Source organism: Anser cygnoides, chromosome 30 (genome assembly GCF_040182565.1).
Source record: "Anser cygnoides isolate HZ-2024a breed goose chromosome 30, Taihu_goose_T2T_genome, whole genome shotgun sequence".
Classification (NCBI taxonomy): Eukaryota; Metazoa; Chordata; class Aves; order Anseriformes; family Anatidae; genus Anser; species Anser cygnoides.
Window position 1 is genome coordinate 1,228,040 of NC_089902.1, and position 139,644 is coordinate 1,367,683.

General features: G+C 51.5%; 9 protein-coding genes across 9 annotated transcripts; 6 read left to right on the forward strand and 3 right to left on the reverse strand.

Moving 5' to 3' along the window:
- Nucleotides 1-13,714: 13,714 nt before the first annotated feature.
- Nucleotides 13,715-14,705, forward strand: LOC136787599 (olfactory receptor 14C36-like). Its single transcript, XM_066984912.1, has one exon. It carries the CDS (start codon nucleotides 13,773-13,775, stop codon nucleotides 14,703-14,705), a length of 933 nt encoding a protein of 310 aa, XP_066841013.1. The 5' UTR covers nucleotides 13,715-13,772.
- A 6,467-nt stretch (nucleotides 14,706-21,172) lies between these two features.
- Nucleotides 21,173-22,222, reverse strand: LOC136787600 (olfactory receptor 14C36-like). The gene has a single exon (XM_066984913.1). The coding sequence runs from the start codon at nucleotides 22,133-22,135 to the stop codon at nucleotides 21,173-21,175; it is 963 nt and encodes a 320-aa protein (XP_066841014.1). The 5' UTR covers nucleotides 22,136-22,222.
- A 7,790-nt stretch (nucleotides 22,223-30,012) lies between these two features.
- Nucleotides 30,013-34,883, forward strand: LOC136787601 (olfactory receptor 14C36-like; the record flags this gene model as incomplete). The annotated part of the gene is made up of 2 exons (XM_066984914.1): nucleotides 30,013-30,525; nucleotides 34,836-34,883. Coding segments are annotated over 2 exons (561 nt in total), but the record flags the coding sequence as incomplete, so codon positions are not given.
- A 2,010-nt stretch (nucleotides 34,884-36,893) lies between these two features.
- Nucleotides 36,894-37,463, reverse strand: LOC136787602 (olfactory receptor 14J1-like). The gene has a single exon (XM_066984915.1). The coding sequence runs from the start codon at nucleotides 37,461-37,463 to the stop codon at nucleotides 36,894-36,896; it is 570 nt and encodes a 189-aa protein (XP_066841016.1).
- Nucleotides 37,464-53,213: 15,750 nt separating this feature from the next.
- On the forward strand, nucleotides 53,214-54,176 carry LOC136787603 (olfactory receptor 14C36-like). Its single transcript, XM_066984916.1, has one exon. The coding sequence runs from the start codon at nucleotides 53,214-53,216 to the stop codon at nucleotides 54,174-54,176; it is 963 nt and encodes a 320-aa protein (XP_066841017.1).
- Nucleotides 54,177-59,994: 5,818 nt separating this feature from the next.
- LOC136787604 (olfactory receptor 14J1-like) lies at nucleotides 59,995-60,579 on the reverse strand. Its single transcript, XM_066984917.1, has one exon. The coding sequence runs from the start codon at nucleotides 60,577-60,579 to the stop codon at nucleotides 59,995-59,997; it is 585 nt and encodes a 194-aa protein (XP_066841018.1).
- An 8,145-nt stretch (nucleotides 60,580-68,724) lies between these two features.
- Nucleotides 68,725-79,206, forward strand: LOC136787605 (olfactory receptor 14J1-like). The gene is made up of 2 exons (XM_066984918.1): nucleotides 68,725-69,638; nucleotides 79,071-79,206. The coding sequence occupies exons 1-2, from the start codon at nucleotides 68,725-68,727 to the stop codon at nucleotides 79,204-79,206; spliced, it is 1,050 nt and encodes a 349-aa protein (XP_066841019.1).
- Nucleotides 79,207-81,707: 2,501 nt separating this feature from the next.
- LOC136787606 (olfactory receptor 14C36-like) lies at nucleotides 81,708-83,803 on the forward strand. The gene is made up of 2 exons (XM_066984919.1): nucleotides 81,708-82,634; nucleotides 83,768-83,803. Exons 1-2 carry the CDS (start codon nucleotides 81,708-81,710, stop codon nucleotides 83,801-83,803), a joined length of 963 nt encoding a protein of 320 aa, XP_066841020.1.
- Nucleotides 83,804-89,293: 5,490 nt separating this feature from the next.
- LOC136787607 (olfactory receptor 14J1-like) lies at nucleotides 89,294-118,792 on the forward strand (the record flags this gene model as incomplete). Its single annotated transcript, XM_066984920.1, has 3 exons — nucleotides 89,294-89,328; nucleotides 109,618-110,547; nucleotides 118,777-118,792. Coding segments are annotated over exons 1-3 (981 nt in total), but the record flags the coding sequence as incomplete, so codon positions are not given.
- Between the last annotated feature and the right edge of the window lie 20,852 nt (nucleotides 118,793-139,644).

Consider the following 139,644-nt stretch of genomic DNA (forward strand, 5'->3'; position numbering starts at 1 on the left):
CTGTATGATGTGGTGGGCAGTGTGATGCCACGAGAAGAACTTCATTAGGACAGCTCCCCACCCCTGCACAGGGTATCAAGGAAGCAAAGAGGCCCCATTGCAATGACTCTGTCTCGTCTCCTCAGAAGCTCTAGCCAAAGGGACAAAAACGTCAGGGCTATTGGGGCCTCCCATTCCTGCCAGCACCCTCTGCCTTCTCCTCTGTAGGCTTTCCTATGCTGTCCCACGCTTTACCCTATTTCCTTGAAGTCTGCAGACAGCCATCTCTGTTCACCGCCTTGCTCTCATCCCGGCATTTCCATAATCTCACCCATGTCTCGTCAACCCTCAGCTGTTCCTTGAAACACAAAGCTAGGGTCTAATCTTTCGGTGACCTCTGGCACCACAGCATTACTCTTTGAGGGACATTTCTTCCTCCTCGTGGCCAGTGACACCCTTCCAAGGTGCACTTTGTGGCAGTTTCTCTCTCCTGCTCTTTCCTACTACCAAAGAAAGCTCCATCAGGGTGGAAACCACTCCTGAAGTAGGCATCCCAACCCATCAGGCTCCTTGCGGCCTGTCAGCCAAGCACACAGAAGTCACCTCAGCAGCATCTTCCAAGGCCTGGGCCTGCTGCTGGCCTTGCAGCTTCTTGGCTAGACACAGCCAAGCCTTGTGCCTCCTGCTGTGCAGTCGTGGCCTCAAGCAGAAGGGACAGGACAACCCCTGTGCGGGCCTTCTTTGTGTCTGGGTCCTCCTGGGGATGGAGGCAGAGGGGATCCCACAGGCAGCATGCCAAGCAGGGGCCTTCTGCTGGCCTAGCAGGGCCACTGGCAGATGTCAGCCCCAAAGTGCACATCCCAGGGAGAAGCCAAGGCTGACCTGCCACCTCCAGACACAAGGCACCTCACAGTCCCTTTGTGTGACACGTTCCTGCTGCTGCCCTATCAGCTGCAGAGACAGAAGTGACCTCCCAGTCACTGCCCCAGTCCCATTCCTCCTGCTGGGGCAGGAGATTCTGAGGCAGAGCTGACCTCTCTCTAGCCCCCTCGGTACCTGTTTTTCACTTTCTGGGTTAGAGATTAAGGAAAGTTTTAGTCGGAGTGTTTGGTGTTCTGCTTGTGGTGTCAGGTCTGTGGTTAAGGTATGGACAAGCTCTGTGTTTTAGGGTTTTTTAGGTCTGCCAAGAAGTCTAAAGTTACATAGAAAATTTTAATTTTAATGTTAAGGGAAAGGATTAACTGTGAACAAGAGAGATAATGGATTCCTTTCAGAGTCCTTTCAGGATTCCTTTCAAACGTCTGTAGGATCATCCTGCACAATGTGCCCATCAGCTCTGCACCTCCACAAAACTGCGCTTCCTACCTACAAGTTTTGTTTCCAGAATGGCTTGTATGGTCCAGGGTTCCTTTTTCCAGGCCCTCACGCATGGTTTTGTTTCGGATGAGCAGGGATGGGATAAGGAAAGCAAAGGCACAGATGGAACTGAGCTTGGGAGGGGATGCAAAGAATAACAGGAAGAGATTCTATAGATACATGGCTCAGAATAGAAAGGCCAAGGTGTTCCCCCTCTGATGGATGAGAAGGGTGAACTGGTAATGACAGACATGGAGAAGGCTGAGGGACTCAGCAAGTCTTCTCCTCAGTCTTCCCTGCCAGTCAGGCTTCCCAAGTCTTTCATTTCCCTGAACCCAGAGATGGAGGCTGGCGGTCAAAGTCCCACCTGCTGGAAGTGAAGAGCAGGTTTGGGAACACCTGATGAACCTAAACACGTACAAGTCTATGGGGCCTGATGACTTGCACCCCAGGTCCTGAGGGAACTGGCTGATGTAGTTGCCAAGCCTCTCTCCATCCTATTTGAAGAGTCCTGGCAGTCGGGTGAAGTCCCTGGTGACTGGGAAAATGGAAACATCATTCCCCTTTTGATGAAGGGTAGAAAGGAGCACCCAGGGAACTTCAGAACGTTGAACCTCACCTCTGTGCCTGGCAAGATCATGGAAAAGATCCTCCTGGAATCAATGTCAAGGCACATGCAAGAGAAAGAAGTTTATCTGACACAGCCAGCTTGACTTCACCAAAGGGTAAATTGTGCCGGACCAATCTGGTGGCTTTCTACAATGGAGTGACCACATCAGACAACAAGGGAAAACCGACCGATGTCATCTACTTGGAATTGTGTTGTCACAGTCCCCCATGACATCCTGGTCTCCAAATTGGAGAGATACGCATTAGATGTTTGGACCATTGAGTGGATAAGGAGTTGGCTTGAAGGTCACACCCAGGAGCGATGGTCCATGGCTCTATGTCCAAGTGGAGGCTGGTGATGAGTGGTGTCCCTCAAGGGTCTATCCTGAGACCAGTACTGTTTAATATCTTTATCAATGACAGGGACAGGGGGGTTGAGTGCACCCTCAGCAAGTGTGCAGATGACACCAAGCTCAGGGGAGTAGTTGATGCAACAGAGGAAGGGATGCCATCCAAAGGGTCCTGGACAAGCTTGAAATTTGGGCCCATGTGAACCTAAGGAGGGTCAACACGTCCAAGTGCAAGGTGCTGTACGTGGGCCAGGGAAATCCCAGACATGGGGAAAGGCTGGGAGAAGAACTCATTGAGAGTAGCCCTGCAGAGAAGGACTTGGGGGTTCTGCTGCATGAAAAGCTCAACATGAGCCAGCAGTGTGCGCTTGTAGCCCAGAAGGCCAACTGCATCCTGGGCTGCATCAAGAGAGGGGTGGCCAGCAGATAGAGGCAGGTGACTGTCCCCCTCTGCTCTGCACTTGTGAGGCCCCACTTGAAGTACTGTGTCCAGGTCTGGAGCCCCCAGCACAAGAAGGATGTGGGCTGTTAGAGTGGGTCCAGAGGGAGGCCACAAAGATAATCAAGGGGCTGGAGCACCTCTCCTATGAAGAAAGGCTGAGAATGTTGGGGCTGTTCAGCCTACCAGAGGAGAAGGCTCTGGGGTGATGTGGTTGCAGACTTTCAATACTTAAAGAGCCTTATAAAAGGGATGGAGAAGGACTCTTTACTCAGGTAGATAATGATAGGACAAGGGGAAGTGGTTTTAAATTAAAAGGGGAAATTCCTATTAAATGTTAGCAAGAAATTTTTCACTCAGAGGGTAGTGAGGCACTGGAACAGGTTTTCCACAGAGGTATTGGATGCCCCGTCTCTGCAGGTCTTCAAGAGCAAATTAAATGAAGTCCTGAGCAACCATGATCTCCTGGGAGTTGTCACTGCCCATGGTAGGGGGGTTGGAACCAGATGATCTTTGAGGTCCTGTCCAGCCCAGGCCATGCAATGATTCCATGATTCTATGACTGGTTAAAAATAATTTTGAAACTTGTTATGCAGAAGGACAAGAATAACAGTATTTCTCTATCAATATAAAATGTTGAATTATTAATAAAAATACACTTAAGGAAATCATTCTCTCAGTTTCCCAAATAACCAGGTAGTCCTGTTAGGATTATTTCTAATATTACATTTTGAAAATAAGTTTAATGACAAAAATCGTATGATAATAATCACAATAATGAAGTCAATCTTGGTGATGAAGAAGCATGTATAGAAATAGTTTCCTCACGGCATCTTTGAGCTCCTGGTTCCTCATGCTGTAGATGAGGGGGTTCACGGCTGGAGGCACCACCGAGTACAGAAAAGACAACACCAGGTCCAGAGACTGGGAGGTGATGGAGGGAGGTTTCAGGTAGGCAAACAAGCCAGTGCTAACAGTCATAGAGACCACGGCCAGGTGAGGGAGGCACGTGGAAAAGGCTTTGTGCCAGCCCTGCTCAGAGGGGATCCTCAGCACAGTCCTGAAAATCTGCACATAGGACAGCACAATGTAAAGAAAACAAAAAAACACTAAAGAAAGAGTAAAGACAAGTGCCCCAACTTCCCTGAAGTAGGCATCTGAGCAGGAGAGCTTGAGGATCTGGGGGATTTCACAGAAGAACTGGTCCACAGCATTGCCATGGCAGAGGGGCAGGGAAAATGTAGTGGCCGTGTGCAGGACAGAATAGAGGAAGCCACTGCCCCAGGCAGCTGCTGCCATCTGGGCACAAGCTCTGCTGCCCACGAGGCTCCCGTAGTGCAGGGGCTTGCAGATGGCCATGTAGCGGTCGCAGGACATGACAGTGAGAAGGGAAAACTCTGCTCCAATGAAGAAGACTAAAAAGAAGACCTGTGCAGCACACCCTTGATAAGAGATGGCCCTGGTGTCCCAGAGGGCATTGGCCATGGCTTTGGGCAGAGTGGTGGAGATGCAGCCCAGGTCGAGGAGGGCGAGGTTGAGGAGGAAGAAGTCCATGGGGGTGTGGAGGCGGTGGTCGCAGGCTACGGCGGTGAGGATGAGGCCGTTGCCCAGGAGGGCAGCCAGGTAGATGCCCAGGAAGAGCGCGAAGTGCAGGAGCTGCAGCTCCCGCGTGTCTGTGAATGCCAGCAGGAGGAACTCGCTCACAGAGCTGCTGTTGGGCATTTCCTGCTTCTGGGCATGGGGTCCTGCCCATGGAGCAAAAGCACAGTAAGATAGTACAGTATTACCTGATAATAACTAATTCCATTTTGTCCTCTCAAGCAGACATTGGTCAGGTCCCTTTCATGACTTTTAACTGACGCTGACTGAGGGTGTCCCTGGAATAAGGGGACTTTGCTGTGGTCAATGTAGTAATCAGTCCTCACCTATAACAATAAGGAAAGGGGAACATGTGTTAATCCCTGATTAAATTCACTCCTGATATCAAGTGATTATCCACATTGCTCTTCCAAATTCACCCAACTGCATAGCAGGGCTGTTAGAATTTCTGTTTCTTTTTTCTTTTATATTTTCGTTCCTTCTGCACTCCAAGTGAAACCTTGTCGATCCTCACATAAATAGGGACTGTCCCTTTAGTGCAGACTGCCCTTCCGAGTGGACAGCCAGTCTGTCAAGAAAGGCTGGTCTCTTCTGCTGGCATGTCTATGAGCGGCGGGATAACTACATGTTCACCTGAAAAGAACCAGGACACTGCTGAATCAGGGCTCAACATGCCCATCTCGAGACCCCTCACCCTGTCCCCGTACTCCCGTTCCCCAAAGCACACCGAGGGCTCACTCTGTGCTCTATGGACATGTGAAACCCCCATCCCCAGGCAACCTGGGAACAAGACCAGCAGCAGCACGGCCAGGTGGAGAAGCCAGGAGGAATGGCAGAGTCTACTTCATGTTGGAGAAGGAGAGAGATCTATCCTGTCAGATGCTATCAGGAATCGGATGTGCCAGCTGTAGAAGACCCCTCTGGCAACCCCACCTGCATGGCCCTGCTGCCAGAGACGTACCTTGTCAAGGGCTGTGCAGATTTCTCCTGCAGGCAGCTCTCAGCATCCTCCCACTGCCAACTGCCTCCAAGCCCTCTCTCCTTCTCTCCTCTCCCCGTGCCACCTGCGGTCAGAGCCCCCAGCCCTGCTGCGCTGTGCACAGGAGCTGCTCCTGGGCACAGCTGTCTCTCTGCACCAGGGCCCTCTTGCCACGAGCTCTCTCTGTCCCAGGAGCCTGGCCCAGCTCAGCACCAGACGCCCAGCCCAAGGCATTGGAATCCCCCCTCGGGGGGCTCTGCTGAGGAGCCCACGAACCTCAGGCACTGAGAGACAATTGAAGACATCTCTCAACAAGTCCAAGTCAGAGGCAAGTTTCCTGCAGTGTCCCCCTGAGGGCCAGCACTGACACAGCCTCCCTTGGAGCTCGTTAGAGCAGAGCATTGGAGGCAGTGAGGACAAGCAGACAAAGGCAGTGTGAAGGTGGCACTGGTGTGTAGGAGAACTGGATGTGTGTCACCAAGCACAAGGGCCAGGCCTTGACCGCTGGCCCCTGGGAAGGGAGATCCTTTCCCTTCACACACTGCTCAGGGCTCTTCGTGGGGCAGGAGGAGATGGGGATGTGCATAGCCAAGTGCAGGGAATGGTATGAGCCCTGCCTGGTTAATCAGTGGGGATGAGGAGGTCCTGGTTCTTTAGCAATACGCTGTCTCCTTGTAGGCCTCAGTGACAGAGACAAAAGCCATAGCCATGGACACAAAGATCTCTGTTTGTTGGGACTTTCAGCCTTGCCTATTTCCTTGTTCCTCTGATTACCAGAGTATCGTAGCGTCTCCCAGACATGCACCTCTTTCGCTGCTGGCTGTAGACCCTTGTCCATGTGCTGTCATATGGGGTCTTAGCTGAGTAGCTCGTGTGAGATCACTCGTGGTGCCCAGGCCCTCCTCCTCCTGGGCACTGCTCACTCAGCAGGGTCCCAGTCTGCCCTGATGTGTGGGGTTCCTCTTCCTCTGGTTCAGGACTGGGCTCTTCTCCTTGTAAAGGTCAAGAGGTTTCTGTAGGCAAAATCCTGCAGTTTCTCAAGGTTCCCCCACTCTGATGCTCCATTCTGACAGGTGTTCATGTCTGCAGGCAGACAGTTCCACCTTTCTGTGTTTGTGCTATCTCTGACAAGACAGCAGCATCAGGAGCTGCAGGGAAGTTTGGATAATACAGGAGTAACCAGCTGAATGGAATCGCACCACAGTCACAGAAGGGTAGGGGATGGAAGGCTGCCAGGTTCCACCTCTTCTGTGCTTCCTTCTCGTGCATGGTTTAATTTTGTCTGGAGCTGTGTCCTAAAAGTTATGGAGCTGTGCAGGGAAGTATACAGATGGGTTAAAGCCCAGCTGGATGTCAATCCATCTATTACTGTCAAAGACAATAAAAACTCTTTATAGAAACACTCTAATAATGGAGGATTCAGGAGCTTCATCATCTTTTATTGTCTGTGGGAGGAAACCTGGTGACAAGAGATGAGGTAAAGGCTGAGGGACTTAATGCCTTCTTTGCCTCAGGCTCTAGCAGCAAGACCAGTTGTTCCCCTGGACATTTCTTCCTCCTCACGGCGAGTGCCAACATTCCAAGGTACAATTTGTGGCAGTTTTTTCTCTCCTGCTCTTCTCTACAACAAAACAAAACTCCATCAGGGTGGAAACCACTCCCGAAGCAGGCCTCCCAACCCATCAGGCTCCTTGTGGCCTGTCAGCCAAGCAGACAGAAGTCACCTCACCAGCATCTCCCAAGGCCTGGGCCTGCTGCTGGCCTTGCAGCTTCTTGGCTAGACACAGCCAAGCCTTGTGCCTCCTGCTGTCCAGTCCTGGCCTCAAGCAGAAGGGACAGGACAACCCCTGTGCGGGCCTTCTTTGTGTCTGGGTCCTCCTGGGGATGGAGGCAGAGGGGATCCCACAGGCAGCATGCCAAGCAGGGGCCTTCTGCTGGCCTAGCAGGGCCACTGGCAGATGTCAGCCCCAAAGTGCCGATCCCAGGGAGAAGCCAAGGGTGACCTGCCACCTCCAGACACAAGGGACCTCACAGTCCCTTTGCGTGACACGTTCCTGCTGCTGCCCTATCAGCTGCAGAGACAGAAGTGACCTCCCAGTCACTGCCCCAGTCCCATTCCTCCTGCTGGGGCAGGAGATTCTGAGGCAGAGCTGACCTCTCTCTCTAGCCCCCTCGGTACCTGTTTTTCACTTTCTGGGTTAGAGATTAAGCAAAGTTTCAGTAGGTGTGTTTGGTGTTCTGCTTGTGGTGTCAGGTCTGTGGTTAAGGTATGGACAAGATCTGTGGTTTAGGGTATTTTGGGTCTGCCAAGGAGTCTAGGGTTAAATAGACCATTTTAAGGCTAGTGTTAAGGGAAGGTATTAGGGTTAGCAAGAGAGAAAATGGATTCCGTTCAGAGTGTTGTAGTAGCATTTATGTTTAGGGATTAAAATTCCTGGTTCAAGTAAGGTAAGGGCCATACATGACTGTTTTAAGTCAGTGTTACCGCAGCATCAACATTACATGAACTCTCATACCTCTATGAAATCATTAATTTCTGCTGGCCAAGCTCTTCTTCCCACCCCAAAATCTTACATCTCTCTTGTCCAGGCTGCTCCTGACCTCCCCATATCTTATTGGGATCAGCTTTCTGATGACATTCCTGACCTCAGAGTATCTGTCTCACCTCTTTTGTCTACTTTATTCCTGAGAAGGAGTGGTGTTGTTGCCAGGAGCAAAAAGGACACAAAGGTCTTTAGGATCATCCTTAACAATGGGCCCATCAGCTCTGCACCTCCACAGAATCACACTTCCTACCTAAAACTTTTGTTTCCCAAATGGCTTCTACGGATCCAGGGTTCCTTTTCCCAGGCCCTCATGCATGCTTCCGTTTTGGATGTGCATAGATGGAATAATGAAAGCCAAGGCACAGATGGAAATGTGCTTGTCAAGGGATGAACGGAATAACAGGAAGGGATTCTGTAGATGCTTTGCTCAGAAAAGAAAGGCCAAGGAGAGTGTTCCCCCTCTGATGGATGAGAAGGGTGAACTGGTAATGACAGACATGGAGAAGGCTGAGGGACTCAGCAACGTCTTCTCCTCAGTCTTCCCTGCCAGTCAGGCTTCCCAAGTCTTTCATTTCCCTGAACCCAGAGATGGAGGCTGGGGGTCAAAGTCCCACCTGCTGGAAGTGAAGAGCAGGTTCGAGACCACCTGATGAAACTAAACAAGTACAAGTCTATGGGGCATGCTGACATGCACCCCAGGTTCCTGAGGGAACTGGCTGATGTAGTTGCCAAGCCTCTCTCCACCCTATTTGAAGAGACCTGGCAGTCAGGTGAAGTCCCTAGTGACTGGAAAAATGGAAACATCACTCCCCTTTGGATTAAGGGTAGAAAGGAGGACCCAGGGAACTACAGAATGGTGAGCCTCACCTCTGTGCCTGGCAAGACCATGGAAAAGATCCTCCTGGAATCAATGTCAAGGCACATGGAAGACAAAGAGGTGATCAGAGACAGCCAGCATGGCTTCACCAAAGGGTAGGTTGTGCCGGACCAATCTGGTGGCTTTCTACAATGGAGTGACCACATTGGACGACAAGGGAAGACCGACCAATGTCATCTACTCGGATTTCTGTAAGACCTCTGACATGGTCCCACACGACATCCTGGTCTCCAAATTAGAGAGATACACCTTTGATGGGTGGACCATTGAGTGGATAAGGAGTGGGCTTGATGGTCACACCCAGAGAGCGATGGTCAACGGCTCTATGTCCAAGTGGAGGCTGGTGATGAGTGCTGTCCCTCAGGGTCTATCCAGAGACCGGTACTGTTTAATATCTTTATCAGTGACACAGACAGTGGGGTAGAGTGTACCCTCAGCAAGAGTGCAGATGACACCAAGCTGAGAGGTGTAGTTGATGCAACAGAGGAAGGGATGCCATCCAAAGGGTCCTGGACAAGCTTGAAATTTGGGTCCATGTGAACCTAAGGAGGGTCAACAAGTCCAAGTGCAAGGTGCTGCACCTGGGCTGGGGAAATCCCAGACATGGGGATAGGCTGGGAGAAGAACTCATTGAGAGTAGCCCTGCAGAGAAGGACTTGGGGGTTCTGCTGGATGAAATGCTCAACATGAGCCAGCAGGGAGCGCTTCTAGCCCAGAAGGCCAACTGCATCCTGGGCTGCATCAGGAGAGGAGTGGGCAGCAGGTGGAGGCAGGTGATTGTCCCCCTCTGCTCTGCCCTTGTGAGGCCTCACCTGGTGTACTGTGTCCAGGTTTGGGGCCACCAGCACAAGAAAGTTTTGAACGTCTCACAGCAAAATTTAGAGGAGGGCTACAAAAATGATCAGAGGGCTGGAGCACCTCGCCTGTGAAGACAGGCTGAAGGAGTTAGGTTTGTTCAGCCTGGAGAAGAGAAGGCTCCAGGGAGACCTCCTTGCAGCTTTTCAGTCCTTAAAGGGGTCTTTTAAAAAAAACTGGACAAAGACTCTTCACTCGGGTAGATAATGACAGGAGGATGTGGGAATGGTATTAAACTAAAAGAGGGGAAATCTAGACTAGGCATTAGGAGGAAAATCTTCGCTGTGAGGGTAGTGAGGTACTGGAACGGGTTGCCCAGAGAAGTTGTGGATGCCCCATCCCTGGAGGTGTTCAAGGCCAGGCTGGATGAGGCCTTGGCCAACCTGATCTAGTGGGTGGAATCTGGGGGAAGTTCACTTAGATGATCTTTAAGGTCCCTTCCAACCCAAGCCATTCTATGATTCTATGATACTAGGATGAAAATTAACTCAATCCTAACCAAACCCAGGACACAAATAGACTAAGGGCAAGATATCTCTGTGCGTATATCAAAAGAGAGGAAAAGTGGTGATAGTTATTTAGAAAGTGTCAGACCTGAGTATGACATAGGAACAATGGTATGGAATAAGGGTTGGATATAGTCTGAGTTTTAGCTCGGATAAACTTAATTTTTCTTCCTAGGAGCTGGTGTGGTGTTGTGTTTTGGATGTACAGAATCAGCGAATCACAGAGTAGTTTGGGTAGGAAAGGACCTTAAAGATCCTAAAATTCCAAGCCCTCTGCCGTGGGCAGAGACACCTTCCACTAGACCAGCTTGCTGAAAGCCCCATCCAAGCTGGCCTTCAAAACTTCCAGGGAGGGGGGATCCACGACATCTCTGGGCAGCCTGTTCCAGTGCCTCACCACCCTCTGAGGAAAGAACTTCTTTCGAATATCTAATCTAAACCTACCCTCTTTCAATGTAAAACCATTTCCCCTAGTCCTATCACTACACTAGTTGATGAAGAGTCCCTCCCCAGCTTTCCTACAGCCCCCTTTAGGTATTAGAAGGCTGCCATAAGGTCTCCCCAGAGCCTTCTTTTCTCTAGGCTGAACAACACCAAATCCCACAGCCTGTCTTCAGAGGAGAGGTGCTCCAGCCCCTTGATCATCCTCGTGGCCCTCCTCTGGATTCATTCAAATAGATCCGTGTCATTCTCATGCTGGGGGCCCCACAGCTAAACACAATACCTGACGTGTGGCCTCACCAGGGCCGAGTAGAGAGGCACAATCACTTCCCTACTCCTGCTGACCACACCATTCCTGGTACAAGCCCGGATGCTGTTGGCCTGCTTGGCCACCTGAGCACCCTGCTGGCTCCTATTCAGCCGACTATCCACCAATACCCCCAAGTCCCTTTCCCACGGGCAGCATTCCACCCGCCATTCCCCAGCATTGCATGGGTTTGTCGTGCCCCAAGTGCAGGACCCAGCACTTGGCCTTGTTGAACTTCATACATTTGGCCTTGGCCCATGAGTCCAGCCTATCTAGGACCCTCTGCAGAGCCCACCTACCGTCGGGCAGACCAACACTCGCTTCTAACTCGGTGTTGTCTGCAAACTTACTGAGGGTGCACTTAATCCCCTTGTCCAGATCACTGATGAAAATATTCAAGGGAACTGGCCCCAGAACTGAGCCCTGGGGGTCACCACTACAGAACGGCCTCTAACTCCATTTAGCTCGATGTCCCACAGCTCTTTGGGCCCAGCCACCCAGACACTTTTTAATCCAAGGAAGCAGATACCCATCCAAGCCTCGAGCAGCCAGTTCCTCTGGGAGAACGCTGTAGGAAACAGATTCAGAATCCTTTCTGAGGTCTAGATAAACCACATCCACGGCGATTACGTCATCCACTGAGTGCATCACTTTGTCATAGAAGGAGTTTAGGTTTGTCAAGTAGGACCTGACTTTGATAAAGCCCTCCTGACTGCGCCTGATCACCTGGTTGTCTTCTAAGTGTTGCATGATGGTACTCAAGATAATGTGCTCCGTGAACTTCCCCATCACTGGTCAGACTGACAGCCCTGAGGTTCCCCACATCCTCCTTCCAGTCATTTTGTAGGTGGGCATCATATTTCCTTGTCACCACTTGACTGGGAACACCCCTGATAGCCAGGACTGCTGATAAATGATGGAAAGCGGCTTGGTGAGCACTTCTGCCAGCTCCCTCAGTACCAAGAGGGAGATCCCATCTAGCTCCATAGACTCGTGAACATCCCCCATGAGGGATGCCATACGAGCAGTGGTGCTGCTCACCAGGAACCAGGCCAGCTTCCTACAGAGCTGCCTTAGGAGGACCATGGCCACCAAGGAAATCTGAGTTAGACTCAGCTCAGATCCGGTGTGACACCGCATGGACAAGGGTCTACAGCCAGCAGGGAAAGAGGTGCATGTCTGGGAGTCCCTAGGACAGTCTGGTGTGGAGAGGAGCAATGGCTGTAGCAAGGCTGAGAGTCCCAACAGGACCCAGGGCTTTGTGTCCATGGCTCTGGCTGTTGTCTCTGCCACTGAAGCCTAGGAGGAGACAGCTTATCGGTAAAGCACCAGGGCCTCATTGCCTCCTCGCCCCCACCCATCAACCAGGCAGGGCTCGTACCATTCTCCTGCACTTGCCCATGCACATCCCCATCTCCTCCTGCCCCAGGAAAAGCCCTGAGCAGTGTGTGAAGGGAAAGGATCTCCCTTCCCAGGGTCTCGGGGTCAAGGCCTGGCCCTTGTGCTTGGTGAAACACATCCAGTTTTCCTACACATCAGGGTCACCATCACACTGCCTTTGTCTGCTTGTCCTCACTGCCTCCAATGCCCTCCTCTAACGAGCTCCAAGGGAGGCTGTGTCAGTGCTGGCCCTCAGGGGGACACTGCAGGAAACTTGCCTCTGACTTGGACGTCTTGAGAGATGTCTTCAATTGTCTCTCAGTGCCTGAGGTTCGTGGGCTCCTCACCAAAGCCCCCTGAGGGGGGATTCCAATGCCTTGGGCTGGGCGTCTGGTGCTGAGCTGGGCCGGGCTCCTGGGACAGAGAGAGCTCGTGGCAAGAGGGCCCTGGTGCAGAGAGACAGCTCTGCCCAGGAGCAGCTCCTGTGCACAGCGCAGCAGGGCTGGGGGCTCTGACCACAGCTGGCACGGGGACAGGAGAGAAGGAGAGAGGGCTTGGAGGCAGTGAGGAGCGCAGCAACAGAGGGCAGCGTGTGGCAGGACAGATCTGCAGGCCCTTGACACCGTGAGTCTCTGGCAGCAGAACATGTAAATGGGATTTCCAAAGAGTTTTTATGAAGCCAACACATCTCATGGCGGATAGCATCTGACAGGACAGATCTCTCTCTTTCTCCAATATGAGGTAGACTCTGCCATTCCTCCTGACTTCTCCACCTGGCCGTGCTGCTGCTGCTCTTGCTCCCAGGCTGCCTGGGGATGGGGTTTCACCTGCCCATGGAGTGAGCCCTCGGGCTGCTTGCGGTAAGGGAAGTACAGGGACAGGGTGAGGGGTCTGGAGATGGGCACTTGGAGCCTGGATTCCTCTGCTCTCAGCAGCGTCCAGGTTTTTTTGAGTTGCACTTCTGAGTGCAACTGTCTTGTAGATCAAAGAAATGCCCGCAGAGGGCAGCTGATAGCAGGACTGATGGACTTAGGGCCTTAACACTCTAAAGGACTCTGGGTTGTACAGTGCCTTTGTCTCTGAGTATCCAGAGGGTCTTACGTGGAGTGCAGGAGAGATGCCTGGACTTCTGACTTAAAAGCAGCCTTCAGGTGTCTTGGGGCAACTAGAATAAAAAATACAACAACAACAAAAAAATCCCAACAGCACTCCTGAGCAGTTGGTTTGAATGTGAGCCAAACTGGGGCAAATGTCTTTGGTATTAGGAGTAAAGTAAAGCTGAGATAACACCAAATTCCTCTTTATGTCTGGCTGTAGGACAGGACTGACTCTTGCATTGCCCAGAGCAAAGTCTCCTGCTCCCAGGGACACCCTAAGGCAGGACCAAGTAGAACTCAGGAAAGGGACCTGCCATATGCCTGCCTGGATGTGGAGAATCATTTGGGGAGGTTTAAATGAGAAATGGTAGGAGTTGTCCTCTGCTAAGTCGGTTGTACATTATGAATGTCTTTCTATTCTTTGAGCAGAACCCAATGCCTATAAACAGCAGATGTCCAACAGCAGCTCTGTGAGCGAGTTCCTCCTGCTGGCATTCGCAGACACGCGGGAGCTGCAGCTCCTGCACTTCGGGCTCTTCCTGGGCATCTACCTGGCTGCCCTCCTGGGCAACGGCCTCATCCTCACCGCCGTAGCCTGCGACCACCGCCTCCACACCCCCATGGACTTCTTCCTCCTCAACCTCGCCCTCCTCGACCTGGGATCCATCTCCACCACTCTCCCCAAAGCCATGGCCAATACCCTCTGGGACACCAGGGCCATCTCCTATCAAGGGTGTGCTGCACAGGTCTTTTTCTTTCTCTTCTTTATATCAGCAGAATATTTTACTCTTACTGTCATGTCCTACGACAGCTACATTGCCATCTGCAAGCCCCTGCACTACGGGAGCCTCGTGGGCAGCAGAGCTTGTGCCCAGATGGCAGCAGCTGCCTGGGGCAGTGGCTTTCTCAATGCTGTCCTGCACACGGCCACTACATTTTCCCTGCCCCTCTGCCAAGGCAATGCTGTGGACCAGTTCTTCTGTGAAATCCCCCAGATCCTCAAGCTCTCCTGCTCAGAGTCATTCCTCAGGGAGGTTGCGCTTACTGCTGTCAGCTTCTGTATAGGTGTTGGTTGTTTTGTTTTCATTGTGCTGTCCTATGTGCAGATCTTCAGGGCAGTGCTGAGGATGCCCTCTGAGCAGGGCCGGCACAAAGCCTTTTCCACGTGCCTCCCTCACCTGGCCGTGATCTCCCTGTTTGTCAGCACTGCCGTGTTTGCCTACCTGAAGCCCCCCTCCATCTCCTCCCCATCCCTGGACCTGGTTGTGGCAGTTCTGTACTCTGTGGTTCCTGCTGCCATGAATCCCCTCATCTACAGCATGAGAAACAAGGAGCTCAAGGATGCATTGAGGAAACTCTTTGGATACATGCTTCTTCATCAATAATAATGGGCACAAGGTCCTAACAGGACACTTTATTTTTCTTTCTTTTTTTTTTTTCTTTACTGAATAAGTGTTAGGACAGTCTTACTTTACTTTTATACTATTTTATGAACCTTGCGATTTTCATTCAGAAATGATCTATTTAATATCCTATGATCTATTTAAAATCCTATGTTTTTATCATTCTATTTTATTTTTGAACCAACTATCTCATGTACTTATGGAAGTGGGCTTCCAGTTTAGATAAAGACAAAAAAGAATCGAGACGAAATTAACTGGTCTCAGCATCCATCCCTTCCCATATTTTCTGGAGCTGGGGGAGCAGCCCCAGCACGCAGGAGGGGCTCAGGGCCCAGAGCCCAGCTGCCACAGGGAGGAGCAGCCCCGCTGGCCCTCGCGGCTGCCCCTCACTGCCCGCTGGGCTCTGCCTCTCTGCTGCCTTCGGGTCGGGGCTGCTGCTTCCCTGGAGCCATGGCCATGGCCAGCAGCAGGACGTGGCCTTTTCACTGCTGCTCTCTTCTGGCTTCCACATTGTGCTTCTTGTATTTGGATAAGCCCTGAGATCTCATGTATGTTGGTGACAGTCCTGTTACCTCTACATTGGCATCTCTTCAATGTCTCTGCACGCCTCTTGCAAACCTGGTTTCAGGAATACACCCAAGGAGCTGCTTCCTGAACAGACCTCTTGCTTTTCTGGGCCTCACAATGGATCAGAACCCCAGCGTGATCAGTGAAGGACCAAGGGCTGGACTGGGAGCTGCCTTCTTGCTTGCCTATGGCCCAGAAAACAGTAACTGGCCTTGACTGGCCTGGGATTGTCCCCGTGGTGCTGGGTCTGATGGCGAATGGCATCCTGGAGAGGAATATGGTGCTGCTCTGTGCCTGGGCCAGGCCTCTTGTGCTGGCCTGGGGAGCGGGGCTGGCCCTGCGGGGCACAGGCACTCTGTGCTGGGGATGTCCCAGGCAGGAGAGCAGGGCTCCTGCAGCTTCACGGCCCTCCATCTCCTGAGCCGTGGCTGGCCCCAGCGCGGGGGCTGCTGGGGAGGCCCAGAGCCGCCTTTGTGCCAGCAGCTGCGGTGCCTTGCGAGGGGCTGGGGCTGTGCTGGCCGTGCCCAGAGCCCTGCAGCAGGCTGCGGTGGGCACTGGCCTGGGGCCAGCCCAGCCTGGGCTGCTGGGCTGGGGAGAGGTCCGGGAGGTGGGGAGAGGTGGGCAGGGGCTGGGCTGGGCTGGGCAGTGCCCGGCAGAGGGCACCAGCAGCGTCAGGGAGCGGTGGCAGCATGCAGGGGAGGGCTCCCAGCAGGGCTTGGTGCTGCAGAGCCAGGGCTGGGGAAGGGAGCCCAGAGCTGCAGGGGCAGGGGACACGAGGCCGCTCGGGGCCCTTGCTGGCCTGGGCAGAGCACGAAGGGGGCCCAGGGCATTCGTCCCCTCACCGCAGCCTGCCACGACCTGCACGGCGCTCACGGAGCGTCCAGGGCCAGGCTCTGCCCCGTGGTGCGCAGGGAGAGGGCAAAGCCTCTCTGAAGAAGAGGCTGAAACTGAAAAAGGTCCCTCCGCTGCCCCGTGGTGTGACAGGGCCAGGGTGGGGCAGGTTACCTTTATCTGATGTAGTTCTTGTGTAATTTGCATTGGTGATGGCACAAAAAGACAGCTCCTTCACCAGTGATGTACATCCTTCTTCATGTTGGGACACAACTCAACGTCCTTCACTCTGCTTTATCTCACAGATGAACGGGATTAGGTCTCCTTGATTACTCTGAGGCACAGTGCAGTGCTTTTTGCCTTCTGCTACTCCAGCACAATATGTGTGACTTTCCCTTCCTCTGCGCATTGACCTGACGGGTCATTTCACATTTTTCACTTTCATATCCCTAGTTGGAAGGGGATGATTCCCCAAAGTGGGGCAAGCTGATGGGCTCTTCCTCAGCCATTTGAAGCGTGCTATACTTGAGTTTTTCAGCCTGAGTTTGCTAAAGATGACCAAGGAATTTAAACGAGTGTTCATGTGTCTAGTAGGAATAAGGGAAGTCATAGTCATAAGTGTGTCATAGGAAAAAGGGAAAGTATCATGGGTTTCCAAAGGCCATTTCAAATCTAGGTCAGTGCCAAGAATGCACTGTAGATGGGCTTTGCCTTTGAAAGGGTTTCGTGTGCTGGGCTGGGCTGCAGTTACAGGGACAAAGACCACTGCTGGCAGCAGACTTGCCCTGGGAACTCCACCTGGCTCCACCGGATTTTCCCAAAGGGCTCCGGACTCCTGCAGGTCTTTTCTGACATCTGCCGGTCCAGGGAAGTGCCTCAAACACAACTGGGCCACAGGAGGTTTTCCCTGGTTGCTTATGGTCAGACAGCAAAGCCCTGTCTCAATACCCAGTAATTTTTTTAGTACTTAACTAATGAAGCAACTACTCATCAGCTCAAATGATTCAATCCCTTCTGTTTAATGTCTCACATGAAGTATAATTTCTGTGATGAAGACATGTGAATTTCCATGGTCTATATTTATCGCAGGAGAAGAAATACTGGTTTCCACCTGTACCTGTGTTGACAGCACTTTGTCTATCATGGTGTGTTCCCTCATCTTCCAGGAAGAAAACCTGACTTCAAGGCAGAAAAAGCGTCTTCATTACACAGACCCTGCTGAATGTCCCCTTTCCAGCTGCCTGTCTGGACCTATGCACTTCCCATGGTTCTCCTGCTTTGCCCTCCCCTTACTCTTTGATCATTCAGACCGCTCTCACCAACCCAGTTGCTGCTTTGAGTTTCAGTGAGTTCCAGCTCGCCCATCTCTCAGCAGTCTGTCTAATGGTTTCCTTAGCAAGAAACTCATCTGAGAATCATGAGAATTTCTCATTGAATTAGTATGAAATGGATTAGTATTAACACAATTATTTTAAATTTCCTATTACTCAGTGTAAAATAGATCATGTACAGTCATCCTTATGGGAATGTAAACGTCACTGGAGGCAACAAAATGAGGAACTTGAACGTTATTTTTTTTTTTAAATTGCAGCATGATTTCCTGTTGCTTGTTTTTAAATAGGAAAAAACGTGCTCTTCCTACCTAAGCAGGTCTCCAAAGGAGCAACCCTAGTCCAATATCTATAGGAAAATGATGCTCCAAACTGAAATGCAACAAAATTCAGCCTTTAAAATGAGGAAAGATTTCTACTAGATGCTCTTTGAAATCTTCCTCCTTAACTACACCATGAAAGCTCTCTAATTAGCTCTACAAGTCTTGAGGACTTGAAGAAAACTGTGGGAGAGATATGTCTGCTTAGGACATTCTGCATTTTCATGAGCTCCACGATGTATTTTGGTGCTCAGCCTATGAAGCTCAGGTACTGAGAGGAGAATGATGTAACCGCTTGAGAAGGTAAAGTCAGGAGGAAAAGTTGAAGTGACTTGGAGTATTAATGGGCCCCACTGAGGGCTGTTCCTAACAAAGCCTCCCCAGGGACTTGTTAGGGCAGATCATTGGAGGCCATGATTGCAGACAGGCAAAGCGCTGTGCTGAGAAAAGTCTTGGTTGGTTTTGGTGAAGCAGAAGGGCCAAGGCCTGACCCCAGCCCCTGGGAGGGGAGATCCTGCACCCGCACATCAGGCTCAGGGCTCTTCTTGGGGTCTGTATGATGTGGTGGGCAGTGTGATGCTACAACGAGAACTTCATTAGGACACCTCCCCACCCCTGCACAGGGTATCAAGGAAGCAGTGAGGCCCCATTGCAATGACTCTATCTCGTCTCCTCAGAAGCTCTAGCTAAAGGGACAAAAACGTCAGGGCTGTTGGGGCCTTTCATTCTTGCCAGCACCCTCTGTCTTCTCCTCTGCAGGCTTTCCTATGCTGTTCCACACTTCTCCCTATTTCCTTGAAGTCTGCAGACACCCATCTCTGTCCACCACCTTGCTCTCATGCAGAACTTTCCATCATTTCACCAAAGTCTTGTCAACCCTCACCAGCTGTTCCTTGAAACACAAAGCTAAGGTCTGATCATAGATACTCACCAGCATCTCCCAAGGCCTGGGCCTGCTGCTGGCCTTGCAGCTTCTTGGCTAGACACAGCCAAGCCTTGTGCCTCCTGCTGTCCAGTGCTGGACTCAAGCAGAAGGGACAGGACAAGCCCTCTGCGGGCCTTCTTTGTGTCTGGGTCCTCCTGGGGATGGAGGCAGAGGGGATCCCACAGGCAGCATGCCAAGCAGGGGCCTTCTGCTGGCCTAGCAGGGCCACTGGCAGATGTCAGCCCCAAAGTGCCGATCCCAGGCAGAAGCCAAGGCTGACCTGCCACCTCCAGACACAAGGCACCTCACAGTCCCTTTGCGTGACACGTTCCTGCTGCTGCCCTATCAGCTGCAGAGACAGAAGTGACCTCCCCGTCACTGCCCCAGTCCCATTCCTCCTGCTGGGGCAGGAGATCCTGAGGCAGAGCTGAGCTCAGCAGAGCATTCCCACCCATCTCCTCCTTGTGGCCCACAAGCTGATCAGATCCATGGCCCCTCACATCCATCTCTGAATGCCATGGGACTGCACGGCAACCTCATGTTTCCTGCCTTGCTTCAAGGGAACAATAACCTAAAGTTAAGGGCTAGGAGAGGGCTTGAAGTTGAGGAGGTTAATGCACAGGAACTAGGGTTTAGATGTTAGTTCTTCGTGTATGGCATTAGGGACTGCGGTGAAAGTTTCTGGGTGAAAGCTTAAGCAACTATTGAGTGGGAGGGTTTGGTGTTGTGCTTGGGGTGTCAGGTCTGTGGTTAGGGTATAGGCAAGCTCTTTGGTTTAGCATTTTCTTTATGTCTTCAAGAATATTAGAGTTTATGAGAGCATTTAAATACTAGTGTTAAGGTCAGGGATCAGGGTGAGCAATAGAGTTAAGGTAATGGAAAAGATGTGATGGACTAGTCTTTGCTTGAAGGGATATTGTGGTCAAAAATTAGAGCAGTGGATTCCTGTCAGGGTGTGGAGTGGCATTTAGATTTAGGTAGTAATGTTACAGGTTAGACAAGGGCCTCATATGACTGCTTTAAGTCTGCGTTATGGTGGGATCGACATTACCTGAGCATTCTTACCTCTCCAAAATCATTAGCTTCTGCTGGCCAAGCTCCTCTTCCCTCCCCCAGATCTCACATCGCTCCTGGCCAGGCTTCTCCTGACTTCCCCATATCAGTCATCTTCTCAGGGGCAGCTTTCTGATGGCTTTCATGAACTCAGAGTATCTGTCTCACCTCTGTTGGCTACTCTGCTCCTGAGAAAGGAGCAGCTCCCAAGCCAGCATGGAGAAGGACACAAAGGCTGTAGGAGCACCCTGCACAATGTGCCCAGCAGCTCTGCACCACCACAAAAGCAGCCCTGAAGGATGAGTTCAGGCAAAAGCTCAAAACTTTGACATGACAACCCCAATCCAAGACCCCTTCCTCTACGGGGCTTACCCAATACTTAGGAAGAGAGGATCTCACAAACTGTGTGCAGAGCAGATGCATCTGCTGGCCTATCATGGAGACCAGCAGATGTGAGCCTAAAGGCACAGATCCCAGCCAGGAGCCAAGGGATGACCTGTCAGCTGCTTCAGAAAAAAGTCATCTCACAGGCCACTTAACAGCCATTAGCTTCCTACTGGACTTGGAGCTTCTGAGGCACCACTGAGCTCGTAATACCACACCTACAAAACACCCCCTTTTTGGCCCAGAATCTGCCCAGGTAGAAGTGATCTGGTTGTGATCCTTCCAGCCCATGGCACAGCTCCTGGGCTCCCAGCCTCTCTGACACACAGGAGCCAGTGCCGTGCCGGTTCTGGGAGGTGCTAGGGCAGGAGGGACCTTGCAGTCAAATCACTCGCCAGACTCCTTGGCTGGGGCTGCTGCGTGCCCTGGGGCTGCAGAGCTCTCCTCTGCCTGCTCACAGCAGACTGAGCCCTTGAGCTGTGGTCAGTCCACCTTGGAGGAGATCCCCCCTTAGGAGGGAAGTGCTGCAGCGCAGGCCGGCTGTGCCACTGCCGTGCCCACTGCCTGTCCCTGCCTGCAGTCCCAGCACAGCCCCACAGCAGCACTGGCACCAAGCTACAGGAGCAGCCGGGCCTGACCCCACCAGCAGGGCTCAGCACCAGAGGGGGGCAGTGGCAAGAGAGCAGCTCGGCATGCCCCAAGCGCTGGTGCTCCCTGGCCGTGCTGCTGGGATGGGACTCTTTTCCTCTGCAGCCCTGCACATGGCACTGCCCCTGCAGAGCCAGAGCAGCTCTCACAGGAAGGAGGTCACACAAGGAAGGCAGTGCAGGCTCCTTTCTTTTATTTAAATTCACAGAGGGCCTGGCTCCTCATATACAGACTCTCTGAGATTGAATGAGATGAATCATATCATTTTAATGGGCAACTTTAGACGTATTAAAACAAAGAAAGTTCTGTAATGAAAACACTCAAATACACAAACACACACAAAAATAGTTATATATATAATATTCGTTGTTCTTCTAGTCATTGATATTACTAGTCATCTGCAGAGGTAGAATGGAAATTTATTGCTTCTGAAACACATCTACTCATTAATTTCCACAGTGCTTGCTTAAGCTCCTTGTTCCTCATGCTGTACATGAGGGGGTTCAGTGCTGGAGGCACCACAGAGTACAGAACTGCTAGCACCAGGTCCAGGGATGGGGAAGAGATGGAGGGGGGCTTCAGGTAGGCAACCATAGCAGTCCAGAGAAAGAGGGAGACCACGGCCAGGTGAGGGAGGCACGTGGAAAAGGCTTTGTGCCGGCCCTGCTCAGAGGGGATCTTCAGCACTGCCCTGAAGATCTGCACATAGGACAGCACAATGAAAACAAAACAACCAAATCCTAAAGAAACACTAAACACAAGTGCCCCAACTTCCCTAAGGTAGGCATCTGAGCAGGAGAGCTTGAGGATTTGAGGAAGCTCACAGAAGAACTGGTCCACAGCATTGCCTTGGCAGAGGGGCAGGGAAAAGGTAATGGCCGTGTGCAGGACAGAATAGAGAAAGCCACTGCCCCAGGCAGCTGCTGCCATCTGGGCACAAGCTCTGCTGCCCACGAGGCTCCCGTAGTGCAGGGGCTTGCAGATGGCAACGTAGCGGTTGTAGGCCATGATGGTGAGAAGGGAATACTCTGCTCCAATGAAGAAGACAAAAAAGAAGACCTGTGCAGCACACCCTTGATAGGAGATGTCCCTGGTGTCCCAGAGGGCATTGGCCATGGCTTTGGGGAGAGTGGTGGAGATGCAGCCCAGGTCGAGGAGGGCGAGGTTGAGGAGGAAGAAGTCCATGGGGGTGTGGAGGCGGTGGTCGCAGGCTACAGCGGTGAGGATGAGGCCGTTGCCCAGGAGGGCAGCCAGGTAGATGCCCAGGAAGAGCGCGAAGTGCAGGAGCTGCAGCTCCCGCGTGTCTGCGAATGCCAGCAGGAGGAACTCGCTCACCGAGCTGCTGTTGGGCATTTCCTGAATTTGGGCGCAGTTGTCTGTTGAAAAGGATAAGGCAGAAAAATGTTAAAACAGACTTATCTGAGGAAAACCTATTGCAAGCCTTAGAGCACCCCCAGCCCAAGACTCTCTCTTTGCAGGAGAACCTTTCTGCAGCTCTCCTGCTTGAGCTGCGGCTGGTGCTGGCTGAGAGTGGCACTGGGAGCAGGGGCTGCTGTGGGCTCCAGAGGAGTCCTTCCTGCTGTGCAGCAGGAGGGAGGCAGGAACTTGGGGGACACTCAAGTTCAGTCCGCTGGTCAGACGAGGAGATTTGAAGTGTTACTTCAAGGAAAGTATCCAACGACTGTGTAGAACAAGGGACCTTTATTTGCTTCATTTTCTGGTAGCTACGCCTGTAATGTTTAGGAAGAACCATCTATTCGGTTTTCCCATGAGAAGAAACTACCGACAGCTGAGAGCAGAGAAGCCCCACACCAAGTGCAGCTGGACAGGATCCTCACCATGTCTTGAATGAGCAGGATCTCAGCTCCTCCCTCTTAACCAGGGCTGCAGAGGCCTCACTCCAGCTGCCCACAGACAGCCATCCAGCAGCACGGACATGGCCATAGCATGGAGGTCTCTTCACCTTGGGGCACCTGGATAACACAAGGATGCCACGAGAGAGCTGCATCCTGCTGGAAAGCAGCCTCCAGCCCAGAAGAACACCCCACAGACAGACATGAATATCTGCAGGCCGGCCTGTTCCACTATCCCATCTGCATCCCCTGCAGTGTCTGGAGGAGGATTGGCCACTCCTATCTTGGCTGACCAGGGGCAGCTGGGTTATGACACTCCGAGGGGCTTCTGCCAGACTTCCTCACCTCGCAGTGCCATCCAGCAGGACTCCCAAAGCCTACTGCATTGCCCACTGTCCTCCCAGAAACAAGACCCAGCAGGAGAAACTTCCAGGACGTGCAGCTGCATGGCCCTGCAGCCAGAGACGTACCTTGTCAAGGGCTGTGCAGATTTCTCCTGCAGGCAGCTCTCAGCATCCTCCCACTGCCAACTGCCTCCAAGCCCTCTCTCCTTCTCTCCTGTCCCCGTGCCAGCTGCGGTCAGAGCCCCCAGCCCTGCTGCGCTGTGCACAGGAGCTGCTCCTGGGCACAGCTGTCTCTCTGCACCAGGGCCCTCTTGCCACGAGCTCTCTCTGTCCCACGAGCCCGGCCCAGCTCAGCACCAGACGCCCAGCCCAAGGCACTGGAATCCCCCCTCGGGGGGCTTTGGGGAGGAGCCCACGAACCTCAGGCACTGAGAGACAATTGAAGACATCTCTCAACAAGTCCAAGTCAGAGGCAAGTTTCCTGCAGTGTCCCCCTGAGGGCCAGCACTGACACAGCCTCCCTTGGAGCTCGTTAGAGCAGAGCATTGGAGGCAGTGAGGACAAGGAGACAAAGGCAATGTGAAGGTGACCCTGATGTGTAGGAAAAATGGATGTGTTCCACTGAAGAAAAGGACCAGTCCTTGTCCCCTGGAACCCTGGAAGGGAGATCTGTTCATGTCACACCTTGCTCAGGGCTCTTTGTGGGGCAGGAGGAGATGGGGATGTGCATGGCCAAGTGCAGGAGAATGGTACGAGCCCTGCCTGGTTGATGGGTGGGGGCGAGGAGGCAATGAGGCCCTGGTGCTTTACCGATAAGCTGTCTCCTCCTAGGCCTCAGTGGCAGAGACAACAGCCAGAGCCATGGACACAAAGACCTGGGTCCTGTTGGGACTTGCTGCCTTGTCACAGCCCTTGCTGCTCTCCACAACAGGCTAACCTAGGCACTCTCAAAGCTGCACATCTTTCCCTGATGGCTGTAGACCCTTGTCCCTGTGGTGTCACAGCAGATCTGAGCTGAGTCTGATACCTCAGATCTTCTTGGTGGCCATGCTCCTCGTAAGGCAGCTCTGTAGGAAGCTGGCCTGGTTCCTTGGGAGCAGCACCACTGCTCGTATGGCATCCCTCGTGGTGCCCAGGCCCTCCATCTCCTGGGCACTGCTCACTCAGCAGGGTCCCAGTCTGCCCTGATGTGTGGGGTTGCTCTTCCTCCATTGCACAACCTCACTCCTCCTGTGGCTGTCAAGAGGTTTCTGTAGGCAAATTCATGCAGTTTCTCAATTTGCCCCTAGACAGACGCTCCATTCTGTCAGCTGTTATTGTCTGTATGCAGATGACTCACCGTAATTGTGCTATATTTGACAACACAGCAGCATCAGGAGCTGCAGGGAAGTTTGGATAATACAGGAGTAACCAGCTGAATGGAACTGCAGCACAGAGTCACAGAAGGGCAGGGGATGGAGGGCTGCAAGGTTCCAACTCTTCTGTGCTTCCTTCTCAGGCATGCTCTCATTTTGTCTGGAGCGGTGTCCTAAATGTTGTGAGGCTGTGCAAGGCAAAGTTAGAAGGGCTAAAGCTCTACTCTAGCTCAGTCTGGCTATTAGTTTCTAAGACAATAAAAAAGTTTTTATTAATAAATAAATAAAAAATTTAAAAGGAAGATTAAGAAGTGTCTTCAACCTTTATTGGACGTGGGAGGAAGCCTAGTTAGAAGTGATGAGGAAAAGGCTGAGTTACTTAATGACTTCTTTGCCTCAGTCTTTATCAGCTGGACCATTTGTTCCCCTGGTACTCAGCCCCCAGAGCTGGTAGATAAGGACACCGAGAGGGCAATGGGGGGACACTTTTGCCCACTTCTTAACTCTCCCTTTCTACTTCACCTCCTCCTTCTCCTCCAGGATACTTACACTAACTCTTCAAAGCTTTGAATATCCTTGGGATGGTCAAACCTGCATGTTCCCATTGTGATGTATCCTGAATGTGTTTCAGGCTTTGTTTAACATTAACCAACTTATTAATAATGTCCTCCAGAGATCTGCCCCAAGGCAGGAGAGTTAAGTGTTGCAGGGATTGTGGGAGGATATGAGCAGGCACCTTGATCATTGGGCACCTCCAGTGCTTTGGAACTTCACTCCTGAACAAGTGCAGAATTCTAGAAAAAATGGTGAAATGCTTGAAAAAGGGTTGTCATCAGCCTGGCAATTACAAAGAGACACAAATCACTGCAATGTGCAACTTGGCCTGTGCTTACTGAGCTGCAGTCAGTGCCACTCCAACCCTTGCGACAGGCCCCACAGCCGCTGCAACTCCTCTTAATGGCCTTGCAGCCACAGCAACTCCTACAATGGGCCGTGCAACCACTCCAAACCCCTGCAACAGGCCATGCAGCCTGAACAAGTCCTGTGATGGGCCCTGCAGCCCCAGCAACTCCTGCAACAGGCCCTGCAGCCACTCCAACGGCTGTGATGGGCTTCAGGGCTGGGCCAGAGAACCAACCTGTGCCACTATTGATTGCTCCTATATGCGAGAGAAAACAATGTATGTGAAAGTCAGGGTTTTTAAAAAGGAAAGAAACTCCTACCCAGACAAGAAAGGAGGAAGAAGACGTGGAATGTTACGGTAAAGTTGGGCCATCGTGGAAGCAGGAGGGCAAAGAGAAAGAGATCATAACAACATCAGTAACCACACCATCTCTATTCCAGGGTGAGCTAGGAGATTTGTGGAAAGATTTCAGCCATCATCTAAGTGAGCACATTGCCACCTGGCTGCTGGGAGAAAGGGGCCAATAGCCTGGAATTAGAGGGCAGGGATGCAAAGCAGCTGGGATCCCCCTCTAGGGAAGGGGTGACTGACAAACAATTGGAAAATGGGCAGAAGGAACATACTCTTGTCAGGTGTGAAGGAAAGGTAACCCCTGAAGGAAGATCTTGTATGTCAACCAGGCAAGCGGACGACAATGGCGTTGGGTATCTGGTGCCCGATGGAATTAGTCATGCTGGAGGTGATATATAAAAACCTAGCCAATGAACAACTATCCAAAGATCCTGATGAAGTAAAGTGTACATGACCCATGTGGTGGAAGTTTGTATAGAGTGCACCATCCTCATATGCCAACTCATTGGCAGAAATGACTTGGAAAGGCCAAGAGAAACCCAGAGTGGATGAATCAGCTAGCCAACTCTGGCAGTATGAAGGAAGTCTGTCTTCTTCCTCATGGGCCTGCATTTTAGCTGTGGATAAACTTTCTCAAGAGGTCCAGGAAGAACAAGAGAATGCATCTTTCTCCCTACCTGTAGAAACCAATATGTAAGCTGCCAGGTGTAAGTAAAAGAATGTTACTAAAGAAAGAGAAATGAGTGGGTACACACCATGTGCCAACATGTGGTTCTGCCATGGAGAGGACATGAGAAAATGGGATGGAAAATCTACCTCCACCCTAGAGGCACGGATCCATGAATTGCAAGGAAATGCAATCACAAAAAGGGGTTCTTCTGAGAAAATTGCTGCTCCAGTTTCTATCAGGCAGTCCTCCAGACAGAGTAGTCACAGAATCATAGAATGGTTTGTGTTGGAAGGGACCTCAAAGATCTTGTAGTTTCAACCCCCCTGTCATAGGCAGGGTCACCACCCACTAGATCCGGTTGCTCAGGGCCTCATCTAACCTGATGAATGAATACTATGAGCAGGACTAGAGGCACCTGGCCTCCAGCCACGGGGAGGGTAGGGACAACCGGGTTTATTGGACTTTGAGAATTCCATGGCCTGGCACATGAGACTCACAGAAGATATAAGGCTCTAGTGAGTACCGGTGCACCGCATACCCTAAAAACCTGCTCCACTGTGGTATACCATGGGCTGCTGGGGACACAGCCTGCTTCACCATGGACCTCACCACGGGCCACAGGGGACTTCTGCTCCGGCTCCTGGAGCACCTCTCCCCCTCCTTCTTCACTGACCTTGGTGTCTGCAAGGCTGTTTCTCACTCCTCTCTCTCTCCCAGATGCTATTCCACAGCAGTTTTTCCCCTTACCTGGTTTTCCTCATCTGGTCCCTTCTGCTTGGTGAAACACATCCAATTTTCCAACACATCACTGTCACATTCACATTTCCTTTGTCTCCTTGTCCTCACTGCTTCCAGTGTTCTAATAGAGCAGTGTTCTGCTCTAATGAGCTCCAAGAGAGGCAATGTCAGTGCTGGCCCTAGTCGGGCCTGGGCACCACGAGGGATGCCATACGAGCAGTGGTGCTGCTCACCACGAACCAGGCCAGCTTCCTACAGAGCTGCCTTACGAGGAGCATGGCCACCAAGAAAATCTGAGTTATCAGACTCAGCTTAGATCCTGTGAGATACCACACGGAAAAGGGTCTAGAGCCAGTAGGAAAAGAGGTACAGGTGTGGGAGTCCCTAGGACAGCCTGGTGTGGAGAGCAGCAAGGGCTGTGACAAGGCTGAGAGTCCCAACAGGACCCAGGGCTTTGTGCCCATGGCTCTGGCTGTTGTCTCTGCCACTGAGGCCTACGAGGAGACAGCTTATCGGTAAAGCACCAGGGCCTCATTGCCTCCTCGCCCCCACCCATGAACCAGGCAGGGCTCGTACCATTCTCCTGCACTTGGCCATGCACATCCCCATCTCCTCCTGCCCCCACGAAGAGCCCTGAGCAGTGTGTGAAGGGAAAGGATCTCCCTTCCCAGGGGCCAGCGGTCAAGGTCTGGTCCTTTATTTTGGTGACACACATCCAGTTTTCCTACACATCAGGGTCACCTTCACATTGCCTTTGTCTCCTTTTCCTCACTGCCTCCAATGCTCTGCTCTAACGAGCTCCAAGGGAGGCTGTGTCAGGGCTGGCCCTCAGGGGGACACTGCAGGAAACTTGCCTCTGACTTGGACTTGTTGAGAGATGTCTTCAATTGTCTCTCAGTGCCTGAGGTTCGTGGGCTCCTCAGCAGAGCCCCCCGAGGGGGGATTCCAATGCCTTGGGCTGGGCGTGTGGTGCTGAGCTGGGCCGGGCTCGTGGGACAGAGAGAGCTCGTGGCAAGAGGGCCCTGGTGCAGAGAGACAGCTCTGCCCAGGAGCAGCTCCTGTGCACAGCACAGCAGGGCTGGGGGCTCTGACCGCAGGTGGCACGGGGAGAGGAGAGAAGGAGAGAGGGCTTGGAGGCAGTGAGGAGCGCAGCAACAGAGGGCAGCGTGTGGCAGGACAGATCTGCAGGCTCTTGGCACCGTGAGGCTCTGGCAGCAGGGCCATGCAGGTGGGGTTGCCAGAGGGGTCTTCTACAGCTGGCACATCCGATGGCTGATAGCATCTCTCGGGATAGCTGTCTCTCTGTTTCTCCAGCAAAGTGTAGAAGATGCTGTAGAGAATGGCATTTACAAGAAGAAATTTCCAGAGGAAGACTGAGGCTTCGTTTATCTGAAGGGAAAGGCTTTTTTGGTTTCTGTGCATTCAGATTTTTGCTGTGGAGGGGAATGTGAGTGAATTTGAGCACAGAGCTTGTGGGATGGAGTCTGTGAACATGGAAAGGGAGGAGACGTGGGGACACAGAAGGGGGTCCCAGCAGGGACGCGGGCAGGCAGCAGGGACATGGGCAGGCGGTGAGAGGGAGCTGCTGCCAGAAATGCTGTGCGAGGGAGGGCTCAGGCACCTCCCTGCCAGCCCCAGCAGGGCAGGCGCCTTCCCTGGGACACCCCCTGCTCTCCTCTGCCACCAGCACAGCCTCTGCCCTCAAGCCCCCGCTGTCCCCAGCAGGAGCTGCCTCCTCTGCAGGCAGAGCTGCAGCACAGGAGGGTGTGCTGAGTGTCCGTCTGTCCCTCCCTGGCCTTGCCTCCCCTGGCAGCAGCACGCTGCCATTCCTCCTGGCTTCTCCACCTGGCCGTGCTGCTGCTGCTCTTGTTCCCAGGCTGCCTGGGGATGGGGGTTTCACCTGCCCATGGAGTGAGCCCTCGGGGTGCGTGGGGGAAGGGGAGTACGGGGACAGGGTGAGGGGTCTGGAGATGGGCACTTGGAGCCTGGATTCCTCTGCTTTCGGCAGCGTCCAGGTTCTTTTCAGATGAACAACTGAGTACAGCTTTCCTGCAGCTCTCACAGGGCAGCTGAGACCAGCACTGATGGACAGATTGCCTGTCCTCACTAAAGGTCACTCTGCACTATATGGCCAGTCCCTTTTTCTCTGAGGATCCACAAAGTTTCCCTTCAAGTGCAGGAGAAATGCCCAGGATTTCTGTTTTAGAAAAACTCATCAGGTGTTGTGGGGTAGCAACAAGACACAATATGACCCCATGAAAGGAAAATGAAAAAAAAATCCATATATATATATCTGCTCTGCAGTTGGGTGACCTGGGAGCAACACTGGGGCAAAGTTCTTTGATATCAGGCCTGAAGTGAATCTGAGATAACCCCATGTTCCTCTTTACCTCTGCCTATAGGGCATAACTGACTCTTCCATTGCCCACAGAGGAGTCCCCTGCTCCCAGGGATACTCTCAGGCAGCATCAGGAAGAACTTATGAAAAGGACCCGCCAAATGTCTTCCTGGAAGTGGAGAATGTTTTTGGCAATATTAAATAAGAAATGGGATGAGTTTTCTTCTGGTAAGTCTGTTGTACATTATTACTGTTCTTTCTCTTCCTTGTGCAGGACCACATCCCAAAACAAGCAGATGTCCAATAGAAGTGCCATCAGTGAGTTCCTCCTGCTGGCATTCGCAGACACGCGGGAGCTGCAGCTCCTGCACTTCGCGCTCTTCCTGGGCATCTACCTGGCTGCCCTCCTGGGCAACGGCCTCATCCTCACCGCCGTAGCCTGCGACCACCGCCTCCACACCCCCATGGACTTCTTCCTCCTCAACCTCGCCCTCCTCGACCTGGGCTGCATCTCCACCACTCTCCCCAAAGCCATGGCGAATGCCCTCTGGGACACCAAGGCCATCTCCTATCAAGGGTGTGCTGCACAGGTCTTTCTATTTGTCTTCTTGATTTTGTCAGAATTTTATGTTCTCACCATCATGGCCTACGACCGCTACGTTGCCATCTGCAAGCCCCTGCACTACGGGAGCCTCGTGGGCAGCAGAGCTTGTGCCCAGATGGCAGCAGCTGCCTGGGGCAGTGGCTTTCTCAATGCTGTCCTGCACACGGCCACTACATTTTCCCTGCCCCTCTGCCAAGGCAATGCTGTGGACCAGTTCTTCTGTGAAATCCCCCAGATCCTCAAGCTCTCCTGCTCAGACACCTACCTCAGGGAAGTTGGGCTTACTGGAATCACCTTCTGTTTAGGAATTGGTTGTTTTGTTTTCATTGTGGTGTCCTATGTGCAGATCTTCAGGGCGGTGCTGAGGATGCCCTCTGAGCAGGGCCGGCACAAAGACTTTTCCATGTGCCTCCCTCACCTGGCCGTGGTCTCCCTGTTGGTTAGCACTGCTGTGGTTGCCTACCTGAAGCCCCCCTCCATGTCTTCCCCATCCCTGGACCTGGTGCTGTCATTTCTGTACTCGGTGGTGCCTCCAGCAGTGAACCCCCTCATCTACAGCATGAGAAACAAGGAGCTCAAGGGTGCAGTGAGGAAACTGTTTCTCTACGTGCTTCTTAAGTATCAAGAGTGTCTTCAATATCTTTGATTTTGATTTAATAGTATTCTTGACCTTTTGACTGTTAATTAGTTTACTTACTTTGACAGTATTATCTAAACTACTTATAGAAGTAGGCTTCCAGTGTACATATAGGCAATAAAGAAGCCACAAGAACTTTCTTGATCTCAACTTTCCTCTCTTCCTATCACCTCTGTAGCTGCGGGAGCAGTCCCAGCTCAGGGCCAAAACCCAGCTGGCACAGGGAGGAGCAGCCCTGGTGGCCCTCAGAGCTGCCCTTCACTGCCCGCTGGGCTCTGCCTCTCTGCTGCCTTGATAGGATCGTAGAATCATTAATGTTGAAAAAGACCTCCACGTCCATCCCATCCAATGGCTGTCCTACTAATAATGTCATCACAAAACCATATCGCTAAACACCGTGAGGTGGGTCTGCCTCCCCGCCTGCCCAGCACAGCCCTCCCTCTGCACGACCCCTTGCTCTGCAGAGCAGCTCCTCTGGTTGTCATGTCAGAGAGTCCAACTTTTGCCTGAAGTCATCCCTCAGGGCTGCTTGCAGCTTTCTACACAGAGGTGGCCACTGCCTCCCAGATGCCATGGGGGGAATCTGAGGCCTGCACGATGGCCTGGGAAACGTTACCCTGGATCCACAGAAGCCATTCCCGAACCAAAACACGTAAGCAGGAAGCTCACTGTGGTGGTGGTGGAGAGCTGCTGGGCACCTTGTGCAGGGTGCTCCTACAGGGTGCACCTTTGTGCCCTTTGCCCTCCTGACTACAACGCCACTTCTGTCTCAGGAATGGAGGAGCCAACAGAGGTGAGACAGAGATCATGAACTGTGAGATCACGAGTGCCATCAGATATCTGCCCCTTAGAAGAAAACTGATATGGGAGGTTCATGAGAAGCCTGGCCAGGAGAGGTGTGTGATTTGAGGAGGGAACAGGGGCTTGACAAGAAGAAATTAACAATTTTGAAGAGGAAAGAGGGTTCATGTAATGTTCATTCTGCTGGGTTCATGTAATGTTCATTCTGCTGTAACACTGACTTAAACAGTCATGTAAAGCCCTGCCCCTATTTTAACTAGTAACCTTAATCCCTAAACCTAAATGCTGCTCCACACCCTGACAGGAATTCACTACTCTAATGCCTGACCTCAAAGAATCCCGTGAAGCCAAAACTCAGCCCCTTACCTTTACACTTGCTCTCTTGCTCACCCTGATCCCTTCCCTTTACACTAGCATTAAAATGCTCTATTTAATCCTAGAGAACTTCTTACCAGTGCTAAAGCAAACCCTAAAGCACAAAGTTTACCATAGCCTAACCACAGACCTGACACCCCAAGCAGAACACCAAACCCTCCCACTAAACAGTTGCTTAATCTCTAACCCAAAGCCCCTGTTCCTGTGCATTAACCTCCTCACCTTAAACCCTCTCCTAAACCTTAACTCTGAGATCATGAAAGCCATCAGAAAGCTGATCCCAATGAGATGACTGATATGGGGAGGTCAGGAGAAGCATGGACAGGAGAGATGTGAGATTTGGGGGAGGGAATAGGGGCTTGGCCAGAAGAAATTAAGTAATTTCTAGAGGTAAGAGGGTTCAGGTTATGCTGATGCTGCTGTAGCAGTGACTTAAAAGAGTCATGTGAGGCCCTTCCCCAGGTTCAATCAGTAACCTTAATTCATAAATCGAACTGCTACCCCACACCCCGACAGGAATCCACTCCTCTTATGCCTGACCTCAAAGTATGCACTGAAGCCAAAACTCAGCCCATAGCCTCTTTCCCTTACCCTTACTCTCTTGCTTACCTTGATCCCTGCCCTTAGCACTAGCTTGTAATTTTTCTATTTAATCGTAGACTTCAAGGGTTAAACAACAAACAAAAACCTAAACAAAACCCTAAACCACAAAGCCTGCCCATCCCCTAACCACAGACATGACACCCCAAGCAGAACATCAAACCTGCCCACAAAATATTTGCTTAAACTCTAACCCAGAAAGGTGAGCCCTGGTCCCTAAACCCAAATGTAAAAAGTAACCAGACAAAGCCCTCGTTCCTGTGCATTAACCTCCTCACCCTCAGCCTCTCACCTGACCCTTAACTTTAGGTGCTTGGCCCCTTGCGACAGGACAGGAACTGTGAGGTTGCTGTGCAGTCGCATGGCATTCAGAGATGAGTGTGAGGGGCCATGGATCTGGTCGGTTTGTGGGTCACAAGGAGGAGATGGGTGGGAATGCTCTGCTGAGCTCAGCTCTGCCTCAGGATCTCCTGCCCCAGCAGGAGGAATGGGACTGGGGCAGTGACTGGGAGGTCACTTCTGTCTCTGCAGCTGATAGGGCAGCAGCAGGAACGTGTCACGCAAAGGGACTGTGAGGTCCCTTGTGTCTGGAGGTGGCAGGTCAGCCTTGGCTTCTCCCTGGGATGTGCACTTTGGGGCTGACATCTGCCAGTGGCCCTGCTAGGCCAGCAGAAGGCCCCTGCTTGGCATGCTGCCTGTGGGATCCCCTCTGCCTCCATCCCCAGGAGGACCCAGACACAAAGAAGGCCCGCAGAGGGCTTGTCCTGTCCCTTCTGCTTGACGCCAGGACTGGACAGCAGGAGGCCCAAGGCTTGGCTGTGTCTAGCCAAGAAGCTGCAAGGCCAGCAGCAGGCCCAGGCCTTGGAAGATGCTGGGGAGGTGACTTCTGTGTGCTTGGCTGACAGGCCGCAAGGAGCCTGATGGGTTGGGATGCCTGCTTCAGGAGTGGTTGCCACCCTGATGGAGCTTTCCTTGGTAGGAGAAAAGAGCAGGAGACAAAAACTGCCACAAAGTGCACCTTGGAATGTTGGCATGGGACATGAGGAGGAAGAAATGTCCCTCAAAGGGCAGTGCTGTAGTGACAGAGGTCACCCAAAGAGTGTCTGATCACACCATGACTTTAAGTTTTAAGGTACAGCTGATTAAGTTTGACGAGACATGGGTGAGATGATGGAAATGCCGGGATGAGAGCAAGGTGGTGGACAGAGATGGGTGTCTTCAGACTTCAAGGAAATAGGATAAAGTGTGGGACAGCATAGGAAAGCCTGCAGAGGAGAAGGCAGAGGGTGCTGGCAAGAAGGGAAGGCCCCAACAGCCCTGACGTTTTTCTCCCTTTGGCTAGAGCTTCTGACGAGACGAGATAGAGTCATTGCAATGGGGCCTCACTGCTTCCTTGATACCCTGTGCAGGGGTGGGGAGGTGTCCTAATGAAGTTCTTCTCGTGGCATCACACTGCCCACCACATCATACAGACCCCAAGAAGAGCCCTGAGCCAGACGGGGGGGTGCAGGATCTCCCCTCCCAGTGGCTGGGGTCAGGCCTTGGCCCTTCTGCTTCACCAAAACCAACCAAGACTTTTCTCAGCACAGCGCTTTGCCTGTCTGCAATCATGGCCTCCAATGATCTGCCCTAACAAGTCCCTGGGGAGGCTTTGTTAGGAACAGCCCTCAGTGGGGCCCATTAATACTCCAAGTCACTTCAACTTTTCCTCCTGACTTTACTTTCTCAAGCGGTTACATCATTCTCCTCTCAGAACCCAAGTTTCACTGACTCAGCACTAAAATACACCATGGAGCTCATCAAAATGCAGAATGTCCTAAACAGCCATATCTCTCCCACAGTTTTCTTCACGTCTTCAAGACTTGTTCAGCTAATTGGAGAGCTTTCATGGTGCAGTTAAGGAGGAAGATTTCAAAGAGCATCTAATGAAAAATTTTCCTCATTTTAAAGGCTGAATTTTGTTGTGTTTCAGTGTAGAGCATCATTTTTCCTATAGATACTGGTCTAGGGTTTCTCCTTTGAAGCCGTGCTGAGGTAGGAAGAGCAGGGTTTTTCCTATTTAAAAACAAACAACAGGAAATCATGCTGCAATTAAAAAAAAAAAAAAAAGCAAAGTTCAAGTTCCTCATTATGTTGCCTCCAGGGACGTTTACCTTCCCATAAGGATGACTGTACATGATCTGTTTTACACTGATTAATAGGAAATTTAAAATCATAGTGTTAATTTAATCCATACCATACTAATTCAATGAGAAACAATGGGTTTCTTGCTAAGGAAACCGTTAGACTGCTGAGACATGGGCGAGCTGGAACTCATTGAAGCTCAATGCAGCAACTGGGTTGGTGAGGGCGGTCTGAATGATCAAAGAGTAAGGGGAGGGCAAAGCAGGAGAACCATGGGAAGTGCATGGGACCAGACAGGCAGCTGGAAAGGGGACATTCAGCAGGGTCTGTGTAATGAAGATGCTTTTTCTGCCTTGTAGATGAGGGAGTACACCATGATAGACAAAGTGATGACAATTCAAGTATAGGTGAACACCAGTATTTCCTCTCCTGCGATTAATATAGGTCATGGAAATTCACATTTCGTCATCATAGAAATTATACTTCATGTGAAACAATTAACGGAAGGAGTTGAATCATTTGAGCTGATGAGTGGTTGCTATATTAGTTAAGTGCTAAAAAAAGTTACAGGGTATTGGGGCAGAGCTTTGCTGTCTGACCATAAGCATAACCATGGAAAACGTCCTTGTGTTTGAGGCACTTCGCTGGACCAGCAGATGTCAGAAAAGACCTGCAGGAGACCGGAGCCCTTTGGGAAAATCAGGTGGAGCCAGGTGGAGTTCCCAGGGCACCTCCACTGCCAGCAGTGGTCTTTGTCCCTGTAACTGCAGCCCAGCCCAGCACAGGAAACCCCTTCAAAGACAACACCTTAGTTCAGTGGGTTCCTGGGATTGACCTAGATTTGAAATTGCCATTGGAATCCCATGATACTCTCCCTTATTCCTACTAGACACTTGAACATCCCTTTACCTTCCTGGGTCATCTCTAGCAAACTCAGGCTGCAAAACTCAAGTAGAGTACGCTTCAAATGGCTGAGCCAGAACCCATCAGCTTGCCCCACTTTGGAAATGGTCCCCGTCCATCTGAGGTTTTGAAAGTGAAAAATGTGAAAGGACCCGTCAGGTCAATGCGCAGAGGAAGGGAAAGTCACACATATTGTGCTGGAGTAGCAGAAGGCAAAAAGCACTGCATTGTGCCTCAGAGTAATCAAGGAGACCTAATCCAGTTCATCTGTGAGATAAAGCAGAGTGAAGGACGTTCAGTTGTGTCCTAACATGAAGAAGGATGTACATCACTGGTGAAGGAGCTGTCTTTTTGTGCCATCACCAATGCAAATTACACAAGAACTACATCAAATAAAGGTAAGCTGTCCCACCCTGGCCCTGTCACACCACGGGGCAGCGGAGGGACCTTTTTCACTTTCAGCCTCTTCTTCAGAGAGGCTTTGCCCTCTCCCTGAGCACCACGGGGCAGAGCCTGGCCCTGGACGCTCCGTGAGCGCCGTGCAGGTCGTGGCAGGCTGCGGTGAGGGGACGAATGCCCTGGGCCCCCTTCCTGCTCTGCCCAGGCCAGCAAGGGCCCCGAGCGGCCTCGTGTCCCCTGCCCCTGCAGCTCGGGGCTCCCTTCCCCAGCCCTGGCTCTGCAGCACCAAGCCCTGCTGGGAGCCCTCCCCTGCATGCTGCCACCGCTCCCTGACGCTGCTGGTGCCCTCTGCCGGGCACTGCCCAGCCCAGCCCAGCCCCTGCCCACCTCTCCCCACCTCCCGGACCTCTCCCCAGCCCAGCAGCCCAGGCTGGGCTGGCCCCAGGCCAGTGCCCACCGCAGCCTGCTGCAGGGCTCTGGGCACGGCCAGCACAGCCCCAGCCCCTCGCAAGGCACCGCAGCTGCTGGCACAAAGGCGGCTCTGGGCCTCCCCAGCAGCCCCCGCGCTGGGGCCAGCCACGGCTCAGGAGATGGAGGGCCGTGAAGCTGCAGGAGCCCTGCTCTCCTGCCTGGGACATCCCCAGCACAGAGTGCCTGTGCCCCGCAGGGCCAGCCCCGCTCCCCAGGCCAGCACAAGAGGCCTGGCCGAGGCACAGAGCAGATCCAGATTCCAGTCCTTGAAGCTCCAGATTGCCCCACTGCTCAGTGATGGGCAGCCCCAAGGACTACCAGGGATGTTCCTGAATGTGACAGCAGGGCTTTTGGCCCTGAGCCCCTTCTCTGTTGAGAGAATGAGATGGGATCTGAGAGCTTTGAATATCTCATAGCTTCTTTATTGTCTTCATCTACACAGGAATTTTGATTCTCAAAGTAGACTAGATGACTGGGTAAAAATAAAAATTACCAGGTAGGAGGATAAGAAGAAATTTTCTTAAAATAAAATATTATAATCACACATTTTAAAAATAAGACAAAACAATTTCAGAAAACATTTTGTGAGAAATTCTCTCAGTAGTGTTAGGATGGGGAGGATATTACTGATGCTTCAGGAGTACCTATGAAAATAATTTCCTTAGTGCATTTCTCAGTTCCTGGTTTCTCATGCTGTAGATGAGGGGGTTCACTGCTGGAGGCACCACCGAGTACAAAAATGCAAACACCAGGTCCAGGGATGGGGAAGAGATGGAGGGGGGCTTCAGGTAGGCAAACATGGCAGTGCTGACAAACAAGGAGACCACAGCCAGGTGGGGGAGGCACATTGAAAAGAGTTTGTGCCGGCCCTGCTCAGAGGGCATCCTCAGCACAGCCCTGAAAATCTGCACATAGGACAGATCAATGTAAATAAAACAAAGAAACACTAAGGAAAGAGTAAAGACAAGTGCCCCAACTTCCCTGAGGTAGGCATCCGAGCAGGAGAGCTTGAGGATCTGGGGGATTTCACAGAAGAACTGGTCCACAGCATTGCCTTGGCAGAGGGGCAGGGAAAAGGTAGTGGCCGTGTGCAGGACAGCATTGAGAAAGCCACTGCCCCAGGCAGCTGCTGCCATCTGGGCACAAGCTCTGCTGCCCACGAGGCTCCCGTAGTGCAGGGGCTTGCAGATGGCAACGTAGCGGTCGCAGGACATGACAGTCAGAGTAAAATATTCTGCTGATATAAAGAAGAGAAAGAAAAAGACCTGTGCAGCACATCCTTGATAGGAGATGGCCCTGGTGTCCCAGAGGGCATTGGCCATGGCTTTGGGCAGAGTGGTGGAGATGGATCCCAGGTCAAGGAGGGCGAGGTTGAGGAGGAAGAAGTCCATGGGGGTGTGGAGGCGGTGGTCGCAGGCTACGGCGGTGAGGATGAGGCCGTTGCCCAGGAGGGCAGCCAGGTAGATGCCCAGGAAGAGCCCGAAGTGCAGGAGCTGCAGCTCCCGCGTGTCTGCGAATGCCAGCAGGAGGAACTCGCTCACAGAGCTGCTGTTGGCCATTTGCTGGTTCTTGGCATGTGTTTCTGTCCCAGGGGGATAAAAAGCATTAATAAATCCAAAAACTTTTATGAGAAAATCTTTTTCTCTTTCTCAATTAATCCAATGTAATGACTGTCCTCTTTCAGGATTACAGTTGGCAGGTGCCTTTCAGGAGGTCTTACTGACACTGCCTGAGGATATCCCAGTGAATAGGGGATTCTGCTGTGAGCAACACATGAGGCAGTCCTGCCCAACAGCAAGAGGTTAAGAGGAACATTGGCTCATTTCAGATTCAAGTCACTTGCTAATAAAGAGCTCTTCCATATTGTTGTTCACAATTCATTCAGTTGCAGAGCGTGGCTGTGGGGATTTATTTTTGTATTTTTTTTGTCTAGCTGCCCACCCCAATCCTGAGGACTTTTTCTAAGGCAGAAATCCTGGGCATTTCTGCTGAAATCCAAGAGAAAACCTGTGGATTGTCAGAGGCAAAGGGACCGTCCCTTTAATACAGAGTGTTCTTTAGAGAGGCCAGCCAGTCTGTCCATTACAGCTGGTCACAGCTGCCCTGTACTGGCATCCACCTGAGATGCAGGACAATTGCACTCAGAGGTTCATAGAGTCATAGACTCATAGAATATCCTGATTTGGAAGGGTTCCACAAGGATCGTCAAATCCAACCCCTGAATCTGTATATAAGCACCCAAAAATTGGCCCACATGCCTGAGGGTGTTGCCCAAATATTTCTTAAATTGTGATAGCCTCAGTGCTGTGACCACTTCCCTGCGGTGTTTGTTCCTGTGCCTAAAAAACCTGGACACTGCAGGGAGCAAAGGAATCCAGGCTCCAAGTGCCCATCTCCAGACCCCTCACCCTGTCCCCGTACTCCCCTTCCCCCAGGCACCCCGAGGGCTCACTCCATGGGCAGGTGAAACCCCCAAACCCAGGCAGCCTGGGAACAAGAGCAGCAGCAGCACGGCCAGGTGGAGAAGCCAGGAGGAATGGAAATGTGCTGCTGCCAGGGGAGGCAAGGCCAGGGAGGGACAGACGGACACTCAGCACACCCTCCTGTGCTGCAGCTCTGCCTGCAGAGGAGGCAGCTCCTGCTCATTGCAAACGATCTGTGCTCCCCTCAAGCCTGCAAAGATCTCCCAAAGGCAGGGCACTGGGCATCGGAGGGTTTGCAGCTCCCAAAGATCAACTAGGATAAAGCCTGAGAGGACCACAATGATGATGTTGATGCAGTCTGTGGGCTGAGGTGTGGGAAGGGACTTTATGAAGTTCATTGATGGCATATTGGTCCCTCACTGCAAGGCTCTAGGAGTCTCAGTCTCCTGTACAACCCTGACAATCCATTACCATGAAACCTGCCTCCCCTCCACTGCAGGATTCTTCAGGCACAGAGTGCAGAAAAAGTCTTGCCTTTCAGGTAGCCCCTGCCTTGATCTTTCTCTTGAAAATTGCAATCATAAATGCCATTCTCTACAGCATCTTCTACTCCTCGCTGGAGAAACAGTGAGACCCATCCTAACAGATGCTATCAGCCATCGGATGTGTTAGCTGTAGAAGACCCCTCTGGCAACCCCACCTGCATGGCCCTGCTGCCAGAGACTCACGGTGCCAAGAGCCTGCAGATCTGTCCTGCCACATGCTGCCCTCTGTTGCTGCGCTCCTCACTGCATCCAAGCCCTCTCTCCTTCTCTCCTGTCCCCGTGCCAGCTGCGGTCAGAGCCCCCAGCCCTGCTGCGCTGTGCACAGGAGCTGCTCCTGGGCACAGCTGTCTCTCTGCACCAGGGCCCTCTTGCCACGAGCTCTCTCTGTCCCACGAGCCCGGCCCAGCTCAGCACCACACGCCCAGCCCAAGGCACTGGAATCCCCCCTCGGGGGGCTTTGCTGAGGAGCCCACGAACCTCAGGCACTGAGACAAAATTGAAGGCATCTCTCAAGAAGTCCAAGTCAGAGGCAAGTTTCCTGCAGTGTCCCCCTGAGGGCCAGCACTGACACAGCCTCCCTTAGAGCTCGTTAGAGCAGAGCATTGGAGGCAGTGAGGACAAGGAGACAAAGGCACTGTGAAGGTGACCCTGATGTCACTTTTCCAAACTGGATGTGGTTCAGCAAGTACAAGGGCCAGGCCTTGACCACCAGCCCCTGGGAAGGGAGATCCTTTCCCTTCACACACTGCTCAGGGCTCTTCGTGGGGCAGGAGGAGATGGGGAAGTGCATGGCCAAGTGCACGAGAATGGTACGAGCCCTGCCTGGTTCATGGGTGGGGGCGAGGAGGCAATAAGGCCCTGGTGCTTTACCGATAAGCTGTCTCCTCCTAGGCCTCAGTGACAGAGACAACAGCCAGAGCCATGGACACAAAGACCTGGGTCCTGTTGGGACTCTCAGCCTTGTCAGACGCCTCTGTCCTCTCCACAGCAGGCTATCTGATGGACAGATTTTTGTCAAAAAGGCAAAATATAAAAAGAAAAAAAAATTATATAAATATGTTAATAAAGGAGGATTAAGGAGAATCATCATCCTTTACTGGATGTGGGGGAAACCCAGTGACAAGAGATGAGGTAAAGGCTTAGGCACTTAATGTCTTCTTTGCCTCAAGCTCTAGGAGGAAGACCAGTTGTTTCCCTGGAGAATTCTTCCTCCTCGTGGCGAGTGCCAACCTTCCAACGTGCACTTTGTGGCAGAGAAAGAACTCTCCTGCTCTTTCCTACTACCAAAGAAAGCTCCATCAGGGTGGAAACCACTCCTGAAGTAGGCATCCCAACCCATCAGGCTCCTTGCGGCCTGTCAGCCAAGCAGACAGAAGTCACCTCAGCAGCATCTTCCAAGGCCTGGGCCTGCTGCTGGCCTTGCAGCTTCTTGGCTAGACACAGCCAAGCCTTGGGCCTCCTGCTGTCCAGTCCTGGCCTCAAGCAGAAGGGACAGAACAACCCCTGTGCGGGCCTTCTTTGTGTCTGGGTCCTCCTGGGGATGGAGGCAGAGGGGATCCCACAGGCAGCATGCCAAGCAGGGGCCTTCTGCTGGCCTAGCAGGGCCACTGGCAGATGTCAGCCCCAAAGTGCCGATCCCAGGGAGAAGCCAAGGCTGACCTGCCACCTCCAGACACAAGGGACCTCACAGTCCCTTTGCGTGACACGTTCCTGCTGCTGCCCTATCAGCTGCAGAGACAGAAGTGACCTCCCAGTCACTGCCCCAGTCACATTCCTCCTGCTGGGGCAGGAGATCATGAGGTAGAGCTCACCACTTTCTCTAGCCCCCTCGGTACCTGTTTTTCACGTTCTGGGTTAGAGATTAATCTAACTAATTAATCTTTCTAATTAATTAGAAAATTTTAATGTTAGTGTTAAGGGAAGACATTAGGGTTAGCAAGAGAGAAAATTGATTCCTTTTAGAGTGTTGTAGTAACATTTAGGTTTAGGGATTAAAATTCCTGGTTCAAGTAAGGTAAGGGCCATACATGACTGTTTTAAGTCAGTGTTACCGCAGCATGAACATTACATGAACCCTCTTACATCAACATTGCATGAACCCTCTTACCTCTATGAAATCCTAGGTTTCTGCTGGCCAAGCTCTTCTTCCCACCCCAAAATCTCACATCTCTCTTGTCCAGGCTGATCCTGACCTCCCCATATATTATTGGGATCAGCTTTCTGATGACATTCATGATCACAGAGTATCTCTCTCACCTCTGTTGGCTACTCCATTCTTGAGGAGGAAGTGGCATTGTTGTCAGGAGGGAAAAGTACACAAAGGTCTTTAGTAACATTGTCCACAATGTGGCCATCAGCTCTGCACCTCCGCAAAACTGCGCTTCCTACCTACAAGTTTTGTTTCCAGAATGGCTTCTATGGTCCAGGGTTCCTTTTTCCAGGCCCTCCAGCATGTTTTTGTTTCGGATGTGCAGGGATGGGATAAGGAAATCCATGGCACAGATGGAACTGAGCTTTGAAGGCGATGCAAAGAATAAAAGGAAGAGATTCTATAGATACATGGCTCAGAAAAGAAAGGCGAAGGTGTTCCCCCTCTGATGGATGAGAAGGGTGAACTGATAATGACAGACATGGAGAAGGCTGAGGGACTCAGCAATGTCTTCTCCTCAGTCTTCCCTGCCAGTCAGGCTTCCCAAGTCTCATTTCCCTGAACCCAGAGATGGAGGCTGGGGGGTCAAAGTCCCACCTGCTGTAAATGAAGAGCTGGTTCGAGACCACCTGATGAAACTAAACATGCACAAGTCTATGGGGCCTGATGACTTGCATCTCAGGGTGCTGAGGGAACTGGCTGATGTAGTTGCCAAGCCTCTCTCCATCCTATTTGAAGAGTCCTGGCAGTTGGGTTAAGTCCCTGGTGACTGGGAAAAGGGAAACATCACTCCCCTTTTGATTAAGGGTAGAAAGGAGTGAAGGGAATGACGACATGGACTCCAAGATAGTCGAGAAATGGAGACCCTTTATTGTCCCAGTGCCAGATCTTATATAGCTTTTCTGAGCCCCTACATGTGCTGCACATGGCTGCCAAACGTAGTTACAGACTTCTGATTGGTGCATTCCTTTTGATCACGCGTAGCCCTCTATAGGCCCGTTTGAACCTAACAACTCCTTCTTATTGGTTCCCACTTTCTCTTATTCTAGCCTGGTTACCACTCTATGCCTTAGTGCACCGCCGTATCAATCAGCTCCAGTTTGTCACCAAAATGGTCACCCAGAATTCCCCCTTTTTTTGTTTCTACAAGCCAAATCATGCACAACGAACATTTAATCATTTTTTGCAAACATTGCAATAGGCTTGGTATAACTATTATAATTGCAACAAACGCGATAAACAAAATAATCATTATCTTTTACCAACTCCGTTAGCCACCCGGTTATTCCTAATCCCTTTAGCCAAGGCTCCAATCCCAGTGAGCTTGTTGTTAGCTTATCAGACAACTCTTTCAGTTTTTTAAGCTGTTGAAATATCATCTGGGCTGGATTTTGACCCATGCTGCGCCGAAACTGCAGAGGTGGAGGAGGGCAGTGGTCCCAACCAAGGCCGCACGCCACGGGCTGGCAGCCATCGTGGTCCTTGTCCTGTGGAGACAAAAGCGTACCCTCGCCCCCAAATTATTAGCTGGTATGGTCCTTCCCACCCCCCGGTATCCAAGTTTTGCATCATAACCATCGCTTTCCCTGTTTTAACTGATGTTAGTCCTGATTCCATTCTTTTAAAATGCTTAATAAAGGGTGGTACATCTTCGTGTTGAAAAGGTAGTGTTAACTGATTCATAACATAGATTACTTTAGCTAACCTATTCTGTGGTGTCTCTTGGGTCTCCCCCTGTTTTTGTTTTGCTAGCAGGTCCTTTATTGTGCGGTGTACTCGTTCTACTATGGCTTGTCCTGTGGGTGAATGTGGGATGCCTGTCTTGTGCGTGATACCCCAAGTGTGAAAAAATGCCGTTGTAGAGTGGCTGACATATGCAATGCCATTATCTGTTTTTATTTCTTTTGGGATGCCAAGGGCGGCAAAGGCTGCACGAAAATGTGCTTGGACATGGCGGCTAGTCTTGCCTGCCATCGCCGTGGCCCAGACTGCGTGTGAAAAGGTGTCTATGGATACGTGAACATATTTTAACCTTCCGAATTTGGGAATGTGAGTAACGTCGGTTTGCCAAATCTGAAGGGAGGACAGGCCCCTAGGATTGACGGTAGTCAGTGGGCCTGTCTGCTGTTGACAATCTGGGCAGGTTTGGACAATGAGTTTTGCCTCTACTATAGGGATGGCAAATTGTCTGGACAATACTTTCGCTGCCTGGTGAAAGAATTGGTGTGACAAACAAGCCTGAGATAGTGTATTTGGTACCGGGACTCGCAATGTTACATTAGCTAGGTGGTCGGCTCGGGCATTCCCCTCTGTAAGGAAACCTGGTAAGGTGGTATGACTCCTAATATGAATTATACAGTATGGATGGGTAAGTTGCTCAACAAGGAATAGCAATTCCTTGAATTTTGCAAATAGTGCTTCATTCTGAATGTGCCTGATTTGAGATCGTTCAATTCGTTGTACCACTCCCACCGCATATTGTGAATCTGACACAATATTCACTGGGACCTGATGCCATTGTTTAAATGCCAATATTATTGCATGCAATTCTACTATTTGTGGGGAGCCTTGAATGTTTTCCATTATGTGATTCCACTGGCCCCCTTGTTCCCATGTAACTACTGCTTTTCCTGTTCGCCCCGACCCATCAGTGAATAGAGTTTGTCCTTGGATAGGGTGCCATCTATATAGGGGTTTAACCTCGAGTTGCACATTATTATAAAAGGTGAACATTTTGTGAGAAGGGAGGTGTATATCTAATTGACCATCAAAGCCCGAAAGGGCTGCTTGCAGCTCAATGCTATTCTGGGGGCACCAGTTGAGGTAGTCCTTAACTATCGGGATAGCAATGCTTTTTGGTTCCTCTCCAGCTATCTCTACGATACGTTCTCTGCCCTTCTTAATTAAGGCTGCAAACATTTCAATGCGAGTCGCGAATGTCTTAGTAGGTTGATGAGGTAAGAATACCCATTCCAGTAACAACAGTGGATTTGCTGCGGCGGGATCCCATTGCGCAATGATAGCTAAAGGTTGCGGATTCTGGTTGCATATGTAGAGCTGAATGGGTAAGTTTTCCGCGCATCGTTGGCATTGTTGGGCTGAAATTTTTTCCTCAACGTTGCTTAAAGCTATTCTGGCCCCATTAGTCATGTTTCGGGGTGCATTAATGTCCATGTCCCCCTTCAAAATTTCAAACAATGGTGCTAAGGTTTGATTATCAATGCCGCAGAGCGTTCGTATCCAATTTATATTTCCTATAAGCTTCCGGACATCATTCAGCATGCAGATTTCCATTGTGATGGCTACATTTTGGGGTTGAATACTCTGTTGTAATATCTTCCAGCCTAAATATTTCCAAGGTGCTTCCGTCTGGATTTTTTCTGGCGCAATTTGTAACCCTCTTTTTTGCAACTCCTGCTGTAGAACAGGCAGCACTTCTTGCGCTAAGCTCTTGGATGGGCTGGAGAGCAATATACCATCCATATAGTGATAAATGTACACGTGAGGGAATTGCCTTCGCACAGGGCGCAAAGCTTCTGCAACGTATGTCTGGCATATAGTTGGGGAATTTTTCATCCCTTGGGATAGTACAGTCCAGTGATATCTGTCTATGGGTTCACCCCTGTTGATTTTTGGGACTGAAAAGGCAAATCGGGGAGCATCTTCAGAGTGAAGTGGTATAGTAAAAAAACAATCCTTCAAGTCAATAATTAGTATATTCCAACTTCGAGGGAGCATAGTAGGGGAAGGCAATCTGGGCTGGAGAGCTCCCATGTCTTCCATGACGTTGTTTATCTGACGCAGGTCATGGAGCAGTCACCATTTCCCATTTTTCTTTTTGATCACAAATATTGGTGAGTTCCAAGGACTAGTTGTGGGGGTGATATGTCCTAATTTCAATTGCTCTTTAATAAGTTCTTGGAGCACAGCGACCTTTTCCACTGGAAGCGGCCATTGATCCACCCACACTGGCTTCTCAGTTTTCCAGGTGAGTTTCATGAGTGGTCGCTTGTCAATGGCCGCTATCGAAAATTTTCCGGAGAGCTCAGGATGAAATTGCCCTGCCCCATCACATCTCTCCCCAGGAGGCTGACAGGTATTGGGGCAGCATATGGCCGAACGTGGTATGCCGAACCTTCGTGAGTTTTAATGGTAAGCATATATTTACTTTGACAAGTATTGGAAACACCACCCACCCCCATGAGGCCTTTTGCAGTTGAATCCAACGGCCATCTGCTAGGCCAGTCCTTTAGGACTATTACTGTTACATCTGCCCCTGTATCCATTAACACCGTGACGCATTCGGGGGGTCAGCAGTCGGGTGATGTAGTGTCAGGGTCAATATAGGTCTTTTGGTGGCAATGGTCGAGGCCCAGAAGACTGACGGGGATCCTGTTCACCCAAAACCCCTGTCACGTCACTCGCACTGTTCTGCTTGGGGAACCGTTGCTTTAAATAATATTAACTGGGCAATTCTGGTATCCTTTGGCACAAGCACCGGTGGCGAGGGAGTCCGGGCCATGGCTTGTATGACCCCTTCATAATCAGCATCAATAACTCCAGGCAGTACAAAAAATCCTGTCAAGGTGGTGCTTGAGCACCCCAACAGGAGCGCGCTATATCTTTTACCTGTTAAAATCATTGCAGCAATCTGGCGACAGTCATAGGGCACTAACAATTGACCAGTCATGACGTTCTCTAACAATGACTGTGTAAACAGTGCATGCAACCCGTACGTAGTCACCGTCTTTCGTAATTCTTTAATTAAATCCCACTGAAAAGCGTGATACTCATTTGGACCATTGGCACGCACTTCTACCGGGAAAGCCATTCCTATTGGGTCCCCGTCCTTTAAAGCTTTCCGGCATACCTGCTCCCATCACTCCCGTGGATCAAAAACTCGAATTCCCACGGAGGCATTATTAAGATGGAGCAATGTGGGAGCTGAGGGAGCTCGCGGAGTAGGGCTAAGCAGTGCTGGTTCGCAACACTCTTCTTGATCGTCCCCCACGTCTATTAAATTGTCCTGCTCTGGTAGCTCATCAGACTCCGATCCCGGAGCTGCTATCAGGATCGCCCAGGCGGTGGCGCTCTGTACCTTCTTTTCCGCCTGCCACGCTCTTAAAGTCTCCATTACCAGGCGCCACGTGGTCATAACCTCAGCTGCGGTCACATCCCCGCTTGATGCTGCCTCCCACACTTTCTCCCCCACTTGTTCCCAAGTCTCTACATCGAATATAGCTGAGGCCATCGAGGGGACCCCTTGTTTTTGCAAAAACTTTAATAGTAGCTTTATCTTAAATGGGTCATATTTTACACCCCTTTTGGTTAATAATAGCGTTAATAATGTTACTATTGCTTCTTCTTCTCATGAGAGATTGGCTCCCATTGTGAATGCCCAGCCGCTCACCTGTCCTTCAGGCGATGTCCCGGGGTTGAAGCTGCAGTCCAGCTGCGAGCTTGATTCGTTCGGCTGGGTTCCCTCCGGATGCTCGTGCAGCATTGCTCTACCCCTTATCACATCGGGGTCACCATTTGAAGGGAATGACGACACAGACTCCAAGATAGTCGAGAAATGGAGACCCTTTATTGTCCCAATGCCAGATCTTATATAGCTTTTCTGAGCCCCTACATGCGCTGCACGTGGCTGCCAAACGTAGTTACAGACTTCTGATTGGTGCATTCCTTTTGATCACACGTAGCCCTCTATAGGCCCGTTTGAACCTAACAACTCCTTCTTATTGGTTCCTACTTTCTCTTATTCTAGCCTGGTTACCACTCTATGCCTTAGTGCACCGCCGTATCAATCAGCTCCAGTTTGTCACCGAAAGGGTCACCCAGAAAGGAGGACCCAGGGAACTACAGAATGGTGAACCTCACCGCTGTGCCTGGCAAGATCATGGAAAAGATCCTCCTGGAATCAATGTCAAGGCACTTGCAAGACAAAGAGGTGATCTGAGAGAGCCAGCATGGCTTCACCAAAGGGTAAGTGGTGCCTGACCAATCTGGTGGCTTTCTACAATGGAGTGACCACATCAGACAACAAAAGAAGACAGACCGATGTCATCTACTTGGACTTCTGTAAGACCTTTGACACGGTCCCACATGACATCCTGGTCTCCAAATAGATGGGATACGCATTTGCTGGTGGACCATTGAGTGGATAAGGACTTGGCTTGAAGGTCACACCCAGAGAGTGATGGTCAATGGCTCTATATCCAAGTGGAGGCTGGTGATGAGTGGTGTCCCTCGGGGGTCAGGCTACAGGTGCTACAGGCTGGGAGATGAGTGGTTGGAAAGCTGCCTGGCAGAGAAGGACCTGGGAGTACTGGTTGATAGTCGGCTGAATATGAGCCAGCGGTGTGCTCAGGTGGCCAAGAAGACCAACAGCATCCTGGCTTGTATAAGAAACAGCGAAGCCAGCAGGTCTAGGGAGGTGATTGTCCCCCTGTACTCGGCTCTGGTGAGGCCACACCTCAAGTACTGTCTTCAGTTTTGGGCCCCTCGCTACAAGAAGGACATGGAGGTGCTTGAGAGAGTCCAGAGAAGGGCGACGAAGCTGGTGAGGGGTCTGGAGAACAAGTCTTACGAGGAGTAGCTGAGGGAGCTGGGATTGTTCAGCCTGGAAAAGAGCAGGCTCAGGGGCGACCTTATCACTCTCTACAGGTACCTTAAAGGAGGCTCTAGAGAGGTGGGGGTTGGTCTTTCTCCCACGTGCCTGGTGACAGGATGAGGGGGAATGGGCTAAAGTTGTGCCACGGGAGGTTTAGGTTGGATATTAGGAGGAACTTCTTTACCGAAAGGGTTGTTAGGCATTGGAACGGGCTGCCCAGGGAAGTGGTTGAGTCACCATCCCTGGAGGTCTTTAAGAGACGATTAGATGTTGGGCTTAGTGATATGGTTTAGTGTAGGACTTGTTAGTGTTAGGTCAGAGGTTGGACTGGGTGATCTTGGAGGTCTCTTCCAACCTAGACGATTCTGTGATTCTGTGATTCTGTGAAAGCCAAGGCACAGATGAGCTTATCAAGTGAAGCAAAGAATAACAGGAAGAGATTCTACAGATACATGGCTCAGAAAAGAAAGGCCAAGGAGAGTGTACCCCCTCTGATGGATGAGAAGGGTGAACTGGTAATGACAGACATGGAGAAGGCTGAGGGACTCAGCAACATCTTCTCCTCAGTCTTCCCTGCCAGTCAGGCTTCCCAAGTCTTTCATTTCCCTGAACCCAGACGTGGAGACTGGGGGGCAAAGTCCCACCCGCTGTAAGTGAAGAGAAGGTTCGAGACCATCTGATGAACCTAAACAAGTACAAGTCTATGGGGTTTTGTTGAACCAGAAGGGCCAAGGCCTGACCCCAGCCACTGGGAGGGGAGATACTGCATCCCCACGTCTGGCTCAGGGCTCTTCTTGGGGTCTGTATGATGTGGTGGGCAGCGTGATGTCACGAGAAGAACTTCATTAGGACACCTCCCCACCCCTGCACAGGGTATCAAGGAAGCAGTGAGGCCCCTTTGCAATGACTCTATCTCGTCTCCTCAGAAGCTCTAGCCAAAGGGACAAAAAGGTCAGGGCTGTTGGGGCCTTCCATTCTTGCCAGCACCCTCTGCCTTCTCCTCTGCAGGCTTTCCTATCCTGTCCCACACTTTGCCCTATTTCCTTGAAGTCTGCAGACACCCATCTCTGTTTACCACCTTGCTCTCATCCCAGCATTTCCATCATTTCACTGACGTCTTGTCAACCTTTACCAGCTGTTCCTTGAAACACAAAGCTAGAGTCTGATCTTTGGGTGACCTCTGTCACCACAGCACTACTCTTTGAGGGACATTTCTTCCTCCTTGTGGCCAGTGCCACCCTTCCAAGGTGCACCTTGTGGCAGTTTTTTCTCTCCTGCTCTTTCCTACTACCAAAGAAAGCTCCATCAGGGTGGAAACCACTCCTGAAGCAGGCATCCCAACCCATCAGGCTCCTTGCAGCCTGTCAGCCAAGCACACAGAAGTCACCTCACCAGCATCTTCCAAGGCCTGGGCCTGCTGCTGGCCTTGCAGCTTCTTGGCTAGACACAGCCAAGCCTTGGGCCTCCTGCTGTCCAGTCCTGGACTCGAGCAAAAGGGACAGGACAAGCCCTGTGCGGGCCTTCTTTGTGTCTGGGTCCTCCTGGGGATGGAGGCAGAGGGGATCCCACAGGCAGCATGCCAAGCAGGGGCCTTCTGCTGGCCTAGCAGGGCCACTGGCAGATGTCACCCCAAAGTGCACATCCCAGGGAGAAGCCAAGGGTGACCTGCCACCTCCAGACACAAGGGACCTCACAGTCCCTTTGTGTGACACGTTCCTGCTGCTGCCCTATCAGCTGCAGAGACAGAAGTGACCTCCCAGTCACTGCCCCAGTCACATTCCTCCTGCTGGGGCAGGAGATCCTGAGGCAGAGCTGACCTCTCTCTAGCCCCCTCGGTACCTATTTTTCACTTTCTGGGTTAGAGATTAAGCAAAGTTTTAGTGGGTGTGTTTGGTGTTCTGCTTGTGGTTTTCAGGTCTGTGGTTAAGGTATGGACAAGCTCTATGGTTTAGGGTTTTTTAGGTCTACCAAGAAGTCTACGGGTAAATAGAGCATTTTAATGCTAGTGTTAAGGGACGGGATCAGGTTGAACAAGAGAGAAAATGAATTCCTTTCAGAGTGTTGTAGTAGCATTTAGGTTTAGGGACTAAAATTCCTGGTTCAAGTAAGTTAAGGGCCATACGTGACTGTTTTAAGTCAGTGTTATTGCAGCATCAACATTACATGAACCCTCTTACCTCTACGAAGTCATTAATTTCTGCTGGCCAAGCTCTTCTTCCCACCCCAAAATCTCACATCTCTCTTGTCCAGGCTGATCCTGACCTCCCCATATCTTATTGGGATCAGCTCTCTGATGACATTCTTGATCCCAGAGTATCTGTCTCGCCTCTGTTGGCTACTCTAGTCTTGAGACAGAAGTGGCGTTGTACTCAGAAGGGAAAAGGGCAAAACGGTCTTTAGGAGTGTCGTGTACAATGTGCCAATCAGCTCTGCACCTCCACAAACCTGCGCTTCCTACCTACAAGTTTTGTTTCCAGAATGCCTTCTATGGTCCAGGGTTCCTTTTTCCAGGCCCTCATGCATGGATTTGTTTTGGATGTGCAGGGATGGAATAAGGAAATCCATGGCACAGATGAAACTGAGCTTGGGAGGGGATGCAAAGAATAAAAGGAAGGGATTCTATAGATACATTGCTCAGAAAAGAAAGGCCAAGGAGAGTGTTCCCCCTCTGATGGATGAGAAGTGAGACCTGGTAATGACAGCCATGGAGAAGGCTGAGAGACTCAACAACGTCTTCTCCTCAGTCTTCCCTGCCAGTCAGGCTTCCCGAGTCTTTCATTTCCCTGAACCCAGAGATGGAGGCTGGGGGGCAAAGTCCCACGCACTGTAAGTGAAGAGCAGCTTTGGGAACACCTGATGAAACTAAACACGTACAAGTCTATGGGGCCTGATGACTTGCACCCCAGGTCCTGAGGGAACTGGCTGATGTAGTTGCCAAGCCTCTCTCCATCATATTTGAAAAGTCCTGGCAGTCAGGTGAAGTCCCCGGTGACTGGAAAAAGTAAAACATCACTCCCATTTTCAAAAAGGAGAGAAAGGAGGATCCAAGGAACTTGGTGAGTCTCACCTCTGTGCCTGGCAAGACCATGCGAAGGATCCTCCTGGAATCAATGTCAAGGCACATGCAAGGCAGAGAGGTGATCCAAGACAGCCAGCATGGCTTCACCAAAGGGTAAGTTGTGCCTGACCAATCTGGTGGCTTTCTACAATGGAGTGACCACATCAGACAAGGGAAGACCGACCGATGTCATCTACTTGGACTTCTGTAAGACCTTTGACACGGTCCCACATGACATCCTGGTCTCCAAATAGATGGGATACGCATTTGCTGGGTGGACCATTGAGTGGATAAGGAGTTGGCTTGAAGGTCACACCCAGGAGCGATGGTCAACGGCTCTATGTCCAACTGGAGGCTGGTGATGAGTGGTGTCCCTCAAAGGTCTATCCTGGGACCAGTACTGTTTAATATCTTTATCAATGACAGGGACGGTGGGGTAGAGTGCACCCTCAGCAAGTGTGCAGATGACACCAAGCTGAGTGGTGTAGTTTATTGCAACAGAGGAAGTGATGCCATCCAAAGGGTCTTGGACAAGCTTGAAATTTGGGCCCATGTGAACCTAAGGAGGTTCAACAAGTCCAAGAGCAAGGTGCTGCACCTGGGCCGGGTCCCAACAGGACCCAGGTCTTTGTGTCCATGGCTCTGGCTGTGTGAAGGGAAAGGATCTCCCTTCCCAGGGGCTGGGGGTCAAGGCCTGGTCCTTTTCATTCGTGAAACACATCCAGTTTTCCTACACATCAGTGTGACCTTCACATTGCCTTTGTCTGCTTATCCTCACTGCCTCCAATGCTCTGCTCTAACGAGCTCCAAGGGAGGCTGTGTCAGTGCTGGCCCTCAGGGGGACACTGCAGGAAACTTGCCTCTGACTTGGACTTGTTGAGAGATGGCTTCAATTGTCTCTCAGTGCCTGAGGTTCGTGGGCTCCTCAGCAAAGCCCCCCGAGGGGGGATTCCAATGCCTTGGGCTGGGCGTCTGGTGCTGAGCTGGGCCGGGCTCGTGGGACAGAGAGAGCTCGTGGCAAGAGGGCCCTGGAGCAGAGAGAGAGCTGTGCCCAGGAGCAGCTCCTGTGCACAGCGCAGAAGGGCTGGGGGCTCTGACCGCAGGTGGCAGGGGGACAGGAGAGAAGGAGAGAGGGCTTGGAGGCAGTTGGCAGTGGGAGGATGCTGAGAGCTGCGTGCAGGAGAAATCTGCACAGCCCTTGACAAGGTACGTCTCTGGCTGCAGGGCCATGCAGCTGCAGGTCCTGGAAGGGTCTCCTGCTGGGTCTTGTTGCTGGGAGGGCAGTGGGCAATGCAGTAGGCTTTGGGAGTCCTGCTGGATGGCACTGCGAGGTGAGGAAGTCTGGCAGAAGCCCGTTGGAGTGTCATAACCCAGCTGCCCCTGGTCAGCCAAGATTGGAGTGGCCAATCCTCCTCCAGACACTGCAGGGGATGCAGATGGGATATTGGAACAGGCTGGCTTGCAGATATTCATGTCTGTCTGTGGGGCATTCTTCTGGCCTGGAGGCTGCTCTCCAGCAGGATGCAGCTCTCTCGTGGCATCCTTGTGTTATCCAGGTGCCCCAAGGAGAAGACACCTCCATGCTGAGGCCATGTCCGTGCTGCTGGATGGCTGTCTGTGGGCAGCTGGAGTGAGGCCTCTGCAGCCCTGTCTGGGAGGGAAGAGCTGAGATCCTGCTCATTCAAGACAAGGTGAGGATCCTGTCCAGCTGCACTTGGTCTGGGGCTTCTCTGTTCTCAGCTGTCGGTAGTTTCTTCTCAGGGGAACACCGAATAGATGGTTCTTCCTAAACATTACAGGCGTAGCTACCAGAACATAAAGCAAATAAATGCCTCTTGTTCTACACTGTGGTTGGATACCTTCATTGAAGCAACACTGCAAATCTCCTGGTCTGACCAGTGGACTGAACTTGAGTTTCCCCCATGTTCCTGCCTCCCTCCTGCTGCACAGCAGGAAGGACTCCTCTGGAGCCCACAGCAGCCCCTGCTCCCAGTGCCACTCTCAGCCAGCACCAGCTGCAGCTCAAGCAGGAGAGCTGCAGAAAGGTTCTCCTGCAAAGAGAGAGGCTTGGGATGAGAGTGCTGTAAGGCTTGCAATAAGTTTTCCTCAGAGAAGTCTGCTTTAACTTTTTTCTGCCTTCTCCTTTTCAACAGACAACTGCTCCCAAATTCAGGAAATGCCCAACAGCAGCTCTGTGAGCGAGTTCCTCCTGCTGGCATTCGCAGACACGCGGGAGCTGCAGCTCCTGCACTTCGCGCTCTTCCTGGGCATCTACCTGGCTGCCCTCCTGGGCAACGGCCTCATCCTCACCGCCGTAGCCTGCGACCACCGCCTCCACACCCCCATGGACTTCTTCCTCCTCAACCTCGCCCTCCTTGACCTGGGATCCATCTCCACCACTCTGCCCAAAGCCATGGCCAATGCCCTCTGGGACACCAGGGCCATCTCCTGTCAGGGATGTGCTGCACAGGTCTTTTTCTTTCTCTCCTTCATATCAGCAGAGTATTCCCTTCTCACCATCATGGCCTACGACCGCTACGTTGCCATCTGCAAGCCCCTGCACTACGGGAGCCTCGTGGGCAGCAGAGCTTGTGCCCAGATGGCAGCAGCTGCCTGGGGCAGTGGCTTTCTCAATGCTGTCCTGCACACGGCCACTACATTTTCCCTGCCCCTCTGCCAAGGTAATGCTGTGGACCAGTTCTTCTGTGAAATCCCCCAGATCCTCAAGCTCTCCTGCTCAGATGCCTACCTCAGGGAAGTTGGGGCACTTGTGTTTAGTGTTTCTTTAGTATTTGTTTGTTTTGTTTTCATTGTGCTGTCCTATGTGCAGATCTTCAGGGCAGTGCTGAGGATGCCCTCTGAGCAGGGCCGGCACAAAGCCTTTTCCACGTGCCTCCCTCACCTGGCTGTGGTCTCCCTGTTTGTCAGCACTGGTGTGGTTGCCTACCTGAAGCCCCCCTCCATCTCTTCCCCATCCCTGGACCTGGTGTTGTCATTTCTGTACTCGGTGGTGCCTCCAGCAGAGAACCCCCTCATCTACAGCATGAGGAACAAGGAGCTTAAGCAAGCGCTGTGGAAATTAATGAGTAGATGTGTTTCAAAAGCAATAAATTTCCATTCTACCTCTGCAGATGACTAGTAATATCAATGTTTAGAAGAACAACGAATATTATATATATAACTATTTTTGTGTGTGTTTGTGTATTTATGAGTGTTTTCATTACAGAACTTTCTTTGTTTTAATACGTCTAAAGTTGCCCATTAAAATGATATGATTCATCTCATTCAATCTCAGAGATTCTGCATATCAGGAGCCAGGCCCTCTGTGAACATAAACAAAAGAAAGGAGCCTGCACTGTCTTCCTTGTGTGACTTCCTTCCTGTGAGAGCTGCTCTGGCTCTGCAGGGGCAGTGCCATGTGCAGGGCTGCAGAGGAAAAGAGTCCCATCCCAGCAGCACGGGCAGGGAGCACCAGCGCTTGGGGCATGCCGAGCTGCTCTCTTGCCACTGCCCCCCTCTGGTGCTGAGCCCTGCTGGTGGGGTCAGGCCCGGCTGCTCCTGTAGCTTGGTGCCAGTGCTGCTGTGGGGCTGTGCTGGGACTGCAGGCAGGGACAGGCAGTGGGCACGGCAGTGGCACAGCCGGCCTCCAGAGAAACATTTCAGTACTCGTAAAGAATCTCCTCAGGGCTCTGCCTGAAGGCTGATGTCTTCTTAAAAAACTGTGGTCAAGAACATTTCCAAGGAATAGACAACAAAGAGGATATTTGCCTTTCGTGTTCCTCCACTAGATCCATGTGCTGAAATCAGGGTCACAGCACAGTCTTGTAGGGAATGAGGGCTCGGCAAGGACTCATCTGCTGTTCGTTGCACCTGGCAGGCAGCGAAAACCACAGAGCCGTTAGCTCACTGCCACCATGTGAATCGAAAACAGAAGAAGTACAAGAACTCATCAGTTGAGGTAAAGTCAGTCTAATAAGAAAACAAACAAACAACAACAAAAAAAGAAAAAAAATTAAAAAATAAAAAATATAAAAATAATAAAAACAATAATAAATAAAAATAAAAATAAAAATAAAAATAAAAATAAAAATAAAAATAAAAATAAAAATAAAAATAAAAATAAAAATAAAAATAAAAAATAAAAATAAAAATAAAAAAAATAAAAAAGTGCTCCCTGTTTGTCAGCAATGCCATGTTTGCCTACCTGAAGCTCCCCTCCATCTCCTCACCATCCCTGGGCCTGGTGGTTTCGTTTCTGTACATGGCAGTACCTCCAGCAGTGAACCCTCTTATCTACAGCATGGGGAACCAGGACCTGAAAGACACAATGAAGAAACGGGGTGGGGGGTGAGGGAGTCAGGGCTGGACTGAGTCGTCACTGGTGGATGCCCAGTGCCCCTGGAGGCCCTGACTGGTCAAGAAGCAGCTTCCTGGGATTGAAACGTGACAGGGCTGGCGTCATCAGGGAGGTATCAGGAACCACCAGGATACCCTAAGGGTTCTCCTGGGATGCCGTGTGCCTTGTGTTGGGTGGGCAGCGAGTGGGTCTTCACAGTAAAGCCAAGCCAAAGGATGCACGGGCTGATGGGAGCTCTGCAATGCCAGGACACACAGCGAGGCCACAGCACAAAGGTCTCAGAGGCCTTCAGTGAACAGTAGGAAAGGACCTAGACTGGGTGACCAGGCAAGGGCAGGGAGGTGGGGAGAGGTGGGCAGGATTTGGGCTGGGCTGGGCTGGGCAGTGCCCGGCAGAGGGCACCAGCAGCGTCAGGGAGCGGTGGCAGCATGCAGGGGAGGGCTCCCAGCAGGGCTTGGTGCTGCAGAGCCAGGGCTGGGGAAGGGAGCCCAGAGCTGCAGGGGCAGGGGACACGAGGCCGCTCGGGGCCCTTGCTGGCCTGGGCAGAGCAGGAAGGGGGCCCAGGGCATTCGTCCCTTCACCGCAGCCTGCCACAACCTGCACGGCGCTCACGCAGTGTCCAGGGCCAGGCTCTGCACCATGGTGCGCAGGGAGAGGGCAAAGCCTCTCTGAAAAAGAGGCTGAAACTGAAAAAGGGCCCTCCGCTGCCCCATGGTGTGACAGGGCCAGGGTGGGACAGCTTACCTTTATTTGATGTAGTTCTTGTATAATTTGCATTGGTGATGGCACAAAAAGACAGTTCCTTCAGCAGTGATGTACATCCTTCTTTATGTTAGGACACAACTCAACGTCCTTCACTCTGCTTTATCTCACAGATGAACTGGATTAGGTCTCCTTGATTACTCTGAGGCACAGTGCAGTGCTTTTTGCCGTCTGACACTCCAGCACAATACCTATGACTTTCCCTTACTCTGCGCATTGACCTGACAGGTCATTTCACATTTTTCACTTTCATATCCCTAGTTGGAAGGGGATGATTCCCCAAAGTGGGGCAAGCTGATGGGTTCTGCCTCAGCCACTTGAAGCATGCTATACTTCAGTGTTTCAGCCTGAGTTTGCTAGAGATGACCCAGGAAGGTAGGCGGATGTTGAAGTGTCTCATAGGAATAAGAAAGAGTAACTCAGGTTCCCAATGGCCATTTCAAATCTAGGTCAATCCCAGGAACCCACTGAAGAAGGGGTTTGTCTTTGAAGGGGTTTCCTGTGCTGGGCTGAGCTGCAGTTACAGGGACAAAGACCACTGCTGGCAGTGGAGGTACCCTGGGAATTCCACCTGGCTCCACCTGATTTTCCCAAAGGGCTCTGGTCTCCTGCAGGTCTTATCTGACATCTGCTGGTCCAGGGAAGTGCCTCAGTCACAACGGGGCCACAGGAGGTTTTCCCTGGTTATGCTTATGGTCAGACAGCAAAGCTCTGCCTGAATACCCTGTAATTTTTTTAGTACTTAACAAATAAAGCAACTACTCTTCAGCTCAGATGATTCAAACCCTTCCATTAAATGTCTCACGTGAAGTGTAATTTCTATCATGATGAAATGTTAATTTTCAGGATGTGTATTCATTACAGGAGAAGAAATACTGGTGTTCACCTGTACTTGCATTGTCATTGCTTTGTCTATCATGGTGTGCTCCCTTATCTTCCAGGCACAAAACCCATCTTGATTACAAAGACCCTGCTGAATGCCCCCTTTCCAGCTGCCTGTCTGGATCTATGCACTTCCCATGGGTCTCCTGTTTTGCCCTCCCCTTACTCTTTGATCATTCAGACCACTCTCACCAACCCAGTTGCTGCTTTGAGCTTCAGGGAGTTCCAGCTCGCCCATCTCTCAGCACTCTGTCTAATGGTTTCCTTACCAAGAAACTCGTCATTTATCATTGAATTACTATGATATGGATTAATATTAACACTACTATTTTAAATTTCCTATTAATCAGTGTAAAATATACCATGTACAGTCATCCTTATTGGAAGGTAAACTTCCCTGGAGGCAACAAAATGAGGAACGTGAAAAAACTGAGGAACTTGAACTTTTTTTTGTTTGTTTGTTTGTTTTTGTTTTTAAATTGCAGCATGATTTCCTGTTTTTTGATTTTAAACAGGAAAAACCCTGCTCTTCCTACCTCAGCAGGGCTTCAAAGGAGCAACTCTAGACCAATATCTGTGGGAAAATGGTGCTCCAAAATGAAATGCAACAAAATTCAGCCTTTAAAATGAGACAGGATGTTCTTTTAAATCTTCCTCCTTAACTACACCATGAAAGCTCTCCAATTAGCTGCACAAGTCTTGAAGACATGAAGAAAACTGTGGGAGAGATATGGTTGCTTAGGACATTCTGCATTTTAATGAGCTCTGTGGTGTATTTTGGTGCTGAGTCAGTGAAACATGGGTACTGGGAGGAGAATGATGCAACTGCTTGAGAAAGTAAAGTCAGAAGGAAAAGTTGAAGTGACTTGGAGTATTAATGGGCCCCACTGAGGGCTGTTCCTAACAAAGCCTCCCCAGGGACTTCTTAGGGCAGATCATTGGAGGCCATGATTGCAGACAGGCAAAGCGCTGTGCTGAGAAAAGTCTTGGTTGGTTTTGGTGAAGCAGAAGGGCCAAGGCCTGACCCCAGCCACTGGGAGGGGAGATCCTGCACCCCCACGTCTGGCTCAGGGCTCTTCTTGGGGTCTGTCTGATGTGGTGGGCAGCGTGATGCCACGAGAAGAACTTCATTAGGACACCTCCCCACCCCTGCACAGGGTATCAAGGAAGCAAAGGGATCCCATTGCAATGACTCTATCTCGTCTCCTCAGAAGCTCTAGGCAAAGGGACAGAAACGTCAGGGCTGTTGGGGCCTCCCTTTCTGCCAGAACCCTCTGCCTTCTCCTCTGCAGGCTTTCCTGTTCTGTCCCACACTTTGCCCTATTTCCTTGAAGTTTGCAGACACCCATCTCTGTTTACCACCTTGCTCTCATCCAGGACTTTCTATCGTTTCGTCAATGTCTTGTCAACCCTAACTAGCTGTTCCTTGAAACAGAACGCTTGGTCTGATCATAGATGCTCAGCAGCATCTTCCAAGGCCTGGGCCTGCTGCTGGCCTTGCAGCTTCTTGGCTAGACACAGCCAAGCCTTGTGCCTCCTGCTGTCCAGTCCTGGCCTCAAGCAGAAGGGAGAGGACAACCCCTCTGCAGGCCTTCTTTCTGTCTGGGTCCTCCTGGGGATGGAGGCAGAGGGGATCCCACAGGCAGCATGCCAAGCAGGGGCCTTCTGCTGGCCTAGCAGGGCCACTGGCAGATGTCAGCCCCAAAGTGCACATCCCAGGGAGAAGCCAAGGCTGACCTGCCACCTCCAGACACAAGGCACCTCACAGTCCCTTTGCGTGACACGTTCCTGCTGCTGCCCTATCAGCTGCAGAGACAGAAGTGACCTCCCAGTCACTGCCCCAGTCACATTCCTCCTGCTGGGGCAGGAGATCCTGAGGCAGAGCTGACCTCTCTAGTCTCTGTGGGACTAGGGCTCACTTTTCTGGGTTAGAAATTTAGCAAATGTGTTGGTCTGCTTAGGGTGTCAGGTCTGTGGTTAGGTTATGGGCAAGCTTTGTGGAATAGTTTTTTGTTCTACGTCTGCCTAGAAGTCTAGGTTTAATAGAGGATTTTAATGCTAGTGTTAAGGGTAGGGATTAGGGTGAGCACCAGAGTAAAGGCAAGGGAATGAGCTATGGGCTGAGTTTTGCTTCATGGAACAGTTTGAGTTAAAACATTAGACTAGTGGATTCCTGTCAGGGTGTTGGAGTAGCATTTAGATTTAGGGATTTAGGTTACTCTTTAAAGCTGGATAACGGCCTTACATCAAAGTTTCAATTCAGTGTTAAAGCAGCATCAACATTACCTGAAGCCTCTTACCTCTACGAAACCATTGTAGAGGTTCGCTCATCCTTCCCCCTACCTCTCTAGGATGGGGGGAGAGAATTAGTAAGAAATGAAAACTTGTGGGTTGAGATAAATAGAAAGGGTTTATTAGGACAGGAAATAAAGAATAATGATGATGATGATGATGATGATGACAATAATAATAATAATAATAATAATAATAATAACGTGTACAAACAAGTGATGCACAATGCATTTGCTCACCACCCACCGACCGATGCCCAGCCTATCCCCGGGCAGCCAGCCCCCCCACCCCGGCCAGCCCCCCCATATTAATTGTTCAGCATGACGCCAGATGGTATGGAATACCCCTGTGGCCAGTTTGGGTCAGCTGTCCTGGGTCTGTCCCCTCCCAGCTCCTGCTGCACCCACAGCCTGCTCGCTGGCAGGACAGAGCGAGAAGCCAAAAAGTCCTTGGCCTGGTGTAAACACTGCTCTGCAACAATTAAAACATCAGCATGTTATCAGCGCTCTTCTCATCCTAATCCAAAACATAGCACCCTACCAGCTACTAGGAGGAAAATTAACTATGTCCTAACTGAAAGCAGGACAAATGTTATACCTAAGGGTCACAACTTGCCTGAGATTAACTTGAGTTAAACTAGAAAACAGAGAAAGACAGTTCCTACCTAAGTAAATACTACAACTAGAATCAGTTTCTTCAGTGTGGCTTTCAGCTCCTGGTTCCTCATGCTGTAGATGAGGGGGTTCACTGCTGGAGGCACCACCGAGTACAGAACTGCCACCATCAGGTCCAAGGACGGGGAGGAGATGGAGGGGGGCTTCAGGTAGGCAAATAAGGCAGGGCTGATAAACAGCAAGACCACGGCCAGGTGAGGGACGCAAGTGGAAAAGGCTTTGTGCCGGCCCTGAGAAGAGGGCATCCTCAGCACGGCTCTGAGGATCTGCACATAGGACAACGCAATGAAAAGAAAACAACCAAATGCTAAACATGCACTAACCACCAGAAGTCTAACTTCCTTTAGGTACGCATCTGAGCAGGAGAGCTTGAGGATCTGGGGGATTTCACAGAAGAACTGGTCCACAGCATTGCCTTGGCAGAGGGGCAGGGAAAATGTGTTGGTAGTCTGCAGAAGAGCATCAAGGAAGCCACTGCCCCAGGCAGCTGCTGCCATCTGGGCACAAGCTCTGCTGCTCAGGAGGCTCCCATAGTGCAGAGGCTTGCAGATGGCAACGTAGCGGTCACAGGACATGACATTAAGAGTAAAATATTCTGCTGATATAAAGAAGAGAAAGAAAAAGACCTGTGCAGCACATTCTTGGTAGGAGATGGCCCTGGTGTCCCAGAGGGCATTGGCCATGGCTTTGGGCAGAGTGGTGGAGATGGATCCCAGGTCAAGGAGGGCGAGGTTGAGGAGGAAGAAGTCCATGGGGGTGTGGAGGCGGTGGTCGCAGGCTACGGCGGTGAGGATGAGGCCATTGCCCAGGAGGGCAGCCAGGTAGATGCCCAGGAAGAGCCCGAAGTGCAGGAGCTGCAGCTCCCGCGTGTCTGCGAATGCCAGCAGGAGGAACTCGCTCACAGGGCTGATGTTGGGCATTTCCTGACTTTGGACACAGCTGTCTGTTGGAGAAGATAAGGCAGAAAAAAGTTAGAACAGACTTCTCTGAGGAAAACCTATTGCAACTGTTTGAGCACTCTCATCCCAAGCTTCCCTCTTTGCAGGAGAACCTTTCTGCAGCTCTATCGCTTGAATCGCAGCTGATGCTCTCTGAGAGTGGCCCTGGGAGCAGGGGCTGCTGTGTGCTCCAGAGGAGTCTTTCCTCTGTGAAGCAGGAGGGAAGCAGGAACATAGGGGAAACGCAAGTGCAGTCCCCTTATGAGATCCATAAACTTTGCAGTGTTGTTGCAAAGAACTCATCCAACCACAGTGTAGAGCAAGGCAAATATTCTTATGCTTAGGACAGTGATCACACTCTTGTGTTTCCAAAGAAGTGGAGACTGCTTAAAGTAGAAAAGCTTTGGTCCTAGTGTAGATGGACAGGATCCTCACCTTGTCTTGCATGAGCAGGATCTCAGCTTTTCCCTCTTCACCAGGGCTGCAGAGGCCTCACTCCAGCTGCCCACAGGCAGCCATCCAGCAGCACGGACATAGCCTTAGCACGGAGGTATCTCCTCCTTGGGGCACCTGGATAACACAAGGATGCCACGAGAGAGCTGCAGCCTGCAGACCAGAAGCACACCCCACAGACAGACATGAATATCCGCAAGCTGTGGTATCCCAATATCCCATTTACATCACCTGCAGTGCCTTATGGAGGCTGGGCCACCCCGCTCTTGGCTGACAGGAGGCACCTCGCTTAGGGCACTCCGAGGGGCTTCTGCCAGACTTCCTCACCTCACAGTGCAACCCATAAGGACTCCCAAGGTCTACTGCATTGCCCACTGCCCTCCCAGAAACAAGACCCAGCAGGAGACCCTTCCAGGACGTGCAGCCCCACGGCCCTGCTGCCAGAGACGTACCTTGTCAAGGGCTGTGCAGATTTCTCCTGCAGGCAGCTCTCAGCATCCTCCCACTGCCAACTGCCTCCAAGCCCTCTCTCCTTCTCTCCTCTGCCCGTGCCACCTGCGGTCAGAGCCCCCAGCCCTGCTGCGCTGTGCACAGGAGCTGCTCCTGGGCACAGCTGTCTCTCTGCACCAGGGCCCTCTTGCCACGAGCTCTCTCTGTCCCACGAGCCCGGCCCAGCTCAGCACCAGACGCCCAGCCCAAGGCATTGGAATCCCCCCTCGAGGGGCTTTGGGGAGGAGCCCACGAACCTCAGGCACTGAGAGACAATTGAAGACATCTCTCAAGGAGTCCAAGTCAGAGGCAAGTTTCCTGCAGTGTCCCCCTGAGGGCCAGCCCTGACACAGCCTCCCTTGGAGCTCGTTAGAGCAGAGCATTGGAGGCAGTGAGGACAAGCAGACAAAGGCAATGTGAAGGTGACACTGATGTGTAGGAAAAATGGATGTGTGTCACCAAGCACAAGGGTCAGGCCTTGACCCCTAGCCCCTGGGAGATCCTTTCCCTTCCCACACTGCTCAGGGCTTTTCCTGGGGCAGGAGGAGATGGGGATGTGCATGGCCAAGTGCAGGAGAATGGTACGAGCCCTGCCTGGTTCATGGGTGGGGGCGAGGAGGCAATAAGGCCCTGGTGCTTTACCGATAAGCTGTCTCCTCCTAGGCCTCAGTGGCAGAGACAACAGCCAGAGCCATGGACACAAAGCCCTGGGTCCTGTTGGGACTTTCACCCTTGTCACATCCCTTACTCCTCTCCACACCAGGCTGTCCTAGGGACTCCCAGACCTGCACATCTTTTCCTGCTGGCTCTAGACCCTTACCTGTGTGGTATCTCAGCGGATCTGAGCTGAGTCTGGTACCTCACATCTTCTTGGTGGCCATGCTCCTCGTAAGGCAGCCCTGGTGGAACTTGGCCTGGTTCCTGGTGAGCAGGCACCACTGCTTGTATGGCATCCCTCGTGGTGCCCAGGCCCTCCTCCTCCTGGGCCAGCACTGACATAGCCTTTGTTGGAGCTCGTTAGAGCAGAACACTGGAGGCAGTGAGGACAAGGAGACAAAGGAAATGTGAGTGTGACAGTTATGTGTAGGAAAACTGGATGTGTTTCACCAAGCAGAAGGGCCCAGAGAAGGAAAACCAGGTAAGTGGCAGTGGTGACAGCACCCGAGAAGCGCAGCAGTGATGGAACCAGAGCTGGCCTCAGCATACAACAATGCGACACCACACACCACCGCTGTTGCTGTGAAGGACTGTGATGACAGATGGAGCCCAAATTCATGGACTGACTGAACTCAACAGACATTTTAGAGGGATGGCTTTTCCACTATTTGAGCAGAGCCATCAGTGAGCATGATATTCTGGGATCTTCTGGGAGTTTATCAGACAGAAAGGCCTCTTCAACATTAGTCACCTCCTCCTCTGGCGACATTTCCAAGTCCCTGTCCTCTGGACAGTCCATGATCACTTCCAAGACTCCAAGACTGGGGTTTCCTATCGGAGCCTGCTGTGTAATCAGTGCAACCCGCTCACTCCGTGGAGCATAAGGTGCATGATGTGTAGAAGGGGCCCTCCCTTGGAACTTCCAACCCAGTGCCAGCCGTCAGAGTGCCAAGAGGAGCTGTGCTTCAGTATGAACCAATTCCAAAGCAGCCCCAACCCCTTCATATGTTGCCAGCATCACTTTTCAGGCAAAGTATAGTGGGCCTTGCATCCTCACTGTCCCTGACTCCACAACCCTAGGGGTCAACCTCGCATCTCCCCTGGTACTTTGTGCCAGAGGCTCCAGGCAGGGCGATTCTCCTGAGGTGCTGTGTAGAGCACAAGTTTTACATCCTGTCCTGCTCAGACTGGCCCCAGAGCTACGGCAGGAACTATCTTCCATTGAATTTGTTCAAAGGATTGTCATTGTTCTGGGCCTGTAGTGGGTTTACGTGGCAAGGTTTTGGTAGCGGGGGAGCCATAGGGGTGGCTTCTACGAGAAGAATCCGGAAGCTGCCCCATGTCAGATAAGGGCCCTGACACTGGCCAGACCTGAGCCAATAAGTGATGTTGTTTGCGCCTCTGTGAGAGCATATTTAAGAAAGGGGAAAAAGTGCTGGGGAATAGCATCTGGGAGAGAGAGAGGAGTGAGAAACAGCCTTGCAGACACCAAGGTCAGTGAAGAAGGAGGGGGAGAGGTGCTCCAGGAGCCGGAGCAGAAGTCCTCTGTGGCCCGTGGTGAGGTCCATGGTGAAGCAGGCTGTCCCCGGCAGCCCATGGTGTACCACAGTGGAGTAGGTTTTTAGGGTATGCTGTGCACCGGTGCCCACTAGAGCCTTATATCTTCTGTGGGTCTTATGTGCCAGGCCATGGAATCCTCAAAGTCCAATAAGCCCGATTGTCCCTACCCTCCCTGTGGCTGGAGGCCAGGTGCCTCTAGTCCTGCTCATAGTATTCATTCATTAGGTTAGATGAGGCCCTGAGCAACCGGATCTAGTGGGTGGTGACCCTGCCTATGACAGGGGGTTTGAAACTTGAAGATCTTTGAGGTCCCTTCCAACACAAACCATTCTATGATTCTATGACTACTCTGTCTGGCGGACTGCCTGATAGAAACTGGAACAGCAATTTTCTCAGAAGAACCCCTTTTTGTGATTGCATTTCCTTGCAATTCATGGACTCGTGCCTCTAGGATGGAGGTAGATTTTCCATCCCATTTTCTCATGTCCTCTCCGTGGCAGAACCACATGTTGGCACATGGTGTGTACCCACTCATTTCTCTTTCTTGAGCAACGTTCTTTTACTTACACCCGGCTGCTTACATATTGGTTTCTACAGGTAGGGAGAAAGATGCATTCTCTTGTTCTTCCTGGACCTCTTGAGAAAGTTTATCCACAGCTAAAATGCAGGCCCATGAGGAAGAAGAGAGACTTTCTTCATACTGCCAGAGTTGGCTAGCTGATTCATCCACTCTGGGTTTCTCTTGGCCTTTCCAAGTCATTTCTGCCAATGAGTTGGCATATGAGGATGGTGCACTCTATACAAACTTCCACCACATGGGTCATGTACACTTTACTTCATCAGGATCTTTGGATAGTTGTTCATTGGCTAGGTTTTTATATATCACCTCCAGCATGACTAATTCTATCAGGCACCAGATACCCAACTCCACTGTCGTCCACTTGCCTGGTTGACATACAAGATCTTCCTTCAGGGGATACCTTTCCTTCACACCTGACAGGAGTATGTTCCTTCTGCCCATTTTCCAATTGTTTGTCAGTCACCCCTTCCCTAGAGGGGGATCCCAGCTGCTTTGCATCCCTGCCCTCTAATTCCAGGCTATTGGCCCCTTTCTCCCAGCAGCCAGGTGGCAATGTGCTCACTTAGATGATGGCTGAAATCTTTCCACAAATCTCCTAGCTCACCCTGGAATAGAGATGCTGTGGTTACTGATGTTGTTATGATCTCTTTCTCTTTGCCCTTCTGCTTCCAGGATGGCCCAACTTTACCGTAACATTCCACATCTTCTTCCTCCTTTCTTGTCTGGGTAGGAGTTTCTTTCCTTTTTAAAAACCCTGACTTTCACATACATTGTTTTCTCTCACATATAGGAGCAATCAATAGTGGCACAGGTTGGTTCTCTGGCCCAGACCTGAAGCCCATCACAGCCGTTGGAGTGGCTGCAGGGCCTGTTGCAGGAGTTGCTGGGGCTGCAGGGCCCATCACAGGACTTGTTCAGGCTGCATGGCCTGTTGCAGGGGTTTGGAGTGGTTGCACGGCCCATTGTAGGAGTTGCTGTGGCTGCAAGGCCATTAAGAGGAGTTGCAGCGGCTGTGGGGCCTGTCACAAGGGTTGGAGTGGCACTGACTGCAGCTCAGTAAGCACAGGCCAAGTTGCACATTGCAGTGATTTGTGTCTCTTTGGAATTGCCAGGCTGATGACAACCCTTTTTCAAGCATTTCACCATTTTTTCTAGAATTCTGCACTTGTTCAGGAGTGAAGTTCCAAAGCACTGGAGGTGCCCACTGATCAAGGTGCCTGCTCGTATCCTCCCACAATCCCTGCCACTCTTAGCTCTCCTGCCTTGGGGCAGATCTCTGGAGGGCATTAATAATAAGTTGGTTAATGTTAAACAAAGCCTGAAACACATTCAGGAGACATCACAATGGTAACATGCTGGTTTGACCATCCCAAGGATATTCAAAGCTTTGAAGAGCTAGCGTAATTATCCTGGAGGAGAAGGAGGAGGTGAAGTAGAAATGGAGAGTGAAGAAGTGGAGAAAAGTGTCCCCCCATTGCCCTCTTGGTGTCCCTATCTACCAGCTCTGGGGGCTGAGTACCAGGGGAACAAATGGTCCAGCTGATAAAGACTGAGGCAAAGAAGTCATTAAGTAACTCAGCCTTTTCCTCATCACTTCTCACTAGGCTTCCTCCCACATCCAATAAAGGTCGAAGACACTTCTTAATCTTCCTTTTTAATTTTTTATTTATTAGAAAACTTTTTTACTGTCTTAGAAACTAATAGCCAGACTGAGTGAGACTAGAGCTTTAGCCCTTCTAACTTTGCCTTGCACAGCCTCACAACATTTAGGACACCGCTCCAGGCAAAAAGAGAGCATGTGTGACAAGGAAACAGAGAAAAGCTGGGACCTGGCAGCCTTCCATCCCCTACCATTCTGTGACTCTGTGCTGCAGTTCCATTCAGCTGGTAACTCCGTTATTATCCAAACTTCGCTGCAGCACCTGATGCTGCTGTCTTGTCAAATATAGCACAATTACGGTGAGTCATCTGCATATAGACATTAACAGCTGACAGAATGGAGCATCTGTCTAGGGGCAAATTGAGAAACTGCATGAATTTGCCTACAGAAACCTCTTGACACTCACAGGAGGAGTGAGGTCGTGCAATGGAGAAAGAGCAACCCCACACATCAGGGCAGACTGGGACCCTGCTGAGTGAGCAGTGCCCAGGAGGAGGAGGGCCTGGGAACCACGAGGGATACCATACGAGCAGTGGTGCTGCTCCCCAGGAACCAGGCCAGCTTCCTACAGAGCTGCCTTATGAGGAGCATGGCCACCAAGAAGATCTTAGTTATCAGACTCAGCTCAGATCCAGTGAGACACCAGAGGGACAAATGTCTACATCCATCAGGGAAAGATGTGCAGCTTTGAGAGTGCCTAGGTTAGCCTGTTGTGGAGAGCAGAAAGGGCTGTGACAAGGCTGAGAGTCCCAACAGGACCCAGGGCTTTGTGTCCATGGCTCTGGCTGTTGTCTCTGCCACTGAGGCCTAGGAGGAGACAGCTTATCGGTAAAGCACCAGGGCCTCATTGCCTCCTCGCAGCCACCCATGAACCAGGCAGGGCTCGTACCATTCTCTTGCACTTGGCCATGCACATCCCCATCTCCTCCTGCCCCAGAAAGAGCCCTGAGCAGTGTGTGAAGGGAAAGGATCTCCATTCCCAGGGATGGGGAGTCAAGGCCTGGCCCTTTTCATTCGTGAAACACATCCAGTTTTCCTACACATCAGGGTCACCTTCACATTGCCTTTGTCTCCTTGTCCTCCCTGCGTCCAATGCTCTGCTCTAACGAGCTCCAAGGGAGGCTGTGTCAGTGCTGGCCCTCAGGGGGACACTGCAGGAAACTTGCCTCTGACTTGGACTTGTTGAGAGATGTCTTCAATTGTCTGAGGTTCGTGGGCTCCTCAGCAAAGCCCCCCGACGGGGGATTCCAATGCCTTGGGCTGTGCGTCTGGTGCTGAGCTGGGCCGGGCTCGTGGGACAGAGAGAGCTCGTGGCAAGAGGGCCCTGGTGCAGAGAGACAGCTGTGCCCAGGAGCAGCTCCTGTGCACAGCGCAGCAGGGCTGGGGTCTCTGACCGCAGCTGGCACGGGGACAGGAGAGGAGAGAAGGAGAGAGGGCTTGGAGGCAGTTGGCAGTGGGAGGATGCTGAGAGCTGCCTGCAGGAGAAATCTGCACAGCCCTTGACAAGGTACGTCTCTGGCTGCAGGGCCATGCAGCTACATGTCCTGGAAGGGTCTCGTGCTGGGTCTTGTTTGTGGGCGGGCAGTGGGCAATGCAGTAGGCTTTGGGAGTCCTGCTGGATGGCACTGCGAGGTGAGGAAGTCTGGCAGAAGCCCCTTGGAGTGCCCTAAGCCAGGTGCCCCTGGTCAGACCAGAACACCCTGCACTGCCTGGCACTCCCAGGCTCTCTGCCAGCTGCCCCGCAGCTCCTGCAGCCATGGAAAGAAGAGAAGCTCCCAAGCTCCATCTGGCTTGCTGTGGCCCTTCTTCCTCAGCAGAATTCTCCTCTTTCTTCTCAGGGAAACACCTCAATCTTATGATAGCGCAGCTCAGAGAGGGGTGAAACAAGGCAGCTGAGAACAGGACTGGTGGACAGAAGGGCTCTTCTCGGTCTTCATAATGGACACTCCCATAAAATATCAGCAGGAGTGTCCAGGAAATGTGAGGGCATTCAACCATCCAATACCTATCCTAAGCATTACAGGGCCTACTGGGATAAAATAAAGCAAACAAAATCCCTACAGCTCAGCTCTGCGTTCAGATGACTTGTTTGCAGGAACCGACTAGTCAAATGGAGTTGAGTTTCCCCCATGTTCCTGCTTCCCTCCTGCTGCACAGCAGGAAGGACTCCTCTTTGATCCCACAGCAGCCCCTGCTCCCAGTGCCACTCTCAGCCAGCACGAGCTGCAGCTCAAGCAGGGGAGATGCAGAAAGGTTCTCCTGCAAAGAGAGAGGCTTGGGTGGGGGTGCTCTAAGACTTGCAATAGGTTTTCCTGAGATAAGTCTGTTCTAACCTTTTTCTGCCTTTTCCTCTTCAACAGACAGCAGTGTCCAAATTCAGGAAATGGCCAACAGCAGCTCTGTGAGCGAGTTCCTCCTGCTGGCATTTGCAGACACGCGCGAGCTGCAGCTCCTGCACTTCGGGCTCTTCCTGGGCATCTACCTGGCTGCCCTCCTGGGCAACGGCCTCATCCTCACCGCCGTAGCCAGCGACCACCGCCTCCACACCCCCATGTACTTCTTCCTCCTCAACCTCGCCCTCCTCGACCTGGGCTGCATCTCCACCACTCTGCCCAAAGCCATGGCCAATGCCCTCTGGGACACCAGGGCCATCTTCTACCAAGGATGTGCTGCACAGGTCTTTTTCTTTCTCTTCTTTATATCAGCAGAATATTATACTCTTACTGTCATGTCCTATGACCGCTACGTTGCCATCTGCAAGCCCCTGCACTACGGGAGCCTCGTGGGCAGCAGAGCTTGTGCCCAGATGGCAGCAGCTGCCTGGGGCAGTGGCTTTCTCAATGCTGTCCTGCACACGGCCACTACGTTTTCCCTGCCCCTCTACCAAGGCAATGCTGTGAACCAGTTCTTCTGTGAAATCCCCCAGATCCTCAAGCTCTCCTGCTCAGGTTCAGACTTCCTAAAGGAACTTAGACTTCTGGTTGTTAGTGCATGTTTAGCATTTGGCTGTTTTGTTTTCATTGTGCTGTCCTATGTGCAGATCTTCAGGGCCGTGCTGAGGATGCCCTCTGAGCAGGGCCGGCACAAAGCCTTTTCCACGTGCCTCCCTCACCTGGCCGTGGTCTCCCTGTTTGTCAGCACTGCTGTGTTTGCCCACCTGGAGCCCCCATCCATCTCCTCCCCATCCTTGGACATGGTGGTATCATTTCTGTACTCGGTGGTGCCTCCAGCAGTGAACCCCCTCATCTACAGCATGAGGAACCAGGACCTCAAGGAGGCAGTGAAGAAACTCTTCGGGTCGGGGCTGCCGCTTCCCTGGAGCCATGGCCATGGCCAGCAGCAGGACGTGGCCTTTTCACTGCTGCTCTCTTTTGCTTCCACATTGTGCTTCTTGTATTTGGATAAGCCCTGAGATCTCATGTATGTTGGTGACAGTCCTGTTATCCCTACATTGGCATCTCTTCAATGTCTCTGCATGCCTCTTGCAAACCTGGTTTCAGGAATACACCCAAGGAGCTGCTTCCTGAACAGACCCGTTGCTTTTCTGGGCCTCACAATGGATCAGAACCCCAGAGTGATCAGTGAAGGACCAAGGGCTGGACTGGGAGGTGCCTTCTTGCTTGCCTATGGCCCAGCAAACAACAACTGGCCTTTGAATTATCTGCCTGGAACTGTCCCAGTGGTGCTGGGTCTGATGGCAAATGGCGTCCTGGAGAGGAATCTGGAGCTGCTCTGTGCCTGGGCCAGGCCTCTTGTGCTGGGCTAGGGAGTGGGGCTGGCCCTGCGGGGCACAGGCACTCTGTGCTGGGGATGTCCCAGGCAGGAGAGCAGGGCTCCTGCAGCTTCACGGCCCTCCATCTCCTGAGCCGTGGCTGGCCCCAGCGCGGGGGCTGCTGGGGAGGCCCAGAGCCGCCTTTGTGCCAGCAGCTGCGGTGCCTTGCGAGGGGCTGGGGCTGTGCTAGTGTTGTGGTTTAACCCGGCCGGCAGGTAAACACCACACAGCTGTTCGCTCACCCTCCCCCCTCCCTCTCTGGGATGGGGGAGAGAAACGGGAAAGTGAAGCCGGTGAGTTGAGATAAAGACAGTTTATTAAGACAGGAATATAATAATAACAATAATAATAATAATAGTGATAATGATAATAGTATTATTAATAATAATGTGTAAGAAAACAAGTGATGCACAATGTAATTGCTCACCACCCGCTGACCGATGCCCAGCCTATCCCCGAGCAGCCGGCCCCCCACCCCAGCCAGCCACCCCTATATATGGTTTAGCATGACGTCAGATGGTATGGAATACCCGTTTGGCCAGTTGGGGTCAGCTGTCCTGGGTCTGCCCCCTCCCAGCTCCTGCTGCACCCCCAGCCTGCTCGCTGGCAGGACAGAGCGAGAAGCTGAAAAGTCCTTGGCCTGGTGGAAACACTGCTCTGCAACAATTAAAACATCAGCATGTTATCAGCGCTCTTCTCATCCTAATCCAAAACAGAGCACCCTACCAGCTACTATGAGGGAAAATTAACTCTGTCCTAACTGGAACCAGGACAGATATCCACCCCTTATTCCATACCATTTATGTCATGCTCAGGTTACACTCTGTCCAATACATTCTAATTAATCACCATTTTCATCTATGATATATAGCAATCATGGTAGTGATGACATACATTATTATATTATAATTAGCATACTACAATTCAACTCATGGGCTATTCTCACCCAGTATCAAATCCCCTTGAGGTACACACCGGACCTCCCCATTCTTTTGCATTACCCACCAAGTGCATCCAGGTCCCTGAGCAAAAGCAATTCCACGAATGGGTTTGCCTTTTCCTGAGGCAGGAGTAGCCCAGACTGTTTTTCCCAGCATGTTTCTTACGTGCACTACAGGAACTTTATCCCCTTCTACAGTGCGTAACAGGTTCGATTGGGCAGGTCCAGCTCAGTTGGCAGATCCCCTGGAATTGACTAACCAGGTGGCCTTTGCCAAATGTGTATCCCAATTTTTGAATGTCCCAGCACCCATTGCTTTCAGTGTAGTCTTCAACAGTCCATTGTATCGTTCAACTTTTCCAGAGGCTGGTGCATGATAGGGGATGTGATACACCCACTCAATACCATGTTCTTTGGCCCAAGTGTCTATAAGGTTGTTTCGGAAATGAGTCCCGTTGTCTGACTCAATTCTCTCTGGGGTGCCATGTCGCCATAGGACTTGCTTTTCAAGGCCCAGGATAGTGTTCCGGGCGGTGGCATGGGGCACCGGATATGTTTCCAGCCATCCGGTGGTTGCTTCCACCATTGTTAAGTACGTGGCGCTTGCCGTTGCGGGTTTGAGGGAGTGTGATGTAATCAATCTGCCAGGCCTCTCCATATTTATATTTCAGCCATCGTCCTCCATACCAAAGAGGCTTGGACCGTTTGGCTTGCTTGATTGCAGCACATGTTTCACAATCATGAATAACCTGTGCTATAGTGTCCATGGTCAGGTCCACCCCTCGATCACGAGCCCATCTGTATGTTGCATCTCTACCTTGATGGCCTGGTGTCCTGGGCCCATCGGGCTATAAATAATTCACCTTTATGTTGCCAGTCCAGGTCCACCTGAGCCACTTCAATCTTAGCAGCCTGATCCACCTGCTGGTTGTTTTGATGTTCTTCAGTAGCCCGATTCTTGGGCACATGAGCATCTACATGGCGTACCTTTACAACCAGGTTCTCTACCCGGGCAGCAATATCTTGCCACAATGCCGCAGCCCAGATAGGTTTGCCCCTGCGCTGCCAGTTGTTCTGCTTCCATTGCTGTAACCACCCCCACAGGGCATTTGCTACCATCCATGAATCAGTATAGAGATAGAGAACTGGCCACTTTTCTCGTTCAGCAATATCTAAAGCCAGCTGAATGGCTTTCACTTCTGCAAACTGACTCGATTCACCTTCTCCCTCAGCAGCTTCTGCAACTCGTCGTGTAGGACTCCATACAGCAGCTTTCCATCTCCGATGCTTTCCCACAATACGACAGGACCCGTCAGTGAACAAGGCATATTTCTTCTCTTTTTCCGGTAGCTTGTTGTACAGCGGGGCTTCTTCAGCACGAACCACCTCCTCCTCTGATGATATCCCAAAGTATTGGCCTTCTGGCCAGTCCATAATCACCTCCAAGATTCCTGGGCGACTGGGGTTTCCTATTCGAGCCCGCTGAGTAATCAGTGCAACCCACTTGCTCCATGTAGCATCAGTTGCATGATGTGTAGAGGGGACCCTTCCTTTGAACATCCAGCCTAGTACCGGCAGTCGGGGTGCCAGGAGGAGCTGCGCTTCAGTACCGACCACTTCCGAAGCAGATTGAACTCCTTCGTATGCTGCCAATATCTCCTTTTCAGTTGGAGTATAGCGGGCCTCAGATCCTCTGTATCCCCGACTCCAAAACCCCAGGGGTCGACCTCGAGTTTCCCCAGGTTCTTTCTGCCAGAGGCTCCAGGTGGGACAATTCTCCCCGGCTGCGGTGTAGAGCACATTCTTTACATCTGGTCCTGTTCGGACTGGCCCGAGGGCTACTGCATGAACTATTTCCTGCTTAATTTGTTCAAAGGCTTGTCGTTGCTCAGGGCCCCATTCAGAAGCATTCTTCTTACGGGTTACTTGGTAGAGCGGGTTTACAATCAGACTGTAATTTGGAATATGCATTCTCCAAAACCCCACGACACCTAGGAAAGTTTGTGTTTCTTTTTTGCTAGTTGGTGGAGACATAGCTGTTATTTTGTTTATCACATCCATTGGGATTTGACGACGTCCATCTTGCCATTTTATTCCTAAAAACTGGATCTCTCGTGCAGGTCCTTTAACTTTATTCTGTTTTATGGCAAAACTGGCCTTCAGAAGGATTTGGACTATTTTCTTCCCTTTCTCGAAAACTTCTTCTGCTGTGTCACCCCACACAATGATGTCATCGATGTACTGCAGGTGTTCAGGAGCTTCCCCCTGCTCCAGCGCAGACTGGATCAGTCCATGGCAAATGGTAGGGCTGTGTTTCCACCCCTGGGGCAGCCAATTCCAAGTATATTGGACTCCCCTCCAAGTGAAAGCAAACTGTGGCCTGCACTGTGCTGCTAGAGGGATGGAGAAAAATGCATTAGCGATATCAATTGTGGCATACCACTTGGCTGCCTTTGATTCCAGTTCATACTGGAGTTCTAGCATGTCCGGCACTGCAGCACTCAGTGGTGGCGTGACTTCGTTCAGGCCACGATAGTCCACTGTTAGTCTCCACTCACCATTAGACTTTCGCACTGGCCATATGGGACTATTAAAAGGTGAATGAGTCTTGCTGATCACTCCTTGGCTCTCCAGTTGACTAATTAGCTTATGGATGGGACTCAGGGAGTCTCGGTTGGTGCGATATTGCCGCCGGTGCACAGTTGTGGTAGCGATCGGCACTTGCTGTTCTTCAACCGTCCGCAACCCCACAACAGAAGGGTCCTCTGAGAGACCAGGCAAGGTAGACAACTGTTTAATGTCCTCTGTCTCTAAGGAAGCTATGCCAAAAGCCCAGCGGAACCCTTTTGGGTCCTTGAAATATCCTCTTCTAAGATAGTCTATGCCAAGGATGCACGGAGCATCTGGGCCAGTCACAATACGGTGCTTTTGCCACTCATTCCCGGTTAGGCTCACTTCAGCCTCCAATACAGTTAACTGCTGGGATCCCCCCGTCACACCATAAATACAGATGGGCTCTGCCCCTTTATAGCTTGATGGCATTAGAGTACATTGTGCACCGGTGTCTACTAAAGCCTTATACTTCTGTGCGTCTGACGTGCCAGGCCATCGAATCCACACAGTCCAATAAACTCGATTGTCCCTTTCCTCCCCCTGGCTGGAGGCAGGGCCCCTCTAGTCCTGGTCAGAATCTTCGTTTCTGTGTTTAAAGGACTGCCTGCTGGAAGTTGGAGCCGCAAACTTTTCAGAGAACCCCTTTTTCCCAATTGTTTTCTTTTGCAATTCACGTACCCGTGCCTCTAGGGTCGCAGTAGATTTTCCATCCCATTTTCTCATGTCCTCTCCATGGTCACGTAGGTAAAACCACAGGGTGGCGCGGTGTGTGTGCCCACCATATTGTCTTCCTTGCATAGATGAACGTTTACCCCTAATAGTTGAGACACTGGTTTGTACAGGTGGGGAGGAAAATAATCTCTCTTCAAGTTGGTGGATCTTTTCAGAAAGTTTCTCCAAAGTATTCTCTTTTAGCTGGTGGACACTGGTTTGTTCAGGTGAAGGGGAAGATAATCTTTCTTCAAGTTGGTGGATCTTTTCAGAGAGTTTCTCCAAAGCATTCTCTTTTAGCTGGTGGACACTGGTTCGTTCAGGTGGAGGGGAAGATAAATTCTCCTTAAGTTGGTGGACCTCTTCAGAGAGTTTCTCCACAGCTGAGACACAGGCCTTTAGGGAAGAGGAGAGATTTCCTTCGTACTGCCGGAGTATTTTAGTCACTTCATTCACTGTGGGAGTCTCCTCCGCTTTCCAGGCTAGTATTGCCAATGAGCTGGCATATGATGATGGTGCACTCTGTACAAACTTCCGCCACATGGGTAGTGTACACCGGACTGTATCTGGATCTGCGGATGTTTGTACGTCGTCTAGGTCCTTATAAATTACTTCCCGTACGGCCAATTCCCTCAGGTACTGAATTCCCTTCTCCATGGTGGTCCATTTGCCTGGTAGACATACAAGTTCTTCCTTGAAGGGATACCTTTCCTTCACAGCTGACAGGAGACGCCTCCAGAGGCTGCGAGATCGTGCTCCATCTCCAATTGCTTTGTCAATGCATGCGTCTCTAGCAAGGGATCCCAGCCGCCTGGCTTCCTTGCCCTCTAATTCCACATAATTGGCTCCGGTGTCCCAGCACCGGAGCAGCCAGGTGACAAGCTGCTCACCTATACAGCGACCATAATCTTTTCGCACATCTCGTAGCTCACGCTGGTATAGAGTCCGGGTAGTTACTGTTGATTTTTCGACATCCTCATCCTCATCTTCAGTCTCCTGCACCTTTGATGGCCCAGCCTCGTCTTCACTATGCCCAGACTTAGCAGAAGACTGTCTGCGTTCTAAACGACCTGAGCCTCTATACCATTTTTTCACCTTGCCTACAGGGGCAACTTGCACTGCTACAGCTCGTTTCTCTAACCCAGACACAGGGTCTGCCACAGGGGTTGGAATACCCTCTGCGGGGTCAACTTGCACTGCTACAGCTCGTTTCTCTGACCCAGCCACAGGAGTGGGAGCAGCTGCAGGAGCTGGAGCTGCTGCAGGGGCTGGAACTGGAGCGGCTGCAGGGGCTGGAGTGGCTGCGGGAGCTGGAGCTGGAGCGGCTGCAGGAGCTGGAGCGGCTGCAGGAGCTGGAGCTGGAGCAGCTGCAGGAGCTGGAGTGGCTGCAGGAGCTGGAGCTGGAACGGCTGCAGGAGCTGGAGCGGCTGCAGGAGCTGGAACTGGAATGGCTGCAGGAGCAGGAGCGGCTGCAGGAGCTGGAGCTAGGTTGCTAGTAGCATCAATTGCAGCTCGATAGGCACAAGCCAGACCCCAGCACGCTACAGTGATTTGTGTCACTTTGGAACTGCCAGAGTCATGACACCTTTTTTTCAAGCATTCTGCCAGCTTTTTAGGATTTTGCAGTTGTTCAGGGGCGAATGTCCAAAACACTGGAGGTGACCACTGCTCTAGAAACCTGCCCATATCCTCCCACACTCCCTGCCACTCGCAACTATCCCGCCTCAAGACAGATCTCTGGATGAGATTCCTAAGTAGTTGTTTAACCCTCAACAAAACCTGAAGCGCATTCAGGAGACATAACAACAAGAGCAGGCTGGTCTGAGTATCCCAAGGATATTCAACATCTCGGAGAACCACCGTAACTAGCTCGGGGGATAAGAGGGTGGTGAAGGAGAAAGGGAGAGTGAACAAGTAGGGAAACATGTCTTCCCCTGTCCCCTTCACAGATTGGCTCCCTAACGAAAACAGGCAATAGGTGTAATTGATAATAGTTTCCAAGATATGGTTTCCAAAGTATAGAGTCGACATCAGTGCTGAGTACAAATACCAGGTTAGAGTCATGACCAGATATTTCATCATTTCATAAGCCATTGTTACACCACACAGTACCATAACGATCTTAAACCAGGGCCCGGAAAGGATAAACAGTGCGACAGGGAGCACATACAGAAAGTAATGCGCTATAAAACTCAATTTGGAAAACAGGCACAGCAGACTGGAGATTAAGGCAATCAACATCGTGACTAGCAACTATTAAGCAGGTCCAATACTTATACCAATTTTAGTTTAACACACTCTGGTCAAATTTGTCGATATCTCAACCCTTTGAGCCCCATGTTGGGCGCCAAAAGGACTGTTGTGGTTTAACCCGGCTGGCAGCTAAACACCACACAGCCGTTCGCTCACCCTCCCCCCTCCCTCTCTGGGATGGGGGAGAGAAACGGGAAAGTGAAGCCGGTGAGTTGAGATAAAGAGAGTTTATTGAGACAGGAATATAATAATAACAATAATAATAATAATAGTGATCATGATAATAGTATTAATAATAGTAATGTGTAAGAAACAAGTGATGCACAATGCAATTGCTCACCACCCGCTGACCGATGCCCAGCCTATCCCTGAGCAGCTGGCCCCCCCACCCCGGCCAGCCACCCCTATATATTGTTTAGCATGACGTCAGATGGTATGGAATACCCCTTTGGCCAGTTTGGGTCAGCTGTCCTGGGTCTGTCCCCTCCCAGCTCCTGCTGCACCCCCAGCCTGCCCGCTGGCAGGACAGAGCAAGAAGCCGAAAAGTCCTTGGCCTGGTGTAAACACTGCTCTGCAACAATTAAAACATCAGCATGTTATCAGAGCTCTTCTCACCCTAATCCAAAACATAGCACCCTACCAGCTACTAGGAGGAAAAATTAACTCTGTCCTAACTGGAACCAGGACATGCCCTATCAGCTGCAGAGACAGAAGTGACCTCCCAGTCAGTGCCCCAGTCCCCTTCCTACTGCTGGGGCAGGAGATCCTGAGGCAGGGCTGACCTCTCTCTAGCCCCCTCGATACCTGTTTTAACTTTCTGGGTTAGAGATGAAATGCAGTTTTAGTGGGAGTGTTTGGAGTTCTGCTTGTGCTGTCAGGTCTGTGGCTAAGGTATGGACAAGCTCTGTGGTTTAGGGTTTTTTAGGTCTACCAAGGATACTACGGTTAAGTAGAGCATTTTAATGCTAGTGTTAAGGAAAGGGATCAGGATGAACAAGAGAGAAAATGGATTCCTGTCAGAGTATTGTAGTAGCATTTAGGTTTAGGGATTAAAATTACTGGATCAAGAAAGGGAAGGGCCATACGTGACTGTTTTAAGTCAGTGTTACTGCAGCATCAACATTACATGACCCCTCTTACCTCTACGAAATCATTAATTTCTGCTGACCAAGCTCTGCTTCCTACCCCAAAATCTCACATCTCTCTTGTCCAGGCTGCTCCTGACCTCCCCATATCTTATTGGGATCAGCTTTCTGATGACATTCATGATCCCAGAGTATCTGTCTCACCTCTGTTAGCTACTCTAGTCTTGAGACAGTAGTAGTCAGGAGGGAAAAGGGCACAAGGTCTTTAGGAGCATCCTGCACAATGTGCCCATCAGCTCTGCACCTCCGCAAAACTGCGCTTCCTACCTACAAGTTTTGTTTTCGAAATGGCTTCTATGGTCCATGGTTCCTTTTTCCAGGCCCTCACACATGGTTTTGTTTCGGATGTGCAGGGATGGGATAAGGAAAGCCAAGGCATGAATGGAACTGAGCTTATCAAGTGAAGCAAAGAATAACAGGAAGAGATTCTACAGATACATGGCTCAGAAAAGAAAGGCCAGGGAGAGTGTACCCCCTCTGATGGATGAGAAGGGTGAACTGGTAATGACAGACATGGAGAAGGCTGAGGGACTCAGCAACGTCTTCTCCTCAGTCTTCCCTGCCAGTCAGGCTTCCCAAGTCTTTCATTTCCCTGAACCCAGAGATGGAGACTGGGGGTCAAAGTCCCACCTGCTGTAAGTGAAGAGCAGGTTTGAGACCACCTGATGAAACTAAACAAGTACAAGTCTATGGGGCATGATAACTTGCACTCCAGGTCCTGAGGGAACTGGCCGATGTAGTTGCCAAGCCTCTCTCCATCCTATTTGAAGAGTCCTGGCAGTCGAATGAAGTCCATGGTGACTGAGAAAAGGAAAACATCACTCCCCTTTTTAAAAAGGGTAGAAAGGAGGATCCAAGGAACTAGAGAACGGTGAACCTCACCTCTGTGCCTGGTAAGATCATGGAAAAGATCCTCCTGGAATCAATATCAATGCACATGCAAGAGAAAGAGGTGATCCGAGACACCCAGCATGGCTTCACCAAAGGGTAAATCATGCTGGCCCAATTTGATGGCTTTCTACAATGGAGTGACTACATCAGACGACAAGGGAAGACCGAGTGATGTCATCTACTTGGAATTGTGATGTCACAGTCCGCCATGACATCCTGGTCTCCAAATTGGAGGGATACACATTTGATGGGTGCGCCATTGAGTGGATAAAGGTTTGGCTTGAAGGTCACATGCAGAGAGTCATGGTCAATAGTTCTATGTCCAAGTGGAGGCTGGTTATGAGTGGCGTCCCTCAGGGGTATATCCTGAGACCGGTACTGTTTAATATCTTTATCAATGACAGGGATAGTGGGATAAAGTGCACACTCAGCAAGTGTGCAGATGACACCAAGCTGAGTGGTGTAGTTGATGCAACAGAGGAAGGGATGCCATCCAAAGGGTCCTGGACGAGCTTGAAATTTGGGCCCAAGTTAACCTAAGGAGGGTCAAGAAGTCCAAGTGCAAGGTGCTGCACGTGGGCCGGGGAAATCCCAGACATGGGGATAGGCTGGGAGAAGAACTCATTGAGAGCAGCCCTGCAGAGAAGGACTTGGGGGTTCTGCTGGATGAAAAGTTTGAAATGAGCCAGCAGTGTGTGCTGGCAGCCCAGAAGGCCAACTGCATCCTGGGCTGCATCAAGACAGGAGTGGCCAGCAGATAGAGGCAGGTGACTGTCCCCCTCTGCTCTGCCCTTGTGAAGCCTCACCTGGAGTACTGTGTCCAGGTTTGGGGCCACCAGCACAAGAAGGATGTGGAGCACCTACAGCACATCTAGAGGAGGGCTCCAAAGATGATCAGAGGGGTGGAGCACCTCGCCTGTGAAGACAGGCTGAAGGAGTTAGGTTTGTTCAGCCTGGAGAAGAGGAGGCTCCAGGGAGACCTCCTTGCAGCTTTTCAATCCTTAAAGGGGTCTTTTAAAAACAATGGAGGAGGACTCTTTACTCGGGTAGACAATGACAGGAGGATGTGGGAATGGTCTTTTAGATTTAGACTAGACATCAGGAGGAAAATCTTCACTGTAAGGGTAGTGAGGTACTGGAACAGGTTGCCCAGAGAAGTTGTGGATGCCCCGTCCCTGGAGGTGTTCAAGGCCAGGCTGGATGAGGCCTTGGCCAACCTGATCTAGTGGGTGGAATCTGGGGGGAGTTCAGTTAGATGATCTTTAAGGTCCCTTCCAACCCAAGCCATTCTACGATTTTATGATACTAGGATGAAAATTAACTGAATCCTAACCAAAACCAGGACACAAATAGACTAAGGGCAAGACATCTCTGTGCGTATATCAAAAGAGAGGATAGATGGTGATAGTTATTTAGAAAGTGTCAGACCTGAGTATGACATAGGAACAATGGTATGGAGTAAGGGGTGGATATAGTCTGAGTTTTAGCTGGGATAGACTTAATTTTTCTTCCAAGGAGCTGGGGGTCAAGGTGCAGAACCTTGCACTTGGACTTGTTGACCCTCCTTATGTTAGCTGGGGGTCAAGGCCTGGCCCTTGTGCATGGTGAAACACATCCAGCTTTTCTTCACATCAGGGTCACCTTCTCATTGCCTTTGTCTCCTTGTCTTCACTGCCTCCAATGCTCTGCTCTAACGAGCTCCAAGGGAGGCTGTGTCAGTGCTGGCCCTCAGGGGGACACTGCAGGAAACTTGCCTCTGACTTGGACTTGTTGAGAGATGTCTTCAATTGTCTCTCAGTGCCTGAGGTTCGTGGGCTCCTCAGCAAAGCCCCCCGAGGGGGGATTCCAATGCCTTGGGCTGGGCGCCTGGTGCTGAGCTGGGCCGGGCTCGTGGGACAGAGAGAGCTCGTGGCAAGAGGGCCCTGGTGCAGAGAGACAGCTGTGCCCAGGAGCAGCTCCTGTGCACAGCGCAGCAGGGCTGGGGGCTCTGACCGCAGCTGGCACGGGGAGAGGAGAGAAGGAGAGAGGGCTTGGAGGCAATTGGCAGTGGGAGGATGCTGAGAGCTGCCTGCAGGAGAAATCTGCACAGCCCTTGACAAGGTACGTCTCTGGCTGCAGGGCCATGCAGCTGCACGTCCTGGAAGGGTCTCCTGCTGGGTCTCGTTTCTGGGAGGGCAGTGGGCAATGCAGTAGGCTTTGGGAGTCCTGCTGGATGGCACTGCGAGGTGAGGAAGTCTGGCAGAAGCCCCTTTGAGTGTCAGAACCCAGCTGCCCCTGGTCAGCCAAGAGTGGGTGGCCAAGCCTCCTTCAGACACTGCAGGGGATGCAGATGGTATATTGGGACGCCCCAGCTTGCGGATATTCATGTCTGTCTGTGGGGCATCCTCCTGGCCTGCAGGCTGCTCTCCAGCAGGATGCAGCTCTCTCGTGGCATCCTTGTGTTATCCAGGTGCTCCAAGGAGGAGACACCTCTGTGCTAAGGCCATGTCCGTGCTGCTGGATGGCTGCCTGTGGGCAGCTGGAGTGAGGCCTCTGCAGCCCTGGATAGGAGGGAAGAGCTGAGATCCTGCTCAGGCACCAAGAGACAAGGTGAGAATTCTGTCCAGATGAACTGGGACTGGGGCTTCTCTGCTTTAAGCAGTCTCCACTTATTGGGAAACACAAGAGTGTGATCACTGTCCTAAGCATAGGAATATTTGCCTTGCTGTACATTGGTTGCATGAGTTCTTTGGAACAACACTGCAAAGTTTATAGATCTCATAAGTGGATTGAACTTGAGTTTCCCCCATGTTCCTGCCTCCCTCCTGCTGCACTGCAGGAAGGACTGCTCTGGAGCCCACAGCAGCCCCTGCTCCCAGTGCCATTCTCAGACAGCACCAGCCGCAGCTCAAGCAGGAGAGCTGCAGAAAGGTACTCCTGCAAAGAGAGAGGGTTGGGATGAGAGTGCTGTAAGACCTGCAACAGGTTTTCCTCAGAGAATTCTGTTCTAAATGTTTTCTGCCTTCTCCTTTTCAACAGACAACAGTGTCCAGAGTAAGCAAATGGCCAACAGCAGCTCTGTGAGCGAGTTCCTCCTGCTGGCATTTGCAGACACGCGGGAGCTGCAGCTCCTGCACTTCGGGCTCTTCCTGGGCATCTACCTGGCTGCCCTCCTGGGCAACGGCCTCATCCTCACCGCCGTAGCCTGCGACCACCGCCTCCACACCCCCATGTACTTCTTCCTCCTCAACCTCGCCCTCCTCGACGTGGGATCCATCTCCACCACTCTCCCCAAAGCCATGGCCAATGCCCTCTGGGACACCAGGGCCATCTCCTATCAAGGGTGTGCTGCACAGGTCTTTCTGTTTGTATTTTTGATGTCAGCTGAATATTCCCTTCTCACTATCATGTCCTACGACCGCTACGTGGCCATCTGCAAGCCCCTGCACTACGGGAGCCTCGTGGGCAGCAGAGCTTGTGCCCAGATGGCAGCAGCTGCCTGGGGCAGTGGCTTTCTCAATGCTGTCCTGCACACGGCCACTACATTTTCCCTGCCCCTCTGCCAAGGCAATGCTGTGGAGCAGTTCTTCTGTGAAATCCCCCAGATCCTCAAGCTCTCCTGTTCAGATGCCTACCTCAGGGAACTTGGGGCACTTGTGTGTAGTGTTTCTTTATTTTTTGGTTGCTTTATTTTCATTGTGCTGTCCTATGTGCTGATCTTCAGGGCGGAGCTGAGGATGCCCTCTGAGAAGGGCCGGCACAAAGCCTTTTCCACGTGCCTCCCTCACCTGGCCGTGGTCTCCCTGTTTGTCAGCACTGCCCTGTTTGCCTACCTGAAGCCCCCCTCCATCTCTTCCCCATCCCTGGACCCGCTGGTGGCAGTTCTGTACTCGGTGGTGCCTCCAGCAGTGAACCCCCTCATCTATAGCATGAGGAACAAGGAGCTTAAGCAAGCGCTGTGGAAATTAATGACTAGATGTGTTTCAGAAGCAATAAATTTCCATTCTACCTCTGCAGATGACTAGTAATATCAATGACTAGAAGAACAACTAGTATTATATATATAATTATTTTTGTGTGTGTTTGTGTATTTATGAGTGTTTTCATAACAGAACTTTCTTTTTTTAATACATTTAAAGTTGCCCATTAAAATGATATGATTCATCTCATTCAACCTCAGAGATTCTGTATATGAGGAGCCAGGCCCTCTGTGAATGTAAATAAAAGAAAGGAGCCCGTTGTTCCACTTCCATTTCAGTATGTACGTGTTGAATGTATATACTGAGACTCTCTACATGAAGAGAAACGTCTCTCTGTGAACATAAACAAAGTGAAGGAGCCTGCACTGCCTTCCTTGTGTGACGTCCTTCCTCTGAGAGCTGCTCTGGCTCTGCAGGGGCAGTGCCATGTGCAGGGCTGCAGAGGAAACGAGTCCCATCCCAGCAGCACGGGCAGGGAGCACCAGCGCTTGGGGCATGCCGAGCTGCTCTCTTGCCACTGCCCCCCTCTCGTGCTGAGCCCTGCTTGTGGGGTCAGGCCCGGCTGCTCCTGTAGCTTGGTGCCAGTGCTGCTGTGGGGCTGTGCTGGGACTGCAGGCAGGGACAGGCAGTGGGCACGGCAGTGGCACAGCCGGCCTGCGCTGCAGCACTTCCCTCCTAAGGGGGGATCTCCTCCAAGGTGGACTCACCACAGCTCAAGGGCTCAATCTGCTGTGAGCAGGCAGAGGAGAGCTCTGCAGCCCCAGGGCACGCAGCAGCCCCAGCCAAGGAGTCTGGCGAGTGATTTGACTGCAAGGTCCCTCCTGCCCTAGCACCTCCCAGAACTGGCACGGCACTGGCTCCTGTGTGTCAGAGAGGCTGGGAGCCCAGGAGCTGTGCCATGGGCTGGAAGGATCACAACCAGATCACTTCTACCTGGGCAGATTCTGGCCCAAAAAGGGGGTGTTTTGTAGGTGTGGTATTACGAGGGCAGTGGTGCCTCAGAAGCTCCAAGTCCAATAGGAAGCTAATGGCTGTTAAGTGGCCGGTGAGGTGACTTTTTTCTGAAGCAGCTGACAGGTCATCCTTGGACTCCTGGCTGGGATCTGTGCCTTTAGGCTCACATCTGCTGGTCTCCATGATAGGCCACCAGATGCATCTGCTCTGCACACAGTTTGTGAGACCCTCTCTTCCTAAGTAGCTGGTAGGCCCCATAGAGGAAGAGGTCTTGAATTGGGGTTGTCATGTCAGAGGTATCCGCTTTTCCCTGAACTCATCTTTCAGGGCTGCTTTTGTGGTGGTGCAGAGCTGCTGGGCACATTGTGCAGGGTGCTCCTACAGCCTTTGTGTGCTTCTCCATGCTGGCTTGTGAGCTGCTTCTTTCTCAGGAGCAGAGTAGCCAACCAAGGTGAGACAGATACTCTGAGTTCATGAAAGCCATCAGAAAGCTGCCCCTGAGAAGATGACTGATATGGAGAAGTCAGGAGAAGCCTGGCCAGGAGAGATGTGAGATTTGGGGGAGGGAAGAAGATCTTGGCCAGCAGAAGCTAATGATTTTGGAGAGGTAAAAATGCTCAGGTAATGTCGATCCCACAATAACGCAGACTTAAAGGAGTCATGTGAGGCCCTGTTTTAACCTGTAACATTAATACCCTAATCGAAATGCCACTCCACACCCTGACAGGAATCCACTGCTCTAATTTTTGACCACAATATCCCTTGAAGCCAAAATTAGTCATAACACCATTTCCATTACCTTTACTCTCTTGCTCACCCTGATCCCTGCCCTTAACATTAGCATTTAAATGCTCTAATAAAATCTAGTATTCTTGCAGACCTAAACAAAATGCTAAACCAAAGAGCTTGCCCATACCCTAACCACAGATCTGACACCCCAAGCCCAACACCAAACCCTCCCACTCAATAGTTGCTTAAGCTCTCACCCAGAAATGTTCTCCGTAGTCCCTAATGCCATACATGAACAACTAACATCCAAACCCTGTCCTCCTGTGCATTAACATCTTCACCTCCAACCACTCACCTAACTCTTAACTTTAGGTTCTTTTTCCCTTGGGGTAATGCAGGAACCGTGAGGATGTCGTACAGTCACATGGCATTCAGAGATGGATGTGAGGGGCCATGGATCTGATCAGCTTGTGGGCCACAAGGAGGAGATGGGTAGGAATGCTCTGATGAGCTCAGCTCTGCCTCAGGATCTCCTGCCCCAGCAGGAGGAATGGGACTGGGGCAGTGACTGGGAGGTCACTTCTGTCTCTGCAGCTGATAGGGCAGCAGCAGGAACGTGTCACGCAAAGGGACTGTGAGGTCCCTTGTGTCTGGAGGTGGCAGGTCAGCCTTGGCTTCTGCCTGGGATGTGCACTTTGGGGCTGACATCTGCCAGTGGCCCTGCTAGGCCAGCAGAAGGCCCCTGCTTGGCATGCTGCCTGTGGGATCCCCTCTGCCTCCATCCCCAGGACGACCCAGACAGAAAGAATGCCCGCACAGGGGTTGTCCTGTCCCTTCTGCTTGAGGCCAGAACTGGACAGCAGGAGGCACAAGGCTTGGCTGTGTCTAGCCAAGAACCTGCAAGGCCAGCAGCAGGCCCAGGCCTTGGGAGATGCTGGTGAGGTGACTTCTGTCTGCTTGGCTGACAGGCCGCAAGGAGCCTGATGGGTTGGGATGCCTACTTTAGGAGTGGTTTCCACCCTGATGGACCTTTCTTTGGTATTAGGAAAGAGCAGGAGAGAGAAACTGCCACAAAGTGCACCTTGGAAGGGTGGCACTGGCCACATAGAGGAAAAAATATCCCTCAAAGTGTAGTGCTGTAGTGACAGAGGTCACCCAAAGAGTATCTGTGATCACACCATGGCTTTGAGTTTCAAGGAAAGCTGGTTAAGGTTGAAGAGACATGGGTGAGATGATGGAAATGCCGGGATGAGAGCAAGGTGGTGGACAGAGATGGGTGTCTGCAGACTTCAAGGAAATAGGGCAAAGTGTGGAACAGCATAGGAAAGCCTGCAGAGGAGAAGGCAGAGGGTGCTGGCAGGAATGGAAGGCCCCAACAGCCCTGACGTTTTTGTCCCTTTGCCTAGAGCTTGTGAGGAGACGAGATAGAGTCATTGCCATGGGGCCTCACTGCTTCCTTGATACCCTGTGCAGGGTTGGGGAGTTGTCATAATGAAGTTCTCGTGGCATCACGCTGCCCACCACATCATACAGACCCCAAGAAGAGCCCTGAGCCAGACGTGGGGGTGCAGGATCTCCCCTCCCAGTGGCTGGGGTCAGGCCTTGGCCCTTCTGCTTCACCAAAACCAACCAAGACTTTTCTCAGCACAGCGCTTTGCCTGTCTGTAATCATGGCCTCCAATTATCTGCCCTAAGAAGTCCCTGGGGAGGCTTTGTTAGGAACAGCCCTCAGTGGGGCCCATTAATACTCCAAGTCACTTCAACTTTTCCTTCTGACTTTACCTTCTCAAGCGGTTACATCATTCTCCTCTCAGTACCTGAGCTTCATAGACTGAGCACCAAAATACACCATGGAACTCATTAAAATGCAGAACGTCCTAAGCAGACATATCTCTCCCAGAATTTTCTTCATGTCTTCAAGACTTGTACAGCTAATTGGAGAGCTTTCATGGTGTAGTTAAGGAGGAAGATATCAAGAAGCACCTGAAAAAAATCTTTTCTCATCTTAAAGGATGTGTTTAGTGGAATTTCAGTTTGGAGCATTATTCTCTAAGTGATACTGGTCCAGGGTGTCTCCTTTGGAGATCTGCACAGGGAGGAAAAACAGACTCTTGAGGTCTGACACTGCATGGAGAACCTTGCTCCTCACCACCCCAGCCCTGACATTTCTCTCTTTGGCACTTGCATCACTCTCCTTCCACCAGACTTTGGCACAGAGGTCTGCAGCTGGATGTTACAGCTCCTTTGCACCAGTTCCCTCCTGCTTGCCTTAGAGACCTGGATGCACACAGGCGCAGAAGGGTTTCTCCTTATTTCAAACCAAACAACAGGAAAACATGCAGCAATCTTCCAAAAGCAAAGCAAGCTCCTCATCCTGTATGCCTCCTGTGAGGTTTATGTTCCCAAAAGGATGACTGGACCAGAAGTCTTTTATACTGACAGACTGGAAATTATAGGTGTTAAGATTAGAATTAATCCATATGATATTAACTCAATGATAAATGATGATGAGCTTTCTAAGGACACAATTAGACAGACTGCAGATAGCTGGGCAAGCTTCAACTCCCTGAAGCTCAAAGCAGCACCTGGGTTGGTGAGGGCGCTCTGAGTGATCCAAGAGGAAGGGGAGGGCAAGCCAGGAGAACTATGGAAAGTGCATAGGTCCAGACAGGCAGCTGGAAAGGGGACATTCAGCATGGACTGTTTAATCAAGATGGGTGGATGTACCTGGAAGATGAGGGAGCACACCATGATAGAGAAAGCGATGACAATGCAAGTACAGGTGAACACCAGTATTTCTTTTTCTGTGATGAAAATACATCCTGAAAATGCCTATTTCTTCATGAGAGAAACTACACTGTGTGACATTTTACAGAACGGATTGAATCAATTGAGGTAATGAGTAGTTGCTTTATGACTTAGGTACTGAAGAAAATACTGGGTACTGAGGCAGAGCTTTGCTGTCTGACCATAAGCAACCAGTGCCAAGGTCTTCAGAGTAGTTTACACACTTTTGAAATATTTCCTTGAAATCACATTTAATCACAGTAATTCCCTGGAATGGAAGCAGTCTGAAAGGACCTGCAGGAGACCAGAGCCCGTTGGTGGATACGGTGGGGACAGGTGATGTTTCCCGGGCACCTCCACTGCCAGCAGTGGTGTTTCTCCTTGAAACTGCAGCCCAGCCCAGCACAGGAAATCCCTTCAAGGCAAATTCCTTCTTCAGCTCTTTCTTGGGATAGACCTAAATTTGAAATGGCCATTGGGATCCCAAGACACTCTCCCTCCTTCCTAGTAGGCACCTAAATATCCATTTACCATCCTAGGTCATGTGTGGAAAACTCAGCCTGAAAGACTCAAGAGCAGGACACTTCAAAGGGCTGAGGCAGAACCCATCAGCTTGCCCCACTTTGGGGACTCACCCCCTTTCAACTAGGGATTTGAAAGTGAAAAATGTGAAATGACCCGTCAGGTCAATGCACAGAGGAAGGGAAAGTCACACATATTGTGCTGGAGTGTCAGAAGGCAAAAAGCACTGCACTGTGCCTCAGAGTAATCAAGGAGACCTAATCCAGTTCACCCGTGTGATAAAGCAGAGTGAAGGACGTTGAGTTGTGGCCTAACATGAAGAAGGATGTACATCACTGGTGAAGGAGCTGTCTTTTTGTGTCATCACCAATGCAAATTACACAAGAACTGTATCAAATAAAGGTAAGCTGTCCCACCCTGGCCCTGTCACACCACGGGGCAGCGGAGGGACCTTTTTCACTTTCAGCCTCTTTTTCAGAGAGGCTTTGCCCTCTCCCTGCGCACCACGGGGCAGAGCCTGGCCCTGGACGCTGCGTGAGCGCCGTGCAGGTCGTGGCAGGCTGCGGTGAGGGGACGAATGCCCTGGGCCCCCTTCCTGCTCTGCCCAGGCCAGCAAGGGCCCCGAGCGGCCTCGTGTCCCCTGCCCCTGCAGCTCGGGGCTCCCTTCCCCAGCCCTGGCTCTGCAGCACCAAGCCCTGCTGGGAGCCCTCCCCTGCATGCTGCCACCGCTCCCTGACGCTGCTGGTGCCCTCTGCCGGGCACTGCCCAGCCCAGCCCAGCCCCTGCCCACCTCTCCCCACCCCCCTGCCCTTGCCTGGTCACCCAGTCTTGGCCCTTTCCTACTGTTCACTGAAGGACTCTGAGACCTTTGTGCTGTGGCCTCGCTGTGTGTCCTGGCATTGCAGAGCTCCCATCAGCCCGTGCATCCTTTGGCTTAGCTCTACTGTGAAGACCCACTTGCTGCCCACCCAACACAAGGCACACGGCATCCCAGGTGAACCCTTAGGGTATCCTGGTGGCTCCCGATACCTCCCTGATGCCGCCAGCCCTGTCACGTTTCAATCCCAGGAAGCTGCTTCTTGACCAGTCAGCGCCTCCAGGGGCACTGGGAATCCACTAGTGGTGACTCAGTCCAGCCCTGACTCCCTCACCCAGCACTCCGTGTCCTCCTGCCCCTGTGTCCAGGTGGCACCCAAGCACAAGAGTGAGGCCTTGAGCCTGGCATTCTCTGAGCGCCTTCTGCACTCCAGTTTGGGAAGAAGAGCCCTGAGCACTGAGCAACTTCACTTTTAGTACCGAGATGCCACAGTGGAGGCCAGGTGTCATTTAGGAATAAACATGTTTACAGAAAACGTCTCGGTCACACAGAGGGTTGGTCATTTGGAAAAGAGGAATGAAAGCAAACATTTAACTGAAAACAGAATTGCAAACAATACTACACATAAAGGTCAAAAATTGGCTCAGATTAACTTGAATAAAACTAGAAAAGTGAGATAGCCAACTCATTACTAAGTAAATATTACCACTAGAATCATTTTCTTCAGTGTGGCTTTCAGGTCCTGGTTCCTCATGCTGTAGATGAGGGGGTCACTGCTGGAGGTACTACTACATATAAAACTGCCACCACCAGGTCCAGGGATGGGGAAGAAATGGAGGGGGGCTTCAGGTGTGCAAACATGATAGTGCTGATAAAGAGAGAGACCACGGCCAGGTGAGGGAGACGTGTAAAAGGTTTTGTGCCGGCCCTCCTCAGAGGGCAACCTCAGCACAGCCCTGAAGATCTGCACATAGGACACCACAATGAAGACAAAACAACCAAAGACTAAAGAAACATTAAACACAAGTGCCCCAACTTCCCTGAGGTAGGCATCTGAGCAGGAGAGCTTGAGGATTTGGGGGATTTCACAGAAGAACTGGTCCACAGCATTGCCTTGGCAGAGAGGCAGGGAAAATGTAGTGTCCGTGTGCAGGACAGCATTGAGAAAGCCACTGCCCCAGGCAGCTGCTGCCATCTGGGCACAAGCTCTGCTGCCCACGAGGCTCCCGTAGTGCAGGGGCTTGCAGATGGCAACGTAGCGGTCGTAGGCCATGATGGTGAGAAAACAATACTCCGCTCCAATGAAGAAGACAAAAAAGAAGACCTGTGCAGCACATCCTTGATAGGAGATGACCCTGGTGTCCCAGGGGGAATTGGCCATGGCTTTGGGGAGAGTGGTGGAGATGCAGCCCAGGTCAAGGAGGGCGAGGTTGAGGAGGAAGAAGTACATGGGGGTGTGGAGGCGGTGGTCGCAGGCTACGGCGGTGAGGATGAGGCCGTTGCCCAGGAGGGCAGCCAGGTAGATGCCCAGGAAGAGCCCGAAGTGCAGGAGCTGCAGCTCCCGCGTGTCTGCAAATGCCAGCAGGAGGCACAGATCTGCTGTTGGGCATTTCCTGCTTCTGGGCATGGGGTCCTGCCAAAGGAGCAAAAGCACAGTAGGATAGTACAGAATTACCTGATAATAACTAATTCCATTTTGTCCTCTCAAGCAGACATTGGTCAGGTCCCTTTCATGAGTTTTAACTGACGCTGAGTGAGGGTGTCCCTGGAATAAGGGAACTTTGCTGTGGTCAGTGTAGTAACCAGTCCTCACCTATAACAATAAGGAAAGGGGAACATGCGGTAATCCCTGATTAAATTCACTCCTGATATCAAGTGATTATCCACATTGCCGTTCCAAATTCACTCAACTGCATAGCAGAGCTGTGAGAAATTCTTTTTTTTTTATATATATATTTTCATTTCTTCTGTACTCCAAGTGAAACCTTGTTGATCCTCAGATACAAAGGGACTGTCCCTTTAGTGCAGACTGCCCTTCCAAGGGGACAGCCAGTCTGTCAAAAAAGGCTGGTCTCTTCTGCTGGCATGTCTATGAGCTGCAGGATAACTACATGTTCACCTGAAAAGAACCAGGACACTGCTGAATCAGGGCTCCAAGTGCCCATCTCCAGACCCCTCACCCTGTCCCCATACTCCCCTTCCCCTAAGCACCCCGAGGGCTCACTCCATGGGCAGGTGAAACCCCCATCCCCAGGCAGCCTGGGAACAAGAGCAGCAGCAGCATGGCCAGGTAAAGAAGCCAGGAGGAATGGCAGCGTCTACCTCATATTGGAGAAACACAGAGATATATCCTGTCACATGCTATCAGCCATGAGATGTGTTGGCTTCAGAAAAACTCTTTGGAAATCCCATTTACATGTTCTGCTGCCAGAGCCTCAAAGTGCCAAGGGCCTGCAGATCTGTCCTGCCACACGCTGCCCTCTGTTGTTGGCTCCTCACTGCCTCCAAGCCCTCTCTCCTTCTCTCCTGTCTCCGTGCCAGCTGCGGTCAGAGCCCCCAGCCCTGCTGCGCTGTGCACAGGAGCTGCTCCTGGGCACAGCTGTCTCTCTGCACCAGGGCCCTCTTGCCACGAGCTCTCTCTGTCCCACGAGCCCGGCCCAGCTCAGCACCAGACGCCCAGCCCAAGGCATTGGAATCCTCCCTCGGGGGGCATTGCTGAGGAGCCCACGAACCTCAGGCACTGAGAGACAATTGAAGACATCTCTCAACAAGTCCAAGTCAGAGGCAAGTTTCCTGCAGTGTCCCCCTGAGGGCCAGCACTGACACAGCCTCCCTTGGAGCTCGTTAGAGCAGAGCATTGGAGGCAGTGAGGACAAGGAGACAAAGGCAGTGTGAAAGTGACCCTAATGTGTAGGAAAACTGGATGTGTGTCACCAAGCACAAGGGTCAGGCGTTGACCCCCAGCCCCTGGGAAGGGAGATTCTTTCCCTTCACACCCTGCTCAGGGCTCTTCCTGGGGCAGGAGGAGATGGGGATGTGCATGGCCAAGAGCAGGAGAATGGTACGAGCCCTGCCTGGTTCATGGGTGGGGGCGAGGAGGCAATGAGGCCCTGGTGCTTTCACGATAAGCTGTCTCCTCCTGGGCCTCAGTGGCAGAGACAACAGCCAGAGCCATGGACACAAAGCCCTGGGTCCGGTTGGGACTCTCAACCTTGGTAGAATCCTTGATCCTCTCCATACCAGGCTGTCCTAGGGAATCCCAGACCTGTAACTCGTTATCTGCTCATGTAGACCACTGTGTGGTGGTGTCTCACTGAATTTGAGCTGAGTATGTTAAGTCAGATCTTCTTGGTGGCCATGCTCCTCGTAAGGCAGCTCTGTAGGGAGCTGGCCTGGTTCCTGGGGAGCAGCACCACTGCTCGTATGGCATCCCTCGTGGTGCCCAGGCCCTCCTCCTCCTGGGCACTGCTCACTCAGCAGGGTCCCAGTCTGCCCTGATGTGTGGGGTTCCTCTTCCTCTGGTGCGGGACTGGGCTCTCCTTCTTTTAAATGTCAAGATGTTTCTGTAGGCAAAATCCTGCAGTTTCTCAAGGTTCCCCTGGACAGTTGCTCCATTCTGTCAGCTGTTAGTGTCTGCAGGCAGATGGCTCACCCTGATTGTTATGATCCGGGGAACTACAGGCCTGTCAGTGTGACCTCTTTGCCAGGTAAACTCATGGAGTAGATTATCTTGAGTACCATCACGCAACACTTTTCCAGGGCAACCAGGTGATCAGGCCCAGTCAGCATGAGTTTACCAAAGCAGGCCCTGCTTGACAAGTCAGATCTCAATCTATGACAAGGTGATGTGGTCAGGGGACAAGGGAAAGGCTGTGGATGTTGGCTACCTAGGCTTCAATAAGGTTTTTGAAACCACTTCCCAAAGCATTCTCCCAGAGAAACTCAAGGCCTGGATGGACGTAGACTTCATTGGGTTAAAGACTGTCTGAGTCTCCAAGTCCAAAGCGCTGTGGTGAATGGAGCCAAAGGTAACTGGAGGCCAGTCACTAGTGGTGTCCCCCAGGGCCTAGTAGTGGGGCCAGTTCTCTTCAATATCTTTAACAGTGATCTGGATGAGGGGATCGAGTGCACCCTCAGTAAGTTTGCAGGTGACACCAAGTTCAGAAAGAGTGTTGATCTGCTCGAGGGTAGGAGGGCTCTGCAGAGGGATCTGGATAGGCTGCACCCATGGGCTGAGGCCAACTCTCTGAGGTTCAACAAGCCCAAGTGCTGAGCCCTGCTCTTGGGGAATAACAACCCCACCCATACAGGGAGCAGAGAAGCTGGACAGCTGGCTGGTGATAAGGGCCCTGGGGATAGTGGTAGATCGTTGGCCGAATATGAGCCAGCAGTGTGCTCAGGTGGCCAAGAAGGCCAACAGCATCCTGGCTTGTACCAGTAATAGTGTGGTCAGCAGGAGTAGGGAAGTGATTGTCCCTCTGTGCTCAGCCCTGGTGAGGCCACACCTTGAGTACTGCACTCAGCTCTGGGGCCCCCAGCACAAGAAGGACATGGATCTATTCGAATGAGTCCAAAGGAGGGCCACGAGGATGATCAAGGGGCTGGAGCACCTCTCCTGTGAAGACAGGCTGAGGGAGTTGGGGTTGTTCAGCCTGGAGAAGAGAAGGCTCCGGGGAGACCTTACAGCGGTCTTCCAGTACCTAAAGGGGCCTACAGGAAAGCTGGGGAGGGACTCTTCATCAAAGAGAGTAGCGATAGGACTAGGGGTAATGGTTTAAACTGAAAGAGAGTAGATTCAGATTAGACATTAGAAAGAAGTTCTTTACTCAGAGGGTGGGGAGGAACAGGCTGCCCAGAGAACTTGTGGATGCCCCGTCCCTGGAGGTGTTCAAGGCCAGATGGGACTTTGAGCAACCTGGTCTAGTGGAAGGTGTCCCTGCCCATGGCAGGGGAGTTGGAATGATGTGATCTTTAAGGTTCTTTCATACCCAAACTGTTCTGTAATTCTGTAAATATGAAACACAGCACCATACCAGCTACTAGGAAGAAAAACTAACTCTATCACAGCCAAAACTAGGACAATATCCACCACTTATTCCATACTGTCTCTGTCATGCTCAGGTCTGACATTTTCTAATTAATCACCACCACCTTTCCTGTCTTTTGATATGCACATAAAAATATGACCTTAGTCTATTGGTGTCAATAACAACAACAACAACAACAATAATAATAATAATAAAAATACCTTCTGTGTCCTATTAAACTGCCTTTATCTCAACCTGTGAACTTTTACATTTTTTTTTCCTCCCAGTTCTCTCCTCCATCCCAGTGGATGAATAGCTTTGTAGTGCTGAGCTGCCTGCCGGGTCAGACAAGTGCAAGTCTTCTTGGTGCCTAGCGTGGAGCACAACGGTTGAGATGACAGATCTGACCAGAGCATTTTAAAAGTGAGTTGTTCTAAGCATTAGGTCAGTTTAACAGTTGCTGATCACAATGTCGAACTTTTTGATCTGGGGTCTGTTGTGCTTGTTTTCAGAATTGTGTTGTATAGCACATTGCTAAGAGTCTGACTTCCATGTCATGCTGTTCATCAATTCTGGGGGCAGGTTTAAGGTTAATCTTTTGCTATATTAGATAACACTGACTTCTGATAGGATAAAATTATTGCCACCTCTGTACCTCGGGAACCATCTCTCCATCTCTTAGAAACTCTTAATAATTGCACTCTTTTACACTTTTTGCCTTTTCTCCTCAGGGAGTAAATCTATGTGGGGTGGGGCAGGAGGTGGGGGGGTGGAACTGGTATGGACAGTGGGGGAGGCCTTTCCCCACTTCTTCACTCTCCCTTTCTCCTTCACCTCCCCCTTCTCCTCCCCGCTAATTACAATAGCTCTTCAAAGCTTTGAATATCCTTGGGATGGCCAAACCAGCATGTTCCTATTGTTATGTCTCCTGAGTGTGTTTCAGCTTCTGTTTGATGTCAAACAACCACTTAAGCATGCCATCCACAGATGTGTATGGAGACAGGAGAGTGAGGAGTGGCAGGGAGTGTGGGAGGATCTGGGCAGGCACCTAGAGCAGGGGGCACCTCCAAAGCTTTGGAACTTCACCTCTGAGCAAAGGTAGAATCCTAAAAAAAATGGTTAAATGCTTGAAAAAGTGGTGTTATCACCCTGGCATTTCCAAAGAGACACATACCACTGCAGTGTGCTGGCTCTTGGCCTATGCCTACAGAGCCACAATCAATGCCACTCCAACCTCTGTGACAAGCCCTGCAGCCACTCCAACCCCTCTGACAGACCCTGCAGCCACTACAGCATCTGCAAAATGCCCTGCAGCAACTCCAGCTCCTTTTATGGGCCCTGTGTCTGGGCCAGAGAAGCAACCTGTGTCTGTATCAGTTGCTCCTATATGCAAGAAAAAACAATGGATATGAAAGTCAGGTTTTTTTTTTGTTTTTTTTTTTTTTGTTTTTAAGAAAGGAAAGAAACTCCTACCCAGACAAGAAAGAAGGAGAAAGAAGATGAGGCAGGCTTCAGAAAAACTGGGACATCATGTGAGTAGGAGGACGAAGAGGAAGAGGTCCTAAGAGCATCAGTAATCACGCGATCCCTGTCCCTGTGCCGCTCTGGTTCTGGGAGAAATGGGGCCCCTCCCTGGAGTCAGAGGGCAGGAAAGGAAAGATGGAGGGTACACACATTGTGTCACCCTGTGGTTTCACCTGTGTGACCATGGAGAGGACATGAGAAAGTGGGATGGAAAATCTGCCTCAACCCTAGAGGCATGGGTATGTGAGTGGCAAGGAAAAACAATCCCTAAAAGGGGTTCTTAGAGAACTGCTGCTGCACTTTCCAGCGGGCAGTCCTGCAGACACAGTAAGGAATACTATGAGCAGGACGAGAGGGGCCCTGCCTCCAGCCAGGGGGAGGAAGGGGACAATCGGCTGTATTGGACTGTGAGGATTCGATGGCCTTGCACATCAGGCCCCCAGAAGTCTCAGGCTCCAGTGGACACCACTGCACAGCGTACCCTAGTGCCATCAAGCTGTGGAGGGGTGAACCCATTTGTATGTCTGGAGTGACAGGGGGATGCCAACACTGACCTGTACTGGAGGCTGAGGTGAGTCTAAGTGGGAAGGAGTGGCAAAAGCACCCCACTGGGACTGGCCCCGGACTCTGTGCATCCTTGGAAGAGACTGCTTCAGGAGAGGAGAGATATTTCAAGGACCCAAAAGGGTATGGGTGGGCTTTTGGCACAGCTGCCTTGGAGAGGGAGGACATGATGCTGTTGTCTGCCTTGCCTTGGTCTCTCACAGGACCCTTCTGTTGTGGGGTTGATGAGGGCTGAAGGACAGCTGGTGCCAATCACTGCCACAGCCGTACACCTCAGTCAGTAGAGCACCAACCGAGTCCGCTGACAGAGGATTGTCGTGGCCTGAAGGAAGTCAAGCAGTGCTGAGTGCTGCCATGCCGGACACGGTAGAGCTTCCATGCACACTGGGATCAAAGGCACCCAAGCGTTTTGCCACAACTGATATCGCTAATGCATTTTTCTCCATCCGTTTGCCAGCAGTGTGAAGGCCACAGCTTGCTTTCAACCTGGAGCCGACTGCCCCGGGGCAGGAAACTCAGCCCTACCATTTGCCATGGACTGATCCAGAGTGCCCTGGAAGAGGAGGAAGCTCCTGAACACCTGCAGTACATCGATGGCATCGTTGTGTGGGGTGACAGAGCACAGGAAGTGTTTGAGAAAGGGAAGAAAATACTCCAAATTCCTCTGAAAGATGATTTTGCACTAAAAGAAATGAAGGTGAAGGGACGTGCACAAGAGATCCTGCTGCAGGCTGGCCAGGGTCAGGGGGACCAATGCTCAGGGACAGGTTGAGCATCGGTGAGGGGCTTCTCAGTGATTGCATGGTGCATCACTTGCTTTGTACATATTATTGTTATTCTTGTTATTGTTATTATTGTTATTCTTACTGTTTTAACTCCTTTTTTCTGTCTTTTCAAATTTTCAATCATTCATTATTGTTTGGGCCCTTGTGCTTAGTGAAACACATCCAGTTTTCCTACACATCAGTGTCACCTTCACACTGCCTTTGTCTCCTTGTCCTCCCTGCCTCCAATGCTCTGCTCTAACGAGCTCCAAGGGAGGCTGTGTCAGTGCTGGCCCTCAGGGGGACGCTGCAGGAAACTTGCCTCTGACTTGGACTTGTTGAGAGATGTCTTCAATTGTCTCTCAGTGCCTGAGGTTCGTGGGCTCCTGACCAGAGCCCCCCGAGGGGGGATTCCAATGCCTTGGGCTGGGCGTCTGGTGCTGAGCTGGGCCGGGCTCCTGGGACAGAGAGAGCTCGTGGCAAGAGGGCCCTGGTGCAGAGAGACAGCTGTGCCCAGGAGCAGCTCCTGTGCACAGCGCAGCAGGGCTGGGGGCTCTGACCGCAGCTGGCACGGGGACAGGAGAGAAGGAGAGAGGGCTTGGAGGCAGTTGGCAGTGGGAGGATGTTGAGAGCTGCCTGCAGGAGAAATCTGCACAGCCCTTGACAAGGTACGTCTCTGGCTGCAGGGCCATGCAGGTGGGGTTGCCAGAGGGGTCTTCTACAGCTGGCACATCCGATGCCTGACAGCATCTGTCGGGATAGTTGTCTCTCTGTTTCTCCAGCAAAGTGTAGAAGAAGCTGTAGAGAATGGCATTTATAAGAGGAAATTTCGAAGGGAAGACTGAGGATTGGTTTATCTGAAGGGAAGAGATTTTTTGGACTCTGTGCTTTCAGATTCCTGCAGTGGAGGGGAATCTGAGTGAATCTGAGCACACAGCTTGTGGGATGGGTCTGTGAGCATGGACAGGGAGGAGACGTGGGGACACAGAAGCGGCTCCCAGCAGGGACACGGGCAGGCAGCAGGGACATGGGCAGGCGGTGAGAGGGAGCTGCTGCCAGAAATGCTGTGCGAGGGAGGGCTCAGGCACCTCCCAGCCATCCCCTGCAGGGCAGCCGCCTTCCCTGGGACACCCCCTGCTCTCCTCTGCCACCAGCACAGCCTCTGCCCTCAAGCCCCCGCTGTCCCCAGCAGGAGCTGCCTCCTCTGCAGGCAGAGCTGCAGCACAGGAGGGTGTGCTGAGTGTCCGTCTGTCCCTCCCTGGCCTTGCCTCCCCTGGCAGCAGCACGCTGCCATTCCTCCTGGCTTCTCCACCTGGCCGTGCTGCTGCTGCTCTTGTTCCCAGGCTGCCTGGGGATGGGGGTTTCACCTGCCCATGGAGTGAGCCCTCGGGGTGCCTGGGGGAAGGGGAGTACGGACACGGGGAGGACACGGAAAGCTCATGTGGTTAATAGGTGGCTCAGAGGCTGGTGCCAGCATAGAAATTTTGGGTTTTTTCACCATGGGGAGCTTTACTCGGCACCCGGCCTGATGGCCCCAGATGGGTCTCTATCTCCAAGGGGAAAACGGATCCTAGGCCAGGAGCTGGCGGGGCTCATAGAGAGAGCTTTAAACTAGGTAAGAAGGGGGACGGGGCTCAAACAAGGCTTGTTGGAGCTGTGCCGGGGGAAACAATGGCTAGGTCGGGGAAGAAGGCGATGGCCCAGCTGAAGTGCATCTACACTAATGCACGCAGCATGGGTAACAAACAGGAGGAGCTGGAAGCCATTGTGCAGCAGGCAGGCTACGACTTGGTTGCCATCACGGAGACGTGGTGGGACCGCTCCCACAACTGGAGTGCTGCAATGCCTGGCTATCGGCTCTTCAGGAGGGACAGGCAGCACAGAAGGGGTGGTGGCGTGGCTCTCTACATTAGAGAATCTTTTGATGTTGTGGAACTCCAGGCTGGGAATGATAAGGTTGAATCCCTGTGGGTTAGGATCCGCGGGAAGGCCGGCAAGGCTAGCATCCTGGTGGGGGTCTGTTATAGACCGCCGAACCAGGATGCGGAGACGGATGAGGAGTTTTATAGGCAACTGACAGAAGTTGCAAAATCGTCGGCGCTTGTCCTCGTGGGGGACTTCAACTTCCCGGACATATCCTGGAAACACAACACGGCACAGAGAAAGCAGTCTAGGAGGTTTCTGGAGAGCGTGGGAGATAGCTTCCTGACGCAGCTGGTCAGTGAACCTACCAGGGGTGGTGCCCCGCTAGACCTTCTCTTCACAAACAGAGAAGGACTGGTGGGAGATGTGGTGGTCGGAAGCTGTCTGGGGCAGAGTGACCACGAAATGGTAGAGTTCTCTATTCTTGGCGAGGCCAGGAAGGGGACCAGTAAAACTGCTGTCTTGGACTTCCGGAGGGCTGACTTTGAGCTGCTCAGGACGCTGGTTGGCCGAGTCCCTTGGGAGGCGGTTCTGAAGGGCAGAGGAGTCCAGGAAGGCTGGGTGCTCCTCAAGAAGGAAATCGTGATGGCACAGGAGCGGTCCGTCCCCACGTGCCCAAAGATGAGCCGGCGTGGAAGAAGACCGGCCTGGCTCAACAGAGAGTTGCGGCTGGAGCTTAGCAGAAAAAAGAGGGTTTATAATCTTTGGAAAAAAGGGCGGGCCACTGAGGAGGACTACAAGGATGTAGCGAGGCTGTGCAGGGAGAAAATTAGAAAGGCCAAAGCTCATCTGGAGCTCAATCTGGCTACTGCCGTTAAAGACAACAAAAAATCCTTTTACAAATACATCAACGCGAAACGGAGGACTAGGGAGAATCTCCATCCTTTACTGGATGCGAGGGGAAACCTAGTTACTAAGGATGAGGAAAAGGCTGAGGTGCTTAATGCCGCCTTTGCCTCAGTCTTTAGCGGCAATACCGGTTGTTCTCCGGACACCCAGTGCCCTGAGCTGGTGGAAGGGGATGGGGAGCAGGATGTGGCCTTCGCTATCCATGAGGAAATGGTTGGCGACCTGCTACGGAGCTTGGATGTGCGCAAGTCGATGGGGCCGGATGGGATCCACCCAAGGGTACTGAGAGAACTGGCAGAGGAGCTGGCCGAGCCGCTTTCCATCATTTATCGACAGTCCTGGCTATCGGGGGAGGTCCCGGTTGACTGGCGGCTAGCCAATGTGACGCCCATCTATAAGAAGGGCCGGAGGGCAGACCCGGGGAACTATAGGCCTGTCAGTTTGACCTCAGTGCCGGGGAAGCTCATGGAGCAGATTATCTTGAGGGTCATCACGCGGCACTTGCAGGGCAAGCAGGCGATCAGGCCCAGTCAGCATGGGTTTATGAAAGGCAGGTCCTGCTTGACGAACCTGATCTCCTTCTATGACCAAGTGACGCGCTTGGTGGATGAGGGAAAGGCTGTGGACGTGGTCTACCTTGACCTCAGTAAGGCTTTTGACACCGTTCCCCACAACATTCTCCTCGAGAAACTGGCTGCTCGGGGCTTGGACTGGCGTACGCTTCGCTGGGTTAGAAACTGGCTGGATGGCCGGGCCCAGAGAGTTGTGGTGAATGGAGTCAAATCTGGTTGGAGGCCGGTCACTAGTGGAGTCCCCCAGGGCTCGGTACTGGGGCCGGTCCTCTTTAATATCTTTATTGATGATCTGGATGAGGGCGTCCAGTGCACCCTCAGTAAGTTTGCAGATGACACCAAGCTAAGTGCGTGTGTCGATCTGCTCGAGGGCAGGAAGGCTCTGCAGGAGGATCTGGATAGGCTGGAGCGATGGGCTGAGGTCAACTGCATGAAGTTCAACAAGGCCAAGTGCCGGGTCCTGCACCTGGGCTGCAACAACCCCAAGCAGAGCTACAGGCTGGGAGATGAGTGGCTGGAAAGCTGCCTGGCCGAGAAGGACCTGGGAGTATTGGTGGATAGTCGGCTGAATATGAGCCAGCAGTGTGCTCAGGTGGCCAAGAAGGCCAATGGCATCCTGGCCTGTATAAGAAGCAGTGTGGCCAGCAGGTCGAGGGAAGTGATTGTGCCCCTGTACTCGGCTCTGGTGAGGCCGCACCTTGAGTACTGTGTTCAGTTTTGGGCCCCTCGCTACAAGAAGGACATCGAGGCCCTGGAGTGTGTCCAGAGAAGGGCAACCAAACTGGTGAGGGCTCTGGAGCACAAGTCTTATGAAGAGTGGCTGGGATTGTTTAGTGTGGAGAAGAAGAGGCTCAGGGGAGACTTTATTGCACTCTACAACTTCCTGAAGAGATGTTGTGGTGAGGCGGGGGTCAGCCTCGTCTCTCAGATAACTAACGATAGGACTCAAGGAAATGGCCACAGGTTGCGCATGGGGAGATTTAGATTAGCTGTCACGAAAGACTTTTTCTTTCAAAGAGTAGTCAGGCACTGGAATGGTCTGCCCAGGGAGGTGGTGGAGTCACCGCCCCTCGCAGTGCTCAAGAAGCACCAGGACAAGGTGCTACGATATCTGATTTAGTAGCTTAGTGGGTAGTATTAATGATAGGATGGTTGGACTAAATGATCCTTTCCAACTTTGTGTTTCTATGATTTCTATGATTCTGTGATAGGACAAGGGGAATGTTTTTAAACTTGAAGAGGGTAGATTTAGAGTAGATAGTCAGATGAAATTCTTGACTTGGAGGTGAGGCACTGGCACTGGTGCTGTGGGTCCAGAGGTCAACCAGAGGGAGTTTGGATCATCCCACGCCCTTGTGTTTGAAGGAACAGCTGGCGAGAGTGGAGAGGCATCAGTGAAATCCTGGCAATACCAGAGTGAGAGCCAGGTGGGGAAGAGAAGTGGCTGTCTGCAGCCTTCAGAGAGGTGCGGGACAGCACAGGAAAGCCTGCAGAGGAGAAGGCAGAGGGCTCTGACAAGAATGGAAGGCCGCAGCAGCACTGACATCTTTGTCTCCGCAACCATGGCTTATGAGGAGACGTGTTATACTCATGGCACTGGGACCATGTATTTTCCTTTCAACCATGTGCAGACACTGGGAGGTGTCATACCATTGTCCTTCACATGATATTATGGGCATCGTCCCCTACCCCACAGACCCCAGGAAGAGCCCTGAGTGAGACATGGGGGTGCAGGATATGTCCTCCGGTGGCTAGGGTCAGGTCTTGGCCCTTCTGCTTCACCAAAACAAAATGAGATTTTCTCAGCACAGTGCCTTTGCCTGTCTGTAATCACGGCCTCAGAAATCCAAAAACACCCACTAAAACTTTGCTTAATCTCTAACCGAGAAACTGAAAAACAGGTACCGAGGGGGCTCTCTATGTCAGCTGTGTCTCCCCTAGGTCAGCTCTGCCTCAGGATCTCCTGCCCCAGCAGGAGGAATGGGACTGGGGCAGTGACTGGGAGGTCACTTCTGTCTCTGCAGCTGATAGGGCAGCAGCAGGAACGTGTCACGCAAAGGGCCTGTGAGGTCCCTTGTGTCTGGAGGTGGCAGGTCAGCCTTGGCTTCTCCCTGGGATGTGCACTTTGGGGCTGACATCTGCCAGTGGCCCTGCTAGGCCAGCAGAAGGCCCCTGCTTGGCATGCTGCCTGTGGGATCCCCTCTGCCTCCATCCCCAGGAGGACCCAGACACAAAGAAGGCCCGCAGAGGGGTTGTCCTGTCCCTTCTGCTTGAGTCCAGCACTGGACAGAAGGAGGCCCAAGGCTTGGCTGTGTCTAGCCAAGAAGCTGCAAGGCCAGCAGCAGGCCCAGGCCTTGGCAGATGCTGCTGAGGTGACTTCTGTCTGCTTGGCTGACAGGCCGCAAGGAGCCTGATGGGTTGGGATGCCTACTTCAGGAGTGGTTTCCACCCTGATGGAGCTTTCTTTGGTAGTAGGAAAGAGCAGGAGAGAAAAAAGTGCCACAGAATTAGCTTTGGAATGTTGGCACTCACCATGAGGAGGAGGAAAAGTCCAGGGGAACAACTGGTCTTGCTGCTAGAGCCTGAGGCAAAGAAGACATTAAGTGCCTCAGCCTTTACCTCCTCTCTTGTCACCAGGTTTACCCCCACATCCATTAAAGGATGATGAGTCTTCTTAATCCTCCTTTATTAAAGAGTTTATATAAAAGGCTTTTATTGTCTTTGACAGTAATAGACAGATTGAGCTCTACCAGCGCTTTGGCCCTTCTAACTTTGACCTGCACAGCCCCATAACATTCCGGACACAAATCCAGACAAACTGACAGCATGCATGAGAAGGAAGCACAGAGGAGGTGGAACCTGGCAGCCTTCCATCCCCTGCCCTTCTGTGACTCTGTGCTGCGATTCCATTCAGCTGGTTACTCCTGTGTTATCCAAACCTTCCTGCAGCTCCTCATGCCGCTGTCTTAGAGAAAGCACAATCACACGAAGGTTGAACTGTCTGCCTGCAGATGTTAACAGCTGACAGAATGCAGCATCCATGTGGGAGAACCTTGAGAAACTGCAGGATGTTGCCTACGGAAACATCGTGGCATTTACAAGGAGAAGAGCCCAGTCCTGCACCAGAAGAACAATAACCCCACACATCAGGGCAGACTGGGACCCTGCTGAGTGAGCAGTGCCCAGGAGGAGGAGGGCCTGGGCACCACGAGGGATGCCATACGAGCAGTGGTGCTGCTCACCAGGAACCAGGCCAGCTTCCTACAGAGCTGCCTTACGAGGAGCATGGCCACCAAGAAGATCTGAGTTATCAGACTCAGCTCAGATCCTCTGAGATACCACATGGACAAGGGTCTACAGCCAGCAAGAAAACAGGTACAGGTCTGGAAGTCCCTAGGACAGCCTAGTGTGGAGAGAAGATCAAGGGCTGTGACAAGGCTGAGAGTCCCAACAGGACCCAGGGCTTTGTGTCCATGGCTCTGGCTGTTGTCTCTGCCACTGAGGCCTAGGAGTCCCCTTGTCCTTATGGGGGACTTCAACTTGCCAGACGTTAACTGGGAGTGCCACACGGCTGAGCAAGTCCAGGAGGTTCATGAAGCACCTAGATGATAACTTCTTGGTGCAGGTGCTAACGGAGCCAACTAGGAAAGGTGCCCTCCTAGACCTGTTGCTAGAAAACAGAGAGGGTCTGGTGGGAGATGTGGTGATTGGTGGCCGCCTTGGTCAAAGCGACCATGAAGTGGTTGAGTTCAAAATTTACAGTGACAGAAGGAAAAGTGCCACCAAAACCTCATCCCTAGATATGGGGAAAGCGGACTTCAGGCTGCTCAGGGAACTAGTCAGCAAGGTCCCCTGGGAAACTGCTCTTGAAGGCCTCGATGTCCACCAGTGCTGGTCATTCTTTAAGCGATGCCTCCTAGAAGCACAAGATCAGGCAATTCCTAAATATCGCAAGTCAGGCAGGCGGGGCAGGAGGCCGGCGTGGCTGACCAGGAACATTCTAATGGAGATTAGGCGGAAACAGAGAGTGTTTCGCTACTGGAAGGAGGGCCAGGTGTCATGGAAAGAATACAGGGATGCTGTTCGTGTTTGTAGGGAGAAAATTCGTGTGGCCAAAGCACACCTAGAGTTGAAGCTCGCTGTGTCTGTGAGAGAAAATAAAAAGGGCTTTTTCAGATATGTGAATGGAAAAAGGAGAACTAAAGAATACATAGGGCCGCTCCTTGATAGGGAAGGTCTCCTCATAGACAATGACATAGGCAAAGCAGAGACGCTTAACGCCTTCTTTGCCTCTGTCTTCAATGCCAATGATGGGCTTTGGGACCCAGGGTGCCCTGAGCTGGAGGACCGGGACGGTGGGGATGACAAACTCCCAACCAACCCTGAACGTGTGCGGGATTTGCTACTCCACCTGGATCCCTACAAGTCCATGGGTCCGAATGGGATTCATCCCCGGGTGCTGAAAGAGCTGGCGGACGTCATCGCGGAACCTCTCTCAATTATTTTTCAACGATCCTGGGAATTTGGAGAGGTCCCGGTAGACTGGAAGCTGGCAAATGTTGTGCCGATTTACAAGAAGGGTCAGAAAGAAGACCCTAGCAATTACAGGCCTGTCAGTCTCACGTCAGTGCCTGGTAAAATCATGGAGAAGATGGTTCTCGAACTTATTGAGGCTCACCTGGGGGACAAAGCAGTCATTGGTCCCAGCCAGCATGGGTTTGTGAAGGGTAGGTCCTGCCTAACTAACCCGATTTCCTTTTATGATAAGATCACCCGTATGATGGACCAAGGGAAACCAGCTGATGTGATTTTTTTGGACTTCAGCAAGGCTTTTGACACGGTTTCCCATAGGATCCTACTGGACAAAATGTCCACCATACAGCTAAATAAAAACATCATACGTTGGGTGAGCAATTGGCTAACGGGCAGGGCCCAAAGGGTTATGGTAAATGGGGCTGCGTCAGGCTGGCGGGCGGTCACCAGTGGGGTCCCTCAAGGCTCCATTTTAGGGCCGGTACTTTTCAATATTTTTATAAACGATCTGGATGTAGGAATAGAAGGTATTTTGAGCAAGTTTGCTGATGACACCAAACTTGGAGGAGTTGTGGACTCGAATGAGGGTGGAAAGGCCTTGCAGAGGGATCTGGATAGCTTGGAGAGCTGGGCGATCACCAACCGCATGAAGTTCAATAAGAGCAAGTGCCGGGTCCTGCACCTGGGAAGGGGAAACCCTGGCTGCACGTACAGACTGGGCGATGAGACGCTGGAGAGCAGCCTAGAAGAGAGGGATCTGGGGGTCGTGGTAGACAGCAAGTTGAATATGAGCCAGCAGTGTGCCCTGGCGGCCAGGAGGGCCAACCGTGTCCTGGGGTGCATCAAGCACGGCATCGCTAGTAGGTCAAGGGAGGTGATTGTCCCGCTCTACTCTGCGCTGGTGCGGCCTCACCTCGAGTACTGTGTGCAGTTCTGGGCACCACAGTACAAAAAGGACATTAAACTGTTGGAGAGTGTACAGAGGAGGGCTACAAAGATGGTGAAAGGCCTGGAGGGGAAGACGTACGAGGAACGGCTGAGGTCACTGGGCCTGTTCAGCCTGGAGAAGAGGAGGCTGAGGGGAGACCTCATCACAGTCTACAACTTCCTCGTAAGGGGGTGTCGAGAGGCAGGAGACCTTTTCTCCATTAACAGCAGTGACAGGACCCGCGGGAACGGGGTTAAGCTGAGGCAGGGGAAATTTAGGCTAGACATCAGGAGGGGGTTCTTCACAGAGAGGGTGGTTGCACACTGGAACAGGCTCCCCAGGGAAGTGGTCACTGCACCGAGCCTGTCTGAATTTAAGAAGAGATTGGACTGTGCACTTAGTCACATGGTCTGAACTTTTGGGTAGACCTGTGCGGTGTCAAGAGTTGGACATGATGATCCTTAAGGGTCCCTTCCAACTCAGGATATTCTATGATTCTATGATTCTATGATTCTATGTTATACTCATGGCACTGGGACCATGTATTTTCCTTTCAACCGTGTGAAAACACTGGGAGGTGTCATACCATTGTCCTTCACATGATACTATGGGCATCGTCCCCTACCCCACAGAACCCAGGAAGAGCCCTGAGTGAGACATGGGGGTGCAGGATCTGTCCTCCAGTGGCTGGGGTCAGGACTTGGCCCTTCTGCTTCACCAAAACAAACCAAGACTTTTCTCAGCACAGCGTTTTGCCTGTCTGTAATCATGGCCTCCAGTTGTCTGCCCTAACAATTCCCACGGGAGGCTTTCATAGTAACAGACTAGAATAGCCAACAGAGTGTATAGAGTATAGATCACTCTAATAATACAGGATAGAGTAGCCAACAGAGGTGAGACAGGTACTCTGGTAAAATGAAAGCCATCAGAAAGCTGATCCCAGTTTGATGACTGATATGGGGAGGTCAGGAGTATCCTGGCAAGGAGATATGTGAGATTTGGGGGTGGGAAGAGGAAGGGAAGAGTAGCTTGGAAGCTTACTTTCTAGAGGTTAGAGGGTTCATGTAATGTTGATGCTGCTGTAACACTGACTTCAAACAGTCTTCTGTATCCCTTACACTATTTTCAAGAGTAACAAAAATCCCTCAACATAAACATTAGTCCAACATCCTGACAGGAATCCACTACTGTAATGCAGAACTCAAAGTATCACTTAAAGGAAAACTCAGCCCATAGCCCTTTCCCTTACCTTTACTCTCTTGCTCACGCTAATCACTGCCCTTAACACTAACATTAAAATGCTCTATTTAACCCAGGACTTCCTGACAAACCTAAAAAAAACCCTTAACCATAGTGCATGCCCATACCCTAACCAGAGACCTGACACCACAAACAGAACACCAAAAAATCCCACTAAAACTTTGCTTAATCTCGAAGCCAGAAAGGTAAAATTTAGTCCCCAGGGGACTAGAGAGAGGTCAGCTCTGCCTCAGGATCTCCTGCCCCAGCAGGAGGAAGGGGACTGGGGCAGTGACTGGGAGGTCACTTCTGTCTCTGCAGCTGATAGGGCAGCAGCAGGAACGTGTCACGCAAAGGGACTGTGAGGTCCCTTGTGTCTGGAGGTGGCAGCTCACCCTTGGCTTCTCCCTGGGATGTGCATGTTGGGGCTGACATCTGCCAGTGGCCCTGCTAGGCCAGCAGAAGGCCCCTGCTTGGCATGCTGCCTGTGGGATCCCCTCTGCCTCCATCCCCAGGAGGACCCAGACAGAAAGAAGGCCCGCAGAGGGCTTGTCCTGTCCCTTCTGCTTGACGCCAGGACTGGACAGCAGGAGGCACAAGGCTTGGCTGTGTCTAGCCAAGAAGCTGCAAGGCCAGCAGCAGGCCCAGGCCTTGGAAGATGCTGCTGAGGTGACTTCTGTCTGCTTGGCTGACAGGCCGCAAGGAGCCTGATGGGTTGGGATGCCTGCTTCAGGAGTGGTTTCCACCCTGATGGAGCTTTCTTTGGTAGGAGAGAAAAAACTGCCACAAAGTGTACCTTGGAAGGTTGGCACTGGCCATGAGGAAGAAGAAAAGTCCAGGGGATCAACTGGCCTTGCTGCTACAGAATAGGGGAAAGAAGGCATTAAGTGTCTCAGCCTTTACCTCCTCTCTTGTCACCAGGTTTCCTCCCACATCCATTAACGGATGATGAGTCTTCTTAATCCTCCTTTATTAAAGTGTTTATATAAACAGTGTTTATTGTCTTTGATGATAATAGATGGATTGAGCTCCAGCAGGGCTTTGGACCTTCCAATTTTGACCTGTACAGCCCCATAACGTTCAGGGCACACCACCAGACAATGTGACAGCATGCATGAGAAGGAAGCACAGAAGAGGTGGAACCTGGCAGCCCTCCATCCCCTGCCCTTCTGTGACTCTGTGCTGCAATTCCATTCAGCTGGTTACTCCTGTATTATGCAAACATTCCTACAGCTCCTGATGCTGCTTCTCAGAGATAGCACAATCACAGGAAGTTTGAACTGTTTGCCTGCAGATGTTAATAGCTGACAGAAAAGAGCATCAGTCCAGGGGAACCTAGAGAAATTTCAGGGTTTTGCCTACAGGAACCCCTTGATATTTACAAGGAGAAGAGCCCAGTCCCGCACAGGGGGAAGAGGAACCCCACACATCAGGGCAGACTGGGACTCTGCCGAGTGAGCAGTACCCAGGAGGAGGAGGGCCTGGGCATCACGAGGGATGCCATACGAGCAGTGGTGCTGCTCCCCAGGAACCAGGCCAGCTCCCTACAGAGCTGCCTTATGAGGAGCATGGCCATCAAGAAGATCTGAGGTATCAGACTCAGCTCAGAACTGGTGTGACACCACATGGACAAGGGCTTGGAGCCAGCAAGGAAAGATGTGCAGGTGTAGGAGTCCCTAGGACACTCCGGTGTGGAGAGGAGCAAATGCTGCAGCAAGGCTGAGAGTCTCAACAGGACCCAGGGCTTTGTGTCCATGGCTCTGGCTGTTGTCTCTGCCACTGAGGCCTACGAGGAGACAGCTTATCGGTAAAGCACCAGGGCCTCATTGCCTTCTCGCCCCCACCCATGAACCAGGCAGGGCTCGTACCATTCTCCTGCACTTGGCCATGCACATCCCCATCTCCTCCTGCCCCAGGAAGAGCCCTGAGCAGTGTGTGAAGGGAAAGGATCTCCCTTCCCAGGGGCTGGGGTTCAAGGCCTGGTCCTTGTGCTTGGTGAAACTCATCCGGTTTTCCTACACATCAGGGTCACCTTCACATTGCCTTTGTCTCCTTGTCCTCACTGCCTCCAATGCTCTGCTCTAACGAGCTCCAAGGGAGGCTGTGTCAGTGCTGGCCCTCAGGGGGACACTGCAGGAAACTTGCCTCTGACTTGGACTTGTTGAGAGATGTCTTCAATTGTCTCTCAGTGCCTGAGGTTCTTGGGCTCCTCACCAAAGCCCCCCGAGGGGGGATTCCAATGCCCTGGGCTGGGCGTCTGGTGCTGAGCTGGGCCGGGCTCGTGGGACAGAGAGAGCTCGTGGCAAGAGGGCCCTGGTGCAGAGAGACAGCTGTGCCCAGGAGCAGCTCCTGTGCACAGCGCAGCAGGGCTGGGGGCTCTGACCGCAGGCACCCAGGCAGAAAGGGATTCCAGGCAGCCTGCAGGGTGCGGGCAGAGGAGAGCTCAGTGCAGGAGAAACCTTCACAGCCCTGCACACGGTAAGTCTCTGGCTGCAGGACAGTGCAGGGGAGGTTCTTGGAAGGGGCTCCTGGGTCCAGGACATCTCTGCCTGGCCAGGAGGTGCCAGGATGTCTCTCGTGGCTTGTGCGGTGCAGAGGAGAAATTGCTGCAGGGCAGCCTTGTGCAGAGGAAGGGGAGGGCAGGGGCTGCCTGGAAAAAGAAGGCACTTTCTGCAGTCTCTGCGTGTTTTTCCTGCTCTGATTCTGGGGCAGGCTCTGTGTTGAGTGGTTGGATTTGCACAGGTGACTGAGCTTCCACTGCATTGAACTGAGACCTAAGCAGGTTAGTGACGAACCTCAGAATATCCCCTCCCTTAGAGGGGATATTCTCCCTTATCCCCTACTTAGAGACTGCACCAGGGTTTTTCTGTGCTGTTCTTTAGGACCTGCAGACAAGGAGGTGTAATTTTTTAGCACAGCCTCTGAGTGCAGCCATCCCACACCTGAGTGCTGCAAGCCGGCAGCAGCTGGGCACCAGGGGATGGACAGAGCAGCCCTCCTGGACATGACCTCTGGCTGAGGTTTCCGCCACAGCAACAACATTTACCACTGCAGTGGAGCAGAGGTGGCGGGTTGGGGGCTGATGGGCTGAAGTGGTTGCTAAGTACGGGACACTCAGGAAGCACAAAGCAGGGCTACAACCAGGGAGAGACACAAAGGTAACCCTGAAAGAAAGACAATGTGAAGGCTTTAATGAGAAAAGAAAAGAGTATTCCTCAGGGAAAATTACCCTAACAGTCTGTGTTTTTTCTTCTTTGCAGTGGCTTTGATGAAGGGCAGGAAACGCCCAACAGCAGCTCTGTGAGCGAGTTCCTCCTGCTGGCATTCGCAGACACACGCAAGCTGCAGCTCCTGCACTTTGGGCTCTTCCTGGGCATCTACCTGGCTGCCCTCCTGGGCAACGGCCTCATCCTCACCGCCGTAGCCTGCGACCACCGCCTCCACACCCCCATGTACTTCTTCCTCCTCAACCTCGCCCTCCTCGACCTGGGCTGCATCTCCACCACTCTGCCCAAAGCCATGGCCAATGCCCTCTGGGACACCAGGGCCATCTCCTATCAAGGATGTGCTGCTCAAGTTCTCTTTTTTGTCTTCTTCTTTGGTTCAAAGTATTCCATTCTCACTGTCATGGCCTATGACCGCTACGTTGCCATCTGCAAGCCCCTGCACTACGGGAGCCTCGTGGGCAGCAGAGCTTGTGCCCAGATGGCAGCAGCTGCCTGGGGCAGTGGCTTTCTCAATGCTGTCCTGCACACAGCTAATACATTTTCCCTGCCCCTCTGCCAAGGTAATGAGCTTGATCAGTTCTTCTGTGAGCTTCCTCAAATCGTCAAGCTCTCCTGCTCAAAGGCATTCCTCAGGGAGGTTGGGCTCGTTGTATTTAGTGCCTGTTTATCATTTGCTTGTTTTGTTTTCATTGTGGTGTCCTATGTGCAGATCCTCAGGGCGGTGCTGAGGATGCCCTCTGAGCAGGGCCGGCACAAAGCCTTTTCCACGTGCCTCCCTCACCTGGCCGTGGTCTCCCTGTTTATCAGTACTGTCATGTTTACCTACCTGAAGCCCCCCTCCATCTCCTCCCCATCCCTGGACCTGGTGGTGGCAGTTCTGTACATGGTGGTACCTCCAGCAGTGAACCCCCTCATCTACAGCATGAGGAACCTGGAGCTGAAAGATGCTTTGAGGAAACTGATGCCTTGATGTTCTTCAAAATCAAGATATTGCCCTTCGTCTTCAGCCCTTCATCTTCTAATCTAACACATTACTGGCACAAGGGTTATTCTATTTTTATTGTGGTCATTTTTAATACTCTGCCGGGCAGGGCAGCAACTCGGGGCTGTGTAGAAAGTGGGTTGCATGGGGAAGGGTTGCCACAGTGTCTGTCCAGGCCAGCGCAGACGTGCTCACCTGGCAAATGCTCCTTGGGAGATGGGATGTCATGGGAGAAGAGCAGGTCCCCCTGTGTGTGCAGGAGAAAAATGGGAAGAGAAACCCTTTGCTGGTGGTGTCATCGCATGCATGTGGAGAGATGAACATGAGTGAGCACCAAGGCCATCAGCTATTCCTACAAGCCTCTTGAAGACCAGTGGGGCAGATAGTGCCACAAGTCCAAGTAACATCCCCTGGGAAGCCACCTGAGTGCAGCTCTGGGATGTGCCTCCTTGAACCGAGGTCCCTGTGCCCACTCCTCATGCCTTGGGGCATCTCAGAGGAGGGCAGAGCAGGGTGAAGCACCGCAGGGCTGAGGTGCCTCCCAGCCTCTATCAGTGGCTGCAGGAGCCAGAGGGACGCTGCAAGTGCTGCAGTGCACTGCCTGTGGGTGTGCAAGGCAGGGGCTCATGTCTCTCAACAGCCCCGTGTGTGTGAGGAGCACAGGAGGCCAACTCAGATGTGGACACCTCACAGAGCCCTGACACTGCCCTGTGTGACTCCAGAAACTATCCCTGGTGTCCTTGTGAGATTCCTGTAACCCCCGCTTGCACAGGTTCAGTGCAGATGCTCCTCTCTGCCATGTCACAATACCCCGCCTTTCTGGACTGGGCTGTCAAAGGTTTGGATCAGAGATTTCTGGGGACTTGGAAAAGGCAGGCATCAAACCCATCTTCAGGAAGGGAAACAAAAAGGATTGGCAGAAGTGCAATTGTCAACTCTACTCCTGGTAACACGATGTGGAAAGTCCTGCCACAGCCATCTTCTGGCACTTGGAGGAAAACCAAGAGATTGCTGAAGCAGTAGGGGAGGGGAAAGAAGGGAACATGGTGAACCTAGACATTAGCAAGGCCTTTGCCATGGTCTCCTGGGGTCTCCCTCTAGCCAGACTGGTGATAATTGGACTGAAGAAAGAGATGATGATGTAGGGGGGAGGGTGGCTAGACATAAGTGGTACAAAGTCCTCCTGCCAGCCAGACACCAGCAGCATCCCTCAGTGATGGGGCACGTGGGTCAACACCGTTGAACATCTTTGTTATCTCCCTTTATGATGGTATGGAGTGCATTTTTCAGCTCAGTTGTAGATGATGCCAAGCTAGGAGGAGTCCTTGGCAACTTCACCTTGCGCAGAGCACAACACTATGTGGGCCGCTGCAGGGAAAGTTAACTCCATCCCAGACAGACCCAGTACAAGCAGACACCTGGTTGGCATGCTGACTGTGAGATCCCCTCTGCCTACATACCCAGTAGGACCCTTAGAGGAAGAAGGCCTGGCTATAGGTTGTCATGTTCCTTCTTGGGGGTAAGGAACTGGACAGGCTCGAGAGGTTGCTTGTGGGAACCTCATGAGACCCCACCTGCTCTCATGAGATGCCACCTGGAGTACTGCGTTCAGCTCTGGGGCTCCCAATGTAAGAATGACATGAAGCTATTAGAGTGAGTCCAGACAAGGACCACAAGGATGATCAAGGGGCTGGAGCACCGCTCCTATTGAAACAGGCTGAGGGAGTTTTTCAGGGTTTTTCAGCCTGGAGAAGACAAGGTCTCTGAGGAGACCTTATAGCATCCATCCAGTACTTAAAGGGGGCCAACAGAAAAGCTGGGGAGAGACTTTTTCTCACAGTGTGCAGTGATAGGACAAGGGGAATGGTTTTAAACTTGAAGAGAGTAGATTTAGAGTAGATAGTCAGATGAAATTCTTGACTTGGAGGTGAGGCACTGGCACTGGTGCTGTGGGTCCAGAGGTCACCCAGAGGAAGTTTGGATCAGCCCATGCCCTTGTGTTTGAAGGAACAGCTGGCGAGAGTGGAGAGGCACCAGTGAAATCCTGGCAATACCAGAGTGAGAGCCAGGTGGGGAAGAGAAGTGGCTGTCTGCAGCCTTCAGAGAGGTGTGGGACAGCACAGGAAAGCCTGCAGAGGAGGAGGCAGAGGGCTATGACAAGAATGGAAGGCTGCAGCAGCACTGACACCTTTGTCTCCGCAGCCATGGCTTGTGAGGAGCCATGTTAGCGACATGGACGCGGCAGTTAGCGAGGCAGTGAGCGCAGGCAGGAAGGGCGGGGACCCATCGTCGCTCTGTTGCAGCTGCCTCTCCCTTCCGTGCTTGTAACCTGCTTGCGTAGAACCTGACCATGGTATCAACCAGGCAGAAAACCGTGGCCTCCGCATCTCGTGCGGCATCTCCAGCCACGGTCACCAGGGTGGCTACTCAGAAGGAGGGATCGGGGAAACACGCAGCCGTCCAGGTCCTGGGCTGCAGAGTGTGCCCCAGCCTTCTGTCGGTCTCCGACAGCAGTGGTGGGTATGCCTGTGGGAGGTGTGCCCAGGTTGAAGAACTGCTCAGCCAGGTAGCGGTGCTCCGGGAGGAGGTGAACAGGCTCAGGAGCATCAGGGAATCGGAGATGGAAATTGACTGGTGGAGGTGCACTCTACCCTCTCTGAGGCAGGCTCACGAACCTGCCACAGCACAGGCGTCTCCTGTTATGCAGAAGACGGAGGTTCCCTCCTCCTGCCAGGCAGCGGGAGGAGACCTAGATCAAGGGGGGGAATGGAGGCAGGTGCCTATTCGGGGTGGTAGGCGAGCCCTCTCTCTGCCCACCTCACCTTCTCATCTACCCTTAAATAATCGATATGAAGGACTAGAACAAGACAATCTGAATGACAAAGTAGATAAAAACCCGTCCCAGTTGGAGGGAGCGCCTAAGACAAGGCGACCTACACATCGCATTGCCACATCATCCTTCAAAAAAGAAAGAAGGGCTATTGTTATGGGGGGCTCCCTTCTGAAAGGGACAGAGGGACCGATATGCCGACCAGACCCAACCCGCAGAGAAGTCTTTTGCCTCCCTGGGGCTCGGGTGAGAGACTTCGCCAAGAAAGTCCAGCGCCTGGTACGGCCCACTGACTACTACCCGCTACTGGTCTTTCAGGCTGGTAGCGATGAAGTAGCAACGAGAAGTCCGAAGGCGATCAAAAGAGACTTTAGGGATTTGGGGCGACTACTTAGAGGATCAGGGGCGCAGGTTGTGTTTGCCTCTGTCCTTCCGATAGGGGGGATCGAAGCTGAAAGGCGTGCTGTTCACATAAACTCGTGGCTTCGAGACTGGTGTGACCGGCAGAACTTTGGGTTCTTTGATCACGGGAAGGTCTATGCTACACAGGGCCTGATGGCACCTGATGGGATGTGCCTCTCTCGGAGAGGGGTAAGGATCTTTGGTCAGGAGTTGGCAGGGCTGATAGATAGGGCTTTAAACTAGAGTCGAAGGGGGAAGGGGCTAAAACCAGGCACGCCGGTGAAGACCTAAGGGAAGGTACACTATAATCAGAGGGGCTGGGTGCCAGTGAGGTCCTTCGGGCAGATCCACAAGGTGCTGAGTGTAAGGAGACGCACCTGAAGTGCTTCTACACGAACGCACGCAGTATGAGGAATAAAATGGATGAGCTAGAAGTCCTGGCCCAGTCCCGCAACTACGACATCATCGGCATAAGCGAAACCTGGTGGGATGAGTCCTGTGACTGGGGTGTTGCGATAGATGGTTACAGGCTCTTCAGGAGGGACAGGCAGGGTAGGCGAGGTGGTGGGGTGGCGATGTATGTGAAGCAGGGGCTGGACTGTGTGGAACTTCAGGTCGGAGATGGCAAAGTTGAGAGCCTCTGGGTAAGGATCAAGGGACGAACGAATAAAGGGGATGTCGTTGTGGGAGTCTATTACAGACCGCCTGGCCAGGACGATAGCGCCGATAAATTATTCTTTACAGAACTAAGAGAGGCCTCGAGATTAACTCCCCTTGTCCTTATGGGGGACTTCAACTTGCCAGACGTTAGCTGGGAGTGCCACACGGCTGACACGAGCAAGTCCAGGAGGTTCATGAAGCACCTAGATGATAACTTCTTGGTGCAGGTGCTAACGGAGCCAACTAGGAAAGGTGCCCTCCTAGACCTGTTGCTAGAAAACAGAGAGGGACTGGTGGGAGATGTGGTGATTGGTGGCCGCCTTGGTCATAGCGACCATGAAGTGGTTGAGTTCAAAATTTACGGTGACAGAAGGAAAAGTGCCACCAAAACCTCATCCCTAGATATGGGGAAAGCGGACTTCAGGCTGCTCAGGGAACTAGTCAGCAAGGTCCCCTGGGAAACTGCTCTTGAAGGCCTCGATGTCCACCAGTGCTGGTCGTTCTTTAAGCGATGCCTCCTAGAAGCACAAGATCAGGCAATTCCTAAATATCGCAAGTCAGGCAGGCGGGGCAGGAGGCCGGCGTGGCTGACCAGGAACATTCTAATGGAGATTAGGCGGAAACAGAGAGGGTTTCGCTACTGGAAGGAGGGCCAGGTGTCATGGAAAGAATACAGGGATGCTGTTCGTGTTTGTAGGCAGAAAATTCGTGTGGCCAAAGCACACCTAGAGTTGAAGCTGGCTGTGTCTGTGAGAGAAAATAAAAAGGGCTTTTTCAGATATGTGAATGGAAAAAGGAGAACTAAAGAATACATAGGGCCGCTCCTTGATAGGGAAGGTCTCCTCACAGACAATGACATAGGCAAAGCAGAGACGCTTAACGCCTTCTTTGCCTCTGTCTTCAATGCCGATGATGGGCTTCGGGACCCAGGGTGCCCTGAGCTAGAGGACCGGGACGGTGGGGATGACAAACTCCCAACCGACCCTGAACGTGTGCGGGATTTGCTACTCCACCTGGATCCCTACAAGTCCATGGGTCCGGATGGGATTCATCCCCGGGTGCTGAAAGAGCTGGCGGACGTCATCGCGGAACCTCTCTCAATTATTTTTCAACGATCCTGGGAATTTGGAGAGGTCCCGGTAGACTGGAAGCTGGCAAATGTTGTGCCGATTTACAAGAAGGGTCAGAAAGAAGACCCTAGCAATTACAGTCCTGTCAGTCTCACGTCAGTGCCTGGTAAAATCATGGAGAAGATGGTTCTCGAACTTATTGAGGCTCACCTGGGGGACAAAGCAGTCATTGGTCCCAGCCAGCATGGGTTTGTGAAGGGCAGGTCCTGCCTAACTAACCTGATTTCCTTTTATGATAAGATCACCCGTATGATGGACCAAGGGAAACCAGCTGATGTGATTTTTTTGGACTTCAGCAAGGCTTTTGACACAGTTTCCCATAGGATCCTACTGGACAAAATGTCCACCATACAGCTAAATAAAAACATCATACGATGGGTGAGCAATTGGCTAACGGGCAGGGCCCAAAGGGTTATGGTAAATGGGGCTGCGTCAGGCTGGCGGGCGGTCACCAGTGGGGTCCCTCAAGGCTCCATTTTAGGGCCGGTACTTTTCAATATTTTTATAAACGATCTGGATGTAGGAATAGAAGGTATTTTGAGCAAGTTTGCTGATGACACCAAACTTGGAGGAGTTGTGGACTCGAATGAGGGTGGAAAGGCCTTGCAGAGGGATCTGGATAGGTTGGAGAGCTGGGCGATCACCAACCGCATGAAGTTCAATAAGAGCAAGTGCCGGGTCCTGCACCTGGGACGGGGAAACCCTGGCTGCACATACAGACTGGGCGATGAGACGCTGGAGAGCAGCCTAGAAGAGAGGGATCTGGGGGTCGTGGTGGACAGCAAGTTGAATATGAGCCAGCAGTGTGCCCTGGCGGCCAGGAGGGCCAACCGTGTCCTGGGGTGCATCAAGCACGGCATCGCTAGTAGGTCAAGGGAGGTGATTGTCCCGCTCTACTCTGCGGTGGTGCGGCCTCACCTCGAGTACTGTGTGCAGTTCTGGGCACCACAGTACAAAAAGGACATTAAACTGTTGGAGAGTGTACAGAGGAGGGCTACGAAGATGGTGAAAGGCCTGGAGGGGAAGACATATGAGGAACGGCTGAGGTCACTGGGCCTGTTCAGCCTGGAGAAGAGGAGGCTGAGGGGAGACCTCATCACAGTCTACAACTTCCTCGTAAGGGGGTGTCGAGAGGCAGGAGACCTTTTCTCCATTAACACCAGTGACAGGACCCGCGGGAACGGGGTTAAGCTGAGGCAGCGGAAATTTAGGCTCAACATCAGGAGAGGGTTCTTCACAGAGAGGGTGGTTGCACACTGGAACAGGCTCCCCAGGGAAGTGGTCACTGCACCGAGCCTGTCTGAATTTAAGAAGAGATTGGACTGTGCACTTAGTCACATGGTCTGAACTTTTGGGTAGACCTGTGCAGTATCAAGAGTTGGACTTGATGATCCTTAAGGGTCCCTTCCAACTCAGGATATTCTATGATTCTATGATTCTATGATAGGGGATGTGATACACCCACTCAATACCATGTTCTTTGGCCCAAGTGTCAATAAGGTTGTTTCGGAAATGAGTCCCGTTGTCTGACTCAATTCTCTCTGGGGTGCCATGTCGCCATAGGACTTGCTTTTCAAGGCCCAGGAGAGTGTTCCGGGCGGTGGCATGGGGCACAGGATATGTTTCCAGCCATCCGGTGGTTGCTTCCACCATTGTAAGTACGTGGCGCTTGCCGTTGCGGGTTTGAGGGAGTGTGATGTAATCAATCTGCCAGGCCTCTCCATATTTATATTTCAGCCATCGTCCTCCATACCAAAGAGGCTTGGACCGTTTGGCTTGCTTGATTGCAGCACATGTTTCACAGTCATGAATAACCTGTGCTATAGTGTCCATGGTCAGGTCCACCCCTCGATCACGAGCCCATCTGTAGGTTGCATCTCTACCTTGATGGCCTGAGGTGTCATGGGCCCATCGGGCTATAAATAATTCACCTTTATGTTGCCAGTCCAGGTCCACCTGAGCCACTTCAATCTTAGCAGCCTGATCCACCTGCTGGTTGTTTTGATGTTCTTCAGTAGCCCGATTCTTGGGCACATGAGCATCTACATGGCGTACCTTTACAACCAGGTTCTCTACCCGGGCAGCAATATCTTGCCACAATGCCGCAGCCCAGATGGGCTTGCCCCTGCGCTGCCAGTTGTTCTGCTTCCATTGCTGTAACCACCCCCACAGGGCATTTGCTACCATCCATGAATCAGTATAGAGATAGAGAACTGGCCACTTTTCTCGTTCAGCAATATCTAAAGCCAGCTGAATGGCTTTCACTTCTGCAAACTGACTCGATTCACCTTCTCCCTCAGCAGCTTCTGCAACTCGTCGTGTAGGACTCCATACAGCAGCTTTCCATCTCCGATGCTTTCCCACAATACGACAGGACCCATCAGTGAACAAGGCATATTTCTTCTCTTTTTCCGGTAGCTTGTTGTACAGTGGGGCTTCTTCAGCACGGACCACCTCCTCCTCTGATTATATCCCAAAGTATTTGCCTTCTGGCCAGGCCATAATCACCTCCAAGATTCCTGGACGACTGGGGTTTCCTATTCAAGCCCGCTGAGTAATCAGTGCAACCCACTTGCTCCATGTAGCATCAGTTGCATGATGTGTAGAGAGAACCGTTCCTTTGAACATCCAGCCTAGTACCAGCAGTCGGGGTGCCAGGAGGAGCTGCGCTTCAGTACCGACCACTTCCGAAGCAGATCGAACTCCTTCATATGCTGCCAATATCTCCTTTTCAGTTGGAGTATAGCAGGCCTCAGATCCTCTGTATCCCCGACTCCAAAACCCCAGGGGTCGACCTCGACTTTCCCCAGGTTCTTTCTGCCAGAGGCTCCAGGTGGGGCCATTCTCCCCGGCTACGGTGTAGAGCACATTCTTTACATCTGGTCCTGTTCGGACTGGCCCGAGGGCTACTGCATGAACTATTTCCTGCTTAATTTGTTCAAAGGCTTGTCGTTGCTCAGGGCCCCATTCAAAAGCATTCTTCTTACGGGTTACTTGGTAGAGCGGGTTTACAATCAGACTGTAATTTGGAATATGCATTCTCCAAAACCCCACGACACCTAGGAAAGTTTGTGTTTCTTTTTTGCTAGTTGGTGGAGACATAGCTGTTATTTTGTTGATCACATCCATTGGGATTTGACGACGTCCATCTTGCCATTTTATTCCTAAAAACTGGATCTCTCGTGCAGGTCCTTTAACTTTATTCGGTTTTATGGCAAAACTGGCCTTCAGAAGGATTTGGACTATTTTCTTCCCTTTCTCGAAAACTTCCTCTGCAGTGTCACCCCACACAATGATGTCATCGATGTACTGCAGGTGTTCAGGAGCTTCCCCCTGCTCCAGCGCAGACTGGATCAGTCCATGGCAAATGGTAGGGCTGTGTTTCCACCCCTGAGGCAGCCGATTCCTAGTATATTGGACTCCCCTCCAAGTGAAAGCAAACTGTGGCCTGCACTGTGCTGCTAGAGGGATGGAGAAAAATGCATTAGCGATATCAATTGTGGCATACCACTTGGCTGCCTTTGATTCCAGTTCATACTGGAGTTCTAGCATGTCCGGCACTGCAGCACTCAGTGGTGGCGTGACTTCGTTCAGGCCACGATAGTCCACTGTTAGTCTCCACTCACCATTAGACTTTCGCACTGGCCATATGGGACTATTAAAAGGTGAATGAGTCTTGCTGATCACTCCTTGGCTCTCCAGTTGATGAATTAGCTTATGGATGGGACTCAGGGAGTCTCGGTTGGTGCGATATTGCCGCCGGTGCACAGTTGTGGTAGCAATCGGCACTTGCAGTTCTTCAACCCTCAGCAACCCCACAACAGAAGGGTCCTCTGAGAGACCAGGCAAGGTAGACAACTGTTTAACGTCCTCTGTCTCTAAGGAAGCTATGCCAAAAGCCCAGCGGAACCCTTTTGGGTCCTTGAAATATCCTCTTCTAAGATAGTCTATGCCAAGGATGCACGGAGCATCTGGGCCAGTCACAATACGGTGCTTTTGCCACTCATTGCCAGTTAGACTCACTTCAGCCTCCAATACCGTTAGCTGCTGGGATTCCCCCCGTCACACCATAAATGCAGATGGGCTCTGGCCCTTTATAGCTTGATGGCATTAGAGTACATTGTGCACCGGTGTCTACCAAAGCCTTATACTTCTGTGCGTCTGACGTGCCAGGCCATCGAATCCAAACAGTCCAATAAACTCGATTGTCCCTTTCCTCCCCCTGGCTGGAGGCAGGGCCCCTCTAGTCCTGGTCAGAATCTTCATTTCTGTGTTTAAAGGACTGCCTGCTGGAAGTTGGAGCAGCAAACTTTTCAGAGAACCCCTTTTTCCCAATTGTTTTCGTTTGCAATTCACGTACCCGTGCCTCTAGGGTCGCAGTAGATTTTCCATCCCATTTTCTCATGGCCTCTCCATGGTCACGTAGGTAAAACCACAGGGTGGCGCGGTGTGTGTGCCCACCATATTGTCTTCCTTGCATAGATGAACGTTTACCCCTAATAGCTGAGACACTGGTTTGAACAGGTAGGGAGGAAAATAAACTCTCTTCAAGTTGGTGGACCTTTTCAGAAAGTTTCTCCAAAGTATTCTCTTTTAGCTGGTGGACACTGGTTCATTCAGGTGGAGGGGAAGATAAATTCTCTTTAAGTTGGTGGACCTCTTCAGAGAGTTTCTCCACAGGCCTGTAGGGAAGAGGAGAGATTTCCTTCGTACTGCCTGAGTTGTTTAGCCACTTCATCCACTGTGGGTTGCTCATCCTCTTTCCAGGTTAGTATTGCCAATGAGCTGGCATATGATGATGGTGCACTCCGTACAAACTTCCGCCACATGGGTCGTGTACACTGGACTTCATCTGGATCTGTGGATGTTTGTGCGTCGTCTAGGTCTTTATATATTGCTTCCCGTATGGCCAATTCCCTCAGGTACTGAATTCCCTTCTCCATGGTGGTCCATTTTCTTGGTAGACATACAAGTTCTTCCTTGAAGGGATACCTTTCCTTCACAGCTGACAGGAGACGCCTCTAGAGGCTGTGAGATCGTGCTCCATCTCCAATTGCTTTGTCAATGCCTGCGTCTCTAGCAAGGGATCCCAGCCGCCTGGCTTCCCTGCCCTCTAATTCCACACAATTGGCTCTGGTGTCCCAGCACCGGAGCAGCCAGGTGACAAGCTGCTCACCTATACAGCGACCAAAATCTTTTCGCACATCTCGTAGCTCACGCTGGTATAGAGTTCGGGTAGTTAATGTTGATTTTTCGACATCCTCATCCTCATCTTCAGTCTCCTGCACCTTTGATGGCCCAGCCTCATCTTCTCTATACCCAGACCTAGCAGAAGACTGTCTGCGTTCTAAACTACCTGAGTCTCTATACCATTTTTTCACCTTGTCTACAGGGGCAACTTGCGCTGCTACAGCTTGTTTCTCTGACCCAGCCACAGGGTCTGCCACAGGGGTTGGAATACCCTCTGCGGGGGCAACTTGCACTGCTACAGCTCCTTTCTCTGACCCAGCCACAGGAGTGGGGGCAGCTGCAGGAGCTGGAGCTGCTGCAGGGGCTGGAGTGGCTGCGGGAGCAGGAACTGGAGCGGCTGCAGGAGCTGGAAGTGGAGTGGCTGCAGGAGCTGGAGTGGCTGCAGGAGCTGGAGCAGCTGCAGGAGCTGGAGCTAGGTTGATAGTAGCATCAATTGCAGCTCGATAGGAACAAGCCAGACCCCAGCACGCTACAGTGATTTGTGTCACTTTGGAACTGCCAGAGTCATGACACCTTTTTTCAAACATTCTGCCAGCTTTTTAGGATTTTGCAGTTGTTCAGGGGTGAATGTCCAAAACACTGGAGGTGACCACTGCTCTAGAAACCTGCCCATATCCTCCCACACTCCCTGCCACTCGCAACTATCCCACCTCAAGACAGATCTCCGGATGAGATTCCTAAGTAGTTGTTTAACCCTCAACAAAACCTGAAGCGTATTCAGGAGACATAACAACAAGAGCAGGCTGGTCTGAGTATCCCAAGGATATTCAACATCTCGGAGAACCACCATAACTAGCTCGGGGGATAAGAGGGTGGTGAAGGAGAAAGGGAGAGTGAACAGGTAGGGAAACATGTCTTCCCCTGTCCCCTTCACAGATTGGCTCCCTAACGAAAACAGGCAATAGGTGTAATTGCTAATAGTTTCCGAGATATGGTTTCCAAAGTATAGAGTCGACGTCAGTGCTGAGTACAAATACCAGGTTAGAGTTGTGACCAGATATTTCATCATTTCATAAGCCATTGTTACACCGCACAGTACCATAACAATCTTAAACCAGGGCCCGGAAAGGATAAACAGTGCAACAGGGAGCACATACAGAAAGTAACGCGCTATAAAACTCAATTTGGAAAACAGGCACAGCAGACCGGAGATTAAGGTAATCAACATCGTGACTAGCAACTATTAAGCAGGTCCAATACTTATACCAATTTTAGTTTAATACACTCAGGTCAAATCTGTCGATATCTCAACCCTTCGAGCCCCACGTTGGGCGCCAAAAGGGCTGTTGTGGTTTAACCCGGCTGGCAGCTAAACACCACACAGCCGTTCGCTCACCCTATCCCCTCCCTCTCTGGGATGGGGGAGAGAAATGGGAAAGTGAAGCTGGTGAGTTGAGATAAAGACAGTTTATTAAGACAGGAGTATAATAATAACAATAATAATAATAATAGTGATAATGATAGTAGTATTAACAATAATAATGTGTAAGAAACAAGTGATGCACAATGCAATTGCTCACAACCCGCTGACCGATGCCCAGACTATCCCCGAGCAGCCGGCCCCCCACCACGGCCAGCCACCCCTATATATTTATTAGCATGACGCCAGATGATATGGAATACCCCTGTGGCCAGTTGGGGTCAGCTGTCCTGGGTCTGTCCCCTCCCAGCTCCTGCTGCACCCCCAGCCTGCTCGCTGGCAGGACAGAGCGAGAAGCCGAAAAGTCCTTGGCTTGGTTTAAAAACACTGCTCTGTAACAATTAAAACATCAGCATGTTATCAGCGCTCTTCTCATCCTAATCCAAAACATAGCACCCTACCAGCTACTATGAGGAAAATTAACTCTGTCCTAACTGGAACCAGGACATCTACCTTGCCCAGTCTCTGGGAGGAGCCTTCCGTTTGTGGAGTTGTTGAAGGTCAAACAAGAGCAGGTGCAGGTGGTTACCACAATGTTCTACCAGTTGGGGACAGGCTGGACATCAGTAAGTAATGAGCAATTGCACTGTGCATAACTTGCTTTGTACATAACAACAACAACAATAATAATAATAATAATAAAACAACAACAACAATGATAATAATAATAATCATCATCATCATCATAAAAGCTACTGTTATTATTTCTCTTCCCTTTCGGTCCATTAAACTGCCCTTATCTCAACACATAAGCATTTGGGGGGTTGGTATGAGCTAACTGCTGTGTGGTGCTGAGCAACTTGCCAGGTTAAAGGACAACATGTTTGACAACTACACTCTAATAGCACAAATCACAGTGAGGAAGTGACCTCACAGTCACTGCCACAGTCACATTCCTCCTGCTGGGGCAGGAGATCCTGAGGTAGAGCTGAGCTCTCTCTAGCCCCCTAGGCACCTGTTTTTCAAGTTCTGGGTTAGAGATGAAGCAAAGTTTTAGTGGGAGTCTTTGGTGCTCTCCTTGTGGTGTCAGTCTGCGGTTAAGGTATGGACAAGCTCTGCGGCTTAGGGTTTTTAGGTCTGCCAAGAAGTCTAGGGTTAAATAGACCATTTTAATGTTAGTGTTAAGGAAAGGGATCAGGGTTAGCAAGCGAGAAAACGGATTCCTTTGAGAGTGTTGTAGTACCATTTAGGTTTAGGGATTAAAATTCCTGGTTCAAGTAAGGTAAGGGCCATACATGACTGTTTTAAGTCAGTGTTACTGCAGCATCTACATTACATGACCCCTCTTACCTCTACAAAATCATAATTTTCTTCTGGCCAAGCTCTTCTTCCCACCCCAAAATCTCACATCTCTCTTGCCCAGGCTGCTGCTGAACTCCCATATCTTATTGGGATCAGCATTCTGATTACATTCTTGATCCCAGAGTATCTGTCTCACCTCTGTTGGCTACTCTAATCTTGAGAAGGAAGTGGCATTGTAGTCAGGAGGGAAAAGGGCACAAAGGTCATCCTGCACAATGTGCCCATCAGCTCTGCACCCCCACAAAACTGTGCTTCCTACCTACAAGTTTTGTTTCCAGAATGGCTTCTATGGTCCAGGGTTTCTTTTCCCAGGCCCTCATGCATGGTTTTCCTTCGGATGTGCAGGGATGGGATAAGGAAATCCAAGGCATGGATGGAACTGAGCTTGGGAGGGGATGCAAAGAACAAAAGGAAGATATTCTATAGATATATGGCTCAGAAAAGAAAGGGCAAGGAGAGTTTACCCCCTCTGATGGATGAGAAGGGTGAACTGGTAATGACAGACATGGAGAAGGCTGAGGGACTCAGCAATGTCTTTTCTTCAGTCTTCCCTGCCAGTCAGGCTTCCCAAGTCTTTCATTTCCCTGAACCCAGAGATGGAGGCTGGGGGTCAAAGTCCCACCTGGTGTAAGTGAAGAGCAGGTTCGAGACCACCTGATGAAACTCAACAAGTATAAGTCTATGGGGCCTTATGACATGCACCCCAGGTCCTGAGGGAACTGGCTGATGTAGTTGCCAAGCCTCTCTCCATCCTATTTGAAGAGTCCTGGCAGTCGGGTGAAGTCCCTGGTGACCTGAAAAAGGAAAATATCACTCGCCTTTTGATTAACGGTAGAAAGGATGACCCAAGGAACTCCAGAACTGTGAGCCTCACCTCAATGCCTGGCAAGATCATGGAAAAGATCCTCCTGGAATCACTGTCAGGCACATGCAAGAGAAAGAGGTGATCCAAGAGAGCCAGCATGGCTTCACCAAAGGGTAAGTCACGCCGGACAGGCCTGGTGTCTTTCTACAATGGAGTGACCACATCAGACGACAAGCAAAGACCGACTGATGTCATCTACTTGGACTTCTGTAAGACCTTTGACACGGTCAGAAATGGCATCCTGGTCTCCAAATTGGAGAGAGACGCATTTGCTGGGTGGACCATTGAGTGGATAAGGAGTTGGCTTGAAGGTCATACCAGAGAGTGGTCGTCAATGGCTCTATGTCCAAGTGGAGGCTGGTGATGAGTGGTGTCCCTCAGGGGTCTATCCTCGGACTAGTATTGTTTAATATCTTCGTCAACATAGACAGCGGCCCTGAGTGCAGATGACACCAAGCTGAGTGGTGTAGTTGATGCAACAGAGGAAGGGATGGCATCCAAGGGGACCTGGACAGGTTTGAGAAATGGGCTCATGTTAACCTAAGGAGCGTCAAGAAGTCATTCAGAAAGTTCAAGTGCAAGGTGCTGCACCTGGGCCGGGGAAATCCCAAACATGGGGATAGGCTGGGAGAAGAACTCATTGAGAGCAGCCCTGCAGAGAACCTGGGGGTTCTGCTGCATGAAATGCTCAACGTGAGCCAGCAGTGCGTGCTTGTAGCCCAGGAGGCCAAGTGCATCCTGGGCTGCATCAAGAGGAGTGGGCAGCAGGTGGAGGCAGGTGATTATCCCCCTCTGCTCTGCCCTTGTGAGGCCCCACTTGGAGTCCTGCGTCCAGGTCTGGAGCCCCCAGCACAAGAAGGGTGTGGGCTGTCAGAGTGGGTCCAAAGGGAGGCCAAAAAGATGATCAGAGGGCTGGAGCACCTCTCCTATGAAGAAAGGCTGAGAATGTTGGGGCTGTTCAGCCTACCAGAAAAGAAAGCTCCAAGGTGATGTCGTTGCAGACTTAAAGAGCCTTATAAAAGGGATGGAGAAGGACTCTACTCAGGTAGATAATGATAGGACAAGGGGGAATGGTTTTAAATTAAAAGGGGAAATTCCTATTAGAGGTTAGCAGGAAATTTTTCACTCAGAGGATGGTGAGGCACTGGAACAGGTTTTCCACAGAGGTATTGGATGCCCCATCCCTGCAGGTCTTCAAGAGCAAGTTAGATGAAGTCCTGAGCAACCATGATCTCCTGGGAGGTGTCACTGCCTATGGTAGGGGGGTTGGAACTAGATGATCTTTGAGGTCCTTTCCAGCCCAGGCCATGCAATGATTCTATGATTATATGACTGGTTAAAAATAATTTTAAAACTTGTTATGTAGAAGGATAAGAATAACATTATTTCTATCAATATAAAATGTTGTTAAAATATTAATAAAAATAGACTTAACGAAATCATTATCTCATTTTCCCAAATAACCAGGTAGTCCTCTTAGGATTATTTCTAATATTATATTTTGATAATAAGTATAATGACAAAAATGGTATGATAATAATCACAGTAATTAAGTCATTATTGATGATAAAGAAGAATGTATAGAAATAGTTTCCTCACTGCATCTTTAAGCTCCTGGTTCCTCATGCTGTAGATGAGGGGGTTCAGTGCTGGAGGCACCACCGAGTACAGAACTACCACCACCAGCTCCATGGATGGGCAAGAGACGGAGCGGGGCTTCAGGTAGGCAAACAAGCCAGTGCTAACAGTCATAGATACCACGGCCAGGTGAGGGAGGCACATGGAAAAGGCTTTGTGCCTGCCCTTCTCAGAGGGCATCCTCAGCACAGCCTTGAAGATCTGCACATAGGACAGCACAATGAAAACAAAACAACCACATCCTAAAGAAACACTAAACACAAGTGCCCAAAAGTCCAAGTCAGAGGCAAGTTTCCTGCAGTGTCCCCCTGAGGGCCAGCCCTGACACAGCCTCCCTTGGAGCTCGTTAGAGCAGAGCATTGGAGGCAGGGAGGACAAGGAGACAAAGGCAGTGTCAAGGTCACACTGATGTGTAGGAAAAGTTGGATGTGTTTCACCAAGCACAAGGACCAGGCCTTGACCGCCAGCCCCTGGGAAGGGAGATCCTTTCCCTTCACACACTGCTTAGGGCTTTCCTGGGGCAGGAGGAGATGGGGATGTGCATGGGCAAGTGCAGGAGAATGGTTCGAGCCCTGCCTGGTTCATGGGTGGGGGCGAGGAGGCAATGAGGCCCTGGTGCTTTACCGATAAGCTGTGTCGTCCTAGGCCTCAGTGGCAGAGACAACAGCCAGAGCCATGGGCACAAAGCCCTGGGTCCTGTTGGGACTCTCAGCCTTGTCAGATGCCTCTGTCCTCTCCACACCAGGCTATCTGAGGGACAGATTTTTGTCAAAGGCAAAAAATAAAAATAAAAAATTGTTTATATAAATATGTTAATAAAGGAGGATTAAGGAGAACCATCATCCTTTAATGGATATGGGGGAAACTTGGTGACAAGAGATGAGGTAAAGGCTTAGGCACTTAATGCCTTCTTTGCCTCGGGCTCTAGGAGCAAGACCAGTTGTTCCCCTGGGCATTTCTTCCTCCTCATGGCCAGTGCCAACCTTCCAAGGTGCACTTTGTGGCAGTTTTTCCTCTCCTGCTCTTTCCTACTACCAAAGGAAGCTCCATCAGGGTGGAAACCTCTCCTGAAGCAGGCATCCCTACCCATCAGGCTCCTTGCGGCCTGTCAGCCAAGCAGACAGCTTTCACCTCCCCAGCATCTTCCAAGGCCTGGGCCTGCTGCTGGCCTTGCAGCTTCTTGGCTAGACACAGCCAAGCCTTGTGCCTCCTGCTGTCCAGTCCTGGCCTCAAGCAGAAGGGACAGGACAAGCCCTCTGCGGGCCTTCTTTGTGTCTGGGTCCTCCTGGGGATGGAGGCAGAGGGGATCCCACAGGCAGCATGCCAAGCAGGGGCCTTCTGCTGGCCTAGCAGGGCCACTGGCAGATGTCAGCCCCAAAGTGCACATCCCAGGGAGAAGCCAAGGCTGACCTGCCACCTCCAGACACAAGGCACCTCACAGTCCCTTTGCGTGACACGTTCCTGCTGCTGCCCTATCAGCTGCAGAGACAGAAGTGACCTCCCAGTCACTGCCCCAGTTGCATTCCTCCTGCTGGGACAGGACATCCTGAGGCAGAGCTGACCTCTCTAGGCCCTCGGTACCTGTTTTTCACTTTCAGGCTTAGAGATTAACCAGAGTTTTAGTGGGAATGTTTGGTGTTCTGCTTGTGGTGTCAGGTCTGTGGTTAAGGTATGGATAAGCTTTGTAGTTTAGGGGTGTTTTAGGTCTGCCAAGATGTCTAGGGTTAAATAGAGCATTTCAGTGCTGGTGTTAAGGGAAGGGATCAGGGTGAACAAGAGAGAAAATGGATTCCTTTCAGAGTGTTGTAGTAGCATTTAGGTTTAAGGATTAAAATTCTTGTTTCAAGTAAGGTAAGGGCCATACGTTACAGTTTTAAGTCAGTGTTACCGCAGCATCAACATTACATGAACCCTCTTACCTGTACAAAATTATAATTTTATTCTGACCAAGCTCTTCTTCCCACCCCAAAATCTCACATCTCTCTTGTCCAGGCTGCTCCTGACCTCCCCATATCTTATTGGGATCAGCTTTCGGATGACATTCTTGATCCCAGAGTATCTGTCTCACCTCTGTTGGCTACTCTAGTCTTGAGACAGAAGCGGCATTGTAGTCAGGAGGGAAAAGGACACAAGGTCTTTAGGATCATCCTGAACAATGTGCCCATCAGCTCTGCACCTCCACAAAATTACGCTTCCTACGTATAAATTTTATTTCCCCAATGGCTTCTCTGGACCCAGGGTTACTTTCCCCAAGCCCTCACGCATGCTTCAGTATCATGCATACTTTCTGTTCATGGAACTGAGCTTATCAAGTGAAGCAATGAATAACAGGAAGAGATTCTACAGATATATTGATCAGAAAAGAAAGGCCAAGGAGAGTGTACCTCCTCTGATGGATGAGAAGGGTGAACTGGTAATGACAGCCATGGAGAAGGCTGAGGGACTCAGCAACGTCTTCTCCTCAGTCTTCACTGCCAGTCAGGCTTCCCAAGTCTTTCATTTCCCTGAAATCTTTCATTTCCACCTGTGCCTGGGAAATCGCAGACATGGGGATAGGCTGGGAGAAGAACTCATTGAGAGCAGCCCTGCAGAGAAGGACTTGGGGGTTCTGCTAGATGAAAAGCTCGACATGAGCCAGCAGTGAGGACATACAGCCCAGAAGGCCAATTGCATCCTGGGCTGCATCAAGAGAGGGGTGGCCAGCAGGTGGAGGCAGGTGATTGTCCCCTTCTGCTCTGCCCTTGTGAGGCCTCACCTGGAGTACTGTGTCCAGGTTTGGGGCCACCAGCACAAGAAGGGTGTGGACCTCCTACAGCAAATCTAGAGGAGGGCTACAAAGATGATCAGAGGGCTGGAGCACCTCGCCTGTGAAGACAGGCTGAAGGAGTTAGGTTTGTTCAGCCTGGAGAAGAGAAGGCTCCAGGGAGACCTCCTTGCAGCTTTTCAATCCTTAAAGGGGTCTTCTAAAAAAAATGGGGAAGGACTCTTTACTCGGGTAGATAATGACAGGAGGATGTGGGAATTGCCTTATACTAAAAGAGGGGAGATTTAGACTAGACATTAGGAGGAAAATCTTCTCTGTAAGGGTAGTGAGGTACTGGAACAGGTTGCCCAGAGAAGTTGTGGATGCCCCATCCCTGGAGGTGTTCAAGGCCAGGCTGGATGAGGCCTTGGCCAACCTGATCTAGTTTGTGGAATCTGGGGGGAGTTCAGTTAGATGATCTTTAAGGTCCCTTCCAACCCAAGCCACTCTACGGTTCTATGATACTAGGATGAAAATTAACTCAATCCTAACCAAAACCAGGACATAAATATACTAAGGGCAAGATACCTCTGTGTGTATATCAAAAGAGAGGAAAAGTGGTGGTAGCTATTTAGAAAGTGTCAGACCTGAGTATGACATAAGAACAATGGTATGGAGTAAGGGGTGGATATAGTCCGAGTTTTAGCTGGGATAGACTGAATTTTTCTTCCTAGGAGCTGGTGTGGTGCTGTGTTTTGGATGTACAGAATCAGCGAATCACAGAGTAGTTTGGGTAGGAAAGGACCTTAAAGATCCTAAAATTCCAACCCCTCTGCCGTGGGCAGAGACACCTTCCACTAGACCAGCTTGCTGAAAGCCCCATCCAAGCTGGCCTTCAAAACTTCCAGTGAGGGGGGATCCACAACATCTCTGGGCAGCCTGTTCCAGTGCCTCACCACCCTCTGAGTAAAGAACTTCTTTCGAATATCTAATCTAAACCTACCCTCTTTCAATTGAAAACCATTTCCCCTAGTCCTATCACTACACTAGTTGATGAAGAGTCCCTCCCCAGCTTTCCTACAGCCCCCTTTAGATATTAGAAGGTCGCCATAAGGTCTCGCCAGAGCCTTCTTTTCTCTAGGCTGAACAACACCAAATCCCACAGCCTGTCTTCAGAGGAGAGGTGCTCCAGCCCCTTGATCATCCTCGTGGCCCTCCTCTGGATTCATTCAAATAGATCCGTGTCCTTCTTATGCTGAGAGCCCCACAGCTGAACACAATACCTGATGTGTGGCCTCACCAGGGCTGAGTAGAGAGGCACAATCACTTCCCTACTCCTGTTGACCACACCATTCCAGGTACAAGCCCGGATGCTGTTGGCCTGCCTGGCCACCTGAGCACCCTGCTGGCTCCTATTCAGCCGACTCTCCACCAATACCCCCAAGTCCCTTTCCCATGGGCAGCATTCCACGTGCCATTCCCCAGCATTGCAGGGGGTTGTTGTGCCCCAAGTGCAGGATCCAGCACTTGGCCTTGTTGAACTTTCATAGATTTGGCCTTGGCCCATGAGTCCAGCCTATCTAGGACCCTCTGCAGAGCCCACCTACCGTCGAGCAGGCCAACACTCGCTTCTAACTCGGTGTTGTCTGCAAACTTACTGAGGGTGCACTTAATCCCCTTGTCCAGATCATTAATGAAAATATTCAAGGGAACTGGCCCCAGAACTGAGCCCTGGGGGTCACCACTAGAGAACGGCCTCCAACTCCATTTAGCTCCATGTCCCACACAGCTCTTTGGGCCCAGCCACCCAGACGCTTTTTAATCCAAGGAAGCAGATACCCGTCCAAGCCTCGAGCAGCCAGTTTCTCTGGGTGAACGCTGTAGGAAACAGTTTCAGAATCCTTACGGAGGTCTAGATAAACCACATCCACAGCCATTACGTCATCCACTGAGTGCATCACTTTGTCATAGAAGGAGATCAGATTTGTCAAGTAGGACCTGACTTTGATAAAGCCCTCGTGACTGCGCCTGATCACCTGGTTGTCTTCTAAGTGTTGCATGATGGTACTCAAGATAATGTGCTCCATGAACTTCCCCGTCACTGGTCAGACTGACAGGCCTGTAGTTCCCCAGATCCTCCTTCCAGCCATTTGGTAGGTGGGCATCATATTTCCTTGTCACCAGTTGACTGGGAACACCCCTGATAGCCAGGACTGCTGATAAATGATGGAAAGCGGCTTGTTGAGCACTTCTGCCAGCTCCCTCAGTACCAAGAGGGGGATCCCATCTAGCTCCATAGACTCATGAACATCTCCCATGAGGGATGCCATACGAGCAGTGGTGCTGCTCACCAGGAACCAGGCCAGCTTCCTACAGAGCTGTCTTATGAGGAGCATGGCCACCAAGAAGATGTGAGTTATCAGACTCAGCTCAGATCCTGTGAGACACCACACAGATAAGGGTCCACAGACAGCAGGCAAAGATGTGCAGGTGTGGGAGTCCCTAGGACAGCCTGGTATGGAGAGGATCAAGGATTCTGCCAAGGCTGAGAGTCCCAACAGGACCCAGGGTTTTGTGTCCATGCCTCAGGCTGTTGTCTCTGCCACTGAGGCCTAGCAGGAGACAGTTTATCGGTAAAGCACCAGGCCCTCATTGCCTCCTCGCCCCCAGCCATGAACCAGGCAGGGCTCGTACCATTCTCCTGCACTTAGCCATGCACATCCCCATCTCCCACTGCCCCACGAAGAGCCCTGAGCAAGGTATGACATGAACATATCTCCCTTCCAGGGTTCGAGGTCAAAAGGCCTGGTCCTTTTCTTTGGTGAAACACATCCAGATTTCCCTACACATCAGGGTCACCTTCACATTGCCTTTGTCTCCTTGTCCTCACTGCCTCCAATGCTCTGCTTTAACGAGCTCCAAGGGAGTCTGTGTCAGTGCTGGCCCTCAGGGGGACACTGCAGGAAACTTGCCTCTGACTTGGACTTGTTGAGAGATGGCTTCAATTGTCTCTCAGTGCCTGAGGTTCGTGGGCTCCTCAGCAAAGCCCCCCGAGGGGGGATTGCAATGCCTCGGGCTGGGCGTCTGGTGCTGAGCTGGGCCGGGCTCGTGGGACAGAGAGAGCTCGTGGCAAGAGGGCCGTGGTGCAGAGAGACAGTTGTGCCCAGGAGCAGCTCCTGTGCACAGCGCAGCAGGGCTGGGGGCTCTGACCGCAGCTGGCACGGGGAGAGGAGAGAAGGAGAGAGGGCTTGGAGGCAGTTGGCAGTGGGAGGATTCTGAGAGCTGCCTGCAGGAGAAATCTTCACAGCCCCTGACAAGGTACGTCTCTGGCTGCAGGACAATGCGGGGGAGGTTCCTGGAAGGGGCTCCTGGGTCCGGGACGTCTCTGCCTGGCTAGGAGCTGCCAGGATGTCTCTCGTGGCTTGTACGCTGCCGAGGAGAAGGTGCTGCAGGGTAGCCTTGGGCAGAGGAAGGGGAAGGCAGGGGCTGCCTGCAAAGAGAAGGCGCTTTCTGCAGTCTCTGCCTGCATTTTCCTGCTCTAATCCTTGGGCAGGCTCTGTGTTAACAGAGTTGTAGGGATTGCACAGATGATGGAACTTCCTATTGCATTGAACCGAGACAATTGAACTTACCCCAAAATTCTTACCATATGACCAGGAGCACAGTCCAAACGTTTCTTGCACTCCAGAGCTCTTTTCCCTCTGCTGGCTGTGCCGGGCAGATGGCACAGGGGTGTGAGGACAGGCTCTACCTCACCGACACCGCAGCCTCGGCACCGCGTTGGGTCCGCCCTGCCTGCCCATGCCTGCTTCTCTCCCTTGCCCAGCGTGGCAGCTGCTGGTGCCTGATTCTGACAGGGAGTGCTGTGCACGGAGGGTGAGGCAGGAGGAGATGCTCCCTGCTCTCTCCGGCCAGATACCAGTGGTCTGTGAGCTGATTTCCTCTCTCAGGGTAGGGAATAGAGAACACTCACATGGAGTCACACAGCCAAACACCCCTCACACAACAGAGGGACCCCCTTCCATGGAACTCTCCTCCAAGCACATGGCTTTGTTGGTACCTCTGTGTACCACTGCTCGGGAGCAGAGGTAGCCCATTCGGAGCTGCTGGGCAGAGGCATCTGCTGTGTACAGGACACTCAACAAGCACAGAGCAGGGCTCCAGACAGGGAGAGACAAAAAGGTCCCCTAGAAAGAAAGTGTGCAGGCTTCATTGAAGAATCAAATTACTATAGCTCAGAGCAATTTTCCGTAATACTCCATATCTTTTCTTTGATATTTTCTTTTTCTTTGGCAGTGTCCCTGATGAAAGGCAGCAAATGCCCAGCAGGAGCTCTGTGAGCGAGTTCCTCCTGCTGGCATTCGCAGACACGCGGGAGCTGCAGCTCCTGCACTTCGGGCTCTTCCTGGGCATCTACCTGGCTGCCCTCCTGGGCAACGGCCTCACCCTCACCGCCGTAGCCTGCGACCACCACCTCCACACCCCCATGGACTTCTTCCTCCTCAACCTCGCCCTCCTCGACCTGGGCTGCATCTCCACCACTCTGCCCAAAGCCTTGTCACTTATGATGAAATATCTGGTCATGACTCTTACCTGGTATTTGTACTCAGCACTGACGTCGACTCTATACTTTGGAAACCATATCTCGGAAACTATTAGCAATTACACCTATTGCCTGTTTTCGTTAGGGAGCCAATCTGTGAAGGGGACAGGGGAAGACATGTTTCCCTACCTGTTCACTCTCCCTTTCTCCTTCACCACCCTCTTATCCCCCGAGCTAGTTATGGTGGTTCTCCGAGATGTTGAATATCCTTGGGATACTCAGACCAGCCTGCTCTTGTTGTTATGTCTCCTGAATACGCTTCAGGTTTTGTTGAGGGTTAAACAACTACTTAGGAATCTCATCCGGAGATCTGTCTTGAGGTGGGATAGTTGCGAGTGGCAGGGAGTGTGGGAGGATATGGGCAGGTTTCTAGAGCAGTGGTCACCTCCAGTGTTTTGGACATTCACCCCTGAACAACTGCAAAATCCTAAAAAGCTGGCAGAATGCTTGAAAAAAAGGTGTCATGACTCTGGCAGTTCCAAAGTGACACAAATCACTGTAGCGTGCTGGGGTCTGGCTTGTGCCTATCGAGCTGCAATTGATGCTACTATCAACCTAGCTCCAGCTCCTGCAGCCGCTCCCGCTCCTGCAGCCGCTCCAGTTCCAGTTCCTGCAGCTGCTGCAGCTCCAGCTCCTGCAGCCGCTCCAGCTCCAGCTCCTGCAGCCGCTCCAGTTCCTGCTCCCGCAGCCACTCCAGCCCCTGCAGCAGCTCCAGCTCCTGCAGCTGCTCCAGCTCCTGTGGCTGGGTCAGAGAAACGAGCTGTAGCAGTGCAAGTTGCCCCCGCAGAGGGTATTCCAACCCCTGTGGCAGACCCTGTGGCTGGGTCAGAGAAACGAGCTGTAGCAGTGCAAGTTGACCCCGCAGAGGGTATTCCAACCCCTGTGGCAGACCCTGTGGCTGGGTCAGAGAAACGAGCTGTAGCAGTGCAAGTTGCCCCTGTAGACAAGGTGAAGAAATGGTATAGAGGCTCAGGTCGTTTGGAACGCAGACAGTCTTCTGCGAAGTCTGGGCATAGTGAAGATGAGGCTGGGCCATCAAAGGTGCAGGAGACTGAAGATGAGGATGAGGATGTCGAAAAATCAACAGTAACTACCCGAACTCTATACCAGCGTGAGCTACGAGATGTGCGAAAAGATTTTGGTCGCTGTATAGGTGAGCAGCTTGTCGCCTGGCTGCTCCGGTGCTGGGACACCGGAGCCAATTATGTGGAATTAGAGGGCAAGGAAGCCAGGCGGCTGGGATCCCTTGCTAGGGACGCAGGCATTGACAAAGCAATTGGAGATGGAGCACGATCTCGCAGCCTCTGGAGGCGTCTCCTGTCAGCTGTGCAGGAAAGGTATCCCTTCAAGGAAGAACTTGTATGTCTACCAGGCAAATGGACCACCATGGAGAAGGGAATTCAGTACCTGAAGGAATTGGCCATACGGGAAGTAATTTATAAGGACCTAGACGACGCACAAACATCCGCAGATCCAGATGCAGTCCGGTGTACACTACCCATGTGGCGGAAGTTTGTACGGAGTGCACCATCATCATGTGCCAGCTCATTGGTAATACTAGCCTGGAAAGCGCAGGAGAATCCCCCAGTGAATGAAGTGACTAAAATACTCCGGCAGTACGAAGGAAATCTCTCCTCTTCCCTACAGGCCTGTGTCTCGGCTGTGGAGAAACTCTCTGAAGAGGTCCACCAACTTAAAGAGAATTTATCTTCCCCTCCACCTCAACAAACCAGTGTCCACCAGCTAAAAGAGAATGCTTTGGAGAAACTTTCTGAAAAGATCCACCAACTTGAAGAAAGATTATCTTCCCCTCCACCTGAACGAACCAGTGTCCACCAGCTAAAAGAGAATACTTTGGAGAAACTTTCTGAAAAGATCCACCAACTTGAAGAGAGATTATTTTCCTCCCCACCTGTACAAACCAGTGTCTCAGCTATTAGGGGTAAACGTTCATCTATGCAAGGAAGACAATATGGTGGGCACACACACCGCGCCACCCTGTGGTTTTACCTCCGTGACCATGGAGAGGCCATGAGAAAATGGGATGGAAAATCTACTGCGACCCTAGAGGCACGGGTACGTGAATTGCAAAAGAAAATAATTGGGAAAAAGGGGTTCTCTGAAAAGTTTGCTGCTCCAACTTCCAGCAGGCAGTCCTTTAAACACAGAAATGAAGATTCTGACCAGGACTAGAGGGGCCCTGCCTCCAGCCAGGGGGAGGAAAGGGACAATCGAGTTTATTGGGCTGTGTGGATTCGATGGCCTGGCACGTCAGACACACAGAAGTATAAGGCTTTAGTAGACACCGGTGCACAATGTACTCTAATGCCATCAAGCTATAAAGGGCCAGAGCCCATCCGTATTTATGGTGTGACAGGGGGATCCCAGCAGTTAACTGTATTGGAGGCTGAAGTGAGTCTAACCGGGAATGAGTGGCAAAAGCACCGTATTGTGACTGGCCCAGATGCTCCGTGCATCCTTGGCATAGACTATCTTAGAAGAGGATATTTCAAGGACCCAAAAGGGTTCCGCTGGGCTTTTGGCATAGCTTCCTTAGAGACAGAGGACATTAAACAGTTGTCTACCTCTCCCGGTCTCTCAGAGGACCCTTCTGTTGTGGGGTTGCTGAGGGTTGAAGAACAGCAAGTGCCGATCGCTACCACAACTGTGCACCGGCGGCAATATCGCACCAACCGAGACTCCCTGAGTCCCATCCATAAGCTAGTTCGTCAACTGGAGAGCCAAGGAGTGATCAGCAAGACTCATTCACCTTTTAATAGTCCCATATGGCCAGTGCGAAAGTCTAATGGTGAGTGGAGACTAACAGTGGACTATCGTGGCCTGAACGAAGTCACGCCACCACTGAGTGCTGCAGTGCCGGACATGCTAGAAATCCAGTATGAACTGGAATCAAAGGCAGCCAAGTGGTATGCCACAATTGATTTCGCTAATGCATTTTTCTCCATCCCTCTAGCAGCACAGTGCAGGCCACAGTTTGCTTTCACTTGGAGGGGAGTCCAATATACTTGGAATCGGCTGCCCCAGGGGTGGAAACACAGCCCTACCATTTGCCATGGACTGATCCAGTCTGCGCTGGAGCAGGGGGAAGCTCCTGAACACCTGCAGTACATCAATGACATCATTGTGTGGGGTGACACTGCAGAGGAAGTTTTCGAGAAAGGGAAGACAATAGTCCAAATCCTTCTGAAGGCCGGTTTTGCCGTAAAAATGAATAATGTTAAAGGACCTGCACGAAAGATCCGGTATTTAGGAATAAAATGGCAAGATGGACGTCGTCAAATCCCAATGGATGTGATCAACAAAATAACAGCTATGTCTCCACCAACTAGCAAAAAAGAAACACAAACTTTCCTAGGTGTCGTGGGGTTTTGGAGAATGCATATTCCAAATTACAGTCTGATTGTAAACCCGCTCTACCAAGTAACCCGTAAGAAGAATTCTTTTGAATAGGGCCCTGAGCAACGACAAGCCTTTGAACAAATTAAGCAGGAAATAGTTCATGCAGTAGCCCTTGGGCCAGTCCGAACAGGACCAGATGTAAAGAATGTGCTCTACACCGCAGCCGGGGAGAATGGTCCCACCTGGAGCCTCTGGCAGAAAGAACCTGGGGAAACTCGAGGTCGACCCCTGGGGTTTTGGAGTCGGGGATACAGAAGATCTGAGGCCCGCTATACTCCAACTGAAAAGGAGATATTGGCAGCATATGAAGGAGTTCGATCTGCTTCGGAAGTGGTCGGTACTGAAGTGCAGCTCCCCCTGGCACCCCGACTGCCGGTACTAGGCTGGATGTTCAAAGGAAGGGTCCCCTCTACACATCATGCAACTGATGGCACATGGAGCAAGTGGGTTGCACTGATTACTCAGCGGGCTCGAATAGGAAACCCCAGTCGCCCAGGAATCTTGGAAGTGATTATGGACTGGCCAGAAGGCAAATGCTTTGGGATATCATCAGAGGAGGAGGTGGTCCATGCTGAAGAAGCCCCACTGTACAACAAGCTACCGGAAAATGAGAAGAAATATGCCTTGTTCACTGATGGGTCCTGTCGTATTGTGGGAAAGCATCGGAGATGGAAAGCTGCTGTATGGAGTCCTACACGACGAGTTGCAGAAGATGCTGAGGGAGAAGGTGAATCGAGTCAGTTTGCATGTTAATTATTATATAATACTGTATGTCATCACTACCATAATTGCTATATATCATAGATGAAAATGGTGATTAATTAGAATGTATTGGAAAGAGTGTAACCTGAGCATGACATAAATGGTATGGAATAAGGGGTGGATATCTGTCCTGGTTCCAGTTAGGACAGAGTTAATTTTCCTCCTAGTAGCTGGTAGGGTGCTATGTTTTGGATTAGGATGAGAAGAGCACTGATAACATGCTGATGTTTTAATTGTTACAGAGCAGTGTTTTTAAACCAAGCCAAGGACTTTTCGGCTTCTCGCTCTGTCCTGCCAGCGAGCAGGCTGGGGGTGCAGCAGGAGTTGGGAGGGGACAGACCCAGGACAGCTGACCCAAACTGGCCAAAGGGGTATTCCATACCATCTGACGTCATGATAAAAAATATATAGGGGTGGCTGGCCGGGGTGGGGGGCCGGCTGCTAAGGGATAGGCTGGGCATCGGTCAGCGGGTGGTGGGCAATTGCATTGTGCATCACTTGTTTACTTACACATTATTATTATTAATACTATTATCATTATCACTATTATTATTATTATTGTTATTATTATATTCCTGTCTTAATAAACTGTCTTTATCTCAACTCACCAGCTTCACTTTCCCGTTTCTCTCCCCCATCTGAGAGAGGGAGGGGGGAGGGTGAACGAACGGCTGTGTGGTGTTTAGCTGCCAGCCGGGTTAAACCACAACAGCTGGGCATGCTAGAACTTCATTCAGTACGAACTGCAGTCAAAGGCAGCCAAGCGCTATGCCACCATTAATATTGCTAATGCATTTTTCTCCATCCCTTTGGCAGCAGTGTGAAGGCCACACTTTGCTTTCAGTTGGAGAGGCGTCCTGTCCACCTGGAATGGCCTGCGCCAGGGGTAGAAACACAGCCCTACCATTTGCCATGGGCTGATCCAGACTGCCCTGGAACACAGGGAAGCTCCTGAACACCTCCAGTACATTGATGTCGTCATCACATGGGGCAACACATCTCAAGAAGTATTTGAGAAAGGGAAGAAAATAGTCCTAATCCTTCTGAAAGCTTGTATTGCCCTAAAACAAAGTAAAGTCAAGGGACCTGCACATGAGATCCTAATGCAGGCTGGTCAGGTTCAGGGGGACCCCTGCTTGGGGAGAGGTTGGGCATCGGTCAGTGTGTGATGACCAATTGCATTGTGCATCACTTGCTTTATAAAAATAATAAAAATAAAAATAAAAATAAAAATTATTTATTAGTAGTATTGTTACTGTTATTATTATCTCTTCAATTTCTGTCCATTTAAACTATCTTTATTTCAACCCATTATCTTCTGGGGGTGGGTGTCAGCTAACATCTGTGTGGTGCTGAGGTGCCTGACGGGTTAAAGCACAATGTGTTTGACAACCACAGTCCAACAGCACAAATCACACTTGTAAAAATCAGTCTCTGACTTCTACAAAGAGGAGCAGTCGGCGATGATGTCAGCCTGCTTCAGACACCACAGCCCAGCAGAGACCCTGCTGCCTTCGGGAGCTGTCAGACCTGAGGCTTTGGGGACACCTCGAGGGAGCCCAATGGCACAGAGCAAGCGATGCCATGGTCGGGTGCTGTGCTGCTGAGCTGGGCCGGGCTCCTGGGCCCAAGGGGAGCTCGTGGCAAGCGGGCAGCACTGCAGAGAGACAGCTCTGCCCAGGAGCAGCTCCTGTGCACAGCGCAGCAGGGCTGGGGGCTCTGACCGCAGCTGGCACGGGGAGAGGAGAGAAGGAGAGAGGGCTTGGAGGCAGTGAGGAGAGCAGCAAGAGAGGGCAGCGTGTGGCAGGACAGGTCTGCAGGCTCTTGGCACTGTGAGTCTCTGACAGCAGGGCCATGCAGGTGGGGTTGCCAGAGGGGTCTTCTACAGCTGGCACATCCGATGCCTGATAGCATCTGTCGGGATAGTTGTCTCTCTGTTTCTCCAGAAATGAGTAGAAAATGCTTTAGAGAATGGTATTTATGACTGGATTTTAAGGAGGAAGGCTAACACAGGAGTTACATTAAGGGTACTGTTTTTTCTGTAGTCTGTGCT

Coding starts and splice junctions, on each gene's coding strand:
- LOC136787599 (XM_066984912.1), top strand. CDS start 13,773: ATGTCCAACAGCAGCTCTGTGAGCGAGTTCCTCCTGCTGGCATTCGCA.
- LOC136787600 (XM_066984913.1), bottom strand. CDS start 22,135: ATGCCCAACAGCAGCTCGGTGAGCGAGTTCCTCCTGCTGGCATTCGCA.
- LOC136787602 (XM_066984915.1), bottom strand. CDS start 37,463: ATGTCCTGCGACCGCTACGTTGCCATCTGCAAGCCCCTGCACTACGGG.
- LOC136787603 (XM_066984916.1), top strand. CDS start 53,214: ATGCCCAACAGCAGCTCTGTGAGCGAGTTCCTCCTGCTGGCATTCGCA.
- LOC136787604 (XM_066984917.1), bottom strand. CDS start 60,579: ATGTCCTGTGACCGCTACGTTGCCATCTGCAAGCCTCTGCACTATGGG.
- LOC136787605 (XM_066984918.1), top strand. CDS start 68,725: ATGGCCAACAGCAGCTCTGTGAGCGAGTTCCTCCTGCTGGCATTTGCA. Junction 69,639..79,070: donor GCAGTGAAGAAACTCTTCGG/GTCGGGGCTGCC, acceptor TATCAATGACAG/GGATAGTGGGATAAAGTGCA.
- LOC136787606 (XM_066984919.1), top strand. CDS start 81,708: ATGGCCAACAGCAGCTCTGTGAGCGAGTTCCTCCTGCTGGCATTTGCA. Junction 82,635..83,767: donor TGACTAGATGTGTTTCAGAA/GCAATAAATTTC, acceptor TCTCCATGATAG/GCCACCAGATGCATCTGCTC.